The following is a 144,179-nucleotide window of genomic DNA, read 5'->3' on the forward strand; positions in this document are numbered from 1 at the left end:
TCCCATACTGAGTCACCTCAATCATCAAAAGGCACATGCTTAAATGCTCACCAAACTATGTAATCAACTATTTTCCTTTTTAAAAATTTTCTATTGCCTTAAAAAAATAGGTAGCTTGGCCGATAATTTTAGAAGTGATCAGCAAATGGAGCATCTGGGTGGTTCAGTAGGTTAAGCAATTGTCTTCATCTCAGGTTTTGATCCTGGGGTCCCTCTCCTGCACCCCTGCCCTCCCCCATCCCTGGCTTATGCTCGCTCTCATACTCTACTCTCTCTCTCAAATCTTTAAAAACAAAAAGTGATCATAGTATATTCATAATTTTATTATTTTAACGGACATGATTTGTTAAATGGTGGCTTACCAGGAGGCACTATTCAAAGAACTTTACATGCAATATCTCTTCTGTCCTAACAACCAACCCACAGTCTGGATCCTATTATTATCCCCACTTGGATATTAGCCAAGAACATGGAGTTTTGGTCCGTCTTGTCAACTGCTCAACTCTCAGCACCTATGACAGTGCTCGTCATGCAGCAAAGACTCAAAAGTTTGTGGGATGGATGGGTAGCCTTCCCATTTCCAGGAACAATAGGCTTGGCAAACTTATATGTGACTTGCCAAAGATACCTAACAGTAAGTATTCAAGCTACATCCAAATCCGGGTCTTTCTGGCCCCACACTACATTCTGAAGAGTAGAAAATGTTAGCCAAAGCAGGAGTTGGACCTTAGGGATTCAAAAGGAAGTGATCTCACAAACCCGTAACACATTTGATTGATCTAAATACACTTTGCTCAATTTCCACTTAAAGAGATTTTGTTCCCTGAAAATGTAGAGATAGGGAAAATGAAGATTGCCACCGTGGCCCGAATGGTGACTTTGAATATGACCAGCAAGGTGACTGAGCCCACCATCTGGATTTTGTGGGGTTGCCTCTGGGGCTTAGAGGTTCCTGAGATGCTCAGGACTTTCAGGATGATCTTGGCACAGCTCTGCCCTCCTGGAGCCTGTCTCTTCTTCTGTAAAGCAAGCCACTTGGAAGGGGTGATTTCCGAACCCTTCGGCGGGTTATGTTTAGGCAGTAATTTAAAATCTTCACTTAGGAGGGCACTTGATGGAATGAGCACTGGGCATTATACTATATGTTGGCAAATTGAATTTAAATTTTAAAAATGTGAAAAAAATAATAATAATAGAATCTTGGGATCCCAGTCTCAGGGGCTGTGAAATAGACCACGGGGCAAGACTGTTGAAGAAATGGCATTGTGTATACTCCTGGCAGAGAGCAGCTTTTCCATAAATGGGCAGCACTGTTACTATTCCTGTTCTAACCATCTGTAGTCCTTTCCTAAGTTCTTTTGAATATATTGGAGAAACAGTGCCACAACTATATATACTTCATATTTTCTAAACCTCAGGCAGTCCAGGTATCTGGAGAGTCATTTCCCCCATGGGTCCCCTCCCTGCTGGGCTGACCTCAGATTTCTTTACCTTTGCTGCTTAGCTTGGGAAGTGCTTAGGAAGATGGGAGCCCAGTCTTGGTGTAGCCCTCCTGTACTGACCAGTCCCTCTAGCTCTTCCCTGAGGGCCTTAGGCAGCCCTTCTATTCTCACTTCTCCCTGAATGGCCTCTGAAAGAAAATTAGTTTAACCGTGTTTGTTTCTGTCTTTTCTTGTTTTGTCAACACACCATTGAGAAGGAAATGCAAACCTGAGCCTTGATTAGACATCTCCCTTGGTGCAGATTTACCTTGATTTTCAATTCAGTACATTGGTGTTGGCGCTAGGGCACAGGTTTCCTGCCACTGAAAGATCCTAGAGCCAGTTTGGCACTGGCCAGAGTCCCAAAAGGGATGTGCAGCCACAAGTGATGTTGCCTTTCTGGGAAGAGATGGAGTGTAGCTCCCGCCTCCACCTGTTTCTCCCACTACTTAGCTACTTAAGAACAGCACTCTGAACTTAAAGGCAGCTAGGAACTTGGCAACTAACCAAGGGTGCTAGGATATCCTACTCACTAGGAGAGAGTTCCAGGCTTGGAAGGAGCCTGGACCTGTGTGTGTACATGCATGCACACACCCATACTTCCTGGAAGACAGGAACCAGGATTCTAGCCCTGAACCTCACATCAAGCTGTGTGACACTGGATGGGCAATTTACCTCTCTGAGCTTTATTACCTCATATATGGGTAAAATAAAACTGTGGTGTCTTGACCAAATCTAGTCTTTGAAATGCACTTTTTCACAAGTATAATAAGATCAGTTGTAGTTAAGGGAGTGAGCATTTGAAGTATCAATCTTGACATCTCATTCTGTGTGTGATCTTGGGCATATGATTTAACCTCTCTGGGCTTTAGTTTCTCTATGTGTATCTGTCTTCTGGGGTTATTGTGAATATTACATGAAAATATAACAGAAAACATTTAAATTGTCCTTCTCGGGCAGCCCTGGTGGCTCAGGAGTTTAGTGCTGCCTTCAGCCTAGGGCCTGATCCTGGAGACCCGAGATCGAGTCCCATGTCAAGCTCCCTTCTCCCTCTGCCTGTGTCTCTGCCTCTCTCTTTCTCTCTCTGTGTATGTCTCTCATGAATAAATAAATAAAATATTTTTTAAAAATAAATTTAAAAATAAATAATGAATAATAAATTCTCCTTCTCCCTTTCCTTTTTCTTTTTCCTCATCTCCCTCCTTTCCTTCCATCTTTGCCTTCACCGTCTTCTTTTCTTCCTCGTCTCTCCTCCTCTTCCAATATTATTATCATCATTGCTATCATCTCACCATGAGGTCAAATTCAATTATGTCCCTGAGAGTGCTGTGTTGTCTATAAAATGTCACAAATACTGAAATAGCTATGATCTTATAGGTAGGCTTACCTTCTGTGAAACTATGTCAGTGTGTGTGTGTTCAACCTTTTACATTTGCTCCCTGGAGGAGTATGGCTGTCGGGCAGGTCAAATGCTTGTGTCAAGGCATGCGGTGAGCAAAATGAATTTGCCTGTGGATGGGGGATCCAGCCGGAGGAGTTAGGCAGCCCAGCAGGAGTGGGAGGGAGGCAGGAAGAACACCTCAATGATGGCTTAAGAAACTTACAAATAAAGCTGAGATTCCTAATGTTTAATTTCAAGTGACTGAACATTAACATTTAATTAACTCCTGACTGCTAAACCAATATTAAATCTCGGCAGAGGCTGGTGGCATCTCTTAAGTATTAGCAGCCAAGAGGCTGCAATCCTATCGTGGTGACATAAAGCAAGATGGAAGCTCACACGTCACATGGGATCCCAGTGTTCACATGCCCTGCATGTGCCTTTAGGCACATATCCATTCTCATCCATCTGGCTCTTGGAAAACCAAGAGGAATCACATGCAAACTGATATACCTTGCTTCAAACTCCAGCTCTACTTTTCCCTGCTTGTATGACTATTGACCAAGCTTCACAAATTATCTGATCTCAATTTCATACTTGAAGGATGGGAAAAGTAATCCCTACCTTGTTGTGTTGTGTCTGCAGATCAGTGGCAGTGGATATGAAACACCTAACAAAAGACCTAACCCATTGTTACAGACATCACATTTGTGCCCTGCCCACCCCCTAAAGTCATATGCCGAAATGCATATGCACTTGTATGGTATCGGGAGGTAGGGATTTTAAGAGGCAATTAGGTCTAGATGAGATGGTGAAGTTGGAGCCTGGATGATGGAATATCGTCCTTGTAAGAAGAGAAAAGACTAGAGCTCCCTCCCCTCTCTCTGTTCTCTGCCATATGAGGACACAGCACAAAGATGGCCATCTGCAATCCAGGAAGCATATCCTCAACCGACTCCAGGTCTGCCAGCACCTTGATCTTAAGGCTTCCCAGCTTCCAGAATTGTGAGAAATAACTGTTTGTTGTGGAAACCAACTCACCTATGGTACTTTTGTTGTAGTAGCACAAATTGATTGAGACATCTGTAAATGCAAGATAGGATTCTACTTCAGTTTTATTTCCCTTCTCTCTCCTTTTCACTCACTATGCCCAATTACACTGAGCTGCTCAGTTCCTATTAAGGGCCAAGATCTATTCTACTTTGTCATTTTCAACATGTTTTCCCCTTAGCTTGGAATTCTTTTCCTTCCCCATTCCCTGGCCATTTTTCTTGTGAGTCTCAGCACCAGTGCCACTTTTCACGAAATTTTTTTCTGGCACTCTACATAGATCAGTTTCCTCCATTAGATATGTCTATACTTCCCTCATTACATCTGATTTTAAGCCTAGAAGATACACAGTTCCATTTTTTTTCCTTCTGCATATGTCCAAGGGAAAAGCATTTGCTTCTTTTCATTGCCTTCCAAAACCATTAGAGCCTCACAATCTCTCTCGCATCCTCTAATGAGTGAGTTGTTTTGTTTACTCTCCTAGTGACAGGTCTGACAACACTCACCACTTGCATCAATAATCCCCCCCCTTTTCAGAGACTTTGGCAATGCATTTGGTTTTTCACATTTGCATAGGGATGAGCAGTGCATTCTAGATGGCCATAGGGGGTATTGCAGTTTGGCTCAGTTTGTTGAGGGAAGAGTTTTATATCTATGAAGGCATGGTTGGGCTTTGGTGAGCTGTCATGGATGGTCATAATCTGCCCAAAGGCTGTGGTCAGGAACAGTGAGCCCACCAGCATCTGGGACAGGATTCTAAAATACAAAGCTTTGGATCTATAAGGAAGTGAATGCAGCCAACATGGGGTAGGTTTCAGGACATGGAAGATGCAAACCTGCTGGGGAAAGGTTGCCCCTTTCCCCAAGAATAAAATCAGTGTTGGGTTGGTCCATCTAGCATCAGTAACCTCATCAATACACACTGATTGTCTACTGCAGACAGTGGATAGATGTATGATGTAATCAGTGGTCTCAAAGAGTATTCTATTGGGTCAGAGATAAGAAGAGAAGAGGCAGTGGTGCCACGGATTAGGTTTCAAAGATGAGCTAGGATGGGGCTAGAGAGTCAGATCCCAGGGGTGAAGCAGGGCTGAAGCAGATGGTGTCTCCATATTCTGAGGATGTTGATGATGAGGAGGAGGATGACAGTGACGACCACAATAGCCTTTTATGACCACTGATTGTGTTCTAGCTATTTTACTGAGGATTTTATACATCAACACTTATTTGGTACTTTTATTCTATAAGAGAGACACTAATATTGACCTCATTTTACAGATGAAGAAATGAGATACAGAGAGGTTAAGTAATTTATGGTCATCCAGCTAGCAAGAGGCAATGCCAAGTTTTAAACTCAGCTGTTTGACTCCAGACCTGGTATGCTCCATCTCTGTTATCTTTTTCTGTTTCTTATTTCCAGATTAACATCTGTATGGGCCTCTCATCATTCTTCAGTTATTCACTCATTCAACAAATATTTATTCAGTATCTACTCTGTGTCAATGCCCAAGGTCTCTACCATTCTGCAGGTTACAATTAAACACATACATACATAAAATAATTATAGAAGATTACAGAGTCTAATAACTACCATAAAGAAACTGTGATAAAGAATCTCTTGAGGAGGTTGGTGGGGTCACCTTTATTTAGGGAGTTCGAGAAAGGGGAACTTCATAGTGGTGATATTTATGCCAAGACCTGAAGTATAAGAGGAAGCATTCATGCAAGAAGCCTGTAAGAGAACATTGTCATTTCCCCATCTCTCATTTTACCCCCTCTGGGTGGGGGAGGGTAAAAATTATGTTGGGCTTTCATTAATGGTGTAGACTTTCAGGACATATTTGGGGCAGGCAGTCTCAGAAAGGTAGCTGTGTACATCCAGTTCTTGGGACCTTCTTGTGAGTACTCCTGTGAAGGTACCCTCTGCTGCTCCATTTCTGCTCTTCCTATAACTGAGGACATATTTTCTTGTTGTCTTGGTCATGTTTGGCTTCCAAACCTTTATCTAGATGGCTCCCCAGGGTGGCTCAACTCTGGGTCATTGGGGACCAATTATGAAGCTGTCCTCTTCTCTTATTCACTGCTGAGCACAGCCATACACTGACGCAGAAAATCCTAAATCCAATTAAGTGTTATTTGCTTGAAATATTTGAAAGAGCCAGCTTGGCCCATCTTCAAATATTTTGTTAGCTAATCAAAGCCAGATTGCGGTCAGAGGCCATATCTAAATTTATTAGGAAAATTAATAGACCATTTAGATTTTATTGGAATTAAGCTAAAATACGATAAGCAGCCACACCAGCAGATAGTCATTAATTATTACACTGACCTGTATGATGGGCTCATAATGAAATATTGACTTCTAGGTAAGTCATGAGGCCTTAGGACAAGCAGGACAAGTTCTAGAAGGGCATCCTCACTCCATCTGCTTGAGGTTAATTAGATGGGACACAATATAGGCTTTCAGTAAAAGCACAGTGTATATTCTTTCAAGCAGCATTTATTGTGCATCTACTGTGGGCAAGTCCCTGAGAATACATAGAATGGGCAGCCTGGGTTTAAATACTGGTTCTATTCATAGCTGTGTGACTTTGTACGTGTTACTTCATTCACTTCTCTGAATCTCCATTTCCTCATCTGAAAATAGGTATAAATGTGACCTTGCAGGTTGATGTGAGAAGTCATGGAAAAGATGATGTCCCTGTATATATAGATGTCCCTAAGATTATGGTTGTCCTTAGTAGTACTGTAAATAAGACAGATTTTCCCCTCAGATAATTTAAGCAGCAACTTATGATATAGCTGAGCCTGGATGAAATGTTGATTTCTCCCCATTGCTGTGCCACCTACCTGATAGCTAGGGTCAGAGAAGGCTTTGGTGAGATGTTTGAGCTTCATTTCAAAGGGTGAAAGGAAAACAAAAACAAAAAAACAACAAAGGGTGAAAAGGGTTTGCTTCCCAGGTGACCCAGGAAGATGTGAGACTTCCAGGTAGACACAGCAAAGGCATGAAGGGTTGAACAAATTCGTGATTCCTGGAACTTTAGAGTTTGGCATGATAAGGTAGAGGCATCTTCATTACAGTATTATTAGGACAAGAATTGGAAGCTGGGTTTTATACTCCAGGTCACTCACTTTATGCTTTTCTCCATTAAATGTGCATATATCAAATATTACTTATAAAGATGACTGCTGTTTCCTTTTTTACTTTTGCTGGATGTTCTGTTTTGCCCAATGGATGGAGGCAGAAAGAAGATTTTAAGTTTTGCCACCGTCAAAATCATGATCAAGGTGTCTGAGCTCTGAGGTTTCTCCTGGGTACCTGCTCTGTGTGGGCATGGCATAAATTCCTTTAGGGTCTCTGTGGGTATGGCCTGGAGGTTCAGTCCACTGCCTGAGTCAGACCTGGATTTAAGTTCAGCTCTGCTGTTTACTTTCTGTGGGACCTTGGGTGAGCCTCTCTGAACCTCAGATTCTTCATCTGCAAAAGGGAGGTTTCCAACAGCTACTCCACTGGGCTGTGGTCAGGATCATTGAAAAAAAAAATCAAACAATATATATATAGCTCTTAGTATAATCTCTCAGTATATCTACATATTCAACAAATGTTAGTTCCCAGAATAAAATGTGGTATGTTTAATTTTTTAAAATTAATTAAAAAAATAAGTAGGGGGAATGTTGCTATATATGGGTGTTCTGTTTCATGTACTAAATATACATCTGGCTTCAGAAAATGAATATGCATTTTTCCAAAGATGTATATTCATGTCCCATTTCTTCTATTAAGTATATATGCCTATTATATGTATATAATTATATAAATATATAAGCTTGAATATATAGATACGTATCCTACTTATACCCTGAGAGAAATATATACATAGGAGAGTAGATATAGGAAGCTGTAAAATATGTCGGGTCATTCCAGAAAAAGTGGGAAATGTGCTGAGGGTATGGGCGCCAGACTAACCCTATGGCCACACATGATGATTTGAGTCCAACAGTGTGCAGTTGGATTTGGGATTAGTCAAATGTGCTGGGGGGACTTGATCACAGAGTCCATCTCATTTCTCTTAGGTAACAATGTCCATTATAATGGGCAGTGAACAAGGCAATAAGAAGTGAAAAGCAAACTAGGGCGGGACATCCTGTGACTAGGACTTGAGGGAATAAGGACAGAGGGAGCTTGTGCCTTTGTGTTGTGAATAGACTGCCCATTGTCCTCAATATGCCCTGGGGCTATGGCCAGGGTGCAGAGAGAGCAGGATTTCTTGCTAGGCAGTGGCAAGAGCTCCAGGGAGTAAATAAAGTGCCCATCTGCCCTGGTAAAGAGCTTGTGGGAAGTGTGGTGAAATGGGTGTGACCCCAGTGACTCAGGGCTTTATAGTGGCATATTACCTAGTTTCACCATGACTTTGCCAACACATGAAGGAGGGAAAAATTAAATCTTATTACCACTGCATTATTGTTTTTATTACACAGAGATGTGACCAGGGTTTCTGTTCTCATTTGAGACTTCTCGAATAGTGAACAGGGCCACATGGCCACCCAAGCAAGGAGGACTTCCTGCTGCCATTGGGTCCCTTTCCAGAGACAAAAGTATAGACGGGCCTCTCTGCTTGAATGGATTGAAGGGCATGGGAAGGAAATAATGCAGGGAAGTAAACTATTGTTGAAAAACACCTTGCGGGATCCCTGGGTGGCGCAGCGGTTTAGCGCCTGCCTTTGGCCCAGGGCGCGATCCTGAGGATCCGGGATCGAATCCCATGTCGGGCTTCCGGTGCATGGAGCCTGCTTCTCCCTCTGCCTGTGTCTCTGCCTCTCTCTCTCTCTCTGTGTGACTATCATAAATAAATAAAAATTTTAAAAAAATTTAAAAAAAAGAAAAACACCTTGCCACATGAGGACAAATGGAGTTTAGCCTAGTAGATTTGGTATAGAGTCACTGAGAAGTCTCTAAGGGGGAGGCATAAATGCTTGGGTGAGATGGACAGTGAGGATATTCCACACAAGGGATTGTCTGATACAGGATGGCTGATTTTGATAAAGACACAAATGAGTTAAAAATAGTCTGGTCCAGAGTATGGACAGAAGCAGGCTTCCAGGTTCTTGGGCGCATGTGTGACAGAAATGCAGTGGGGCATTTTAATTAGATCCCTTTACCAGAACTCCTGACCTTCTGTGTAGCACATTAATGTATTTTACTAATTATAAATGCAATTAAAAAGTACTGAAATAAAATTAGGCTGATCTATCTAATTTACATTAAGCACTTTCAAATTATGCAGATTTTAAAGTCTCTCTCTCTGTCTCTCTTTTTTTCAATTTGGATTTCAGGGTAAAATTGTCTGCATTAAAACAGCTGGAAAACAACCTTGTAGGAAAACAAATTTCTTTTCTGTGATTATTCTCAGTGTGCGAGTTAATTTTCGAGGCAGTAATATACTTAGCTGGCATCGAGCAGTGACTCATAAAGCAGAAGACATATGCGTCTGAATGCAGGCATGGGAACAGAGGTCCGTGGGGGGATTGAATGTGGTTTGGTTACTTTGGGGAATGAGGTTGAAAGGCTAACTAGGCAAAAAAATACTGATGTGATGGCCGCTAAACAGTTGAGATTTACAAAGAGTGAGATGTAATGGCAGGCATAATGTGCAGTTGATAGAGATGAACCATCTGGTGAGTTTATCCAACAACACAGGATTTTTTTTTCTCCTCTATGCTGACAGGCAAAGAGAGTGATCTGGGTGATGAAATTATTGCCTAGCATTATTAAAAAATCAGGACGTTCAATTTTGCTGCCTATGGAAGTTACGTATGCAGAGCAGCTATATATTAGGTGGGGAAATGGAGCATAAAGGAGAGTAGATGGCTAGAGCTGGACATTCTCTCCCCAGCGGCTGGCTGTGTATGCTTTCTGTTGGGGCTGGGGAGAGAACCACTGTTCAGCTTGGGTCTGCTGGAGGCTGCGTTGGCCCAAGAGGAGACCTTGACGGGGCCTCTTTACAGATTAAATCTGATCCGCAGGCTCCCTGGAAGCAGAGATGTAATAAGCTCTTCTCCCGAGTTGCATATAAGCTCCTTAAAACGTTCCTAGCGTGATGTAACTCCCCTTTGCGTGGTGCACTCAATTTTATTTGCAGCCCAAACTTTGTCCTTTGAGCTCCCCATCAAAAGGAGGCCTAAAATAATCCCCCAAATTGGAGCTGTTGAGCTTGAGCAGGAAGAAGATTTGGAAAGTCCTTTCTCCTCTTCCCCACCCCCTTTTGACATTAAAGGAGCCTTTCTACTCAGATCCAGGGAACCAGTCTTACCTACTCTGACATGGAAGCCTTGGTGAGTGCTGGTTTCTGATCATCGTCCCCCAGAAGAGGGTTGAGTAGTAGGACAGTCAGGTGCAGGAGGTAAGGCTCCTTGTGTATGGAGATCTCTCACTTTTCCACTCCCAGGGAGAGTGATTCTTTGCCCTTCCATTTTCCAAGCCATAAATTGGTACAGCAAGTACTGCTGATGGAGATACTTGTTGATTCATGCAAAGAAAGTATCAAGATCTTTCTCTCCCAGAGGAGCATGTCTAGACCCATGTGGATGACCAGATGCTAAATTAGAGTTAGATCCTAGGGTTTTTCTCTTCTTCTTGTCTTTCTCCCACCAAAAACCAAAACAAAAAAACTTACCCCCCACTCTTTCGTTCCCATTCCACAATACCCCCTGAGGACCTTGGCATCAAGTGAAACTCCCATCACTCTTTTGGCCCCAGACTTGGTCCTTTGACAAACACAGCTCCTGGAGGTCCTTTGTCCTATTTTATCCTGTCACGGGCTGTGGGGCCTATAGAAAATTTCTGAATTTCCCCTGGCTTCTGGTTTTGATAACAATACCACTTTCTCTGTAGGGTTACAGTATTACAATGACATGATGAACACAAAGCACATGCATCATGCTCAACTTTCGTTCTCTCACTTTTCAAATGATTATGGAGAGTCTCCTCTATGCCAGGTGCTGTTCAGCCCTGATGTATTGTGGTTAATGAATGCACATCATGCATGCCTCTGCATGGATGTGGGCATTGATTAAGCACTTGATGAAATGGGGCTGAATTTGTAAAGTGCTAGAATTCTACAAATAGCTGTAGGGCTCCTACTGTATTTAGGACACCAAATTAGATGCAGAAAGAGTAGACCACATTGAATATGCTGTGTTATTTGCCTCCTTGCTTGCCTCTCCAGGATCTTGTTCCACTATGATTACATTGCTTTCATGTTTTGAGACTTCAGAAAGACTTTTTAGTTCCTCTCTTGGTCTTCTGTCTCCCCTCTTAAAATTCCCATCAGTAATCAAACTTATACACTTCTTCGTATGCTGCTTCATGTCTGGGATGACTTGCCTATCCCAACTCATCCAACCCATGCCTTTCATGATTATCTTTAAAAACCCAGCTCAGAAGTTTCCTCTGGACGGTCCTATTCCCAGCACTTACAGATGATCTGCTGCTGTATCTATTCTCCCTGAGGTCATATTACCCAAGTACATGTCTGTTTCTCTGTCTAGACTGAGAGCTCCTTGAGGTCAAGGTTCTCTGTCCAATTCATGTTGGTATTCTTCATGACTACACTATTGTCTGGAATTGAGTAATTGCTCAAATACCAGTTGAGTGAAAAAAATAAATGCATAAATTAATGCATGATTAGATGAATGCATGGACAGAAAGAGATAAATATTTATGCATGAATGGATGGATAGATGGATGGACAGATGGACAAGTGAATTAATAGAGTAAATGTATAGACTTGATTTACTGGTGAAAATGATGAAGTATTTTCCTGTAATCCAAAGGGCTTTAGTTAGTGAAACACCAAAACGGAGCTATCCTGTCCATTGGTAGGATTTGAACCCTGAGGACCGGAAGTCTCCAAGGTATTTCCTGAACTAATAAATCTCAGGACAAATGAATGTGTTCCTGTATGCTGTGGACTCGAGGTAGGAATTGCACTCTCTCTGGCTCAAGGGGAAGCCTGTCCTCTGTGTGCTGCATTGCCCCTCCTCACCCCTACTCTGCCCTCCCTTCCTCTCCATGTGTGCTGTTGTAGCCAAATCCTAATTAATTATGGTGGCCTTTCAGTAAGCTGGGCCTGGACACCAGGGTTTTCTCTGCTGCCACGGCTGCTGCTGCCCTAGCTTCCTGCCAAGCTCACCCCCCCCAGACAAACATACTTAGCAGGTGTTTTCCTCACATTAATAATCAGAATTGACACATTCTAAATGAGGGCCTCCTTGTTGTGCAGGGCAGCTCTGATGGATATGTGGGGGAATTGACGGCCCCTGAGAAATGTTTTTGCCATTACCAGCATTTCTCTGACAGGTTTTTAATAGTCCCACTAAAACTGCAGTATATTGGAAAATTTTGTAGATGAAGTGCAAAGGGCTGCTATGACTTGGAGGCTCTGGGGTGGAAAAATACCATTTGGGGAACACTGAGTTCCTGGAATAATGGTGCTCTTAGAAGAAGCTGATCTGGTATTGGGTCGGGCTGGAAGCTGAGGAAGAGGCAATGGGCCAAGGGCCTCTAAGGAAACGGGGAGTGCTAGCGGCACCAAGCAGTGATTCCTTGGAACCAAGCTCAGAACCTCAACCATAACTGAGGGCCTGGAGTTGAGGTAAACCCTGGGTTGGAGAGAGTCAAACAGGATAGTTTCATTCGTTCGTTCTTCATTCATTCGTTCACTAAGCACTCATTTACCTCCAGGTCATCTGTCACAAATATAAATGAGATTCCTAAATTCAAAATTCTCTTGACTCATTTATGGCCTTGAGGTATTGATAAAGATTTGAAGCCCAAGCTTCATTTCCTTATCTCTAACATGAAACTAATAATGCCTGGGGTTTGTTTGTTTTTGCTTTTGTTTTTGTTTTTTTTTTTTAAGAGTTGTATATGAGGATTAGAGATCAAATACGTTAGACTCTGTGGGTCAGGGTCCCTGCCAGAAATAGATGACATGTACTAATGGAAAAATTGTGAGGAGTTTAGTATAGGATTACTTATCAAAGGGTGACCACGGCTAAGGGAATAGAGGTGGTACAGCACCTTGGGTCTAGCAGCAATGGGAAGCTCTTAACCATTCTTTTGCCTCAAGGGGTAGGAAGAAAGAGTTCTCTCAGAACCTGGTTGCTGTAGGAGAGGTTGCCTGATTTGGGTGTGACCTTAAGTAGAGAGTCAAGTCATTGCCAGCCTGCATTCCAGTGGAGAGGGAATCAAGAGAACAAATATTCTGATCCTTTTTTTATCACTCTCTGCTATCTTGGTGATGTCTCCGTTTGGCTAAACTCCACAGATGAGATCCGTCAAGGCAGTCCATAAAGATCGACCTTCCAGGGCACAGAGCAGGGTGGAGGATGGCCCCTGGGGTGACATGTGGGGAATATCCATCCACATCTGAACTCCTAGTGAATCAATAAAGGTCATTACTGTGGGTAGAAGGTGCTAATGTCCCCACAGGGGTAGGGGAATGACTGGTGTTATTATTTCCAGCCTTATTATTTGCTATCAGACCTGCCTCCTCCATTGTCACACATTCTCTCATTTTATCTCGTTCTTCACTGACCACCAGAGAGAGAGAAACCGGTGACAAGTCTGCTTTGCTTTCCAAGGATTAAAATCAGGCCCTGTGAGTGAAACCAGCTATCCAGAGTTCATTAGGAAATCAGGTTCTTGCCAGGGACTGTAGTCAGTGCAAGAGACAGGATCTGAAAGCTAAACAAACCTGGTGATGCCCCAGGATAAGCATTCCCAATTATTGGAGGTGGCCGCTGGATCACTAATGCTCTCCGCCTGGCTCACCTATCAAGGAGCTCCTCCTATCAATGTGTGTCAAGGAACTGACACATTGGGACCCTCCTTCTCAGCCCACAGATCCTCCCAAAGGCTCTGTTTAAGATCTCAGAGCAAAGCAGTGAGCCTTTCTCACTGGAGGAACAAGACTCCAAGGAAGAAATAGGATAGCCTGATGGAGAAGTATATTTGCCAAACCTCAGGCAGAAGCTAGAGTTGGCCCCACAGCCTGATCAGCAACAGCTAAGTCTGGTTCAGTGTTAAATTTAGGTACCCAGGGTATGGTGTGAGACATCTGGGCTCAGTTCCTGGCTCTTTCATTCTTTTGCTAGATAATAAGGGCATGATTACTTAACCTCTCTGAGCCTCCTTTCTTTCCCATGAAATGAAGAGAGAGACAGACCCAACCTCCATTAATGTCCTCAGCTTTGGGATGATTGTGGCCACTTACTCCTTTCCCTTTGTTGGGCTTGAGGACCTCAGAGTCATTTCTTCCCATCCTTGGTTTGGAGTTCCAACCACCCAGTCATCTCTCCTAGCAGCTCTCTTGCCATTCTGCAGCATCCTGGGGAAGCCACAAGGCCAGGACCCCAGTGAGCTGGCTCTTTTCTGGGTCATCTTTGGAAGTTGTCTAGCTGAGAAAGATGGAGCTGGGTTCCTGGGCAAAGTTCACTCGTTATTAAAATGGGTCATTTGTACCAACAGGAAATCAATTGGGTGCAACCAGTTTGCTAATAGGACTCCTTATAGTCTTTTTAAAAACTTCCTTGTGTAGTTAGCCACCCAAGTATATAAACAGGGACAGAACAAATCAGGGGAGAGTGCTCTGAACAGGGATTGATTCTGGAAATCCTGGCTTCTGAAAAGGAAGGAGTTTGGAGTCCAGAGAAGAGTGTCTCAAACTTTAGCAAGAATAGGAATCACCTGGGAATCTTGTTCTAATGCAGACTCGTTTAATTGGTCTGGTTTGGGGCTGGAGATTTTGCAGTTCTAATAAGCTCCCAGGTGATGCCAATGTTGCTGATCTGGGCCATACTTGGAGGAGCTAGACCATTCAATGCTTCCGGAGTCACATTTGGCTGACACAGCACAGCTGATAAGGAGAACATTCTGCATCATAATCCTTATTTATGGATGCCATATCTGGAATCCTCCAATTCTTTTCTTCCAGTATCCTCTGTCCTTTTTGCTGTAGCTCCTGAATACCTATCAGGCTTGCTGGTTCTATACCTGCATCCTCATGGAATTGGGTTCCTCCAAAAGTTCATACATTGAAATCCTAGCTCCCAATACCTGAGGGTGTGACTGTATTTGATGATGACATCTTTAAAGAGGTAATTAAGTTGAAATGCAGTCTTGGGGTGGGCTCAAATTCAGTCCTGGAATTCCTGAATAGCTATGCTACTCCGTTGTCCTCTGTATAATCCAATCTCAAGAACAGGGTCTATTTCAAATAAATTCAGGTTTCCATCTCCCTTGGGACTGAGACTTCATAGTTAGCTGTTTAATACTGAGTCTCGGGATCCCTGGGTGGCGCAGCAGTTTGGCGCCTGCCTTTGGCCCAGGGCGCGATCCTGGAGACCGGGGATCGAATCCCACATCAGGCTCCCGGTGCATGGGGCCTGCTTCTCCCTCTGCCTGTGTCTCTGCCTCTCTCTCTCTTTCTCTCTGTGACTATCATAAATAAATATTAAAAAAAAAAAAAACAAAAAAAACCAAACAAACAAAAAAAATACTGAGTCTCACTCCTGGGATCTCCTCCCCACCCCCGAGTCATGGGTGTCTATGTAAAAGGCAGTAGCTGCAAAGAATCAGGTTGCCCTCAACTCAGAGTCTTTCCTCCTCTATAAAAAAAACTAAGATTTTTAAGATATAATTGACACTCGGAAAACTGCATGTATAAAACAGATTTTAATGAGGGTTTACACATTCAGATATACCTGTAAAACCGTGATCATAATCAAGACAGTGGAAATATCCATCATTCCCAAGGATTTCCTTCTGCCCCTTTACATTCTCTTATTCCCCCACTCCCTATTCCCAACCTTCTCAGCCAACCATGGATCTGCTTTCTGAATTTATAGATTTATTTGCATTTTATAGAATTTTACATACATGGAATCATATGGCATATACTGTTTTGAAAATATTATTGAGATATGAATAATACACTATAATATTCACCATTAAAAAATATTCACCAGTTATTCATGTAAGATGCATTAAGTTTTAGTAAACTTAAGGAGTTGTGCAGCCATCATCACAATCCTGTTTAGAACTTCTCCATCACCTCAGAATATCCCATTTGTAGTCAGTCCCCATTTCTCCAACCTCCAGCTCCAGGCAATTCTTGAAGCTCCAGGGAACTAATGGTCTGTTTTCTATCGTTATGAATTTGCCTTTTCTGGGTATTTTCTATAAATTGAATAAAAATATGTTGTCTTTTGTATCTGGCTTTTTCCACTTACTGCAATGGTTTTTGGGTTCGCCCATGTGGTTGCATGTGGCAATATTTCTTTTTATTGTTGAGTAGTAGTGTACTGTATTGCTACACCACATTTTTTTTATCCATTCATTGATTGATAGATACTTGGTTTGTTTCCAGCATGGGAGTATTACAAATATGCTGATGTGGACATTTGTGTACAAGTCTTTGTGTGGACATGTGCTTTCCTTTCTCTTGAGTAAATATCTAGAAGTTGAATATCTGGATCATTTGTAGGTAAATGTTTGAACTTTTTAAGAAACTGCTAAATATTTTCCAACATGGTAATAACATTTACATGCCCACCAGCTGCGTATGAGAATTCTAGTTCCTCATGTCCTCACAGACATTTGGTATGATCAGTCTTTTTTATTTTAGACATTCTAATAGGTGTGTAGTTGTATCTCACTGTGTTTTTTCATTTTCATAATGACTAACAATGTGGAGCATCTTGTCATCTGTATATTGTCTTTGGTGAAGTTTCTGTTCAAATATTTTGCCCATTTTTTATTTGAGTTGTCTATTTCTTTTATTATTATAAAGGTTTTTTATTCTAAAATATACATAAAATTTGCCATTTTAAACATAGTGTTCAATGCATTGCTGTTGTGCAATGTTGTACAATCATCCCTGCTATAGTTCCAGAACTTTTTCACTACCCTAAACAGAAATTCCTTACGCACTAAGCAGTTAATCCCATTCCCTCCTCCCCATAGACCCTGGCAACCACTGATCTGGTTTCAGTCTCTAGCTGGTCTATCCATACAATGGAATATTATTCAGCCATTTAAAGGAATGAAACACTGACACATTCCACAATGTGGATGGACCTTGAACACACTATGCTAACTGAAAGAAGCCAGACATAAGGTTCCATTTATATTAAATTTCAAACTAGGCAAATCAAATTATCAAATTTTAAGTGTTCTTTATATAATATTGATCCTTCATCAGATACATGATATGCAAATAGCTCCTCCAGACTATAGAGTTATACACTGGTTCTGAGGATTAAATGAGCTAATACATCGAGAGCTTGGTATAGTGTCTGGCATAGACCAAGTGCTCAATATATACTAGCTATTGTTGGTATTTCATGGTTTGAATCCAGTCTCCTTGGGAATTTGAGTGGTTTGTTCTGACCTTGACCTCAGTACAAAGCCTTTTATGTATAATTAAAGGTACTTATTGCTGGGTTGTGTCCCTGGAATTATGGTAGCTTGAATTCCAGGATTGGTACATGGTAAGTTCTCAACTAGTTTTTGAATGAAGTAACTTAAGTAATAAAGATAACACCAATAATTGTGATAATAATAGCAATAACAGTTTTAAAATGTCAGTGACTAACCTTCTGTCTCCAGATTATCCAGCCAGTCCTTACTCTTGAGAGAGGGCACATCCACCTGCTCAAATTCCCCCAAAGAAGAAATCCCCACAGTCCCTCCTCAGTTCCCTGCATCTGTCCATTAGGCTCTCAGGACTCAGGACTGTCCTTATCTCTCATTTTAGCTGAAGTCTGTTTGGCAAACTGTACATGTGTTTCCTTGTATGCTATTCCTAACAAAGAGACAGTGGGACCTTATTCCCTAAAAAAGTGTTTAATTTACACAAAGGTCACCTCTCCCTACCCCAAACTCCATCTTCACCAGGCTTCTTTTCTCGGTGATATCAACAGCAACCATAGTAACAACACATGCAGACACTGTGCACTTTTGTTTTCATTAAAAATTCTACCAGTGCCCATTTCACAGATGAGGAAATCCAGACCAGAGAGCGTGTAACTTGTTGAAGGTCATACAGGCAGTGAATGATGGTATGTGGGTGATTCCAAGGGCAGCCCCTTGTTTGCAGTGCTGCTTATGTTCCTGACCTTATTTTGGATGTCTTAATCTTGTGTGGGTCTCTGTTCAGTTCCATTTCATCCCCGAAGCCCCTGGTTGGACGACCCAGTGGTCAGCATCTGGCAAGCACCTGGCCTAGGCCTTGGGCATCCAAACATCTGGCCCCTCATCTGTTCTTAACCACTTCTCATAATTAAAACAGGGGCAGCTCTGTTAGCTAAAATCTTAGCCAGAGTAGCTAAGAAAAGAGCCTGAAAAATGGGCATTTGGTCACTAATGGACCAAGAGGAGGCCTGAATTCTGTTTGGACCCCACTCAGAAAGTCCATCTTCCTCTCTTGGGAGGATCCTGAAGAGAACAAAGTAGACCCTGTTCCAGGAAAGAAGCCACAGCAGTTTCCACAGAGGCAAAGAGAATCATTTTTCTTAGGTGTGTGAAGGTCCTCAAAGAGTGAGGTAATAGGTTTCTTTATTAAAAATTAATCTTCTTGTAAAACCATTGCAATACAATGCACTTTGATAAATCACCCCACGCTTCCGAGCACATTTATTATCCCTTCTCGGGAAACTGTGGAGCCCAGAGAAATTGGCGCTGCTGAGTACACTGACGCTGTGCTCAGTAATGAACTCAGGTGGGGGAAGGGGTTTGGGACTGGGGACCTGGTTCTGAAGACTGCCGAGTAGCATGGATATTGCATGGGAATTACAATTGGTTAATATTCATTAGGATTAGTTGGATTTTACAGTTCCCAGTGTGTGGCCCTTGGGACTACTGTGTTGGGAGGTGTTCAGTAGGTTGGACAGTAGCTCTTGCTATGGCTTATGGGGTTGTGTGAACCTCCAGTTCTTGATGTAGCTGCTCTTGGAATATGAAGAGTAGACCAGCACCCTTTGTCAGCACCCTGTAGCTCCTTAAGGATGCTCATCATCATACATCTCACTTGCTACATTCCTAGGCTTTTTCTGATGGGGTATTGGGAGCAGGTGGGGTCTTCACTGGATAAAACCGCAGTTTTCTTTGCAGAAGAGACAAGACCAGTTCCTTTCTTTCACCCCGGGGGTCAACTGGAGCCCAAAACCATGCCACTTGAACCCCACATTCCATCATCTCCACATGAAAGCAGCTCCGCTATATCCTGTTTGAAGCTTTTTTATATAGTTCTTTCTGCCAAGATCCAGGATAAGAAAGATGCCATTTTATCTTCTCTGTGTTGTCTTCTTTCTTGGGAATCCTAGGAAAAAATATTTCTTCTTCTAGTCTCCCTTCCTCCCATGCAAATAAACACTCTGGGCTTGAGATCCACCCACCTTTCTATAAATCCCACAAAAAAACAAAAAGCAAAAAACCAGATTCCAAATTCCATTTTGGGTTCAGTTGAGGACACCCTCTTTCCTGTACTTCCTCCCTACTTTATAATCCGATTTGGGTTTCTACAAGGACACGTGTGTTTGCACGCATGTGCGTGTCTGTTGAAGGTTAAGTATTTTTAGGAGCAGCCGTATTTCTATTACTGTAATTAAACAGGAATGGAGAGCAGCTTGGGTCTTGGAGATCACGCCCTTCTATCCTACCTCATTCTCCTCACATTTCTTTTTAAACCAAGCTTACTGACAAGCAGGTACAGATGGATAATGGAGTACTCACTGATATCCCATTTGTGGCTGGAGTTTCAGGCACTTGAGTTTCTACAGTGCCTGGCACAGAGTAGGTAATAGATAAATGTCTTTTGAATGAGTAAGAGAGTGAGAAATTAATGGGAGAACAAGTGAGTAGGCCAAAAATCTCATAGCTCAGGGTACAGCAGAAGTCTTGTTGATGTCTGGCAGGCTGGCAAGTCACCAAGCCCCTCAGTGAGAGGCCAGGCTGGAGAGGAGGAAGGGAGGATGGGCAGGCTCATCAAGATAGGGCTGGAGATGCAAACAGGAGTCAGTCAGAAGAGAGTCCTGTGGGCCCTATTAGGTATCTTTATCTTTATCATGAGAGCAGGGGGCTCTTTGAAGGTTTTTTTTTTTTTTGAAGGGTTTTAAGCAAGGGAATGATGGATAAAAATATTAAATACTCTTCATCAGCAGCCAGATCAATAGTAGCAGCAAATCATTAGAATTATCACTATTATTAGCATTATTACCAGCTGTTGAATTGATGCTGAGCCAGACCGTGTATTATGTGGTTTCCATATCTGACTCAGTGATCCTTCTAGGCAATCCATACCATCATCATTGCGCATGTAGGGAAACTAAGACCCAGAAAAGGGAAGTGACTTGCCCAAGTAGGGGAACCTGGATTTTGTTGTAAATCATGCCCTGCAAGAGGCTATATCCTGTGGTTCTTAAATGCCACATGTAAAGGAACACTGGTGGGCACTGGATTCTGCTCTCCGGGGATCTATAAATGACACAAGAGCTTCTGCCTTCCTTCACTTGATCAACAGATTCCTTGAGTGCCAGTCACATGTCAGGCCTGTGCTAGACATCTTCAGAAATTATTCTCTAAAGGCACACAGAAACTCTGGATTAGACATAATCAAAGTCTGTTTCTAGAACGTTTCCCTCTGCTAGCTTTGAGGATGGAGCGGAAGAATAAGACAAGGGATTGTTTTCAGAGAGCTGTGGGCATGGTGGGAAGAAGTCACAGAGCCATGACCATGGAGGACGTCAGGAAACAAACAGGACCATGACTTAGGACCACAGCTGGGTGCTGCCACCTGCAGTTGAATCTCCCCCAGTGTTGGATCCCTGTATCCAAAAGGCACATATAGCCGTCGTTATCTCACATGTAACTCATGCTCAACAGGGTACAGCAGGGACTCCTCCTCTCATGTCCTCATTCTCAGTAAATTGCTCTCCATTCACCCATCGCATTACTCTTGACTCATCTCCATTCCTTATTCCCACCATACAGTGGATGAGCCTACCCATTCTATCATTACATGTCTTAATTCCCTCTTGATAAACCTAGCCCCCATCTTTTCCCTTCCCCTCCTCCCCTCTTTCTGTTTCCCCTCTTCTACTTTGCTTCCATCCCCCTTACTGCCCTGGAAATTTACCAGTATCTTCCACCCAGTATCTACCAGCTAGAGAGTAGCTTCTCTACTTCTCTAGTGGGGCAGAGGCAGAGCATGGCCTGTCTCTGCCCCAAGGTGATCTTTCAAAAGCATCACCCATTGGGCCACTTCTCTATTTGAAACCCTACGGAGGCTCAGTTTTGCCTGTAGAAAGCAGTGGAAATTCTCTCTCTTGGAACACTAGGCTCTCTTGAGCTGGATCCTGGACTACTGCCAGCCTTGTCTTCTCCTATTCACCCCTCATAAGAGTGATGTTCCACTAAGGCAGTACTCCTTGACATGTTACCAGGGTTGTGTCTCATTCCTTTGCACATGTGGTTCCCTCCTCCTGGAATGCCCTTTCCATCTGCTATGTCTGCCTGATGAAGTACTGCTCATCCTTTAAGACTTGGCTTTAGTTTCTCTCAACAGATATTTTTGAGCATTTTCTCTATGTGCTAGATCTGGGCCTAGGCAAGCCCTGAAGTCACAGAAATGACTATATTAGCTCTCTGAGTAGCTGACTTTTTCCCTTAAATGTCACCTCCTGGATTCATTCTGGGCTCCATCAGAGATGGTTGGCCCTTCTGTTCATGTCACCTGTTACATCACACCCTGTTGAAGTAACTTGTTCAGAAACCAGTGTGCCATACTGGACTGTGAATTCTGGTGTGAAATGACAGTATCCTAGTCTTCAGGTAATTTTATGATGTGCTCATCTTGTAGGAAAACTGTGCACCCCCATGCTTTCACAGTTAATCTTTCCACTAACTCTATGAAATAGGAGTGGTTATTCCCATTTTACAGGTGAAGGAACCAGGGCTTGCAGGATTAAAACATTTACCTGTGTCAGTCCTCAATCTGCAGCCTGTTGCTGAAGTCTATTTTCTTAACCACCTCGCCATACTGCCTTTCTCAGCTTTCAGTCCTCCATCCATACCTTACATTGAACTGGGTACACAGATGTTTGCTAAAGGACTCTAATTGTCTGCAGTATAAATCAGAGAGGAGAGGAGGCAGGGGGAGTGGGTGTGTTGAGAAGGAGGGGGACCATCCATGTGAGCCTGGCTGATAGCTGGACTGTGCTTAGGGCAGTCCTCATTCACCAGCATGAGTTTGGCAGCCCTATCAGGCTTCCATGCACCAGGAAGGGGAGCCATCCCCAAGGGTCCACAAATTCTTCCCCGGCTCCAACTGTGTATTTGCTGGTCTGTTGTCAAAGGGCACCTGAAGATGAGCTTTGTGCAGAGGAACATTTTCCCTCTGAAAAAGAAATGTGAAATCATGCCTATGAAGAGCATCTCTGCATCTTCCCAAATGGTTGCCTGTGACTTCAACAGTGCCATGGGTAACACGATGCCCCTGTCTGTCTCCTGGGCTTTCTCAGACTCATGGTGTTTTAAGTGGATCAGACAGTTAAACACACCCGTTTAAACACACACACACACACACACACACACACACACAAATATGCCAGTCTACATCCAGCCCTCTATTTGACAGCAATTTCTTAGAGGAGAGCTTAATCCCAGTTTCAGGGAGTGCTGTCCCCTCTCTGAATGACAGTTTTCATGACCTTTGGCCTAAGTTCTATATTGTTAGGGTGGCCCATCATCCACTTGTGAGCGCCCCCCCCCCATCCCCACTGCTGGAAAAATGAGGAGGGCCCTTACTGGCCCTTAGCCCCACTGAGGCTTGCTCCTCCTCTCTCTTCCACTCCCATAGACCCACTGCCCAGAGATGCTCCCATTAGGATTTCTGCACCTCCCCACCCAAACTACAGTCCACCCCCATTGGGACAAAATCGTTACTCAGAGAAGATGAAAGCTCTTTGCAGCTGACTGCTGCCATTTCCTGCTCATCTGGCCTAAGAGAGAACACTGGAGCCACTTCAGATGCTGGAGCCCAAGGGCATGGTCAGTTTGGACGCCTTTCATCCCAGCTTGGGCTAGGGAGTATGTTCTCCCTAACTCTTTTGGCCTCATTGTTGCCAGAGCACTCTATCTTCCCAACGAGTCCTGGCCAATTCAACCCAACAAACATTTATTCAAATGGAAGAGGGGTGGCAAATACTATAAATTGGTTAAGAGCATGTTCTCTGAAACCAGATTCCCAAGCTAGAGATTTTGGCTCCTCATCTCATGATCTATGAGAACTTGGGCAAGTAATTTGGCCTCCATCTTTAGAATGGAGCCAAAAATAGCTTTTCTGTCAGAAAATTGTTAGGATTTAATGCAAGACATTAATACACTTAGAACAATACCCAGCCAAGGAGTATGCTTCTTCACCGTATCATTATTATTATTATCATGACTGAGAGCCCATCCTGCACCTGGCTCAGAATTCCACTCCTTTGAGCACATTTAACCCTCTGGCACACCCATTGCCCTACACACCCCACCCCCTCCATTCACTATGGATCCTAGAAGGCAGTTGCTGTCCCTGGCACAGAGAGCAGTCAGGGGTTTGGCCTGTGAGTGAATGAACATCCCCTCACTTTATTCTCATCTGATGGCACATGGCCTGGCACAGAGTAGGCATTGGATAACCATTCTGGAAGTGAGATGAGGGCTTGAATATGTGAATTGATAAGCACATGGCTGAATTATGTGATGAGTGATGTAAGAGGTAGCACCTGCCTTCAGGGAACTAACCAGCTCACAGCATTGTACACAAATGTGATACAGCATTGAAGTGTTGGATCAGTACAGTGGGAATCCTTTGTTGAGAGCCTAATATGTGTCCGGCACCATCCTCTACAGATAGAAGTTAAGCTGTGACAGCCAGATTTTGGCTTTGCATCCAGGCTGTGCCACCAATGAGTTACGGAAACTTGGGCAAGTTGCTTAATCTGTCTGTGCCTGGGGGCTAGACATGCTCATCTCCACAGTGAGTAAGAAGCCAAGATTCAGAATGGTTCAGTTAATTTTCTCAGGGTCCTGGTGGTAGGAGGAGGGGGCTCTGGAGTCTAAACCATTAGTTCCTTTTCTTTCCAAGGACTCAGGAAGGGCCCTCATTGGTGCTGGATAAATAGGATAAATAGGGACAGAAAGATTCTTGAGGAGGAAGGGCAGGGGGCTGCTTCTCCTCTCATCTTCCAAAGGTGTCACTCTTGCCAGCGAGGAGATTGTCTGTCTTCCTCCTTGACAGGGAGAATAAGTACCAGACAGTGTCCTGGAGTCTGGGGCAAAAGGCCATCTGGTGTCTCCATTTGTCTCGGAAAAGCCAGGGCACATTCCCAGGGCCCCACTAATGCTCCCTCCATGCAGGGGTGACTTCAGGCTGGTCAGCAGCTTTCAGGGGTGATTGACACATGCAATTTCTCTCCTCCTGTCTGGTCGAGGTGTAAAGGGAAAATTGGATGTTGTTGAATAATTGAAAATGAAAATCCCTCCAAATTGATTCCTATGAAAACAAAATTGAGTTCCACAATTAAGCATCCTGCCTTGCAGGGCATCTGAGGCCTCTGTCGTCTTAGGCTGCAGGCTCAGACATGGCTTTTTCACATGATCCCTTGCATGCTTGGAGTGTGGTGGTGGCTTTAGGGGTCTTAGGGAAGCTGTGCAATTGGTAGCTTACAAACTCAGAGAATCCCAAAAAGGGATTGTTGGGACTTCCCATCCTTGTTCCTGGGTTCTTGAGGTAGGTTAGGAAATTCATTCTTTCCTGCATCCCTGGGGCACCCCAGTGGTGTAACTACATGCTACATTCTAACTTGTGTGCAAAAGGGATTTGGAATTGGGCTCTGTCCCTCATAGGAGAGTCAACCCCTTGCTTTCACCCCATCAAACCCCAAGATCATTACACTTTCCAATCCGTGACCTGAAGTATTTCTCTAAGAACGTAGACTCCTGGAATATACTGGTCTTTTTACCTGGAGTTCATGGATGAGATTAAGGGGGTCCATGAACTTGAATGGGCAAAAAATTCTATCATTTTTTTGGGGGGGTGCATTTTTTGGTGGCAAGAAACACATAACATGAAATTTAGCATTTTAACCAACTTAAAGTGTACCAATCAAGGGCGTTAAGTACATTCACAACATTGTGCAACCATCACCCCTCTAGCTCTTTTCATCACTCTGAATGGAAACTCTGTATCCATCAGTCTACTCCCTATTCTCTCTTCCTCCCTCCCTCATAGCACTTTAACCTAATCTTTACCAGAAATTTATTATGCCCCTCAAATGTGAATCTCAAAACAAACCATAATAGCATTAGAAGTACCGATGACTCTATCACAGATAGAAATCCTGAATGTTTCCATACCACATTACAATGTTACAGGTATCTTGAAAGCCCTTTATGCCAGGAGATGACAATTTTTTTCTGTAAAGAGCCAGATAGTAAGTATTTTTGGTGCTCTGAGCAGTATGATTGCTGTCTCAACTATTGAACTAGACCCTTTAGCATGAAAGTAGCCATAGATAGTATGTAAACAAATGGAAATGGCTTTGTTTCAATAAAACTTTATTTATAAAAATAAGTGGTAGGCCATAGTTTGCTGACGCCTACTTTATGCTCATCTCTATCTCAAAGTTACTATAGTTATTAGACCACCACTGAATATTGTTATTTAACATGTCAGTGAAAAACCCCATCTATACAGTTCTATTACAAATCTTTGATATCTGTATTTTAACATAACTTCCTTTGTCTTTCTATGTTTATTATTTGTGCTTTATTAATGTTTAAAGTTATATTCAGGTTTCATCTGACTTCTGAAGAAGTTCATTACACAAACAGGCCCTAAATCCTTGACCAGTCATCTAGGCAATGCTAGAATGTCTTTATAGTGTTTCAGAAAATGTTTTTCTAGCTTCTCCTTATGTACCTTCAATGACAGAGTGCTGTCTGCTTTCCAGGGAACTTCTTTTAGGTTACAGTTCTAACTCTAAGAATATGAGTTCCTTGTTGAGTTCACATCTGTCTCTCTCTTTTTTTTTTTCATGTGGGTCCTGTTTCTACCCCCCTTTAAAGCTACATAAGACAACTCATATTCTTCTTCTACACAGTACTTGAAGACAGCACTCCACTCACTCTCCAAATCCTCTTTCTCTTTGATTAAGAGTCAGCAAACTTTTCTTAGAGCCAGATACTGAGGCTTCCAGGTCATACTATCTCTATCTTAACTATTCAACCTTTCTGTAGTGTGAACGCAGCCGTAGACAATATGCAAAAAAAATAAATGAGGCTGTGTTCCAATTAAACTTTAATTGCCAACCCCTGCTTTAAAGTAAAACTTCCCTAGTTCCAAGTCCTCTTGATATGTTGACCATCTTCCTTTGAACACATATCAGTGTGTCTGTGTGACTCTTTCTCTTCTTCAGCTGTCATCCGTCCATCCATCCATTCAACTAACTATTCATCCACCTGTTCACTGTCCATCCACCCATCTGTCATTCAATGCATCTATTCATATATATGCGAAAGAGTCATTTAGTTCACATATAAATAATTTATAGTTACTAACTATAGTAGACTTACAAGAGAATAAACATAGTATTACAGAATAATGGTAAGTGGGATAACTATTAGATGGTGTGATCAGGTTACTTTTATGACAAAAGTGACATCTTAGCCTAGAAATAAGGGATGAAAAACATACAGCCATGTGAAGGGTAGAAGTGGAGCATTTCAGTGGAGGGTGGAATATGTGGGGATCCTGGCACAGGGAAGAGTTGTGTGCCTATCGGCTAAAAGGAGAAAAAAAGTAGTTGGATATATTAGCTATCCATTGCTGTGTAACAATTTACCCCCAACAGCTGGCGATTTAAAACAACATTTACTGGGACACCTGGGGGCAGTTGTCTGCCTTCAGCTCAGGTCATGATCTTGAGGTCCTGTCTTTGATCCCTGCATGGGGCTCCCTGCTGCTTGGCAGGGAGTCTGCCTCTCCCTCTTTCTCTGTTCTTCCCCGCCCCCTCCCACCCCACTCACACACTCTCTCTCAAATAAATACATTTTTAAAAATCTTTTTAAAAACTAGATAAAACAACATTCATTATCACACAGATTCTGAACATCAGGAATCCAGGTCCTGGTTAGCTGGGGCCTCTGTTCCAGGGTCTCTTACAGGTAGCTGACACACTTTGACTGCAGGGCCAGTTGTTATCTGAAGGCTCACCTGAGGAAGGGTCAGCTTTTAAGCTCTCTCACTTTTGCTGTCTTCTATTCATTAGAAGCAGGTCTGCAGGCCAGCAGGCCAGCTCGCCAGCTCACACTCAAGGAGAGGGGACCACACAAAGGCATGAATGCCAGGAAGAAGGGATCACAGTAGATCATCTTAGAAGCTGCCTACCACACCAGAGTGTAGAGGGCAGTGGGGAGACTGAGGCAGGGACCAATCTTGCTGAGACTTCTAAGCTGTAGTCAGCCCTCAGAGGTTATCCTAACAACTACAGAAAGCTCCAGAAAGGTTTTAAGCAGGGAGTCACATGATGAGTTCTGTGTTGGGGAAAGATCAATTTAGACTGCTGTGTGGAGAATGAATTGAAGGGGGAAAGAGAGGACAGGACATGAGGGGAACCACTGGGAGGTTGTTGAGGTCACCTGGGGAAGAAATAACAATGACTTTGTGAAGGTGGCAGCAGTGGGGTGAGGGGAAGAGAAAGGGTGTCAGTCATATTTTGGAGGTAGAGCCTGGAGTATGTTCTAATGAACTGAACATGAAGGAGTACTCAGGGGTCCTCCTCTGCCTCCTTCTACTCCTTCTGCCCCCCACTCCTTCTCCCTTCAGTAGCACCCCCTGCCTACCATCTCCCTAGGCTCCTGTGGGTTGTGTAGATCTGTCCATAAGCCAGGCATTGACGCAAGAGAACAAAGACTGTGCTAATGCTGTAAATCCTGGATCCAATTTATTTGTTTTTTTTTTCTCTCATTTGAAATGCACCTGTTACCCCAAAGGCCTTTGAATGCTATCAACAGCAACTACAGAATCAAAGAAAAATTGGAACCTTTTGGAAAAATGCTCAGTTGTTGAAAGGGGAAACAAACAGGGAAAAAATGTTATTTTTTTTTTCTTCCTTAGATAACTTATTGGCATAGACGGCTGGGCTCATGAACGACCCTGAGGAACAAGATTTGAGGATGTTTGCCTTTCCTTTCCTCTTGATTCTATTTCCTTCATTTGCTCAATATATTCAAATGGCCCTGACATTTCATTGCAGGGTTTTAAAAACATCAAACTGCCTCTTTCCCCTAGGCTAGGATTGTCCAGCATTCATCTCATGGGCTGCAAAGTCCATTTGCAAATCATCCCCGATATGGTGATGGCTCTGCTGTCACCTGGCTAACTGAGTGTTGGGTTAGATACCTTTTGCTCAGCACTTGGGTGGAGTTGGTGAAATTTCATCATCTATGTTGTATGTGAAGCCTTGCTATACATTTTGTGATGGTGGGAGGTGGACATCAGTTCAACCCAGTCCCTAAAAGGGTCCCAAGGGCATAAGGGAATCACTAAATTTCCAATTATTTGCTCTTCCTTTTTTTTTTTTCTAAAAAAGTGCTGGTTTATTAACATCTATGTGCCTTAATTTTCTTAATGTAAAATTGAGAGGAATGAAAGTCCAGGGATCCCTGGGTGGCGCAGCGGTTTGGCGCCTGCCTTTGGCCCAGGGCGCGATCCTGGAGACCCGGGATCGAATCCCATGTCGGGCTCCCGGTGCACGGAGCCTGCTTCTCCCTCTGCCTGTGTCTCTGCCTCTCTCTCTCTCTCTCTCTCTCTCTCTCTCTGTGACTATCATAAATAAATAAAAAATTAAAAAAAAAAAAAAAAGGAATGAAAGTCCAGTTCTTGGGGCTTTTGCAAGGATTCGACAGTATACTACTACCCATGAAATGCTTAGTTCACTGCCTGGCACAAATGAATGTGACTCAGTGAAAACAGAGTGTCTATCATAGATTGACAGCTGGAGAAGAGGGTTATAAATAGGGCCAGGATTGCAGGGGGGCTGAGTTAGGTCTGGATGACCCTGGGGGGATGGGGATCAAGTCCCAGTAGGAATGGTGGCTTCCAGCTCTGTTGTGTCTGTGGGTCTGACCTCAGGAGGTGAGATGAGAGCCCTGGGAAGATGACATCCAGTAGCTAGGATGATCTTTGAATCCAAATTAAATCACAGTGATGCCTTCTCTGTGTGTCCTCACTGTCCATAAAATAACATTCACATCCTCTTTGTGGCTATAATGTGTCTATCTGGTCTTGTTGCTGCCTGTCTCCCAAGTGGGCTTTGTTCTCCCTGCCATTCCCTGGGGCTCTAACATCTACTATCTTCTTTCAATGGCCCAAGGTCAGTTGTGCCTTCAGGCCATTTCCCAACTGTTCACTCTATCTTCAGGGCATATACTGACATCTTCTTCTGGGCATTCAGGTCTCCTCTCACATGCCACCTCCCCAACCAGACTGACCAAGACCTTCCCATCTAAAGAAAGTTTCTTGTTTTTCCCAGTTTTTCACATCCTTGTTCCGTTGTTGCCCTTATCACCACATAAAATAATCTTTCAAAAGTATTTGTTGGCTAGTTGAACATCTGTTCTCCTTATCTGTAGTAATATAAACATGTAATATACTACACTTCGTGTGACATAATTGGTGTTTGTTAAATATTTAATGAAAGAAATATTTTTTTCAGAAACAACAAATGCATAAGCTCCTTTAGGTCAGGAACTCAGTCTTATTCATCCCATGAATAAGGGTCTGGGATATGGTAAACTCTCAGAAACTGTGTATCAAGTGTCTTAATTCTAGAAGGTAGTCATGCCCATTTATTTGAAGGAAGACACCAGCCAGCAACAGGCTGCATTGCACTGAGGAGGCAGGACCCAGCTAAGGGCTCAGGGCAGAACTGGGCACTGGAAGAGAAACAGAACTGGGTAGGTAGGAAGCCAAATCAGCTGGGTCAGGTATAACCTAAGAGATCTAAGGAAGACTGAAGCATATACAGGGCAGAGCAGATCCCATCCCAGACCCTCCTAAAACTTAGGCAAAGGCAGTGAAACTAGATTCCCGACCCCAAGTAGTTCCCAAGTCCATTGGCTAATGGACTGTGGTGGGTAAATCCATAGAATGAAGGCTGAGGCAGGCACATTCTTCTGCTACTTCCTCGCCATGTGGCCTTGGGCTGGTTTATTAACATCTATGTGCCTTAGTTTTCTTAATGTAAAATTGAGAGGAATGAAAGTCCAGTTCTTGGGGCTTTTGCAAGGATTCGACAGTATACTACTACCCATGAAATGCTTAGTTCACTGCCTGGCACATTGAGAGCCTACAGTACATGTTAGCTGTAATTGTTACATTTCTCATCGTTCTGTAATTCCATCTTATTTATTATGTCTCTGCCATTACCTTGTAAACTCCATGAGGACAGATGCACAGTCATGGGGCATTCTGTGCAAACCTATCAAATGTCTAATGGCTTCTTAATTGGGGCATCATGGACTCAGCAGAGAGAAGAAGCTGGGTTCTGGGTCTTATAGGTAAAACCGGAAGAGGAGTTGCTCCAGAAGCTGACCTCCTCTGGACTCCAGCTCTCAGGGACCACTGCAGGACAGGGTGTGTGCCTCTTGAGAGTAAATGGAAGCCTTACTATGAATGATAAGGTGAAAGGCTTCTCAGTGGTCATCTTGGTCATGACCCTGCTCTGACAATCTGGCACCTGAGAAAGAGATTCTCTAGTGGTCCTTCTATCTCTTTGTGGGCTACAGATGTTTTTGAGAATCTGGTGAAAGCCAATGCCCTCCCAAAATGCATAAGCAGAATTCTACATTCAGTTTCAGGGTGTCCACTGATGTCTAAAAGCAAAGGTGTTAGGGGGCAAGGGTCAGGGCAAGACCCCCCCCTCTTGAGTTGTGGTCATTAACAAGTCTAATTTCCTTTGCCAAGTAGCCCACTGTGAAGAATAAAAGGGAGGTGATAGCTCATTATGATTTACTAATTCAACCAATATCTGTAGTAACAAGTTTGCAGAATGTTAGAAGTAAAGGAGGCAATCCATTTGTATTCTTTTCAATTATAAAGGTAACTTAACGGATGCAACGTGACCTTATAAGACACTCTTACAGAGTCTCCTTTAATTGAAAGATAAGGATGATTTGTGATCAGTAAATCCAGAACTGACATGTATTGGTCCTTGAAATATTTGATGTTGGTGAATCTCTATCTTGAGAGACAGAGACAAGACAGGTGGTAGGAAGGAGGGTGGGGGATGGAGAGAGAGAGATTTTGTTTCCTTTCTCAGCTTAAATATCCCTTTCTTCAGTCTAGCCCCTATCTAAATTATTATAATTTTGCAAACATTGGAGTCTCTTATGTATTTATGTGGAAGTAAAAAAGAATTCACACACAATCTCCAAAAGGATGGCATTTTGTGACCTATACTTGAAGTTCACCTTCTGAAATATAAGTGACCTGCCTGCCTTAGGGAACAGGAAATGAGTCCTTTCCATATCAGAGCCTGACCTAGCCTTGAACATCCTACAAGACAGACAGGACACTTGAGCTGGGCCTGGAGTGTGTGTGTGATAGCAAGTCCACCACGCAGGTATGCATCCCAGGCAGGGGAACCTTGCATCCAAGGGCATTGGGTGAAGGCCAAGCAGGGCACACAAGGACTGCCGCACACAGCCCTGTGGAACCTGTAAATGAATTGATCAGCTTTGCAGGAAACAGTATCACATGTCTTGTTCTGATTAATTCTGATGGAGGGGGATTGGGGAAGCTTAGTGGAGAAATGGATTTGTATACCTCAGTCCTGGTACTGCCAGACTGTATGGGTATCAAAAATCTGGCCTGTTTGTTTAAAAGAATCTATGTTCCTGAGCCCTGCCTCGAATCTACTAAATAGACATCTTCACAGACAAGGGCCGGGAATCTGTATTCCCAATAAGCATCCCCAGAGGATTCAGAGGCAGGCGGCCCTTTGAGAAATACTGGACTTGATGATCTCCAAGGATACTTCTTTCTCAAGGTCCTATGAGGAAAAGAGTCTCATCTTCCACCCCCATAAAATGTGTTTCCTGTCTCATCCATTTTAGTTCTTGATTAAACTCAATTTGGCAAGTTGTTAATATCTGATTACTTATTCATCCTCTGTAGTATTTTTGTGGGGGACAATTGATGAAAAGCTCCTTGAGGAGCCATGCCTGTAGCCTCCTGTCCTCCCATGACACAGTCCCAGGAGAGACACCGGACCCAGTCTCTCTCCATGCCCCTTTGGGTGGTTGGGGACACAGTGACGTCTGGGGAGGACTAGGGACATTAGGAGGCTGATGCTGCTTAGAGGAAGGCTCTGGGCTTCAAGTTGAGAACTCAGATTAGTCCCTGCCAGAAGTTAGAGTGTGAGGCAATTTAGCAAATTGTAGCTTGCAGCAGATGTTTAATTAGTCGTGAGGCTGTGGGATGACTGAAGTCTGAGGGATGGGAGGGCAGCTCCGTCTGCCTCTGCCGCCACTGCCGACAAGGGGGACGTGGGCTCTGCAGCTGGGGGGCAAGACTGGGCCAGGAGAGCCAGACCCTGCTCTGGAGAGCCAGAAAACCAGGAAAGAAACATGAGGGGGATGGGCCCAGAATATGGGAGGCCTAGGGAGCTGAGAAGCTCAGTATGAGGGCTTAGGCTGCTGCTGAGACCCTTTATCCAGCTGGGGAGGACTGAGGCAGCTTTCCTCTGTCCACCCCCCGGGAAGACATCCCAGATTGAGTTGTTTTTCCTTAACCCTTACTTGCTCCTCCTCCATGCTCCCCATTTCAGTGGATGGAACTGTGATCCACTCTGGTATTCAGGACCCATCCTTGATACGTGCTTATTCTTTGCCCTCCACATACACTTCATCACCAAGTCTGCCAATGCTGCCTTCTAAACACAATGCAAACCCGCCTCTCTGTCTCTCCCTCTTCTAGGCCGAGATTTCACAATGTTGGTACTTCTGCCATTCTGGGCTGGGTAATCCTCCCTTGTGAGCAGCCATCCTGTGCACTGTTAGGTTAATTTAGCTGCATCCTTGGCCTCTACCCACTAAATCCCAGTAATACTTCCCCCCTCTTAAGTTGTGACAATCTGAAATGTCTCCAGACATTGCCAAATGTTCTCCAGAGGACAAAAGTGCCTGGTGGAGAACTGCACCACCTTCCTGACTTGTCTCCCATTTCCATCCTTCCCCCACAATGCATTCTCCACACCGAAGCCTAACGGATGTGTCCCTAAGGGAAACTGGATCATGCACTGCTCTTACCTGTAACCCTCCAGTGGCCCTGGGACCTCCAGAAGGATCCATAATTCCCTAACATGATTTGGAGGTTTCTTATGGTAAGGCCTCTGTCTGCACTTCTAACCTCATCATCTAAAGTGTCTGTCTGCTTCAGCCCCACTGGACTCCTATCATCTCCCTGACTACCCTTCCAACCCCGACTTCTCCTCCATGCAACCTTTGCACATGATCATTATATTCCAGGCCTACCAGGTTTTCTCTGATTCTTGAAGACATGCATACTGCTCCCTTTACTGAAACACCCTCACTTGTCCTGGAATAACGTAAGATGAGGGTTTGTCCAGCTGGGAGAACCCTAAGTTATCTTATTGGCCACATGTTTTGTTCTTTCGTCCCCATCCAAATCTGATCAGACACAGCTTTCTCAGAAATTACATAAGCCTCAGAATCACAGTGACTCCCAGATCCATTCCTCACATCTCCCTCTTCTCAGCTCTACCAGTTACCACTCACACCTTATTATTGGGGCAGGAGGGGTAGAAATGCCTTTTCAGGAAATCCAGCTGGGTGATGCCAGCCTCCTCCTGTGTCCTGGGAGGTTCCTGACATAATTGGAATTTTCTGGGTCTACTTCCATTCCTGGTTTAATTTCAGGGCTCCATGTGCTTGCTTGATTGCTTGCTTTCTTGCTTATTTTCTTTTCTTTTCTTTTCTTTTCTTTTCTTTTCTTTTCTTTTCTTTTCTTTTCTTTTCTTTTCTTTTCTTTCTAAGATTTTGTTTATTCACGAGAACACAAAAAGAGAGACAGAGACATAGGTAGAGGGAGAAGCAGGCTCCGCACAGGGAGCCTAGTGCAGGACTCGATTCCCGGAGCCTGGGATCATGCCCTGAACTGAAGGCAGACGCTCAACCACTGAGCCACCTGGGCATCCCTCCATGTGCTTTCAAATACAGCTCATCAGTCATTATTTGCCTAATGTTGGCTGCCCCAGCTAGACTTCTGCAAGGATAGGGTAGACAATGCTTATCTAACTGATCACTGCATCTCTGGTGTTTACCCGGGTATGAAGTATGTTCCCAATAAATATCCTCACATTCATTAAAATTGAAGATTCTCTGGGAGGCAGGGCAAAGCTCTTAGGGAAGGCTGGCTCAGATTTCCACTTCAGAAAAAGATAACATGGGTTCCCTCAGCATTCAAGATATCTGGACTTTGTCTCTGGGGCTGGTATTTACCTTTATTATGTGACACTGACCAAGTTACCTTCTCTTTCTGGGTCTGTGTTTCCTTATGTGAATAATGGGAGCTTGGATCAATTAGTACCTATATTCCATTCAGCTCTAATATTGGTGAATGCCATTTGTGAAGCAAGCACAACAAAATCTGCCTCAGAGAACAGTAATCATAAGAAGAGTTAATCTTGACGAAGCACCTTTTGCAGACAACCCCTTGAAGTAGTTCTCTTATTATTCCCATGTTACAGAGGAGGCAAAGGAAGCCAGAGGAGTCCGTCTCTATACTCCAGATCAGTTAGAGAGGTGTGTTTCTCAGCCAAGGGACATTTGACAGCATTCTGGAAACATTTTTGGTTTTACAACTCAGAGTGGGGACTGCTTCTGGCATCTAATGATAGATACCAGGGATATCGATAAACATAGTGCCCAAAAGAGCCTCTACAGCAAAGAATCTGGCCCCAAGTGTCAACAGTGCTGAGGTCGAAAAACCCTGACTTAGAACTAGACTTGACTCAACTCAAATTAACCAGCTCTAGCATCCGTGCTCTGTGCTACCATATTTCAACTGGCTCAGTCCCCAGAAAAATTTCACCACCCTCTGCTCAACACCTATCAGGGAGAAAAAGTCTTTAAAAGTCAAAGAAAATTGGAACCAGAAATCTGATGTCTTTAACTGGGAGGGAACTAGGGTTTTTACCAAAGACCTACTTTCTGTCCAAAGCCATTTTCTCAGGGCAGCCCAGGTGGCTCAGCGGTTTAGCGCCACCTTCAGCCCAGGGCGTGATCCTGGAGACCCAGGATCGAGTCCCACGTCAGGCTCCCTGCATGGAGCCTGCTTCTCCCTCTGCCTGTGTCTCTGCTTCTCTCTCTCTCTCTCTCTCTCTGTCTCTCATGAATGAATGAATGAAATCTTAAAAAAAAAAAAAAGCCATTTTCTCGGTTTCTGACCATAATTCTTTCAGCTCCTCTTCCTCCCCAGCCATTAAGCATCCTATTGGCATTATCTGGTCCTGGCTCATCAGGTGAAGACTTCCTATAACCACCCCCTCCCCAGTACAACTTAGGAAATAGTTACTGCGTGTTGCATCACCCAGAGTGCTCTGAGCTACCAACAACACACCTGGGACTGTCAATATTGTCACTTTGAGTATCTTATTCAACAAGAAGACTGGAGTCAGGTGGTTCAGGACGAGTTCAACAGCATTGGGAATCCAAACTTTTCTCCCCAATTTTGCTTCACCACCCCCAGCAGTCACTTTCATCCTCATGTTCTTGGTTGCCAAAACTCCAGGCATCATGACCTCCCACTGAGTTTCAAGGTAGGAAGTGGATGGATGGAAGCTTTTTCTTCTTGCTGCTCTTTTAACCTGAAGAATTGCTTTCTGAGAAGATGCCCTCTGTAGCAGTCGTCCTCTTGCGGCTCATTGGCTAGAATCAGTCTCATGGTTACCCCTAGGGGCAACCATGAATGGGAAGCTAAAGCAGACAAGGGAGGTGTTTGGAATGGCCATTGGGTAAATAGCTAACAGTGCCATCCACAAGCATCTACTGTGTGCTAGAGATGTGCTAGACCCTGGGAATAGTAACCAAGGCACTCATGGTCCATTGCTCGCAGCCCATCTAATATCTAACTTATTAACACTCTCCATCCTCAGTTTACCCACATCCAAAGTCACCAAAGAGTCTTTAGGTCCCCACTGTGTTTTAGAAACTGACTTGGGCGCTATGTCACAAACCACGTAACAAATATAGGACAGTGTTCTGGCATCTTGATTCTAGCCTCCTCTTGCCTTCCCCACCTCCCTGCAGTTCTGTCCTTACTTGAACCAGAGGCAGCACATCTGCACAGCAGTGAATCAGACAGCTCTTCTAAAGAGTCTGGAAGAACAAACCACTCCTAGAGAGGCCACCCCCTCTCCCTGGTGTGTGATGGCACATGGGATGAGGCTAGGGCTCCAGAGTATGCTCTGCTGGGTAGAAAGCCATCCCATGCTGGCTGACCTGAAGGTGACCTGGCTTTGTACTTCCTCTCTCTCTCCTGTGCTTCAGGAACACCTGGAACACAGCTCTCCCTGTGTCATCACAGTTTTTAGATAAACACAGCTCCAGAAGAAAGGGCTTAGAGGAGGGAACTGCTAGAATGAGAATCTGGGCTTCACAAATGTGGAGGGGATGTCATAGGGTTGAAGACTTAGGTTATTAGTTAGAAGTGGGGCTGAGGGTCATTGTTACTTAGAGGTGTATGTGGGCACAGCAGAGATAAAGAGCCCTCTAACAGCAAATGGACCTGGCCAGCTACCTAAGGAGGTACTGAGCTCTCTATCATGGGAAACATACTGGTCAAACCTAGAGGAGCACCTCTCAGGTTGCTCTGGACAAGAGCTTGGGCTGTCAGAGGCCTTCCTGCGAATGAGACACCGTGCGTGACTCGCTTCTAAATGTCCTGGTCTCTTCTAGGCTCCTTTACTATTATGGGACAGTAAGCTTCTGGCCCTTGGGGTGCTCCTAAAGCTGGCCATTGTTCTTCAAGGATGCTATAGGGAGCAGATCTCTAGGAGGTAAGACTTGTTGAGACTGTCTTTTTTAAATTTTTTAAAAAATATTTTATTTATTTATTTGTCAGAGAGAGAGCGCACGCACACAAGTAGGGGGAGCAGCAGGCAGTGCTAGAAGCAGGCTCTCCGCTGAGCAAGGAGCCTGATGTGGGACTTGATCCCAAGACTCTGGGATCGTGACTTGAGCCAAAGGCAAACACTTAATGGTCTGAGGCACCTGGGCATCCCAAGAGGCGTCTTTTTCAAAGTGTTGTCTTCATTTGGCTCAGAAACACCTAAAGTAGAAGGGAGAAAGCAGAAGGCTCGCCTCATGGAGGATGGTCTGCACACCTTCCCTTCCCCATCTTCATCCAGGTGACACAGGGGGAGGGAGTGCTGCTATGGAGACGTGCACACTAAACACCACTATGCCTTTGCTCTGGGAAGACTGGAGGAGCCATCATCCATGCGAGTCACACCCATGCCCCATCTTCTTCTTCCTCTCCCCGTGCTAGTGCCAATCACATTCATCCTGCCTATATGGAGATGGTGAATTTCTTTCTTGAACCGTGGACTTGGCATATCAGGTTCCTGAAGAGAGCTCTCCAGAGTGAAAAGGAAATGGAGCTGCTAAAATCAAGTTCGGACTTGTTAGAGGGAATCGTGTTGAAAAGGCGCCCCAAACATGTTAACTGCAGCTGTTCCCAGCTCTGAGAGAATGCTGATGATTTTCCTGGCGAGATGCGGGAGATCATCATATGAGAAGTAGTTAAGCAATAATTTAACATTGTTGTTCCTCTGTAAGCTGACGAGAGCTGCTTCTGGCAGGAGGGTTTGGGAGAATTTTGTTCTCTCTGTGGGAAATCACAAAGCCCTTCAATTTGATTTTCATTTAAATCTTTGAATGTTTGGTTTAGGTGTTCGTTCATTCATTCATTCTTTCATTTGTTCATTTATAAACACTTATTAAGCACCTCCTATATGCTAGGCACTGTTTAATTTCACTTTCTAAGTGCTTACTGCAGATGTTCATTCATTTATCCGTTTATTCATTAATTTATTAAGTAAACGTTTTTTAAGCCAAGTGCATGCCCAGCTCGGTGCTAGGTGCTGGGGTATTTAAATATAGGAGTTAATGAGGTCTGTGTTTTTCCTTCAGAGAACTGATTGCTCTGTAGGGAAATAGACCTCTAAGCAAGTAATCAGAATACAAGGGCTAGTCTTATAATAAAAGCATGGTTGGATTCCATTTATTGAGCATCTCCTGTGTACCAGTCATTTTATCCACATTATTATTTTTAACAAATTATGCCCAAGTCATTCCTTGAAGCAAGGTAGCCATTAGCACCCCTGTTCTCCAGATGAAAAAAGAGAGCTTCTGAGAGGTGAGCTACCTTGCCCCAAGCTATGCAGCTATAAGTAACAGAACTAAGATCCAAACTCCAGGCTGTCCTTCTCTAAAGCCCACGCGCCCGTTCTGTCATGTTGCCTGGGGGCACAGATGAGAGAAAAATGCAATAGAAGCAAATAGAAGTGGGAAACCAGCTCTGATGAGGGTGTCTGCCTTCGACTGGGGAGGCTGAATTTAAGAGTTTTGCCTTCAGAGAAGATCAGGAGAGCTTTCAGATGCACATAGTATATTGGGAAGACTGAGATGAGGTGAGTGAGAAACTTTGGAGGGTGCAAGATGGGAACCCCATTTCTGAGCTGCCCAGATGATCTCTAGTTGGTTGGTTCTGCTGCAGCAAAGGGATGAGAGTATGTAGCTCTTTCTAAGATGAAGACCTGGCATTTCAGAGAGCCAGGAACCTTAGCCATCACCCATCCTGACACCTGTACAGAAAGGACAGTTACCATTAGTGTGAAAGTTTTTTTTTATCTACCTTACTTTGAAATCTCAAACTCAGACCCTCCACCCATACATTAGTGCACAATTGCCAGCAAGAAATGACGTGTACTGCATTTAAAATCTGGTTGGTATGGCTGATTATATATGCTCCTCTAAAGAGCCCTGGAATAAAGTTCCCCATCCCACAAGAGTCAAGGCTGGTCCCCAAAGTAATTGGCATTGCATTATTGATAAAGGTGTTGGGCCATGTGAGAACAATGGTATCCATCTTCCTCCCTGACATCTGATTACTCCACACAGCTCCTCTCACCTTGGGCATGCGTGCAACTCTGGCAGCACAGATTCCTTCATTAACCGGCAACTTCAAAATGTGCTGTGTCCAAGGGAAAAAGAGAGGGAGAAAAATTAGCAGCGCATCAGTTTCAGAATATTTGTCCTGAATTAAAAAAAAAAAAAAAGCGACTTCTGTTCTCTTGTCCTTTCTCTGCCATCTTAGAAATTGGATTAGTCATTATTAAACATTTTGAAGTGGAATAAAAAGAGGGAGAAGATTCCAAGGGCACATTGCGACTTTGATCTTAACAGAGCCGTCATTGTCAGGAGCCAACACAAAGGCGGTTTGCGTTACACATTGAGATCCTGGTAATTAGGGCCTTGTAATGACCCGTTCCAAAAAGAAACAGCTCTGTTCCTTATTTGCCATTAAGAACACCAAGAGTTTATTTGCAGAGAATTGGGTTTAATTCAATTAGCAGGAATTGTGAAGCATTCACAACACAAGGTATATTAGCCCAGCACTTCGTTTGTAATGAGACCCAAAAAGCATTTAGGGAAAGAAAAGCTAATTATCCGAGATTTTTTTTTTCAATAACATGGAGGGTTTAGTCCAAATTTCAGAGGCCTGTATTCCCAAATCTCTTAAGCTTTAATTAATGATTAACAGAGCAGCAGGATGTGGAGAGGGACAGGAAAGCTTTGCCATGAAGTCAGTGCCAACGGGTATTATTAATAACCCCCACCCCAAGACAGCACTTCACAGTTTACAGAGCGTTTCCACAACCATTATCTGCTCTGAATATTCATTTCCTTCTCCTTCTGGGCCAATTCCCCAGTGCTGGGAATATTTCTCCCCAGCCTGTCTTGAGTTTCAGCTGTCGGTTTGCATGTCAGAGCAAGTCCTCAGCCAGCTTGACCATTTGATTTAGAAGATGGACACAGGAAATTAGTGGCAAGTGTAAATTCAGTTACTGCTTCTACCTTCATCCAGGTTTATGATCTGGATTGGTTGCTGAACTTCTTCAAACTTCAGTTTTTCTTTTTTACCCCCGTCTACCACTGTGCTGTCCAATTTGGTGGCTGCAGCTTCATGTGGCTAGTTAAATATATGTGAATTAATTCAGTCAAATTGAAAATCCAGTTCCTTAGCCACATTAGGCACATTTCAAGGGCACAGTAGTGATGCATAGCTGGTGGCTTATTGTATTGGAGTGCATTTTCATCATCACAGAGAATTCTATTGGATAATATTGGCCTAAGAAAAGGGAGGCACCATTCACCATTTGAGGGAAATATCATAGAAATTTAGTGAGAAAATGCACAGAGGAAGCATGCGGCTCATGGGCGGATGTTCAGTAATAACACCTGTGATGGGAAGACAAGTGAGGCAGGAGAAGAAGGGACACCCTCATACTCAGCTCCTTCTACTTTCCCATTCTAGACATGGCGGGAAATAATGGGGGAAGAGGCATGGAAGGGAATGAAACTTCTGTGAAGCCTGTTTTATGTGGTCTGTTAACTCTGTGTTCTTACTATAATTCAACAAGTATTTTTTTGTGTGCCAGGGGTCTCATTTATTCCTCTATACCTAGTAAGGAAGACTTTCTGCCTCCACTGGATAGGTAGGTGGAGAAATAGAGGCTCGGGCTAGTGAAGTGATGCACCCAGGAGTGTAGTATCAGTTCATGATGGAGTCAGGACATCCCCTGTCCTGAGAACCATTAGGACTCTTTTCCTCGTCACCATGTTCAACTGCCTCAGACGGCAGAGTTCCATCAGGTCCTTATTAAGTTAAGGACAGGGCTCTGGTATTCAGGTGGCCAAAAATACTTCACTTCATAGTCCTTGCACAATGAATGGATGTGAGGAACCACATGGTCCTCTGAATGAGCTCTAGCAAACCCTCATTGCCTACTTCACTGGGGACTGGGAATTTCCTTCAAAGCAGCTGTGGAAAAGGAATGCTTTTTGCTAACAGTCCAGCCTTGCACATAAACTGCATTATTAGTCAATAAATCAGTTGGTGCATTCAGGCCCAGGCTGCACAGAGCAGTCAGTCCTGACAGATGGCCATCACTCTGTCTCTATCCCCCTTAGCCATGGCCTGTACATCCTGAGAAAAGAAGAAAAGAGAGCCTCCCAGAGAACACTGACCCTTATAGCATGGAGTAGGGAATCCTAACACGGTTGTGCATGGGCCAGGTTGTTCTCTAAAAGTCATTTGAGGAATGAAATTGAATTTTGTGACCGGCCCAGGGAACCTCGTTGCACTGAGAAACACATGACTTTCAGGTGGGAAACACATTAGCATCATCTTGGCAAAGATGCTGGCACTGGGTAAAGTAGGAGGGAAGACATTTAATTGGGAATAGGCAGGACCTGGCTTCCACTTAGAGCTGGGCAGTTAACTGCAGAACCTTGGGCCCTGGGCAAGCCACATAATCTTTGGGGTCTCACATTATTTGTAAAAAGAAAAGAAAAAAGAAATTGTAAAGATCTAAAAATAGATGCTGATAGCCGTGCAGGATTACGGTGCATTCAGAGATGTCATAGGAGGGAGAGCCTTTTCCAGATTTTATAGGAGCTCCAGAAAAATAAGACAGACATTGGTGGACATTTTAGGGCCTTACTGAGACCTGAGATTTTACCTGAGGTATGTGACAGGGCTGCATAAGAGCTGGGGGGACAACACAGATGTGAGATGAATGATGTTTGCTCAGCAACTCTTGATACATTCAGACAATTGTTCAGAACATGGCCAGCCCTATTTTAAGTTCAACACCAAGCCTTCCAGCTGTGGGGTCTGAGGCCAGCTCCTGCATCACAGCTTAGTCTCCTTGTCCCATCGACAGAGGTCATAGCCACCTCTTAGGGTTGTCATGAGAGTCAATCAAATGAAGACCAATACAGTGCTTGGTTCAGAATAACACTCAAGCTACATTAGCCCTTAGTGTTGATAACACAGTGCCTTTGGATTGTCCAGGCATTGGACTGTGCTCTGGGGATACAAGATTAAATAAGGTATTATCTAGTCTATGAGGAGCTCACAGTCTAGTGCAATGGCTGTGACATTTTCTGGGAAAACCTTTTCAGAATCAGGTAAAAGTGATTGATCTTCTACCCAGAAATACACACATATATACACATACATAAACACGTGGTTCTAGGGTCAGGAACCACCAAAATCCCATAAACTTTATATTTTTAGGTAAAAAGACTAGTCTACTTTGGAACTATGGGTAAATCAATGTTTATGCCCTGTGCAAGAATCTCTATAATAACAGGAAAGCACTGCTTCCTGTTGATAGTGAAGGCAGTGAAGTCTTCCTGGAGCAGGTGATGCTGGTTGAGAATGTAAAAAACAGCCTTATTCCTGAGAATAAGTTGGAGTGGCAGGGCAGGAGCACCAGGTATGAGAGACCACAGTGTGCAAGGCAAGAGGAGCAGGAAACCCAGGTAAGAACCCCGAGTCCTTGTTCTCCCATCAAGAATAGGGCAGGGTCCACTGGGGTCCCTAGAGGATCAGAGATAAGATAACATTTATCTTTCCAATTTTAGCTTCCTGCAAGGAGGAGTCCTTGACCTGAGGAACAATGGAGTGCCCTTATTTCAGGGGTTACATGGGTCTAGGAAATGGCAATAATAAGGGTCACTAGGGGGTTTATCCAAACAGGAGGCTTGAGGCCACCAGAATACCCATGGGGCTCTTGTTGACTTATATAGACAGGTCTGTGCACAACATCTCTTACTTAACCAAGTCATTGACCCCCAAGCCTGTCCGCCCCCTCTCCTGCAACATCCTTGTCTTTGGTTGAATTCCCTAGAAGCCCAGCTCAAGATAGACTTATCTGGGAGGTGGCCCCAGGAAGCATTTAGGGAAAGAAGTGAGAGGGAGGTGAGGAGGCCAGTGCTGGTACTTCAAGGAGCTGGTCACCCTGTGGGCAACTGAGACTCAATCTCCACTGAACCTCTGGGTGGTGCTGTAGGGTTGTTTCAGAGTTGTCCCTCCTAGGGGCACAGTCTTATTGACACCCTCCTAGCTCGCTTTGTGCATGGAGAGACACAGCCCTGGGGTGAGGGAAAGCCCCTGAGAGAGACTGACAGGTACTGTGTGAAGAAGACCTTGGTGCAGGAACAGCCAGGGGGATACATGTGAGATATTAATGGATTTGCTACAAACTTCTATTAGAAACTCATTTCCAGATGCTCAGTTTCTCCCAGAAAGGCATCCCAAATCTGCACTCCAGGGCTCATCTCAGTGGCCACAGCCTCTGATTTCCATCTAACATGGTTTTCCAGGCTCAGCTTTTCTGGGCCCTGGAACAGCCATCAATGCTTATCCTGTCTGGAAAATGGATGTAGGGTGTGGGCGAGGTCCCCATTTCTGACTGCCTGAGGAGGCTTTGCTCCTGCTTGGGACCCCCTCCTCACTTGGAGGACTAGTTAGTGCGTATTCTGATGATTATTTATTAACACTTCCCTGATGTGCAGCTTCCCAGCAGCTCTTGTGTGATCTTGTGCAGAGACCCTCTCCTCCTGAGTCTTTAGAGCTTAGAGTTGCACTGTCATTTGTTCTCAAGAAGTAAACATGGAGCCTTTTTGTTCCCCTCAAAGCTTTCCAGCTACTCCCAGTGCAGCCCAGCAGGATCCTGCTCCTAACTCAAACGGAATGTTATATATCGGATTTGTTTGCCTTTGCACATCGTCTGCTCACAGATGTTTGTCCTTTGGCTTGTTTCTTTTTCTAATTAATTTTTGATTAAGTTTTGAAACACCTTCTGTCTCCACCAGTTCCTGCCACCACAGGTAATCCTATTTACTCTGAACCCATCCTGGGGATCTGGGCTCTCAATGGCTCCACAATCCCAGTGGCTAAGAGGGAATGGGGACTTTCAATTAACTGGTTAAGTGGTCTTATCCCTCTTATCCGGACAAGGAAGGATGGTGTTTGGACTAAATGTGAGGGATGGAGAAAGGTGGATGAATTTGAGATATCTCTTGGAGGTGATGGGGTGTGGGGAGGAGTGGAAGCAGAGAGTTAGGGGTGGGAATTACCTGACAAAATGGGGCCAATATTGTGGTGCATGTTAAGAACATAGACACATACACTCACATCCTTTGAACCAGTAACTTCATTTTTGGAATTAGAGAAAAGGAAGAAGAACAAAAATACCAATTACTAAAATCCTGTTAGTACTAAGCACTGTGCTAGGCTTTTTAACAAAGTAGCTGCAGAAGCAGTAATAATGCCTAATGACAGCAGGCAACACTCCATCTTTACTCTGTACCAGGAATCATTCTAAATGCTTTATGTGTGTTCCTCCCTTTATTCCTTAAAGAGTATGGTGCCACTTTACAGGTGAGGAAACTGAGGCACAGAGAGGTTAAGTGACCTACCCCAGTTTACACAGCTAGTAAGGGGGCAGGGCTGATATTGAACTCAAACAGGTGACTCCAGTGTCTGATCTCTTTAATTTTCTTCACCCACCACCTCCCAAGAGTGTGAGTTCAGATTTGAGTCACCAAACACAGAAACAGCCTGGGAGAGAAAATGATAAAAGATGACTGTCCAGCAGCTGGAACTACAGGTGTGCAGCCTGGTTGGAGAATGATACTGGGTGTCTTGTGATGCACTGTTGGAGGCTCATACATCCCCTGAGCCAAACCAAGCGATGACTACCTAGTGTATCTGTTAATCCTGGCTTCTCTGTGCAGAGGGCACCCCAACTCTCTTTCCTCATTCCCAGGCCTCCTCCATTCCTCCCTTTTACACACTTTGTGGACTTAACCTTAAAAATCATCCCAGTAATCTGGGACTCCTGCTGGACGCTATTATGACAATAACTCCCCTGATAGTTATCATATGATTCTGAATTATGTTCCACACCAGGAAAGAGGAATATTGGTGTCCATTCAGATCAGTACTATAGATCATTGCCCAACTGGAAATGAGCTGCTTTTCTTAGGCATACAGTGGGTACAATGCCTTAACCTTCAAAGCCAACAGTGGAGGTGGCTGCCCAGCATGAGAGAGTCACCCTCATCTTGCATTTAGTCTACAGACCTTTCACCAAGACTCTCCTCCTCCTTAATTTTCCTCTGTATGTTATCTGAAGCATTGTCCACTCTACCAGGGATGTCCTAAACCTGCCATCGTGCCAAAGAAGATGAAATACTCTGGGATCACCATGCAGGACAAGGTAATAAGAAAAGCAGGCCATCAACAGCAGGCCTAGCCCAGCTGAAGCAATTACCAAGTTCTTCCTCAATTTTGAGATTGCGTGGGAAGAGCAGAGACGGTAGTGGTGAAATATAAATTATGTCATCTCTGTGCAATCAGAGGTTCTGAGCATTCCTTCATGCTGTCCTTTTCATTTTGGCTCCCTAAGTACTATCACCTTTTAGAAAGAGTCATTGAACATGTGCACTCAAAGGTGACAGAGAAACCATAAGCTTGGGGTTTTGTGTACAGTGCTCTAAAGGAATTGTTCGTTGCAGGGCAGATGGGTGTGAGTGAGTGAGGCAGGCTGTAACAGCCCAGGTGTAAATAGGTTCTGAATGTTTTGAACATTATGTTTGGAGAGCAGGGGCCCTAGAATCAGACCCACCTCAATTCAAATTGCCTTTCCGCCACTTATTAGCCATATATCCCATTTGGGGCTAATTATGTCACCTCTTTGACCAAGCATTTTTAAAAATTGGGGCAGTAAGAATCCATACCACAGAGCTGTGCTGAGGATTGAGATGATGTTTAAGAATATAGAGAAGAGGGGCAGCCCCAGGTGGCTCAGCGGTTTAGCTCCACCTTCAGCCCAGGGCCTGATCCTGGAGACCCGAGATTGAGTCCCACGTTGGGCTCCCTGCGTGGAGCCTGTTTCTCCCTCTGCCTGTGTCTCTGCCTCTCTCTCTCTCTCTCTCTCTCTCTCTCTCTCTGTGTGTGTCTCTCATGAATACATAAATAAAATCTTTTAAAAAATATATAGAGAAGAGTTTTTTCTTCAATCCACAGGATAACCTTAGTAAACTTTTTTTTTTTCATAATTAACAATTTTGCATAGGCAGCTTCCTGACCTTCCAGAAGCACATCAGTCCATGTGTCCAAACATTTGCCCATGCCATCCCTGCTACTTAGGATCCCTGCCCTCCTTGCTTTAGGTTTAATTCTCAAGAGGCAGGGCTGAGATGTGAATCTTGTGCAAATGAGTGTTGGAGTGCTCTTAGGAGTGCTTTTTAGCTGAAACTGAGCCTCAGCCTGAGCCCACAGGGAGTTCTGGAGTGTGAGTAGCACCACGGGGTTTTCACATATTGGAGCAAATGAGACACACTTTCACAATACTATACCAGTCACTTATTGGCTACAGGCTGCCCCTGGGGAGACAGAGGTGTCAGGGCACACCCTCTCTGACATCTTGGGCAAAGTGTGAGTCTCCAGATAAGGTGGCAGCTGTAAGCCCTTGGCAGCCAACATTCACAGCAGCTGGGAGATTGGTGAACTAGACCATGAAAGGCATCTGGGTGGGGTACTAGCTTTTCTTTTCAAGTGCACTTCAATTCCTTTTTTTTTTTTTCAATTTATTTTTAGAATTTTTATCTATTTAAGAGAGACAGAACACACATGGGGTGGTGGGCAAAGGAAGAGGGAGAAGCAGACTCCCTGCTGAGTAGGGACCCTACAAGGGGCTCGATCTCAGGACTCTGTGATCATGACCTGAGTCACCCAGGTGCCCCCACTTCTACCCTTCCTTTAAGACCTAGCTCTGTGCCACCTCTTTTTAACACCCTTTTTTCTCATGTTCTACCCATATTCTCTCTGGATCCATGAGACATTTCACTATGGGCATCTTAGTTATAGTACTTGGCACACTGTGAAATAATTACACATTTACAGATTAGAGCTGCCCCAGCAAATGAGACCTCTTATGTTGAGAGAAAGGAGAGCCAGTGAGGTGTAAGCTGAATTCAGGCAGTGTAGGGAGGGAGTGGGCACTCTGAAGTGAGAGATGGAGACTTAGGTTCACCATTTCAGCCCCAGCTTGTGTTTTTTTGTTTTGGAGTTGGGCAACTCTATACTCTTTCAGCCAGGCATGGGAATTACCTGGGAATGGCAGGAGGAATTCTGAAAAGTCCAGAGATTGCATGGTTAAATTTCCCAGAACATTGGGGGTGGGAGTAAAACCTGGTAAATGTGCTGGAGCTCTATCCTGGGGTGGCCTGCCCTGACCCTTGCTTCCCTGAGTTTGGCAGCCTGAGTCAGAACCCTGGCCTGACTACTTAAGATAATCATTTACTGTGCCCTTACACCTCACAACACACAGACTGCCTTGGTGATTTCCACTGACAATAATGTGCCTCATCTGCAGCAACAAGGAGCCCATTTTGGGGGTCTGGGGGGTTCTGTTCAAAGGAGCCCTCAGAAAAAGAAGCCCAGCAGTGTGGGCTTGGTCCAGCTAAATAGAGAATGAACAGAGATGTGAGGTCATAGGGGTTGGGCAATAGAGAACAGGATGGCATTCTGGATAAGGATGGTGGGTTCCAAATTCTGGCTTTGAAGCTGATCAACTGTGTTACCTAGTACAAGCTCTGTCAGCCTTTGTTTCTGTGTCTTTAAAATGAGATAGTAATCAAATGGAATTTGAGGCTGAGTAGGAGCATCTAATGAGATTCTATCAGGTTTTTTTGCCTATAGCACTAGAACTTTTGGGGCCATATAGTTCTTGGTTGTGGAGATCTGTCCTGTGCATTGTAGGGTATTTAACAGCATTCCTGGCCTCAACCTACTCAATGACAATAACCCTTCCCTTTACTGTGACAAACAAAATACCTCCAGACATTGCCACATGTCCCCTGGGGGGAAATTACCCCTGGTTGAAACTCACTGAGCTACTACAGGTAAGGTCCTTAAAATAGAGCCTGGCCTATTATAAACACCCAAATATTAGCTATAGGTATCAATACTGACCTTAGTATCATCATCAGTAGTAACAGTATGTATTAGGATAACACCAGCACCTGTTAAAAAAACAGCCCTCAAATTTAAGTCCTTTAACACAGTACAGTTTTTTTTTTGTTTTGTTTTGTTTTCTTGTGTTTTTTTTTTTTTTTTTTTTGGTTTTGTTTTTGCTTCCTTAGCAGTATTGTACAGCTGTCCCTGGTGCTCTAACAGCCCTCCACAAGGTAATTCAGGGATCCAGGGATCCAGACTACTTCCATCTTACAATGTTCCCCTCCTCTTAGTCTTCACAGCACCCCAGAAATACTTAGAAATGCTTGGGGAAATATTGAGAAATGTATGCAGAAATGCCTGGAGAGAGATACACCTGCCTGGGAAGCTCCTTGGTCTGGAAGTGACTTGCATCTCTACTGGTCACATTCCACTGATGAAAACTAGTCACATGGCACCATTTAGATGCAAGGGAGCCTGGGAAATGTAGTCCCTGACTGGGCAACCATTTCCTGGTGGCTGGCCAACTCCACATGAATCTTTGGTGGATGCTTAGTTGTTTCTATCATTTATTAGCAGGAAGGTCTAGTGGTCCTGATCACTCTCCTACATGCCTCTATGTGGCCCTTTTCTGTTACTTTGTAGTGTTTATAACCACATTATACTGTTCTTGGGTCCAACAAAAGGGAATCTGTTGGAATGGGACTCTCAGAATCTGTAGGAAAAGAGGAAAAAACGTTGGAAAGAGGCAAGACCCAAAATAGCTCTGGAATTCTGGGAAGTAGGAATATTCTCATAGCAGAATATCCCACCATTCATGGGATAAATATACTCCAGTCATTTGTTTTTCCCTCCTGTCATTGATTCAGAAGATCTCAGGAGAGAGGGGGCTAGTACTTGGACATGTGTACATCTCCATTGTCCTGGGGGGATTGAAGAGAGGCATCCAGCTTTGTGGTCCTCAACCCTATCTGCTCATCAGAGCCATCTGGAGAGCTTTAATGAATACCAATGCCCAATCCCCCCCCCCCCACATCAATGAAATCAGGATGCCTGGGCCAGATCCTGGACAGCAGCCTTTTGTCCAGCTCTCTGTGACTCCAAAGTGCAGTCAGTGTTAAGAATCATGGAATCTGCCCTTCCAAAGTCAGAAGTGGGAAAAGGGCCACTTCAGTTCACCTCCTCACTGAGTCCACACAAAAATGGGGTAGAGGTGATTTCTTGGAATGGAAATTGAGATTTTTTTTAAAAGACTTTGTTTATTTAAGAAAGAGAGTGCTTTCAGGGGGACAGGAAGAGGGAGAATCAGGCTCCTTGCTGAGCAGGGAACCCAACTTGGGGCTAGATCCCATGACCCTGGGATCATGACTCAAGCAGAAGGCAGATGTTTAACCAAATGAGCCACCCATGTGCCCCAGAAATTGAGATGTTTTTAAGAAAAAAAGATGAGATGCTGGGCAACCCAAAATGATGAGTGTTTATATACCCAGAATGTGCCTTGAGGTGTAACCTGTGGCCTGCATTCCCCTCCACAACATCAAAATATTCAAGGTCAGTTTGTTTCCCCCAGCCTCCACCTATTTCTCTATTCTTATCCAGGCAGTATGTCCTATTACCTCTCCCTGCCTTAAATGCATTTTCACCAAGGACATGTAGAAGCAAGAGTTAGGGCTTTTTAACCTGAGGGAAAGCATCTCCAATAATGGGATTCCAGGCGCCATGACCAGGAAGAAGGGAGATATTGGGGGGTGGGGGTGGGGGGAGTGGAGGAGGGTGGCGGGTGAGGAGTCCAGAGATGTTTCCATAGCAATTTGAATCTTACCATAAGGGTTTTGGAAGGAAGGGCTATTACAGCTAGGGCACCACCTGTGCTTCTCTCCATCTGTGGCTGATGGTTAAGGAGGGAAGGGAACGGAACGGATTTGGAGTCAGGCCAACCTGAGCTCACATTCCTACCCTGACTCTTAATTGCTATGTTGTCTGGAAAAGTTTCCTGACTTATCTGGGCTCTTAGTTCCCATTGATAAAAAGGTAATAATAACCCCTACCTGGTAGAATTGAGGATTGAATGACAGAGTGTAAAGAAAACTCAGAGCACAATGCCTGACATGTGAAGTGTGCAAAACTAATGTTAGGTTCCTTGTCTCTTTGCTTTATGCCATTTGGAGATACTCAGTCCAGCTTTGCTCTAGATCACCAATCCATGGGGAAGATATTATTAGGAAAATGGGTAGAATATTGGAAAGGATTGGTAGGAATTAGGTGGTGTGTATATAATAGCTTTCCATTTTTTTTTTAAACTGGAGAAAACTTGGAAAACAGGAAAGAGAAAGAAGAAAATGAAATATCCAATTTTAGCTCCTAAAGAAAAACACCACTAATTATTTTTGGTATTTCCTTCCCACCTTTCTCCTAGTCATGTTTTAACATAATTGAAATCATGTAGTGTATGTCGTTTATGTTCTTTTTTTTTCTTAGTATGTAAGCATCTTCCCATAGTATTCCAAACTTTGCTTAACCATCAGTTTATTAGAAATATAGTAGTTCATGAAAAGTCAGTGACTCAGTGAGTGAGTCAGTCCCCAGTTGCTGGTCAACTAGGTAATTTCCATTACAAAAATGTCACAAAGCATCCTTTTGTGCCACAAACATTTGCTGTATTTCCAATATGTTCTTAGGAGAGATTCCCAGCAGCAGTGCGACTGGGTCAATGAAAAAGAAGGTTTTTTTTTTTTTTTTTTTTTTTTATTCATGAGAGACACACAGAGAGAGAAGCAGAGACACAGGCAGAGGGAAGAGCAGGCTCCATGCAGGGAGCCTGATGTGGGACTCTATCCCGGGTCTCTAAGGATCACACCCTGGGCTGCAAGCGGCACTAAACCACTGAGCCACCAGAGCTGCCCAAAAAGAATGTTTTTAAAAGATCTTTGTCTACATTTCCAGATTTCTCAGCTAAATTTGAAAACAGACCCATCTTAGCTTTTTTTTTTTTTTTTTTTTTAAACTTTGCAGCCTGACCTCAAAAAGGAACAGGGAATCTCTGGCAAGACACACAAATAGGAGCAACTTTTCCCAAAGATTATAGGGTCTAGTGGGAGTGGACTTAGGCAGCCCTTGCATCCCCCTCCTCACACCAGCCCAGCCTCCTGTCTGCCTCATAATTAAGCTTCAGATAATGTTTGTAATCTCTTGGTGTTTTCCAGCACATGTCAGGGTGACTGATGGGCTCATCACAGCTCAGACACCCATCATTCCAGTGCTGTAACTACTTTAACCTTCCTAATATACCAGCTTCAAGGGCAAACCAAGGGCAGGGACTTGTCAAGCCCCCTCTTGCTCAGCCTCCCCACCACAGGCGGCTTTTCCTTTCCTCTCCCTGCCCTGCATCTTCTTGCTCCTCTCAGAATCATCCACAAGATAGACCTAAGTCAGTTGTTCAACACCATAAGTATAACTATTCTTAGGTTACAAGCTGCTATAATTTTGAAGCAAGTGCATGTAAATATTTCATTTCTGACAGTGAGAGTTATTAAGAGAAACCTTGTGCATTTTCTAAAAGAATTTTAAGAGGCGTTTATTCATTGGACATGTCTGGAGCCTATGGAATTTGGTTGGGGGGGGGTGTTGAATATCATCTGTGAATGGGTTCTTTCCTTTTTTACACTCACATTTAAAGATCTGGGCTGAGTTCTGGTGGCTCAGTGGCTGAAATCAAGTCCTGGGCTAGAATGGAGGAGAGGGATGGCATAGAGAAGGGAAGCTACCTGCTTTAAGAAATACCCCTTTGAGTGGTCTGGTTGCTGGCTATTCCATTAAGTGCAATGAAGCTTAAAATACCAGGTGTTAGGACTGGTGCTGTTATAGTTACTACACCAAACTCACATAAACGATAGCCATCTGATCTCCAGCTCCATACCAGACATTCCCATGAATCCATGCCAAAAAGACAGATTTTTGTGTCCATTTTCTGAATGAGGAAACTGAGGCACACAAAAGTGAAGTAGCTTTCCCTTGGCCATGCACACAGCTTGTAAGTGATAGAGCAAGGATTTACAAAGCCCAGGGATTTCTGATTCCAGAGCAACCCATAGATACTTTACAACCTGGGGATCAAATTGAGCTCCCTGAACATCATCACTTGACAGTAAATCTGGAGTATCTCGTGCAGAAATGCACAAAGAACAGCAAAGTGCACGTGGTTCTGTGAAAGGAAAGATAAATTCACCATTTACTGTGTGCCAGGGACCATGTCAAGCTCTCTGAATATGTATTTTTTTGCTTAACTATTAAAACGATCTTATAAAAACATATTTTCCATTTTGTAAGTATACAATTACAGGTCTGGAAAGGAAGAGTACCTTTTGTTGTGATTAACTAGTGCTGTGTAGCAATGTATCCCCAAACCTAGTGACTCAAGACAGCAGCTATTTATTATAGATCAAGATTTTTGTGAGTCAGGAATCCGGGCAGGGTATGCCAGACAGACATGGACCGATGAGGTTTCTTGGTGGCATTCAGCTGCCAGACGGACAGCCTGGAGGGTCCAAGATGGCTTTTCTCACGTGGATGGTACATTAGCCAGGGAGGCTGGAAGTATGAGCTCGTCAGGGGCTCTCTATCCAAATGTCTCCATGTGGCCTCTCCCCAGTGGTCTCAGGGTAGTTGAACTTCTGATGTGGTGGCTGAGGGCTCTCAGAGCTCCTCACAGACAGTGGTAGCAACTGCCAGTCTTTTCAGGCTGGCCTAGAACTGAAACAACATCCCTTATGCTGTAATCTGTTGGTCAAGGTGGTTTTAGAGCCCACCCAGATTCATGGGTTGGGAACATAGACCCCACCTCTCAGTGGAAGAAGTACCAAAGAACATGTGGCCAATTTCAATCACTACATGTGCCTAAGATGACATATCTAAAAAGTGATTAAAGTAGGTTTTGAACTCAGAACTTGACTCCACAACCATGCTTAGAGTCCCTAGCGTCTAGGTCATTCAGCTGTTGCAAGTAGGACATTGCAGGGAGAAATACCAGTGTTATTTTTAAGAGATAACATGGGGATGCCTGGGTGGCTCAGCGGTTTAGCACCTACCTTCAGCCCAGGACGTGATCCTGGAGTCCTGGAATCGAGTCCCACATTGGGCTCGATTTTAAATAAAATTTAAATAAATAAAATATTTTAAAAAAGAGAGAGAGATAACATGGAGGATGCCTGAGTGGCTCAGCAGTTGTGTATCTACCTTTGGCTCAGGTTGTGAGCCAGATGGAGTCCCACATCAGGCTCCTCACAGGGAGCCTGTTCTCCCTCTGCCTATGTCTCTGTCTCTCTCTGTGTGTCTCTCAAAAATAAAATCTTATAAAAAGAGAGAGAGAGACATAACATGGAAACAACATCATGGGGGGCAGAGTTTCCATGTTCCCAGTTAACAAAGAAGTAAATTCTTTCAGATGAGGGAAGTGACCTCAAAGACACTCAGCTGCGGAGTGGCAGGAGCCCTGTTTGTCTTATTCCACAACCCAAGCATGTTTCTGCTTTATGATTCTTTGATGATAGTACTTTAGGGTATTCTATGAACAGCAGTGAAAGCAATCCCGAGACTCAGTCAGTTCAAATAAAGAGTTGACTCAAGGGGGTGAAGAATTTGCAACCTGTTGCTGACCCTTCGTTTAAGGTGATTAAAATGTTTCCTGTTATCCCAGAATAGATCATTAAGATCATAACTGAATACAAAGGAGGGCTGAGCATCCCTTACATTTGAAAGAGGCCCAAGCACAGGAGGGCTTAGATAACCTCCTCAGGGCTGTGTCAGAGGGACAAGCCAGCTCTGCTATAGATAAGAGAAGAAGATCCGAGGATTCAGGGAGAGAGGAAAATGATCAGTGTCAACCTGAAAAAAAGCTGAACTCTAAGGAGATCTCTTATAGATACTTGGGGAGCCAATAGTAAGAGGACTCAGTCTGCTCATGCAGCTTCTTTGCTGATGGTTCCTTTCTGCTTATTCAAGCAGAGGAGAAAACAGAGTGGGTATAAAATAAGGGAACAGCTTTAGTCTCAGCTTTGCTCTTGCAAACTGACCAGTGAGTTTCCTCAGTGTCAAGAGGATACCACAGAAGAGCTGGGTTTGAGCCACCTGGCTTGTGTACCCAAGAGATTAGTCACAAAGTGAGGGGACCTCGGCACCAAGAGACTGACGGAATTAATCACTAGAATTTGGAAGAGGTTGGATGGACGTGGATTTTCTATCAGGGAATCATGCAGAGGGTCTTGGGCAAGGCAGTGCTGCAGGGAAGAAGTGTGGCCAGGCCTGCTAGCTCTACTCTCTAAAACCATCTTCTCCTCTTTGATATATAGCTTGACCACATGAACAAGCTCCCTTGCCATTATATGTGACCACATGACTGAGCTCTGGCCAGTAGAATGTGAGCTGAAATGCATGACATTTTTCTGGGTCTGGTTCGTAAAGACAGCCATTGTGTTCCTCATTGTGTTCTCCTCCTTCTGGCTGGCTGACTGGTATGGAGATGACCATGGTGACCTTGAAAGCCACAATAAAGATGGCAGAGCCTCTTTCAGCCTGGATCCCTGAATGATTGTGTGGAGGAGAGCTGGCCTCTAATGTGTTCTTCCACTTAAGACTGTTATGCGAGCAAGAAACGAATACCCGTTGTGTCAAGCCATTAGACATTTAGTTTTATCTGTTGCTGCAACTTCAGTGTTCCTGACAAATATAGAAAGCCTGCACCCACAGGCTCCCCAAAATCCACTTGTGCCCCATGAAGGTATCTAGAATCACAGAGATTCAGTTGACTGCTCTACCAGAGAAGTAATTTAGCTTCTTTAATACTTATCTAGATCCACTTAGAGTGAGCTCTGTCAGTAAAATGAGCTAATAAGTTCTTTTGTGTCCTTAGACTGTTTTGTTTCTATCCCATACTACCAAAAAAGGCCTACCACTTCCCTTATAAAAGTAATAGAGCAGTACCCCAAAACGTTCAGCACAAAAGATTGAATAGTTGGGAGCAACAGAGCCCCAGATGGTTTTTTGGCATCTCAGACTCAAGTGCTTAGGAGATTCAATGAGTGTGATGGAGCAGTGATCTTCCCTACGTCAATTAACTATGTCCTGGTATTTATTAACCTGTGGGGGTTCCCAGGAGGGAATCCATATCTCCATTGTGTGGGCATAATCCCTGCACAGGTTTTGAAGGCAGTTTTAAAGTCTGATCTGTGTTCAAACCCTGATTCTGACACTCTATGGTGTGGAAAGGAACTTAGCATTCCAGCCTCTGCCTCCCTATCTGTCATTGTGGCAGGACAGCCAGCTCGTAGAGTTGAGGTGGGGATCTCAAGGTAATCACGTATGTCAAGTTCCTAGCACAAGGGAGGAAGAAACCCTTAATGTCGGCCTTTGCAATTTCAAACACATATAAAGAAAGGGAAGAAGAGGAAGGAAATGATTAAAGGGATGGAAAATGGCTGGAACAAAGCTTTTAGGAGTGTCCTGCTGGGAGTTTCCGGCATCCCTTCTGTGCCCTATGCTGGTGCACAGAATGGCTCACCTCAAACATGGCTCTAATCATATCAGCCCCTGCTGGAAACCCTCGGATGGCTGCTGCTGACAAGATAAAAGCCAAATGCCTTAGCCTAGCACCTGCAGCCCATATAGAACCCTCACTCATGCAGCTGGCTTCTGCATTCTGTTCTAGGTGCCCGACATACTGCAGCAGGTCACAGATGGGCCCCTGAGGTCTGTAGTGTCACATTCCTGAATAAGCCCTGACCTGTGTGTTAGAAGTGAATCTAACTTAAGACTATACAATCAACCCCCAATGCAGTATATAGAGGGTTCCAGTAACTTTCACCATTTGCTTTTCCTATGTTTATCTAATATGTGGAATTATAAATCCTAAGCATGTTTTATCTCCAGTTGGCCACAGGCCCCACCACTCTCTATCATGACTATACGACCCAGCTTTTACTCTATAATATGAATGGGTGAGAGAGTTATGTTTAGTTCACTCTTCAGTGAGGAAAACAAAAAACAAACAAACAAAAAAACCCAGCATTTCTCCTAAGTCTTTTATTAATGTTGAAGCACTATAAAGCATAACTTTTATCCTATTTTAAATTTATGTTTAGTTTGACAAATAATACATGGATATATTTTCAATGAAAAAAATTTCAAACAATTCAGAAAAAGAGAAAGTCTCCACAACTTTTTTCACCCATCAATTCTCCCTCAAGTTCCAGTTTCCTCCTTAGAGGTAGACCTTTTGTTAACTTGATGAATATCCTCCTGGACAGTTTTCAGACATACATCTACGTGGATACAGGGAAGGGAGGAATGTATAATGCATACACGCCTTTAGGTTGTTTTTTTTTTCTTTTTTCATTTATCGTATGTGCTATATAGTTTTTCATGTCAGAACACTATGAAAAACATAATATTCTAACTGTGCATAATATTTTATAATATGGATGTAACATAATTGATTTGGCTTAGAGGACCATAAATTTGGAGTCCAACAGCCACATCCAGACTACATATGTATTTTGTTTGTCCAGAGCCATATCTAGCTGTTTCAAATTAAATGCAAATAGCTTTAGGTAGAGTAGGCAATCTCTAATTTCCACACAGGCCTCTCCATTCCCTATTATCTTACAGGCAGCCCACATTATGCATTTTCATTACTTCCCTGGCCCCTGTGGTCATTTGTGTGTTCAAACTCAGTATTTTAGCCATTCTTTTATTTGTGGGTGTTTAAATTTTTTAGAAATGTATTGTTATCATGAACAATGCTGCAATGAATAGCTATATATTTATCTAAGGTAGATGTAAGAATTGGGTTTGCACACAGGAGACACAAAATTTATTTATTTATTTATTTATTTATTTATTTGGCACAAAATTTAGAAGTTAGGAGACATACATAGAGTTAGGAGACACACACTAAAATTATGAAGTGGAGAAAATCCAAGTTAGCTGAGAACTGTGTTGCCTATGTGCTCTGTGAAGCAGGGAGAGGGATACAGCTTAAGACCTACTGCATATCATTGCTACCCTTTTACATTCCCATTGGTTTTCAGCAGGGAGATGTGTGTGTGTACAAGTGCATGTACACACACACACACACACACACGTGGGATTGTGTAGCCAGGGCATCTGTCGCGGATTGCTTGGGAATCAGCTCTTCTCCCAGGCCCAGCTCTGACAGGGCTCCTGAGCAGAGAGCAAGAGCAAGGAGGCTCCGGGCTCTGATATTCATCACACCTTGAAGCGTCTCTCCAGGGCTAGCCCCTGGATTCATGATTTGGCAAGCCTCGGACCACAGCTAATGGACTCTTGGCTGAGGTCAGTTTGAAGGCTGGCCTCCTGTTTAGGAGGCTAATGATGTGTGAAGCTGCCCAGTAGGCAGCAGGCTCTGTCTGAGTTACTTCCGGGGCTAATCCTTACATGAGGACTGGTCTGATGCCTTGAGCTAAGTGTGGGAGCTTCTGAGAGCTGAGCCAGTATGAACTACAGGGATTGGTCAGCTAATTCAGGAAGACATAGATTCCTAAGCACTTTGTTGGAGTCACAACTGTGAGCTAGTCTTGATCTGTATCATTTTCAAGTATGGGCTGCCATAACAAAATATCATAGCCTGGGTATATTAAACAACAGAAATTTATTTCTCATAGTTCTGGAGATTGGAAGTTCTAAGGTCAAGGTGCCAGCAGAGTTGGTGTCTGTTGAAGCCTGTCTCCTTGGGTTACAGATGGCTTCATTTGTGTTCTGTCCTCATGTAGCCTTTCCTTGATGCATACAGGTGAGAGAGAGAGAGAGAGAGAGAGACAGAGAGACAGAGAGAGAAAGAGGAAGCAAAGGGAAGCTAGAAAAAGAGATGTCTCTTTGATGTTTCTTCTGATAAAGACACTAACCCCATTGTGAGGAGCCAAAACTCATTACATCATCTAAACTGAATTACCTCGAAAAGGCCCCATCCCCAAATACCATCACATTGGGATTACAACTTTATGAATTTTAAGGTGATACAATTCAGAGCACAGCAGTCTGGTAGGAAAATATGACTGAGGTTGGCCAAATCAACCTTGGATATAAGATAGAGTTGAAAGACAGAAAGTTACCATATCAGAAAGGAATTCTTACCTGCCCTTATGCATATTTAAACACATAGGAACAATGGTGGATGGTGTCTAAATCAAATCCTTGTTGTTGTTGTTGTTGTTGTTGTTGTTACATAAATTAACCCATTTATTATAGACTATGTTTTTTTTTAGATTTTATTTATTTATTCATAAGAGACACACGGGGGGCAGTGGTGGTGGTGGGGGGAGGCAGAGACACAGGCAGAAGGAGAAACAGGGTCCATGTGGGGAGCCCGATGCGGGACTTGATCCCGAGTCTCCAGGATCAGGCCCTGGGTTGAAGGCGGCGCTAAACTGCTGAGCCACCCAGGCTGCCTGTTTTCAGGCAATGTTTTCAATGGTGGAGCTTCTCCTGGACTTTAACTCCCTCAGTCCTCTGATGGCATGCTTTATTGTGAAGGCAGGAGTAGCGTTGTAGGTCCAGGCACTACCAGCTATGGTTTTCATGTAGGAACAACAGTGCCAGATCCCCACAGCTTGTCTTTTAATCTTGGTTTTTGTCACAGAAGGAACAAGTATAACTTGGCATGCTGGCTTATTTCAATCTATTTGCCGTTTTCCTGAGGGAGGCACCATAATGGGTCCTGTATTTACTGATGATTCTGACCTTCTTCGTGCATTTAGTCGTGTTGCTACAAACTAGCTGTGAGCCCAGAGATAGAAAATGGGCTTTGGGTAGGAGCCTGAAAGTGTATATGATGTTATCTTGGGTTTTAATTGATTTCCCTACTTAGTGATGTTCTGGGCTTGGAAACCCCATGTTCTTTATGAAGTGGGAATAATAAGAGTTGTTTTGGGGATTAAATGAGACAGTAAGTGTAAAGTTGGCACAGTGCCTGGCACAATGTTTTATTTAACAATATTTTGAGGCATTTTGAAAACAGAAAGCTGCAGTTGCTATAGTTTGTAGTTTTACCTTTCCCTTATACTGACTTGAAACTTTAAGGAAAAAAAAAAAAACCCTCAAAAGTGTCTTCAATGCCTTTGCTTTTTCAGTGTTCATTTAATCATTATCAGTGCACGGGCATTGCACACAGCCCTCCTCCTTTTTTTTCCTGGCAAGATGGTTATAATGTGTTGAAAATATTAATTATCTTCCTCACCTTATACACAGGACTGGAAAAAACAAATCTTGTTGCTGTGCTTGGTAGAAGAAAAAGTACCTCTGTGCGTGTGTGTCCCTGTGTGTGTCTCTGTGTGTGTATTGCACTCATTGTCCCCTTGGGTCATAACAAATTATTGATGCCAGTTCCTTTAAAAAGACAATTAATCCAATTACCTTCTTGTTGAATCAATACTAATGTCTTTTTTTCTTTAACTTTCAGGTTTTGACAAGCCTGGCTGCCAGCAAAGCTGAGGTAGGAAATGTGGTTTTACTGTCTCTTTGGAGGACATTTTGATGTGGTTTCCTTCTGTAATGCAGTGAAATGGGTATCCTAGCTGTGTTATGCTCTGTGTAGTCTCCTGGTGATTTGGATAGGGTGTAGTCAGTAGGCTGGTTTCCATGGTGCTGTTTGGGGCTCTCCAGGTGTGCACTGAGTAGCCTGGTAAAGATGGTTGGTGGTTTCAAAGCCAGATATCCTGTTTGCTTGCTTCTGTCTTGGTGACTTTAGGGTCTGTCTGTATACATTATGATTCCAGCTCCATTAAGATAAACCCTTTGGCAGTGAGACCTCCATCTGTCTTTATGCTGTTCTTCCATTTCCTCCCTCCTCTTCCTCACCTTCCTTGTCCTCTGGGGCATGAAGACAATTGTGGCTGAGGCTGGTAAAGGATAAAAAAGACACTGGTCAGAGGTCATTAGCAAGGTGACCATCGCTGGGAATTGTATGTGATGCTCTTTAATGAATATCTCCGGGATCCCTGGGTGGCGCAGCGGTTTGGCGCCTGCCTTTGGCCCAGGGCGCGATCCTGGAGACCCGGGATCGAATCCCATATCGGGCTCCCGGTGCATGGAGCCTGCTTCTCCCTCTGCCTGTGTCTCTGCCTCTCTCTGTCTGTGACTATCATAAAATAAAAATAAAATTTAAAAAAAAAAAAAAGAATATCTCCAAAATATATCCAGTGCCATGGGGCAGTTGCACTCCCAATCCCAAGTTACTGTGTGGATAGAACAAGGAGCATCAACCCTGGCCTCAGGAGCCTGGGGTCTACATGGCCTTGTGCATCACTGTAACTGCTTAGATTCTCTCTCCTCATGTGCCCAGTGAGGATGAAGATAATTACACTTCCTTTGGATCTATCACATGAGTGTGGAGGCAGATTCTTGCAGGGCTCCACAAAATGAAAGGGGAGACCATTGTCAAAGAGTGGAAACTCTAGTTGAATGTCTGTCTCTTTTGATACGATAGTTGTAATGCAAACGTTTTCCAAGAACTATAATTCATTAGTGGTGTAAATGTTACTTTGAATGCCTAGTGAGGCAGGTATTTGGGGAGCAGTTCAACAAGGGGGGAAAGGAGTGGAAAGCAGAAGGATGGGGTGGATGTAAGGAGCCACTAGTGTCATCTGCTTTCCATGGTCTTGTGGCCAATGACTTGAGCTAGTCATTTATCTTCCCAAACTTAATTTCCTCATTTTCAGAATGAGAATACACATCACATGAGGTTGTTCAGCATATTAAAATGGCAGTATCAGTGTTCACTCTTCTAGCCTGCTGTAACTAGAATACCAGTTTTCATGTATTCAGCATGAATATACCATTTGTTTGTAAGGCTTTACATGTATCATCTTATAAAATCCTTACAGAAATGTTGTGATGTACACACTATTATAATCCTGTTTTCAGAAGGATAAACTGAGCTTCAGAAAGATTTAAGAACTTGCCTAGAGCCATTCAACTGGTGAATGATAGAGCCAACATTCAAGGTGGGGTACAAAGTATTGGCTCTTAACTGCCATCAGGCTGCTGTAACAAGATCACATAGACTGGGTGGTCTAAACAACAGAAACTTATTTCTCACAGTTAGAAAGGTTGGGAATTCCAAGGTCAAGGCTCTGACAGATCTAATGTCTGGTGAGAGCTCTCTTTCTGGTTTGCAAGGTAGCCATCTTCTTGTTGGGTCCTTGTATGGCAAGAGAGCAGAGAGGGGAAGCAAGCTCTTCTGTCTTTTCTTATAAGGGCATAAATCCCTTTTGTAAGGGCTTCATCCTCATGATCTGATCACTTACAAAGGCCCCACCTAATACCATTACATTGGAGGTTAAGATTTTAACCTATGAATTTTGGGAGGACACAAACATAAAAGTCCATAACACCACATAAACTTGGTGTATAGTGGGTGTTAATAAATGTTAATACTTATACTCAATAAGGGCTAGTCCTGCTTTCTAGATCATGCCCAAATGTATCTCAGGCCTCTGGGGTCAGCACCATGGACAGCTGCCCGTTTCCTGTGATCTTCCATTTTTTCCCCCAAAAAGTCTCACATTTGTGTCACATTTGGCAATTTAAAACAAACAACAATAAAAACACCTTTACATATGTTGCCCCTTTTCAACTTCACAGAAATCACATATGGGAGGATATTATTACTGTCATTTCCAGGTTTAAAAATGGAATTTTAGAGAATTGGAATACTGTAAATGTTGGTAAAATGTATAATGATCTAGTAATTCCTCTCCTGCTTGTGTGCCCAAGAGAAAATAGTGCTTGTGTCCACCAGAAAACGTACACAGGACTTTTCATAGAAATTTTATCATAGCCAAACCAAATGTCCATGAATAGCATTATAGATAAATAAACTGTGGTATATCTGTGCAATGAATACAAGACAACAATCCAGAAGAATTATGTATTCATATATGAAACAGCCTGTATGAATCTCAGAAACATAATGGTGAGTAAAAAAAAAAAAAGGCAGTCAGAATAAAAGAATGTACTCTGATTTTATTAGCATGCATTTAAAACTAACACTCATTTCTGGTGATAACAGAAACAATAGTGGTTACCTCTGGGAGATGCTGATTAGGAGGGGGGCACAAGAGAACTTACTAGAGATAGAGATACTCAACACCATGACCTGGATATGGTCATACAGGTAACCAGCACATGTAACATTTATGGAGTGCCTTACTTAGGATATAGGCATTTCTTAGTACACAATTTGCATATCAGTAGGAGGAGTGGGAGGGGGAAGGAAAGGAAAGAAAGCATAAACATTACAAATATAAAATAGGGGGATCCCTGGGTGGCTCAGCGGTTTAGTGCCTGCCTTTGGCCCAGGGCGTGATCCTGAAGTCCCAGGATCCAGTCCTGCATCAGGCTCCCTGCATGGAGCTTGCTTTTCCAAACCTTGCCTGTGTCTCTGCCCTCCACTCCCTCTCTGTCTCTCATAAGTAAATAAATAAAAATCTTAAAAAATTATATATATATAATTATGTATATAATTATATATATATAAAATAGGATAGGGGGGACACCTGGGTGGCTCAGCAGTTGAGCATCTGCCTTCGACTCAGGGCACAATCCCATGGTCCAGGGATCAAGTCCCACATCGGGCTCCCTGCATGGAGCCTGCTTCTCCCTCTGCCTATGTCTCTGCCTGCCTCTCTCTCTGTGTCTCATGAATAAATAAATAAAATTCTTTTAAAAAATAAAATAAAATAGGATAGTGGAAAAAGGATAATAATCAGGTGTGGGAATGGGATGAAAGTATAAGAACGATCGACACACAGACAACACTGTAGATCAAAAATAACCTAAATTCACTCACTCATCCATTCCCTCCTTCCTTTGTTTTTACTCTGGACTCCTGTTTCCCAGATGGGACAGGTTTTTTTTAAAAAAAAAAAAAAAAGAAAACAAAAAAACTTTTTCTTTCTTCTAACCGTTGTTTCTAAGGCTAAATTGTAATTGCTGCAGCCAGATCATATTTTTTGCACTACTGCAGGGAGGTAACCTTTTATTAATTGAATTTCTAATGGCAATTCATCAAAGCAAGCGATCACCGTTATTTAATGCATGATCCATATTCATGGCATGTTCTGTTAGGTAAATAATAGTGGCTTTGGGAAAGTGCTTCTGTGAGGTCCTTTTCCTTCTCAAATGACTTTCTTTTTTCCTAAGTACAGACAAACAGTTGTAATTTCAGAAGAACAAACCCCACCTGTGGAGGAGTCATTGGTTACAGGGAGGACAAGAAGAATTACAGACCCACAGAATCAGTGAGAATGAATGGCTTTGCCAGTTCCCTTTCTCTCTACAGATTGACAGTGAATATGTGAATAACGTTTGCTAAATCTGGACTTTGAAAACATGACAGCAAGCTGTTTGTGCCAATAATTTTTCATGGCATATGCCACCCCTCCCCGCACCACACACAGTTTTAATAAGATGGCACATGGACTATTGAGAAATGTTAAAACCCTGCAGAGGAAAGAGCTTTATCTTGTGACCAAATTCTGCCCAGCAATGTTTATGACAGCTGAAGAATTTATCTTAAATTCCCTCTGCTAGCCGCAAAGCACATGGCCCTTTGTCTCCGAGCAGCCTGTAAGAACCAAACTAAGATGTCACATACATAATATAACAGATAAATGGCCCAATTTCCATGTCCACATGATGAATGGAATGCAAGTTCAGCACACACATATTTGCACATTAATTGGCCCTGCATGGTTCCATTTTGTTCCTAAGTTGCTACTGTATGTCTCGTGGATTCCTTCCCCTTCAGAATCATTAAGCTTGTTTTATCACACAAATGCATACACATTTCCCCCCTATTTATCGTCACGCAGCTTGCCCTGCTGAGAGAGAACCAAGTAACCTGGGCATAGCCATTGGATTGCAAATGCCTACATCTGAGTTCTCTTCACCACCAACTGCACATTAACACAAAGATCTGAGACCCAGCCCCACAGTTGGTTATGCTGACAGCCAAACAAAGGAGGTTGCAGGCGAGGATGTTTGAAAAAAAAAAAATTTTTTTCTTTTCAGTTAGCAGTTGGTTTCTTGCCTCACCTTAATGATTTCCTGTTGATAGTTTAATGGCAATATAAACCCAGTGGAGGGCCTCAATTCTGATAAATTGGCCTGCTCCTATTTCATGGCAAAGGAATCGGACTGAGATTGATTGATATTATAGTTTTGCCATCCCAAATAATTGCAATGGCAAACAGTGCAGGTGGTAAAGCCCAGGGGCCTTCAGGAAATGTAGGTGGAATCTCCCTCCCACTAATCTCTTTTTCATTCCAGAAGGAAACTTTATTCTGGGCCAAGGAACCATTTATTTTCCCTGTCTCAACTCTGAGTCTCAGGGCTTCACAGCCCTGTAAGCACTCTGACCCATGTAGAGAGAAACCGGTGCTTTTGAAAAGGAACTGAGTTTCTTAGGCTGTGGGCAAAAGACCAATCCTGGCCATTTCAAGTCATCTGAGGAGCCAGAATATTTTATAAGGAAAAGTTGAGCTGTTGCATGAAGAGGGTTACAGTGGAAAGAATATGAGCTTTGGAGTCTAATAGATGACATATGAATCATGAGTCCACATCTTACAAGTCAGATGCCGATGGGGAAGTCACTTACCTGCCAAATAAGTCTCTCATCAGTAAAATGGGGATAATGAAATCACCCAAAAGGTTGGTCTGAGTTTTAGAACTTGATAATCTATATACAGTGCCTAAGATCATACCTGGCATAAAACAGACATTCAATAATTATTATTTTGTTTCTTCACGCATCCCCTGTTTTTTAGCTATTGTGTAAAGCATAACTGTGTATAAATAAACTCATTAGAAGTTTCTTTCTTTCTCTTTTTAAAAGATTTTATTTATTTATTCATGAGAGACACACAGCGAGAGGGGCACAGATGCAGGCAGAGGGAGAAACAGGCTTCATGCAGGGAGCCGGACACGGGACTCGATCCCGGGTCTTCAGGATCACACCCTGGGCTGAAGGTGGTGCTAAACCACTGAGCCACCTGGGCTGCCCAGAAGTTTATTTCTAATAAAACCTGTAGCTTTGAAAACTTGCTATGAAGATTTTGCACCGTGGCTGACCTAGACTCTAGCCAGACTGGAGTTTAGTTACATGGCTTAATTTACATTGAAGTTAATGATCCCTTTTCTCTACCAAGGACAAGATCTACTTGAGGATTAGCAACACTTTCCAATGAACACTCTTGGCCTTGTCTAATTTCACCCAATCACTTTGATAGTCGTCTTTGTCATTGGAACCAACTTAAAAGAATAGTTTACGGAACCTTAAAAAGCACCTGGCCTTAATCCAGGAGCCCAGAATTCTCAGTTGGAGACATGGCTGGCATGTTTTTAATTTGATGGATAGTTAAGTGACAGCTGTATATCTTAGGCACAGCTCTAGGCTCTGGGATACTTATAGAACTTTGATGTGAAATCAGACCTACAAAGAACATACGTTCCAGTGTGGGGTTGGGGGCATATACTATAAATGCTATGGTAGCCATTGTTTTGTGAGCACCAGGATATTTATAATAGTAAAGTTTTCTCCATAAGCTGTACTCCATATTTGGGAAGTTTTGAGTTTGAGTTTGAATGTAAATGAGCCCAGATAGGAATGGGGTACCCGTGGAGGCTTCCCAAGGGAGGATTACAAAGACTAGAGCCTTCCCAAGGGAGGATTATAAAGACTAGAGCCTTGAAAAGTAAGTTAGGTCATCATCCAGTAAAAAAAAAGTAAAGAACATGAGCAGAGGTACACATGGGAAAGAGTTTGCATGTTCAATAAGCATTAAAAGAGGGTGTGGGAGCAGTAAAGGAGAGTGAAGTGATTGTAGTGAACATGGAGAAACCAAGATGAAGTATCTTCATGCAAGGCAAAGAGGAAGAGATTATGAGAAAGAGGTGAGGGTGATGTCCTTTGACAGATGAATGGATAAAGAAGATGTGGTATATATACACAATGGAAGATTGCTTAGCAATCAGAAAGGATGAATACTTACTGTTTACTTTGACCTGGAGGATATTTTGCTGAGTGAAATAACTCAATCAGAGAAGAACAATCATCATATGGTTTCATTCATATGTGGAATATAAGAAATAGTGAAAAGGATGATAAGGGAAAAGAGGGAAACTGGGGAAAAATTAGAGAGGAAGACAAACCATGAGAGACTCCTAACTCTGGGAAACAAACAAAGGGTTGCAGAAGGGGAGGGTGTGGGAATGGGGTAACTGGATGATGGGCTTAAGAAGGGCACATGATGAGATGAGCACTGGGTGTTATACTATATGTTGGCAAATTGAATTTAAATAAAATATATATTAAAACAAAGAGAAGTAAGGTACTAAATGATTCACTGTGGTCAAGGAGAGTGTGCGCTGGGTTGATGGCCCACTGGATGTGGCAAGTATACAATCATTAATGTTTTCAACAAAAGCTTTCCCAATGTAGGTGGTGGAAGCAAAAGTTAGATTTGGTAGCTTGTGGAGTAAATGGAAAGAGAAGACCCATAAGTACGATATAAACCAGCTCCTCAAGGGCCAAATGGTTGAGCCAAGTGAATAACGGTCTCTGACTTGAAGGAACTTTGAAGATGAGAGAAGCTTAGGTATGTCTTAGGCCTGGAAGACAGGCTTCAGAGTATATGAGGATGGGATCAGAGCACAGGTAGGGTTCACCCACTGAGAGAACATGTTTGGCTCACCATTGAATCATCAGGGCTCAGCACCTGTGCCAGAGTATTAAATGGACTGAGAAAGGGCATTTTTCCTCTGACATTGAGAAACAAAGGATGGAGAGTAAGTATGGATAAATTTGAAGGAGAAGGAAGAGAAATTGAAAAAGGTTATGCTTGGCCGCCTTCATTTTCCCAGTGAATAGCAGAGGGAAATTAATGTGCTGACCATAAGGGGAGCAGGGGTAGAACTGGGGGTTAAAGAGGAAAATAGGGCAGCCCCGGTGGCGCAGCGGTTTAGCACTGCCTGCAGCCTAGGGCGTGATCCTGGAGACCCTGGATCGAGTCCCACATCAGGTTCCCTGCATGGTGCCTGCTTCTCCCTCTGCCTATGTCTCTGCCTCTCTCCCTCTCTCTCTGTGTGTCTCTATGAATAAATAAATAAATAATCTTTAAAAAAAAAAGTCTCCCTTTGCCTGTGTCTCTGCCTCTCTCTCTCTCTCTGTGACTATCATAAATAAATAAATTAAAAAAAAAAAAAAACTTTAAGGGATCCCTGGGTGACACAGCGGTTTGGTGCCTGCCTTTGGCCCAGGGTGCGATCCTGGAGACCCGGGATCAAATCCCACATTGGGCTCCCGGTGCATGGAGCCTGCTTCTCCCTCTGCCTGTGTCTCTGCCTCTCTCTCTCTCTCTCTGTGACTATCATAAATAAATAAATTTAAAAAAAAAGAGGAAAATAAACAGGAGGGAATGCACTGGTAAGAGGCTGATTGATCAGGGAAATCCATCTAGCAAACCAATATGTGTAAGCACCAGAGCAGGAAGATGAGCCAGAGTCTGCTAGCTGTACTGAACACTGTGGCTGTCATTCACCATGTGCGTACTGGGTGCCTAGCACTGTGTTATCTTCATGACAATCTTTAAAATGCATATCACTATCCACATTCTACAGAGAAGGAAACCAACCCTCAGAGAGGTGGTGTAGGCTCACCAAAACTATCCAAGAATTAAATAGCAAGGCTAATGTTTGAATCAATCTGTCTGACTACAACTCTGGGTTTCCTTCTACTGTGAACATTACTACTGTGAGGATGGGGTACGGAGTTCAAACCCCAGGTCCGTTATTTCTTATCTCTAGTTCCTGATAGCAGTGAAGCTCAGTGAAATTACTTAACCTTTGTGTGTCTCATTTGTCTCCTCCATAGAATGAAGTTAATTAAAGAATGAACCTTATAGCTTTTTGTGAAGGTGAAAAGGCATGATGTAAGGTATGGGAGACAATTAGCATATTACTTTGTGCATAAATAGCTCATAATATATGCCAGTCATTGTAGTAGTTGTTTTTATTAGTATCATTGGGAATTCATTCCAAGCCACAACAGGAAATAGAGAAACCAACTAGAAACCATTTTGTAGCCTCTAAACCAAATGGAAGCATCAGTCCCACAGCCTTCCAAAAACACCTTAGTTACTCCATGTTCCCTGGAAAAAGTGAGCAACTATAAAAAAGATTATCTTTTCATTGCTTCTATCAGAAAAGAAAAGCATTTGTACTTTGCAATAGTGTTAATAAAAAATGTAACCAAAGGGGGAAAAAAAAACCCTAACTTTTAGTTAGCATCTGACTATGCTAGACATTCTACAAGTCATTTTATATACCTTTTATATATCTTCTCATTAATTTAACCTCTATAAGAACCCGGTGAGCTAAGTAGGGTTATTTTTCTTATTTTACAGATGAGCAAGCTGAGACTCAAGGTGATTAATTAAATGAGTAACATAGGTGGCAGGAGGGGGATCAGAAATCACATCCATGACTGTTAGACTCCCAAAGCCAGCTGAGATAATGAGGAAGGGAAACCAGGAGTCCCCTCACATCTCCCAGGGGCTAAGCCTGGGTCTTTCAACCCTTGAGAGAAAAATCTAGCCTCTCCTGAAGTTTCTCTTCCTCCAAGTTTCCCCAGCCACAGCTCAACCAATCTAGTTACTCTCTGTTTTAAGATTTTGTGAGTGCTCTGTGATCACAAAACCCATTCCCACACCATGAATTATTTCCTACAGTTTTGACACCATTTATTTCCATAGCATTATACATTCCAGTCTTCTGACTGTTTAAGATCAAAAGATATGCTCCAGGCTCACATTTCACTCTCCCTCTCAGATGGGATCCACCAAATTGGACTGAACAGTGGAGGCTCCAGCCTGTCATAGTCTGTAATGTTGCATAATTCCAAGGGCTCAGTGCGTTTTATCAGTGGTGAAGGAGAAATGGAGTCACCCACCATGGGAGGGCTTCTGCAGGGGACATGGGAGAAGATTTGGAAATGGCAGTTGAAGGGCAGTGATAGAATGTTCAGAAGCACTCCAGGAGATGGGGGTTCAACTGGTTGAACTTGGTTGAAGCCAAGGCCAAGGGCAAAGGTTAATAAAAGATCAGTGAAGAAGGAAGAGGCCCAAGTAGGCAACCGTGGGATTCTCCCCTGAGGAAATCAGGGAAATGCTCCTTCTAGCAAGGGGCAAGGAGGAAGGGCCATGCTTCTATCCAGGGTGGGGCTCAGGGTATATGGAACTGAGCAGACTACATGTGCATTAGCAAATGTAACTCTTTAGGATCTATGCATTGACTCAACAACCTTAAAGGGCATCTACTATTCTGTAGTTACTCCTTTGGACCCTGGCCACTTAAAATGAGTAAGATATTTTCCAGCTCTCAAGGAGCCTATCACATAGTAAAATATGTGGAATGGTGAACAGATGTTTTTAGCAAAGTTCTAAAGTAGAGCAGGGCTCCAGGGAGAGAGTGAATTAGTTTAGAGGGGATGATCAAGTCTCCTGGGAATCGCAAGAGACTTCCAGAGCGCATGAGGCTTCCTTTCATGCTCACCTATGTGCCTTAAGTCTAAAATCAGTAAAAGGTCTTGAAGACCATATACTGGATACCATAGTCCATGGCATATTTCAATAATCTGGAATAAGTCCGTCAAGCAGCAAAGAGACTGATTTGGGTTGACTATGTATGTGGGTCAGGGATGAGAGAGAAGAGAAGAATTGGAATATCAATTGGACATTTGGATTGGCATGTAATAATGGGGCATTGAAAATGACTCCTCAAAAAAAAAAGTGACTCCTCATGATGGTGATGATGATGGCGGTGGTCATGAGAGCATGTGTTGAGTGCCCATAGTATGTTGGATATAGTGCAAAGCATTTTACATGGATTACCTTCTTTGTGCCTTCCAAGAAACTTAGGTAAATGAGTATTAATATAACCTTCATTTAATGGGTAAGAAAACCAAGGCTCAGAAGAGTTGATGGGATCCATCCAAGGCCATATGGCTAGTAGGCAGAATTAGTATTTGCTTCTAGGCAATTTGCCTTCTGAACCAGCAGCCAAGCTAAGATGGGGGAAACAGGCTTGAAAACCCCCTTGGGTTAAAGTCTGCATTGCTCAGCATAAACCTCTCATGACAAATGATGATCACACACTTTGGAGAAACTTCGTGACTGTGCCTGATTCTCGGCACTAATGTAGCTTGACTTGGGGCTGATATCCCACTTATCTCACCAGAATGACAATTGGGGGGTGGGGAAGAGTTATTGCTATTCCGGCTTCCTCTATTGAGCTATGAATAAATGATGATAGCTGTGAAATAGTGTGGTGTTTAGATCGTTTCTGGTAAATTAAAAAAAATAAAAATTGAATAAAGTGGTAATCCATGCAGCCATTTAAATAAGAGGAGTGAAACAAAATTAGTAAACTCTTTTAGTGTCTTTCTGGCCTTGTCATTCTAATGTAATTAGTTTGCAAAAATATTAATTAATAGTCAAACAGCTGACACGTTTTACATGTTGATTTGAAATGTGTTAATTACGTTTTATACTTTGCCCTGTTACTGTCCTCAGCAGCAGCATAGGTGGGAATTCTGGTCCAATGGCCCCCTCCTTCTTATAGACTGACTAGTCACATAGTCACAAAGTCTCATAGTCACTGAGAACCCTTTGTAATGCTCAGAGCTACTCATACCTTTGGAGAGAAGGAGAGAGAATGCTGTCTAGAAACAGCATGGTAGTGTGGTTTCAGCTAATGTGGTTGCTGACTGCAAACACAGTATCTTAAGAAGGCTTCTTGAGTTCCAATGAGTAGATGCTGTGCTGGATCAGCAGTGTTTTCCGATAGTAAGTTGAAGCTGGAGAGAGTGACTGCTGAGCATCTTTCCTTGGATTACATTCCGTCTCCAGAATAGATTCTGCCCAAATCTTGCAAATGGATTGTATACTCCTGTCTCAGATGAAAGTGCTGAATTCTAGGTGTGTCTCATGGCAGATCTAGCTATTTCCATGAATAGGGGATGTTGTCTACTGCGCTGTGGTTTTCGTAAAGATCAGTCAGGAGAGGTTAGAGTAGGCTGAGGTAACAAGTGATGGGGGTAAGTTTCAATGGCTTACCCGATAGCAGTTTCTTTTTCACCCATGCTGAATGTGCAATGGACATTGGGTGACTCTCCATGGAGGGATCAAACAGTACAACCTGCTTCTACCTGTGGCTGCATCGTGTCAACACACACCTTGGCCATCAATATGGCAGGGAGCTAAAGAGAACACGGAGTCTCTCTTGTGTTTTTCATCGTCTCAGCACAGAAATGATAAACATCACTTCTACCCACAGTCTACCGCTAAAACTCATCCCACGGCACCCACTGCAAGGGGTCTGGGAAATATGAGGAGCACACACATATTCCATGAGAATTAAATACCTGCCACAATGTGATAATGATGATGATAATCATCCCTATTGTCATCCCAACCATTGTGCTTCACTGAGTCCTACACTGTGGCTACCTGCCAGGCACCTGTTTTGTATTTTACAGTTTCTCTTGATTCACTATCCTCCTTTCCATTGTCAAGAAGAAGAAGAAGGGAAGGCTTAGAGGGGTGAAACTTACTCATTTACTGTCACATAGTCAGTAAGGGACCAACCAGGATTCAACTCTAAATCTGAGAGCAGAGCCTCTGATGATCTCTGCCTCCCAAAGTTTTTGGCGACTGTCCCTGGGTTAGTATTCTAGGAGGAAGAACTGGGATCATCACTCAGATACCTATGAAGAATCAGGATAAGGATCTGTTAAGTTTCTAAGGCATGAGATGACTGCTGGCCCAAGTTTGTTCAGAACCTATTACTTTCAGCCTATAGATTCATATTCTTTATCATATTTGACTTTTTATAATAATCCTACGGAGCATTTGGAAAGAATGTGATTAACTCCTATTTGTAGACCCAGTGACAGAGGGCCCAGGAGGACAAATGCCAGAAGACACCTTGGTTATCCGGTCTCTGAAGTCCTGGACTTGCCTCTTTGTGTGTATGGGACTGAGGGTCCTCAAGACCCTAGACCAGAGAGACCTGTTCTCTTTTGGCATCTGGGGAGAACCATGGGCCTCTTTGCATATTAAAGTCTTAAAACACATAATATAAAATCCTTAAGATCACTAAGGAAAGCATTTATATTGAAATGCATTTACTAAAATAATATGATCCAGTAAAATTGTTGTTTTCTTTACAACACATTAAATAACAAGCAAGCCCAGTAATTACTATAATTTGGAAATAGAAATAAACATTATGATGTTTTGAGATATCTGTGACAATTATAATGTAAAGTGACTAAAAAATTCTGTTATTTCTGTTGGTGACAAAGTTACAGGTACTGGTACTACTCCTGTGATTTGTTGCTTACATTTATAATTAAAGGGAATGCCAGATTACAGTGAGATACTGCTAGAAATTTAGTTTTATTTTCCCGATCCAAATTCATAGACCCACTGGGATCTTTCTAGAGGACCCTGGTATAGGTCTTAGGAGCTTAAAACCTTTTTCATCCTTGGCTCTGGCTTAGGATGGCCCAAGGTCATATTATGGAAAAGGTAAAGTTTGTGGTGTATCCATCCACTTATTCTCTCCCACCTTTATCATGTCATCATGCCCAGTGCCTGAACTTGGCACTCAGATCCTTCTTTCTCATCAGAGCACATGTGGCATATAACAGGACCAGAGTTTATTAAAGGCTTATATTTTTTTCAATACTAGCACTATGGTAAGACTTCATACCTATTATTTTACTTAATTCTGGTATTCTATTGTTACACATATTTTACGGAAAGTAATAATGATAGTTAACATTTATGAATACTACTATGCACCAGGCAACCTTCTTAGCACACTTTATGTACTAAAATAACCACAATTACAATAATAGCAGTTGTAGCAGCTCAGATGTACATAGCACTCCCTAGATGCCAGGCTTATTTTGTTCTATTATATACATTTAACTTAAATTATTCCTTCCACATTCCTATCAGATGAGTATTAGTTGTTCCTATTTTACAGAGTGGGAACTAGGTGCAGAGAGGTTAATAACTATGAAGGAAAGCCTTAAATCCAGATGTTCTGATTTCACCGTCCACAAAAGTCCATGAGGTTAGCTACTGAGTTCCACTGTCTTGCTTTTGCTTCATTCAATGCTCCTTAGAACAATTCCAGAGGTGGACGTCATGTTGCCCCCATTTCATAGATCAAGCAGTTGAGGAACAGAGACGTTAGGAAACTTCTCTAAGAGTTGGCTTCATTCAGCTCAGAGATGGAACAAGAAAGATGGGAGCTGACAGTCCACGGAAATGTTAGTGTGCTTACAAAAGTCCTACATTTACTTCTGCCCATATTCCATCGGTTAGAACTCAGTCGCATGGTCCCACTGAACTGCAAAGGATGCTGGCAAATGTAGTCTAGCTATGAAACCCATGAGGTGGGAGGGCACAGAGGGTGGGTTTTGGTGAACTTGGAACTATCTCTACCACAGACATTAAGCAGAGCTCTGTAAACTCTACCTCACAGGGAGAATCCATCCACACCAGTGACAGGATTGGGGTGATGCATCTCGAGTCCCTAACCCATACCCGATTCACAGTCCCCTATGGTGCCTGCCCTCAAACATTAGCTTGCCTTCTCTGGGGCACCAAGTGCCAGTCCTATTCTCCAGGGTGGCTTGTAGGCTGAATTTGACACAAATAAATTACTGCAAATTAGAGAACGTGAAAAATCTCATGCTGTGGGGATTTGGTCTCTGGGTCTATTTTTAAAAGCCATGAAGAATCTGCAAATGAAGTATCTTCAAATAGAAAACAGATTAAAATGTATAATAGTTTATATGTTTAAATGAATCTTTTAAAATGTGGTCTTATTATTATTTTAAAGAAAATGGCTGTTGGCTTTTCCCCCTTTATTTTGGCTTGTATTTTTAATTTGAATGATTCAGTCCCTGTCTGAGGATCTTTTGCTTACAGCCTCCACATGTGGCCAGTTTACTGTCACATGATTAGGCCTCCAGGGCCGGTGAGAGAAAAGGATGCTTTGGTCCCATATTGTTTGGTACCATGCACCATATTCCCTCTATTCTCAGACATCTTGGGTGGTAAATCCTAGCCTCATTTCAATGTGCTTTTTTATGGAGGGAAGAGAGAAGATGAGGGACAGAAACAATAATACAGCATTGATTTAAAGACATTATGGTATTAGATGTCTACAAAATTATGTACATATTAAAATTTAAAAAAATCTCCCCATACCCCAAAAGAGAAAGCAAACCAATAAAATAAAGGCACAGTTCTGTCCCCGATGATTCTTTTCTTCAAATTCTCCAAGTATGAAACAGAGCTACTTGACAACTACTCTTCTGTTAGCATTCCATCTCACTCTACAGGTAGACAGGCTGCCTCTGAGGAACATGCAGTCCCAGATGGGCGTGACAACCACCCATGCTCCCAGTGTGGGACTCCACTAATTGTGAGTGAGGGATTTGACTGAGCAAGTCCCTCTGCTTCTGGAATCTGAAGCCTTTTTTGTTTGAGGCTGAGAGCGTGTCGGGCAGCTCTGATAAGCATGGTATTTTTGGCCATGTACCCTGTTCCTTTCTTGTTCTGAGTAGCACACCAGTCACATAAAGGAGCTGGGTAAGAAAATCACTTTGATTACTGACTTTCCTGTGGACGAATTTCTTTTCTTTCATATTTCGTATTCTGAATATTTTATGAAAATGTTTCCCTTTCCAAGTGAGCTAATGCTGTGGTTTAAATAATACTACTGGAAAGTAGGAACCCTATTTCTCCCTTGAGGGACAACACATAATCTTACTGATGGGAAGAAATGAGCATAGACACGAAAAGCTATTGCATTAAGCACTTGAACTCTGGGATCTGATTAACTTGCATGTGGTTTATAGTTCTCTCATGACTTGCTGCGTAACCTAACATTTCAACTTCACATCTGCAAGATGGGGATGATCATTGTCACTACCTAATAATATCAGGTAAGGATTAAATGAGATAAGGCAATTATAGGCAGGAAGGAAGTACAGTGCCTGGTATGTAGCAAGTTGTCAGTAAATAGTACTTCAATTTTACATTTAAGTAGCGCCCCAAATGACTCCAGAGATTCCCTGCAGATCACTTTTACTGCCTCCCACTCTGCCATTGAATACTGTCCACTAAAAGCTTTCATTGTAATCTTGTGGATGAGCGAGATGGATGATTGCAAGATGGTAGTAGATGTTTTTGAATCTGTCTTCCCAGACTAATTGGGAACTTTCAGAGTTTTGCTTAGTGCCTGTGGTAGAGACACTTCCAAGTTTACCAAAATCCATTTCCTTTTTCTCACAGATAAACTACATTTGCCAGTCTTCCTTGTAGTTCAGTAGGACTATGTGACTGAGTTCTGACCAATGGAAGTGGGTAGAACTGATATCCCCCTTTTCCAAGCATAGCCCATAAAAGTTCTCTGGACTATCACCTGCTCTCTCTCTCTCTCTCTCTCTTGTTCCATCTTTGAGCTGAATGAAACCAACTCTGAAGCAAATTTCTTAACCTCTCTGTGTCTCAGTTGCCTAACCTGTAGATTTGAGTACTAATGGTCAGAGAAGCAAATGATTATTATGAAAGACCTTGGTGGATGATGGGTGAGGTCTGGAAGGTGAGCTCTGGGAGGGGACTTTGGTACCTGGGAGGCAAAATATGGCATCAGCTTAGGGAGAAGGCATTTCTCCCATTTCACCATGCTCTGTGCTCCTGGAGTCACTTTAGCGTCTCCCATAAAGATCTAGGATTCCATCAGGAAAGCTAGTTTCCTACCTGGGCCCAGAGGTGAGGGAACTTAGAACCACTGCCTTGAGAGCCTGCATACGATGATGTGCTCGCTGTTTTTAAGTCTGGCCATTGAGGCAAGATGTTCATTGGATCCATTGTGGATGAGCATTTTTCAAATGGAGAAGCTTCCAGACGTCTTAAACTTTACTTCTTCTGAGGCACAAGTGGTGGTCACAGTTTAGCAGGCTGATGTGAGTCGTCTGCCAAATTCCTCTCTACCACCTTGGTGATCTGCCACCATAAAGAGATTTCATATGTCATTAAAAAAGATGTCATATGCATCAATGTGATGCTGTGTTTTAACCGAGAATGTCACATTAGACTCCTGGAGGCTTTTTTAAAAATTCCAATACACCACGTTTTTTCCCCCTTAAATCATTCAATCTGCCATCTGATGCCTCAAAAGGAAGCTGCTAGTAAAATAGCAACTTGCAAAATTAAGTAAAGCATCACACAAAATGTTAGCTAAAAATGTGAACTTTGCCACCTATGCTTAGGGAATGGAGGAGTCAGGGATACAGATAGTTGCACAGAGGTGTCCTGCTTTTTCAGAAGCTCTTTTGTCTCCACAATGTGATGAGTGATCAAGATGGAGTTAATGTCCCCTAAAGGTCCTGGCTTGATTTGAGTTCTCTATGTTCCCTGTCAGAGTTTTCCCTGTGCTGATGTTTCCCAAAGAAATTTGTTTTGAAGCCAAAATAAAGAAGTAAATTATACTTATGGAGTTTGGAGGCAGGAAGTGATTTTCTTACTTATGCACTGATTGACAAACATTTACTGGGCATCTGCTTGGAACCAGATGCTCTGATGTGTCCTGGGTCTTCTACTCTGAACCATGATTCTGGCTCTCAAGTCAGTTGCTTGTGGTGGGACTTAAATAGTTTTTGAGGAAAGTGCTCCAACACACATGAACAGTACCTGCTGGGAGTCTACCAGCAGAGGGAGTGACCCTACAGTTCTGCTCCAACAATACCCATGCATGAGGTTTTTTTTTCTACACCAAGCAATTTGACACCAGCTGGGTGTCTTTACAGTTCTGCTCAATTCTGACACTATCTACCTGGAGATAGTGCTAGAGCCAGTGGGCTAAGGGATTCAGTCCTAGTCCAAATTGTCACCTGTGCTTCTGACCAACTGGCTACAGACCAGAGATTCCAATGACACTTCCTATGGGTTCAATTAATTTGCTAGAGTGGTTCACATAACTCAGAGAAATACTTTGCTTCCTAGATCATCTGTTTATTGTTAAAGGATATAACTCAAGAACAGCCAGATAGGGGATTCCTGGGTGGCGCAGCAGTTTGGCGCCTGCCTTTGGCCCAGGCGCGATCCTGGAGACCTGGAATTGAGTCCCACATCGGGCTCCCGGTGCATGGAGCCTGCTTCTCTCTCTGCCTGTGTCTCTGCCTCTCTCTCTCTCTCTCTGTGTGACTATCATAAATAAATAAAAATTTAAAAAAATTAAAAAAAAAAAACAGCCAGATAGAAGACAGGCATAGAGGAAAGTACGTGGGAAGGAGGTGTGGAGCTTTCAAGCCTTCTCTGAGCTGAACCCTCTCCCCACATCATCATGAGTTCACCAACCCAGAAGCTCTCAAACCTTGTCTTTTGGGATTTGTATGGAAGGTTCTTTTCATAGTCAGGATTGACTAAATCATTGACCACTGGTGATTGAATTCAGTCTGCAGCCCCTTTCATCCCAGGAGGTCTGGGGCAGGATTCCAAGTTCCAATCTTATAATCACGTGGTTGGTTCCACTAGCAACCAGCCCCCACCCTTAGGTGACCTAGGGGCTTTCCAAAAGCCACCTCATTAACATAACAAAAGACACCTTGATTGCTCTCCACATTTAGGAAATTCCATGCATTTTAGAAGCTCAGTGCCAGGAATGCAAATGAAGAGCAAATATACATGTTTCTTATTATAAACCACAACATCACAGCCTGGCTCAGCACCACTGGGTTCCATCAGGGGTGGCAGTTCAGCTTCTGAGTCCCAGACTAGAACTCGTGGGTTCACACCCCTACACTTCCACTTATTATCTCTGTTACCTTGGATGAATTAACTTATGTTTCTGCATCTCTCTTTCCTCATCTGTAAAATCTGCCTACCTTCCTACCTTCCTTACTTTCACTCATATGACTGATCATTCCTTTATTCCATGATTTCTCAACCTGGACATTATAGACATTTAGGACCAGATAATTCTGTTGTGTGGTGGTGGGGCATCCCGCACATTATAGGATGATTACCAGCATCTCTTACCTAATAAATATTTGTTGAATTTAAAAATCAGTTAATGGAAAACTGAATGAATGAATAATGATTACACTTACAGATCTTTGCCTAGAAACTGAGTGTGGTACAGAAACCTAACTTCAGGATGCTTCCTGGCCAAGAGGAGGCTCTTTTCACCTTCCCCTCTGGGCTGTGAATGTCTCTTTGCTGGGAGTAGTAACCAAGGCCCTGGATTCCTTAAGATTTGTTTGAACAATATATTAATTCCTACACTCTTCAATTAAAAAAAAAATGCCGTAACGCATTCATTCATTCATTACAAAAATTTCTATTAAGTACCTACTTAGTGCCAGACCCCATTCTGGGCACTAAGGAAACAGTACAGATTCTGTGCATGTCCTCAGAAAGGAGCAGGCACATAATGACAACTAGCTGAGAGATAGTACAGAGCAGTGCCAGGTGCTGGGGAAGCAGATCCTAGAGGGATCTTGCCAGTTGGGTTAGGGAAAGCCTCTTAGGAATTTATGTTTAAACTGAATCCTGAGAGACCAGCAAATGTTGGCCAAAGATAGAAGCAGCAGCCTGTGTTAAAGTGCTAACATGAATTTAAAAGAACTAAACCCATTTTACAGTGGCCAGGGAGCAGAAAGCCAGCATACAGCCCAGAGCGAGTACCCAGTAGAAAACAAAGACCCCATAAATGGTGGCCAGTGTGATACAGCTGCTCCTTTTCCTGTCCCATCTTTTCAGAAGCTGCAAGGCGTCCCGGGACATGAAACAAAGGGCATGTTAACTGGAGAGCCTGGGTGTCCCAGTTTTACCATGAAAAGTCTATGAACTACAGATCTTGAGCAAACTATGTAGTTCCTTTAGTCATAAGGGAGAGAACATGAGCTGCTAGTTGAGAGCTGGCCCCAGATCCCAGCTGTGTGTCCTTGAGCAAGCTGCTTTCCTTCTCTAAGCCTTTTTTCTTCACCTCTATAGAGAAGAAGAATGACACAATGAGTGTTCATGATGCTTGTTGTTTATTAAACACCAGGCACATCATCCTTCCTGCATTAGCCCACTTTGTCCTCACCACCACAAAGCACTCATTTTACAGCTGAGTGAACTGAGGTGCTGAGGGTTAGTGATCTTGCCTTGAGATCCCGAAACTAATATTAGAGGAGCTGGGGTTCACCCACATCGGTCTATCTCAGGAACCTGAACTGACCACCCTATACCATGCTGTTATTTGGGATTACTGAGAAGACAAAGTAGAATAATTCATTCACCCAGCATTTTGCCTGGCACAAATTCGGGAAATAATGATTGGACAGATGTGGGTTCTAATCCCACTTCTATCTCTTACTGTCTTTGTGTTATCCTTGAGTTGCCTCATCTGTCTGGGGCTTCATTTTCCAATCTACAAAATGGGAATGAGCTGAGATTCTATCTTACCTGATAGGAAAGTTCAGTGAGCATGCTAGCAAATCCCTGAGCACCATGTCCTAGTAAGTACTCAACTCTAGCTATTATTAGGTATATAATAGGTACTATACTGATGTCAGACCTCTCACCTTCTGTTCCTGGGTTTCCCTCTTGGCACAAGGGGCTTCAGAAAGTGCAAGGCTCCTTATCTCTCTCATGCATGTGAGAAACCAGGGGTGTCTCCAATATAAGGCAGTAACAGAAGCCAAGGGGATGAGAAGGAGCCATCAGGACTGTTTTCCTTCAGCTGACTGTGATGTGTGACCAGGTAGGGGGATGCCCTTGGTTTGGAGTTCTTTGTGTTCTTTCCCTAAAACAAGCGCCTTCAATGCCAAGCCATCTTTCCTGCACAACACTTTAATTTACATCTTTTAATAACTTGGGTTGCCATGGAAGCGTTGGAATTCAGTTTTAAAATAGACAAACTAATTGTTTCAGTCAGTTTGGGTATTTGCTGTCAAGGAAACAGCCAGCTTTCCCCCATTGCTTAATTGGATGTATAAGGTGGCAAAATGGCAGAGGGGTTCTTCCTACCCCATGGCCAGGCAGGGGAAGGCAACATGAGGTGTACAAGGGAACTCACCCAATCCTGTCTGTACACCTAGGAAAGGGAGTGTCTGGACTAATAAAGGGGACCAATAGGGCAATAGAGGTAGAAGGAGTGAGGCATAGAAGGACCACAGTGGGACACAGCTCCTGAGGCAGAGGACAGGGCTAGGACATTCTGACAGCCAGCCATGGTTCCTCTAGTCTTGAATGGAGGCCCAGGGGCTCTCCTTTCTGCTCCGAGGGATTCTAGCAACAAAACATCCCCAAAACACATGGGCCCAGGGCTGGAGCCCACTTCCTCACTGAGATTGATGAGGAGGCATGACTCTTTCATCCAATGACAAGTTTTCAGTTATCTCCTTCTCTGTGCCAGGTAAGTATGTGTTAGGCTCTGGGAGTCTAATGGATCCAGAGGGAAGATGGCATCACTCATTTATTCAATCATTCAACAAATATTTTTTGCGTTCTTGTTAGATATATTAGTGAACATGCCAGTTCTCTGTCTCTGTGGAGCTTATATTCTAGCATGGTAAACAATGAATCAGAAGAATAATGGGGGTGCCTGGGTGGCTTAGTTGGTTAAGTGTCTGCCTTTGGCTCAGGTAATGATGGGTTTTGGGATTGAGCCCCACACCAGGCTCCCTGCTCACTGGGGAGTCTGCTTCTCCCTCTGCCTCCCCCTACTTGCACGTGTGCTCTCTCTCTCTCTCAAATAAATAAAATATTTAAGAAAAAAAAAGAAGAATGGATTACATGGGATGTTGAAAGTTAATATGTGGAATGTCAAAAGGAAAGAAAAAGTAGAACAGAGAACAGGGGATTAGGAGTGTAGAATTAATGATTTGTCTGGTTAGGCTTCCTTGAGAAAGTGAGGTCTGAGCAAAGACTTGATAGAGGTGAGACTGTTAGCCAAGTGGGACCTTGGTGATTAAGTATGATTAGGAGTGATTAAAAATTCTCCCTCTGTTATTGGAGCAGATCTGGGTTGAAATTCCATTTTTTCATTACTTATTCCCCAAACGATCTCTGCCTATGACAGCACCTCTTTAAGCCTTAATCTCTCCATCTCTGCAGTGGGGATAATAGTACTTTAAATGGTTAAATGAGTTAATATTTATAAAATGCCTGGCTTATAGTGAGAGATATGATGGTGTCAATGGTAATGATGATGATAGGGTTCATAAACCAATGAGGAGCAAGAAGTAAGAGATAAGTAGAGACATCAACCATTTGTTATCAGATATACGAAGTGGTAAAATGTAGCCCAAGATTTAGTGAAAGCTCCAAAGAGGATCATATCCACTCTATTAAAGACTTCCAGAAGTGATTCCTATGCCAAAGTCTTCAGGAAAGTCAGGGGCTGTACAGGTGCAATGGGGAGAAAATGGTATTTCATTTTGGGGAAATAGCATCTGCAAAGGCCACATGGGAAGAGAGCATGGCCAAGTCAAAGTACTGCAGAGTTCATTGGATCTGGAGCTGTGTGTGTGAAGACCCAACTGCTATGAGATGAAGTTGCAGATGTGCCTGGAAGCCTTTATAAGATTTTACCCTATAGCTGGGCTTCACAGTTTTTCTAAGAACACCTTGTCAAGGATAAAGAAGAGTGAACATGAATGCTTTGGGAACAATGGGGTATTGAGGTGCCTGAAGTTCTCAGTGGTCCCACCCAGTTGGGAAACCTCTTCTCAGTCTTCTGTGTCAATATCAAACATATATGTGTGTTTAGTATTTGGTTCCATATTATATCACATTTCTTTTAATATCAAATAGGTATTCTAAATTACTTACCACGGAGTTAAAGTAATGCTCTAGAAGGATATCTAGATGACTTTGCACTCTTGTTTAGAAGTATATTTTGCAATTGTACTTATGGAAGCCTTTGGAGGCTTTTAGCTAACCTAGAAACAGGTCTTTGCGTATGATTAGTTACAAGACAGAGAATTAAAGGAAAGGCAAGGAGTAAGTTGAGACTGAAGGCTGGCTCACACTTGGGTGGTAATTGTAGTCATCTAGATGGGACATGATGTTGGCCTGGATTGTGGTCATGGCAGTAGTGGTACAGTGGAAGGATGTCCATTGGGGATATATATTTTTAAATATGCTACTAGATCCAAATATAACCACAGTGGTCCATTTTTTTCAGGTGTTCTCTATAATGACACACTGATTTACTTTTAGTCTTTTACTACCTATTTAAAATTGAGGTAGACTGATAAAACACAGAAACCACTCAAAAACATGGTAAGAGTAAGCATCTAAGATAGATCTTCTGTCCATCAGAGCACTGAATTTATCTCTGAGCTTCCTGGCAGCAAAGGCAAAATGAGAAACATATTGGATCATATAATCTATATTGCATGGTGAGATAGAACACAATGTTCATCTATAGAAGAGAACATGCATAAGCACTGAACTCTGAGAGGGATCAGTCACTTGCATCCATACTTAAGGGTTATTTTATAGTAGAAAAGCAGTGCCTTCAACAAAAAGATTGTCTGCATCAACATTTCTTGCCCTCATCTGCTATAAATGCTGAGGTCATAGTGTTAAATCTTAACTTAGTTGAGGCAGTTTCATGAGGGGGAGATAACATAATATGGTCCAGGTGCTTGTCTCTCTAATTTAATACAAGACTAGAACTTAGAGAATACCAAGAAATGGATGATTCATGTGCCCATTAGATTATCTATCTCAAATATTAGATTTCTCAGATGAGCTTCTGGAAAGAGGAGCTGGATTTCAGTCAGCTCATGGCTGGAATCTCTAGTGAATGCCAACTTCTGTGTCATTGAAGAAGAAAATGTATGTGCTTGAAATATCAGGGCCAAAGGAGTCTGTATTTCCATTCTGAAAGGACGACTTGGCAGCTTGACCTTTATACTTCTTGAACTGGAGAAGGAGCCAATGTAGCCTATTGTATAGAAAAAGGTGTTGGCATTGAGAAAATCTAGTCTGAGCCCATTTCTGCCACTAACATATTAAGTGACCAAGATCAAGTTAGTTTATCTCTTGCAGACTCGTTTATAACCTAGAATAAATGTGGGCATCCATATACAAAAGACCCACAGCTAATATCATCCTCAATGGGGAAAAACTGATAGCTCTTCCCCTATAATCAGGAACAAGACAGGGATGTCCACTCTTGCCATTACTCTTTAACATAGTATTGGAAGTCTTAGCCTCAGCAATCAGACAACAAAAAGAAATAAAAGGCATTCAAGTCAGCAAGGAAGAAGTCAAACTCACTATTTGCAGACATGATACTCCATGTAGAAAACCTGAAAGATTTCACCAAACAGCTACTAGAACTGATTCATGAATCCAGCAAAGTTGCAGGATATAAAATCAATGTGCAGAAATCTGTTGCATTTCTAAACACCAGTAACAAAGCAGAAACAGAAATCAAGGAATTGATCCCATTTGCAATTGCACTAAAAATAGTGAGATACCTAGTAATAAACCTAACTAATGAGGTACCCTGAAAACTATAGAACATTTATGAAATAAATTGAAGAGGATACAAAGAATTTGAAAAGCATTCCATGCTCATGGATTGAACGAACATTGTTGAAATGTCTATACTACTCAAAGTAATCTACACATTTAATGCAATCCCTATCAAAATAATACCAGCATTCTTGACAGAGCCAGAACAAACAATCCTAAAATATGTATGGAATCACAAAAGACCTCAAAAAGTCAAAGCAATCCTGAAAAAGAAAAACAAAACTGGAGACATCATAATTCTGGATATTACAAAACTGTAGTCATCAAGACAGTATGGTACTGGCACAAAAATAGACACACAGATCAATGGAACAGAACAGAGAACCCAGAACTGGACCCACAACTATATGGTCAACTAATCTTTGACAAAAGCAGGAAAGACAATCCAATGGAAAAAAGGCAGTCTTTTCAACAAATAGTGTTGGGGAAACTGGATCATTTCCTTATACCACACACAAAAATAAATTCAAAATGGATGAAAGACCTAAACGTAACACAAGAAACAAAATCTTAGGGGAGAACACAGGCAGAAACCTCTTTGACCTTGGCCACAGTAACTTCTTACTAAACACATCACCAGAGGCATGGGAAACAAAAGCAAAAATCAACAATTGGGACTTAATTGAGATAAAAAAACTTCTGCACGGTGAAGGAAACAACAAAACTAAAAGGTAGCTTAGGGCATGGGAGAAGATATTTGCAAATGACATATCTGATAAAGAGCTTATATCTAAAAAGAGCTTATCAAACTCAACAAAAACAATCCAGTTAAGAGATGGGCAGAAGACAGGAACAGACACTTTTCCAAAGAAGACATACAGATGGCTAAGAGACACACGGGAAGATAATACCATCACTCATCATTGGGGAAATACATATCAAAACCACAATAAGCTATCATCGCATACCTGTCAGAATGGCTAAAATTAACAACATAAGAAACAACAGGTGCTGACAAGGATGCTGAGAAAGGGGAGCCCTCTTGCACTGTTGGCGGCAATACAAAGTGGTACAGCCATTCTGGAGAACAGTATAGAAGTTCTTCAAATAATTAAAAATAGGACTATATGACCCAGTAATTACAATGCTAGGTATTTACCCAAATACTGGATATTTACCCAAATCAAAGAATACAAAAGTATAGATCTGAAAGGGTACATGCACCCTAATGTTTATAGCAGAATTATCAAAAGTAGCTTGATAGCTCAAACTATGGAGAGAGCCCAAATGTCCATTGAAAGATGGATGGATAAAGAAGATGTGGTTGATACACACACACACACACACACACACACGATGGAATATTACTCAGCCATCAAAAAGAATGAAACTTTGCCATTTGCTACGATGTGGATGGAGCTAGACTGTATTTTGCTAAGTGAGATGAGTCGGAAAAAGACAAATACCATATGATGTCTCTCAAATGCGGAATATAGGAAAGAAAACAGATGAACATATGGGAAGGGATGGGGAGAAAAGAGAGGGAAATAAACCATAAGAGACTCTTAATGAGGGTTGATGGAGGGGGGTGGGGAGTGTTGAGATAGATGAATGAAGGGTATTAAGGAGGGCACTTTTTGTGATGAGCACTGGGTATTGTATCTGAGTGTGAATCCCTGAATTCTACTCCAGATACCAATATTGCACTGTATGTTAACTAAGTAGAATTTAAATTAAAAAAAAAAGATTCAGGAAAAAAAGAAATATGAAAAAAAAAAAACACCAAAATCCAAAAATGTGGGCATATTTATTTTTTTAAGATTTATTAATTTTTATTTTAGAGAATGAGAGAGTAGGGGAGAGGACAGAGGAGGGAGAGAGAAGATCTCAAAGGAGACTCCCCACTGAGTATGGATCGCCACATAGGTCTCAATCAATCCCATGACTCCAAGATCATGACCGGAGTCAAGATCAAGAATCTAACACTCAATCTACTGAGCCACCCAGGCACCCTCAAATATGGGCATCTTATAGGGGCTTTGGGAGGATTAAATGATATTACAGATGTTGGGTACCCACAACAGCTTAGAACAGAGGCATTCAATACATTATAAATATTTACTATTACTGTAACCTGAAAGCAATTTAGTTGTCTTGCCGAACCTTAAAGCTAACCTTGGAATGTTACTAAAGCCCAAGAGACACATTTCTAAATCCAAAAGAATGTACCAATTATGCCTGCATTCCTGAGATTTCCTGGGGCAGGGAGCATGGAGAAAGTGGGTAGCATCACAGGTACAGTGTAAATCTTCCTGTCTTAGGTCAGGTGCCCTCGTAGCAGAATCTGAGATGGGATTCTTGTTAGGAGATGTATGGGAGAGTACTTTGGGGGAAGATGAGTAAGAGGGGGAATAGAAGACTAGGCAAGAATGGGGATTTCGTCAGAATCGAGTCTCAGATTGATTGCACAAGAGGCTCTGGAACATGAATTACACCACAAAGTTGATCCTGTCTTCTCATCTTGAGGCAAAAGAACCAAGCTTTTTGTACCCCTGGGCTGCCTCCTGGAGTGAAGGGAGGGTAGGCTAACCTTCTAGGGACAGTGGCTTCCATTTGGTGAAGGGGGATGGGTCAGTTATTATCAGCCAACACTGTCACATCTGGGCTCTGGTGCTCTGGTAGGTATAGAGGGCCTGGGCGAGGCACCAGCAGCATCAACCACACCTCCTAAACATCACCCATTAATTCCTGAGTTCCCCTCTTTTTCCATCAGCTGCCAAAATCACTGTGCTTTCTTTCTACATTCCTCCTTTGCAACACCTGCCTTACTCCTTTTCTGTAGGTCAAAAGTCTCTTTTTTTCCTCTACCACTATTTAAACCTACTTATCCCCTTTTATCCTAGAACAGTTCTTCCACTCTGCCTTCTTCCCTTTGCATCCTGTTAGAGCCTCCTTCAAGGCTCTTAGGTGTTTAAACTTTAATATTTCCTATTTCTATCATTACTATCTCCTGGAAAACATGTGGGTAGGATCAATGTTATTCTCAAAAATATCAGCTTTGAATCTGCAAGAACACATGGGGAAAGATACAGTAGCCACCCTTGAGGTTTGCTCCACTTAATTTCAAAGAGAAACTTGGTGTGAGAAGGACATGCTTCAACACCTAGGAAAGCAACAAGCCTCAGGGTGGCCCTCTTTTGGCAGGTCTAAGGTGAACAAACCTTTTCATCCCTACTGCAAGTTTCTCAGGAAACTCACTGGGTGTCCCCCAACATTTTTTTTTTTTTTTTTTTTTTTTTTAGTTTGGTGATAGCCATATGTGAGAGCATATCACCAGACAGCCAAAAAGCATGGCTTTTATTGCATTTTGCTTGACTCCTCTCTCTGAGCAGGCTGGTTTCACTCTGGAATGTTACGGGCTTTGAGTTTATCGTTTTAAATGTCTTTTCATTATTTCTGTAGAGGGCCAGGAATTTAGGAAACAGCGTTATGTGTATCATAGAGCAAGGTTCTAACTGGGCCACCTGAAAGACAGGGGGAGGCTGACTCACAGTGCATTTCTGAAAGATCCAGTGGCCTTCTCGTTCAGATGCAAAAACCAATCTAATTTCTGATACATCCCGGCCTAGAGAATGATCCTCAGGCCAGAGTCCATTGTTCTGTTTGAACTTTATGGAGGAGTGATGGCAGTAATAGCCGACATTGGCTGGTGCTCTTTTCATATTTCATTCTCTCCGTAACATGTGGGTTCTTTACACTATTTTGCAGATGAATAAACCAAGGCACAGAGAGGTCCTCCCACAGAGGTGTTGGCATTCTTAAAGCTTGGAAAGAATTCCTTCAACATTATTTAAGTTTATAGTCTCACCCTCATTTGGACGTTTCATTGATTAGAATCTAAGCTTTCTCTCTGCTTCAGAGATTTCATGAATAGGGGTGGAATCCTATCTCATTTTGTCATGGTGGTGTCCTCAGTTTCTAACACAATAGTAGGCACATAGTAGATGCTCAACGCATTATTCATTGATCCATGAATAAATGCATTCAGATGTGAAGAGAGTGGAAGAGAGGATGTTTTCTACACAAAGAGAATAGGATGTGCCAAGAGGTAAGAGAGAGATGAAGAGAATGAGAGAATTAGAGAGAAAGAAAAGGAAAACACTCTTCCCAAATAAATGCATTTCTTTCGGAGGTGTGGATGAAGAGATGGGAGGTTCTCTTTCCTCCTTAGCCCTTTGCCCTGTTCATCCCAACTGCCCTGCTGTGGCCTCATGCAGCCAGTTCCTCATCCGTATTCTTCCCAGGCCATCCCTCCAGCCCAGTAATCTGTTTCTGTCCTTTCAAGAAGTTAATAGGACAAAAACAAATCACCAGTCTCCAGCAAGTCATGCAGGGTTCTTGGGGAACTGGCGGGCAGCTCTGAGAAGGACATGAGAGGGGTAGGGAGTGCCAGGAATGCCAAATCAGTCTCCTCTCCCTGGAAGAAATCACAACCATCATCAAGACACCCAGGAAACTGAAGAAGCCCCCTCCAGGCCCCTGGGACTCCAATCCACAAAAGCCAAGTCTACACTACTCAGATTTTCTGGGAAAATTAATGAAACATAAATCTTCCCCTCACCCCACCCCAAAGAGTCAGTACAGTGTTTCTATTCAGGAGGCATATGAGATACAGAGATGTTCTTCTTTTATCAGTAATCATTGCTATTTGCCCCATAGACCCCTGTCTCCTTTCCTTTATTCCAGACCCTTCTTTATTCTTTCCTATGCCTAGTATCATGAGCCACAGTTTAAGTTTGCATTTCATATTCCCTCAGTCACATTTGTCTCCCTTTACCCTCTCAACTTACCATTCCCTGAAGGCTGTATGTGGGGGACATTTCTCACCACCCATCCTCTCCTCTCCATTCTCTGTCATTTTTTAAGACAGGATCCTAATGATTGTTCTTCTGAACTATTTTAGGTTCTAGCAATCTGATCCTCTTACCTCTGAGGTCCCCCTTTAGAATTCATCTTGCGCTCTGCAACTGGAATGGCTTTCTAGAGCTGAACTATGACAGTTTATAATCTAAGGATGAAATGTAATTTTTAGCATGGCACTCAAGGCCCTCCACAGACCTATCCCAATTCATTTGTTCAGATAAGCTCCTAATTGCCCTTCACACCTGTGCTAGCCAATATGGTTGCCATTAACCACATGTAACCATTACATTTAAATAAAAATTAATTAAAATAAAATAAAGTCAGAAATTCAGTTCCTCAGCCATAATAGTCCGTTTCAAGTGCTCAATGGCCACATGGAGCTCATGGCTATTGGACTATAGGATTGGACTATAAGGATATAGGAATTTCCATCACCATAGAAATTTTTGTTGGGTTGTAAGCCAGACCCAAATAAGACTTTTTACTCTCCTTTTTATACTCAGGGTTTCTACCCCAATACTTTTGCTCATCGTCTCACATTTATTGGAAATGCCCACCTCCAATCTCTACATTCCCAAACATTCCTGAGTCTTTAGGGTTTTTTTTGTTTTGTTTTGTTTTGTTTTTAGGAAGACTTCCTTGCTTCTCCACCTAGAAGTGACTTAACCTACCTTTAACTTCTCATAGCCTCTAGTACTTCTGATGGTTCTTGTGACTTCTCACTATCATTCATAGTTATATATGTCATAGTACCTACAACATGTACCATGTACAAGGCTCAGTGGGTGTTTGTTGGATGAATGAACGCACACTTTCTGTTGGACTATAAGCTCTAAATACTGACAAACACCTATTATTATTCACCTACCTTGAATCAAGCATTATTTTGGGAAGTTTATTCATTCACCCTTACAATAGAACATTAAGAATTAACATTCCCAGGGATCCCTGGGTGGCGCAGCGGTTTGGCGCCTGCCTTTGGCCCAGGGCGCGATCCTGGAGACCCGGGATCGAATCCCGCGTCGGGCTCCCGGTGCATGGAGCCTGCTTCTCCCTCTGCCTGTGTCTCTGCCTTTCTCTCTCTCTCCCTGTGTGACTATCATAAATAAATAAAAATTAAAAAAAAATCTTAAAAAAAAAAAAAAAGAATTAACATTCCCATTTGATAGATGAGTAAACTGAGACCTACAAAGGCAGCACCCTATTCCAAGGTCCACAGTTGACAAATAGCAGAGCCAGAGTTTAAAACAAAGTCTGGGGGTGTCTGCATGGCTCAGTTGGTTAAGCATCTGACTCTTTGTTTTTGACTCAGGTCATGATCTTAAGGTCATAAGATCGAGCCCCATGTTGGACTTCAGGCTGGATTTGGAACCTGATTAAGATTCTCACTTTTGAGGCGCATCAGTGCTCATTTAACCATCTGCCTTCAGCTTAGGTCATGATATCAGGGTCCTGGGATTGAGCTCTGCATTGGGCTCTCTGCTCAGTGGGGAGTCTGCTCTTCTCTCTCTCTCTCTCTCTCTCTCTCTCTCTCTCTGCCTCCTCCCTACCGCTTGCACTCTCTTTCTCAAAAAAAATTGAAAAAAAAATCTTTCAAAAAATTCTCTCTCCCTCTCAATTATTAAATAAAATAAAATGTCTGAATGACTCTAATAAACCTCTGTTTTTCCATAGAGTAATACTATGCTGCCTTTCTTTGAAGTGAGATTCCTTCATTTTACTATAAGAGCAAAAAAAAAAAAAAAAAAAAAAAAGCCTTCAGAAAATCTATCTGTCTCCCATTTCTGCCTAGCCTTTTCTCCTCTGCTCCAAGCCCAAAGATTGGCACGTAGTTGTTACTCTTTAAATACTGAAAGACAAATATTTAAGTCACACAGAGGCTCCCAACACCTGGTACTCATCTCCAGGCTCTGCCCATAGAGTCTTCACTCTATGGAGTTAGCTGTGCTATTAACCTTGCCCTTGGAATATTCTCATCTCAGGAAAGCCATCTTAAACTTCTCCACCCTCATCCCTTTAGCCCCCATAGTCAGACTCAGAGGACGGGGTATGTCTAGCCTTCTCTTAGATTCACTGTAGCTGACTTTCTTCTATCATGTGTTTCTGTGTATTTGGGGGGAAATTATTTTCTCTACTGGAAAATATAGACAAACCCCATCTAGTTCTTTCTTTTTCTTTTCTTTTTTAAAATATATTTTATTTATTCATGAGCAACAGAGAGAGAGGCAGAGACGCAGGCAGAGGGAGAAGCAGGCTCCATGCAGGGAGCCCAATGCTGGACTCGATCCCTGGACTCTGGGATCACACCCTGGGCTGAAGGCAGCCGCTCAACCGCTGAGCCACCCAAGCATCCCAACCATCTAGATTTTTCAAAGAAGATCCCCCCAATTAACACATGCCATAATAACTTCCACTCCACCTCTTTGTTCTTACATATTTACAGAATGCCCTTTCTCCCTCCCCCTCCCCTTGTTCATGTTTCAGCATTGCTGTAGGTTCCTTTGAGCAGTCACTCCTGAGTTCTCTGCCCTTCCTGGTGTTTCTGTAGCATTACACAAAGAGACAGCTCATTAGATGCTCATTTGCATCAGGGGGCATTTATTAGACACTCTTGCTATATGTTCCTCTATATCTTCTAGTTCATAAAACATCCTAAGCTCATTTGGACAGAGGTGATGGCAGGTAGATAGAAAGGGAAGGGTGGGACCAGGCATATAGCACTGTCTATTTGACCAGCTGATGTTTATCCACCCCCATTTTACCCATGAGGCTTCAGAGGCTCCAAAGAGTAAAGCTGTCTATTCCAAGTCACCCTCTAAGACTGAAACATACTCAAACCCAGGTGTCTGACCCTATTTCATCACTTTGTCTTTCCTTTTTCTCCCCACCCTCCCCATAGAAAACCACTAGTTACCATATCTAGGCCAACTTAGACATTGCTCGGTCCCCCAGGAAGGATGCATCCTCCTGAATTCACCCATCCTCATTGAAAAGAATTATAGGAAGACAAATTTGGAGACTTTGGGTGGTGTGAGCTGTGCATGTGCACTCCGGAGCTAACGCTCTTTCCCCTTGCTGAGGGAAGCTGTTGGAGGCACGTTTCCCTCTAAGCCGGGCATATGTCACCTTCGGGCAAAAGATGAGCTAATAGAATTGAGATGAATGTAATTGGCAGAAGGTCAGCGAAGGAGCCATGTGCGTCTGGAGCTTCCCGAAAAGGCCAGTGTGTTTCTTGCTCCCCTGTCTCGAGATTAGTATGCAGGTAAGGCAGATGGGCCTCAGCAGAGTAATTGGATCATTCGGAGATCGGCAATGCCTGGTGTATGTACAAAGCCTCAACAGTGATTAGATCCTGCCCGCTCATCTCGGCAAGCCTTGAAATTCTTCCCACTGTGAAAAACTAATTTTCTGTGGGAATTTATTAAATAAGAAATCTGCATGCCACTTTACCTTGTAAGTCAGGCCAGCGGAATACAAAGATTCCCCTCGACTTTGATGCATGTTCCTAGCAGAGACTTCTCCATCACTTGGGGTGAGGTGTTTAGGGGCTAGTTTTGTTTTAGAACATGTGTATTTTTTAGTGCGTCCTCAGGGCAAGAAATTCAGGACCCCCTAGCTAAAAGCCCATGATAAGAAAGAATAACTGGAACAAGCAGAATGCAGCATAGTGTGGGGATGGTGTGAAACAGGCCCGTGCACACCCTAAAGTGTTCTCTTTCCTTGGTATGGGCTGAATTGTGTGCCTCCCCGCCACCCCCCCCCCCCCATTCATATGTTGAAGTTCTAAACTCTGGTATCTCAGAGTACCATTGTGTTTGGGAATAGAGTAATTAGTAAAAATGAGGCCATATTGGAGTAGGGTGTGCCCTTAATCCACTATGAGTAGTGTCCTTATAAAAGGGAAAATTGGACACAAAGAAAGAATACCATGTACAGATGAAAGCGGGGGTGGGGCTGATACTTCTAGAAGGAACATCAATGATTGTCAGCCAACAACCAGAAGCTAGTTGAGTCATGGAAAGATTCTCCCTCCTAGCACTCAGGAGGAAGTAGATCTGCCAACACCTTAATCTCCAATGTGTAGCCTCCAGAACTGTGAAATAATACGTTTCTGTCATTTAAGCCATCCAGTCTGTTAGGGTGGCCCTAGAGAACTATTACAAGGGCAAAGATTCTTTTATATGGGAGTCTGGACATGTGGCTTCTGGTTTATGCCTAACCTCCAAGGTGGGTGTGTGTGGCCAGTTGGATTTCTGAGGCAGTAGGCTCTGAGATGATTAGTGTATACAGAAGGTTTGTCAGGGAGGTCTCTAGGACTGACACCTGTGGAAGGGAAGTGATCAGGGCAGGAATTATGTACTTGAGTCATGGTGGTATCTCAAGCAGAAGCCTAAGCTGACCCAATGGGGAGTCTGAAAGACTGAATGACCATTCAGAACTGCCCAAAAATTGGAATGAAAGTGCCAGACCTTTCTACCCTAATCTGCCCCAGGAAGAGGGTATGAACTTCTGCAATGTGACTCCCTTCAGCTGAGACAATCCCAAGAGAGGACAGACACCTGAGAGTTTTCTGCTTCCAGGATTCTCAGAAGCTGGAGGTATGAATCCTTGATTCTTGGAGGGAGTCTGAGTGGTTCATAACAGCACTGCAAGGCCTCATCTTGGTCAGATCTCTGATAAGAAAATGCAAATGGTAAACCTTGCTGGGGGTTGAGGAAGGTCCATTATTGAGTTATATACATTATCCAAAGGGTGATTTTCTTTTCTTTTCTTTTTTTTTTTTTTTTTTATGATAGTCACAGAGAGAGAGAGAGAGAGAGGCAGAGACACAGGCAGAGGGAGAAGCAGGCTCCATGCACCGGGAGCCCGATGTGGGACTTGATCCCGGGGCTCCAGGATCGCGCCCTGGGCCAAAGGCAGGCGCCAAACCGCTGCGCCACCCAGGGATCCCCAAAGGGTGATTTTCTGATTTTGAGAGTTGAGTCACTCAGGAGGGTAAGTACTCCACCATTTAGGAGGATTCAAATAGAAGCTATAATGCCTTCCCCGAGGCAGAAGAAGAGAGAGAAGTGGGGGAATACATGCAGTTGATGGATAATTTCTGCAATCCTTCAGAATTTGGAATCTTTGCAGATTATTGACCTGTAGTGGCCTCAGGGCAACATTAGTAGACTCAGTGATTTCTGTGAGGAAACCTCATGTGTTGAAAGAGGATGAGATTTAGAAGTAAAGAGTTCCCATCCTGCCTGGGCCCTCTATGCATGACCTTGAGTTTAGGTCTTCACATCAAAGGCCTCAATCCCCCTAAAGGTCAAAAGAAGAGATTAAACTAGGCAAATGCTTCTCTACTTCAAACAATTCTCATAGAGCCTGGGTGCCTTCCTTCAGAACATGTTTTGCTTTTGTGATCATATAACAATTAGTGTGATGGTGCGATCCACATTGTCTCCTCCACTGGGCTGGGGGCTTACAATATAAACAGGGGGCTCACCTGTTTATATTGCAGGAGTTTACATTCTAGCATTTATCGAAACTTAACACAAGCCCAGTACGTGAGGACTCATGTAGTCCTCACAGAACCCCATGAGATGGGACTCAGTACAGTCACAAAATGCAAAGGGACGCTATATAATGTCATGCCCAGCAAGTGGTAGAGTTCAGGTGTGAACTCAGGTAGCCTTATTCTTAATTAGTATTTGAGACTTCCTCCCATGGTCCAAAACCTTAGAAACTTAGTTTCAAATTGATGCATATATAAATGAAAACCAGGGAGTCCCTTCTTTTAAAAAGTCTCAAAGATGCCCAGTATTACACAGATGGAAGCTCTGCTTATGGAAGGGGATGGCCATTGCAGCCCCACCCCCATCCTGACAAGAGAAGAGCTTCCTCTCCTCTTGCATATTACATAAGTGCAATTACCAGGGAGTCTGATTCTGCAACCACCCCCACACTGCAGGCATCTCTACCATCTGAGGTCTGTTTGGCAGTGTAGTTGCTGGAGGGTGGCTGCTCTGAGTGGCTCATTTGCCACCAATGGAATAAAGGTAGGGAGCAAATTCAGCCATCATAAGATGTCAGAGCGCTGAAATCATCCGTGACCTGCTTGTATTCCCTTCTAACCTTCTGAAAGGCAGTGTGACCACAAGGGGTTCATGAAGCCCTTTCTGTCCAGCAGTCCAGAATGGTCACCAAAGGTGCTTAGAATTAAAGGGCAGTAGAGTTTGTGGAGGCCTCTGTACAGCCTAGATATTTCTGCCCCTCAGGCTACTCTACAGGGAGAGGTTTCACTGAATGTCATATAGAAAGCAGCACAGTTTCCACTACTAGAACCCCGACTCAGTGTCACAGTCTAGTAGTTGCCAAAGTTGTCTTGGCTAGAAGATTTCCCATCTTCAGCTCAGAAAACTTAACTGAGTGAAGGTGAGTTGGTCCATCAATATGTGGTGGCTGTGAGGGTCTTCTCTGTGCACCACAAGTGGAGGGATCTGCTAGGGTAAGTATGATAGGTGGAAAGGTTCAAGAGGCCTGGAAGCTGGTTAATGGACTAGAGAAACATGACATCATTGAAACAGGTCTGGGCTTGCAGAGGAAGGGAGAGAGCTGTGCAGGATAGTTTCCTGATCAGAAGAGGGAAGAGCATCTAGCCTCTGGGTTTGTCCCTCCATCAGTGCCCTGCTCCTGTCCTTACCACTGGGGTGCACAGCAACCCAACTTCCAGCTGGCAGCATTGACATCTCTGCCTGAGGATTTCTTTTTTTGGAGCCATTTGTGTTCCTCTGTGTGCAGTGCAGGCTGGAAGTGCTGGCAAATTAACTCCCCCTGGAAGAGCTCCCTGTTCCATGACAGATGCAAGTTGGTGTCCAAATATCCCAGATCCCCAGCCCTTTGGGTAGGATAACTCTGACCTTGGCTCCCAGAATTCATACCAGTGGGATCAAGCTCCAGCTAGCCACAGTGGTGATCTCCCCACTGATGCAAGCCCTGTCCCTTTTCTACCACTTTCACCTATAATCACCTCCCAAATAAACTACTCGTGCCTGGATTTTTCACTCAGCATCTGCTTCTAGGGGAACACAAACTAAGATACCCTGTCCTTTGATTGGTTCTGTTAAGAGTTGAAGTGGTTGGCAAAAAGGGGTCTTATCCTCTGGGCTGGATTGAGCCACCTTGTAGTGTATGGCCTACACTTAAGAAGACTTCACTATCTCTTTCTACCTCAGAAGTACTTTCAGTTTCTGTTTTGACTTCAGAGTTATCACTGATGAGGATTTTCACTGGATACTTGGGGAAGATCTGAAGCACTGAAGTTCCTGTTCCTGTTATCTTATGCCACAGCCTTGTCTTGTGAGACCTCTTGCTGTTGCGATAAGCACAGCTTCCCTGGGGTACCTTTCCTAGCCTCTCACTCACCAGCCCCTCAGCAGTGAATGCATGTTTGTTTCTTCCCTAAGAAAATGTTAGACAGCGAAGAAGCCAGCATGCATTGAGAGGCTTCAGTATATCAGTTATTGCACTATGTGCTTAATTATGTTCAGAGCTTCGGAGGGAGATTCTGAGGCATCTGTTTGGGGAGAATCTTGAATACAAGGAGAACCTCTAAAGTAAGGGTCCACCGACTCCTTCATGCTCATCTCCCCACCCCAGTGCTACCTAGAGTAGAGATCAGTGGAAAGATAAAGCATTTTATGGTAAGACGGATCTGAGCTCCAAACCCACTTCGGCCATTTGCTAACTTTGTAGCTTTGACTAAGTTATTTAGTCTGTTTTCTCACCTGTATTATGGGCACACCGACAATGACTCCTTAGGCAATTATAGTGGTTAAATGAGACAAGGTACATCAATTTTCCTAGAGCGGTTCTTAGCCTACATAGTAAGTGCATAATAACGTTAGTCATTGTCTTCACTTTGTGCCCCATTGAAGCTCACACATTTAATTTAGCCCTTTCTGGCAAGAGGTCAGATGACAGCTTTGCAGGTTAGGAGTCTACCCTGAGAAGAGTGTGGTTTGGGGTCATGATGGAGACATCACTGATTCTCCAACTCTGCCTACCTCATTCCAGTCCCCTCCAAGTCACAAATTTACAGAAGGAAGATTCATCACAAGTTGAAGGATTTTCATGACAAAGTCATTTTTCTGCTCATGACCTCTTGTTTTTATACAAGAACTTAGTAGGTATCTGGCAAAACATCAGCCACAACCCAGATAAAAGTATAATTATTTCCTATTTGCTTGCTGGGGTTTTCAAATCAGTGCAGTAATTTAAGCATGACTCTTGGAGGCTTACAAAAAGATGTTATGATTAGTTTTATCTCCTTTGTTAAGGAAAAATAATTACAGTGAAATAATTAGAGGCAGCAGAGTTGACATGAGATTAGGAGAGCTAGCTTGGCAATGAAAGTAAAGTTCTAATGAGGAGAAAGTATAACAAAGGGATGGGTCTATAGGGAAAGTGCCAGGAGCTTGTCCAGTTCTGGCCTCAGGACTCCGGGACAGAGAGGAAGCAGTACAGCTGGCTCAGTGACCAAAAGCTTTGCAACAGAATTAAACCACTCGGGCAAGACACTGTCCTTGGTGTCATAAGACCCAAGTCTAAGTTCAGACTAGCACTGCCAAGAGTGTGCCCTTAGACAAGTCCCTTGATAATTCTGAGCTACATTTAGTAGCTTTGCGTTGGCTTCTTTTCTCTTTGTCTAGAAATGAGCTTCATTTATAGGGATAAAATGAGAGTGACCTGGCTTAATCAGTAGAAAGCCACCCATATGCATACCCCCACCATCTTATATATCTCATTTATTATTATTATTTTTAAAAAGATTTATATTTATTCATGAGAGACACACAGAGAGAGACAGACACACAGGCAGAGGGAGAAGCAGGCTCCATGCAGGAAGCCCAATGCGGGACATGATCCCAGGATCCTGGCATCATGCCCTGAACCAAAAGCAGATGCTTAAGCGCTGAGCCACCCAGGCATCCCCCCAGTTTTTTATTATAGTTCATTTACCACTCGTTACCCCATAAAATAGATTGAACTTATAAAGCTGTGTGATCAGGTCCTTGCTCAAGAACACCAATATTTTCAGTGTTTTAAGCAACTTGGCCAGAATACCAAGAGTTCTGCACCTGACCTTTGTTAATGACCCAGTATAAGATAAAAATAAAGCCTAACATTGTGTTAGAACCTACCATGTGCGGGGCACCATGCTAAGCACTTGGAGTGTACCAACTCCATCTCTCTTTATACCAGTGCTAAGAGGTGGACAATACAGTAGATCCTGTTACATCCCCCACTCATGTGGAAACCAAGGTTTAGAGGTAGTAAGTAAAGAACTTAGTTATTCCTTACAACTGACCTCGCAGTGGCTCTGGCATAATCCAAGAATAATGTGGGAAACTATCCTCAATCTAGGTTAGCAATGACTAGGTGACATTCCCATGTGCATTAGTTATCTACAACTATATAACAAATTATCCCCAAACTTGTTTGGCTTGAAACAAATGTTTATTATCCTCCAGTGTGTGTGGATCAGGAATGAGGGAGTGGTTTAGCTGTGCACCCCTGGCTTGAGGTCTGTCATGGGGTTGCAGTCAAGCTGTCAGCCAGGGCTGCAGTCTCATCTGAAGGCTGGGCCGGAGGACCCTCTTCCAGGTTCAGTCATGTGGCTCTTGGTAGGCCTCAGATGATCTACCTCTAAACTCATGCATGTGGTTACTGGTCAGCCTCACAATGTGGACCTCTTTATGGATTGCTTGAGTGTCCTCACAGCATGATAGCTGGTGATCTAAGAGAGAGAGAGACTGAGAGAGACACAGAGAGAAAGAGTGAAATGTTGAAAACCAGAGAGTTCCCAAGTTGAAAGTCAGTCTTTTGATAACCTAGTATTAGAAGTGACATGCAGGCATCCCTGGGTGGCTCAGGGTTTTAGCGCCTGCCTCTGGCCCAGGGTGCAATCCTGGAGTCCCGTGATCGAGTCCCACGTTGGGCTCCTGGCATGGACCCTGCTTCTCCCTCCTCCCGTGTCTCTGCCTCTCTCTCTCTCTCTCTCTCTCTGTCTATCATGAATAAATAAATAAATAAATAAATAAATAAATAAATAAATAAATATTTTTTTTTTAAAGTGACATGCAATCACTTTTGCCATACTCTATTCATTGGAAGTGAGTCATTATGTTACATCTACATTGACAGGGAGAGGATTACTCAAAGTCATAAACACTGGGAGGTGATATCATTGGGGGTTATCTCAGAGGCTGCACATTAGCACCACTTTTTACTGCCTACTGTCTTTCTTTCCTCTGTTTAGAATAGAGTTGGATCATATTACTGCATCCTCAATGAGTTCACAGATCCTAAGAGGACAAGATCACTGATCTATCTGGCTTGTGTCTTTTCATTCCTATCCATTTGCTTCCATATAGTTTGGATAGAGTCAGGGTGGCTCTACTGGCTTTTGAATCCTTTTCATGTTTTGGGATGCTAGAACTGATTGAGGTAATCCAGAGACTAAAATACCATTCAGTACCTCAGGGATGTTCATTTACCTAGTCCACAAACAACTAAGTGCTTACTTATTTTTCCGGGGTAAGAAGAGAGAAGACCATCAAGGTCCCTGCCTGTGTGGAGCTCACTCTCTAGTGGGAAAAGACTGATAATAAAAAAAAGTAAATAATATACTTTTAGATTATCCTAAATGCTATAAATAGGATGATATGATAATAAAAGGAAAGATCCACTTTTAGAAGGTGGTCAGAGAAGTTTTGGGAAGATAACCAACATGACATATTACTGTCCTAGGCACCAAAAAGAAGTGTGTGTGTGTGTGTGTGTGTGTGTGTGTGTGTGTCTCAACTCTGTGATGACTGCATTGGAATGATACTCCTTCGAGTTGTTCAGTACACTGCTCTGTGAACTGCATGTAGCATTTCTATCTGACTTATCTTACCAGTCTTCAAAGCAGCTGATAATGCCTGTCCCTTGGTAGATGTGAGATTAGATTGTGTAGGTCCTGGCAGACTATGTTATGGATTTTAAGCTCTATCTTAAGTATAAGTGGTAAACACTGGACAGCTTGAAGCAAAAATCTGTGTCTGATAACCCATGCAGTGTCTGAACTGGCTCTCTGATACTTGGGCAATCAGAATAGATGAAAAGACTACATTTCCTTCACCATCGCTGTAGTTTAGGTGACTTTATTCATGACAGCCCTGATCAATCCTAGTTTCCCACTCTGTTGTTGGGGGTGCTGTTCTCTTAGTTTCTGTCTTCCTGTCTCATTTTCTCTTGTTTCTTTCCCTTCCTTCTTTCCCTAGCTCTTTACTCATAAGAGTAAGTTCAAAGAAAAGTGTTAGGGAAGAGGTCTCTACTTGACCATTACTTCTATATAAATTAGGCCATTTACCATCAACCTTAAACCTTTGTAGGGTCCTGGGGTGCCCCCCCCAACATTTTCCCTTTATAATTTAGAAGTGCTGAATCCCCCACTACATCCTGGCCTTGCAACTAATTTTTGAGGAAGAAAGAGGACGCTCTCCCAGGAGGAAAAGATAATTCTCATTTTCCCTGCTCATAAGCTCCACAGGTGGTTGTCAGGTGAGAAAGCTGCCAGGTCAGCACCAGTCCCCCCGTGCTAAGCTGCTTATCACTGCTATTACGGCCACTGCTTTATTAGCTTAACTTCTCAGAGGCACAACTCCTGGATTGAGCTGGGAGAGAGTAGGAAATGACATCCTTTTAGTCAAGAGAGAAAACTGTGTCACAGATGGGCAGAAGCAGGTTTCACATTCCCGGGTCACTCCTCCCTGCAAGTGTAACTCAGCTGTATTCTCACTACTGTGTGTTCTCCCTGGTCTTGGATGCAAGTGATATGACCTCCATCCTCTGCATCTAGGATGCCCATGGGAGGGGGGATGAATTGAGTTAGAAGGAGTCTGGCTCATCTCCTTTCTCCTTTCACCCCCATTTCTGCCTGTATAGCCTCACTTTAACCTGCTTTACAACCTGGAATTCCTGGTTCAGTTTTCACTCCTGTTCTCCCACATTAGATGGCCCTTCGCGGAGGACCCACAGGGTGCCAGGCTCTCATTTAAACAATGGGAAGTAGACCAAACCCTTAAAGGAATCCACACTTCAGAGAAGCTTTCCAAAGGGCTCTCTTGTTTTAAAAAAATAATGATTGGTAATCACGTAATAGGTAATAATAAGTGCATTCAGTGCTCACTGCTGGACACTGCAAGCACTTTATGTGCATCTTACATTGAATTCTTCCAACTGCCTGAAAGGTTTAGGGCTTCTATGGTTCATCTGTATTTTATTAAGAAACGAAGGGTTTCAGATTCTGAGTAGTTTTCTCAAGATCATCTAGCTGGTCAGGACCTGACAATGGTTCTAGTCAAAGAAGGTGGGACTCTCCATATGGTTCTAACTCCACCCATGGGAGCCGCATTGGACATTGAGAAGGATGTAGGGTGGTTTTCCATATTTCCAAAAGCACGCTCCTAGCATTTAAGAAGGAAGGAACGGGGGTATAACGAGATCCAAAGTAACCTCTTGGTGGCACTGGACACATATAGGTGATGCTACCTTCTTTCTTCTAGGAACTGGGGAATAGTGTTAGTACAGAAATGATCATGTCGTTGGTCTATGCTGTCATCATCTTTTACCTGGACACTTGACATACCTTCCCCTCGATTCCCCACCTCGTCCTTCAAATCTATTTTCTTCATTTTTAACTTCTATTGTGTGTGGTTTTTTTTAAATTTTTTATTGAAGCACAGTTGACATATTATTTTCAGGTTTATCCTCATGGAGCCAGAATGATCTTTGTAAGATGCAATCTGGATTGTGACACTTCCCTATTTAGAACTATTTACCATTGTATATTCTAGCCCTTGATCCTCTCCAGCCTTGTCCTTGTTCCTTTTCTCTGCTCCCCTCCATGCTTCCTTCATCACCCTCCTCTTGTCTTTTTTCTTCAGGCTTTACCAACCTTTCAGTTGCTTGGATATGACCCTCTCCCTTATGCACAGGAGTCCTGCATTACCTCTTCTTCCTGTCCATTACTCTCTTTACACCTTGAAGATATTCCTCCTCAGGCTTTGGAGCTCAGCTTGATCGCCACCTTTGTAAGAGGCCTATTTTGACCAGGTCAAATCCTACATTTCAACCACCCAGGACATTTGGCTGCAGACCTCTGTATCTCTTATCAAAATTGCAATTCTACCTTTTTTCTCCAAAACTGGACCATGGGCAACTTGAGATCAGAGACTATGCTTACCTAGTTCCACACTGAATATCACCAGAAACTGGCATGTAGTAGGTGGTCATCTAAAACTGGTTAAATCAATGTATGGGCTATATGCATACCCCATGTCAATTAAGACTAATTCATTCAGTTTAACAAGATTTACTCAAGAATGTTATATAGCCATTATGTTTGAGAATTTGAATAAGACGTACTTTCTGTCCTCAGGTTGATGACAAGGGTTGTGGGGTAGATGCACAATTACAGTGGTAAATACAATAAATGAAAACCAGGTAAGAAGCAATACTTGGCTCTACCTGGGGAGTCAGGGAGGCTTCTCAAGGCAGGCATGTTTAGCTCAGGCTCCCAGAAATAGTGTTTCAATAGGTGCTCAAAGAGGGAGGGCATTCAGGTAGAGCAAAACAGTGAGTGCAAAGGAGGTATAGGATAGCCTGGGACTGTGACCCTTGGGCAGGAACCACATGTACACCTCATTTCCCAGTGCCAGAGACCTGGGGCAGTTTTAACCTACTACCCCTCATCTGACTCCATGTAGGTACCTAGCAAATTAGTTGAGATGGCTATATGTGTCATCTGAATATGTAGAAATAATGTAGAAATTGTTGACATTTTGGTGAAATTTGGTTAATCCTTTCTGCCCTAGTTAAATTATTAAAAGCCCTCTAAAATATACTAGATTGGATAATAAATTATATAGTTACCCTATTGAAAGCCCAAAGCAAAGTTCACAGCTTTTTTTTTTTAAATTGGGAGGAAATCCACATAATATAAAAGTTACCATTTTAAAGTTAGTGGTATTTAATACATCCACAGTGATATGCAACTAACACCTATTACCAAAACATTTTCATTGCCTCAGTGAGAAATCCTGTACACGCAGATACTCCCTATTCTCTCCTACCCCAAGCCCCTGGCAACCACTAATCTACTTTCTGCCTCTATGGTTTTGTCCAGCTGCACATTTCGTCTAAATGGAATTGTATAATATTTGTCCTTTTTTGTCCGGCTTCTTTCACTTAGCATTATGTTTTCAAGGTTCATTCATATTATAACTTCATTCTTTTTATGGAAACATAATATGCATTGTATGGATATTCCACATTCAGCTTATCTATTCATCATCGATGGACATTTGGCTGTTGCTAGCCTTTGGCTGTCATCAAGAGTGCTGCTATGAATATATGTGTACAAGGATTTTTTTGAGAACATTTTTTTTTCTTCTTTTGGGTAATGGTGGATCATACAGTAATTATTTAGCTTTCTAATAAACCAATCACAACTTTATGAGTGTTTGCATACTGATCTTGACCTGGACCCCACGTCCTCACCATGGCAGCAGGACAGGCAGCTACATGTCAGGTGCTGGGAGGGAATATCCTTTTCAAGGGCAACTAAAAGCCCTTGTCTGAGAAGGAGGCCGGTCTGGAGACAAGGAGAATGCTCAGGTAAGATCCTGGTCCTTGAGACACAAGACCTTTGTTGGTTAATTAGGTTGATGTGGGATTAGGAATAAAATATCCTTCAGGAGGACATTGTTTGAAAGCTTCTCCTATTAAAAACATGATTTTCAAAACTGACTGAAAGGGAAAAACATTAAAAAGATGCATAAGAACAATGAATTTAATGGAAAAGTGAAAATATTTCCTGCCTAATAGAGTTGTATGTTCATAGTTGTGATGATGACATGTGAATATATACAATGCAAGAAAGGCACCTGAGGAATCTGTTCTGTTCTTTCCCTATGTGATGTTGGGTAGGAGACCCCATGGATAATGGGAATCATCAGTTCTAATCTACATTCTATTTCTGATGTGATAGCAGAAATTTATCTTAACCCCTCTACTTTCCATGCAATTCTGTAAATATTACTAAGCACCTAATAGGATAAAAGTATCATGCAAAGTATCTGAGAGAACAAAACGTCATAATAAGCAGTGAGGTTAGGGAAAGACCAAGAAGCAGGAGCTCTGGTCCTGTTCCAGTTCATAATTGACTTTCTTGTGGTTTCTGATGTGACAGGGATATTTTCCTATCTCATCTACCCTCTCTAGGAGATTACCTTTTTTTAAAGATTTATTTATTAGTTTGAGAGCAAAAGAGAACAAGAGTGAGTACAAATAGGAGGGGCAGAGAGAAAGGGACAGAGAATCTCAAGCAGAAGTGTGAAGCCTGTGTGGGGCTCAATCTGTGCTAAGTGTGAAGCCTGATGTGGGGCTCAGTCTCACTACTCTGAGATCACGACCTAAACCGAAACAAAGCTGATCGCTCAACCGACTGTGCCACCCAGGCACTCTGGGAATATCTTTCTTTACCAGTTCGAATGTTCAGATCTGATGCCCTTGGACAGCTTGCAATTTTTGTATAAAACACAGTGCAATGTGGAACTTGAACGGTAGAATCAAATGCCCTTGTTTAAAGGAGAGAAGAAGGAGAAAGGAAGTAAGAGGAGCATTCAGATGCAAAAAGTATCTTATCTGACTTAGAAGGACCTATGAGGGCATCAAGATGAAATTGGTTTTGAGATGGAGTCATTGATATTCATGATACTATTGGTAATAACAACTATTTCTTGAAGGGTAATAAAGGGGATGAGAAAAATGGGAAAAGGAAGCATAGAAGAAAGGGAAGAAGGAAGGGGATGGGAGATGCATATGGCAGGTGGAGGAGAGCCAGCCAAGACAGACCTTACCCACGCCCTTGTCTTGCTGGAGCAAGGCAATGCACCAGAAATTTCTGCCTAGCTCAGTAGAGAATAGTTCCCACCCACTGGGCCCTACAAATGCTTCTGAGAGCCCACCTCCTCTCCATGCTGGACATAGGACCAAAGTTAGAGATCTCACTATACAGAGTCCCCAGCCTACTCTGGCAGAAAGCTATTGCTGGCTTAGGTCATTCACCCCCCTCTCCATCAGTAACCACCCACCCTCATGTAATTTATTTATCTATTCATTCTCCTTACCCAGATTTCCATAAACTCCTCCAACCCCATAGTGTATTCAGATGGAAATAAATGAGTTTAATTACTTAAAGTAAATTTGGAATTCAGGGGCGATCGCACTCCATTCTGCATGTGAGCCCAGCCACAGAAGGAAGTGTAAAATATTCAAGCCTTTGAAAGATTGCAACCACTGGGCTTGGCAGACACCAGCATGTTGCCTCCCTTCCTGGATGTGCTCCCGAGCTGAGTGGAAGAGATTGGCTCTTCATTCTTCCCTCGCTCTAGCTGGGGAGCAGGGACAGAGGCAGCCTTGGCCAGCATTCTCCCCTTCCCTCTTCCCAAAGGGCTCCTTGTGAGGTCTGGGCCGGTTTCCACATTAACCTCTCTAAGCCTGCTGGAGCAGCTGATAATTTTACTCTGCACCCAATGATGCACGTGAGCGATCAGAAGATCTATAACCTGGAGGGTGCAGGGAGGAGCGGCTGCTAATGTTGTAGTAATGGGCCAGTTTAGGGGAGACTTTTAGGGAAGATAAATTTATAATTTAAATAAGAAAAATAATAGGCTCTAACAAAAAGAATTCTATGGCCGGGCAGGGGGAGGATCTTTCTCTCTGAACCTCCCCTTCTCTAAGTGACTAAGTTGGTCTGAAAGCCTCAAGTGTGACTCAAGCAGGACTTTCAGGGGCTCTCAGAACAAGGCTGGGAGGGACCCCACTGAGTGGGAAGGAGGCTGTGGACTGTTCTTGAGTGCAGGAGCCTTCTGTATGATCCCAGCTAAAGCAAAAGCACACATGGGATTGGGGCATCTACCTTGCTACCCATGTGTGGGAAGGGTACACATGTCATTGGAGCATCTACCCTGAAGTCCCACCTGAAAAGGCGGATTGTGAATTTAGAACCAGATCCTCTGCCCCCAGAGTCAGTTCTTAACCATCATGACATCCTATACTTCCCATAGGGATCTTCTGAGACCTCCCTGGTGTTCCCACCATCCCAGGAACATCCTGACTGTGTGAGTCTGTCTTCATGGTTCTTATCTGGGGCTTGTGACTGGAGATATTGTCTTCCTTTCCCAGGACTGTGGTGATTCCGTGGGTCCCAGGGACTGGGGAGAAATGTCTGGCTAAAGATTCTCCTTTGCAGATACTAGGAACACAGTAAAGATGAGTGCTTTCTTTAGACAAAACCACAACAGAGAGCCAGAATTTGCTGCCAGGGACCTTCTCTTTGTCCTCACATATTCTTGGTTCTTTCAGCCGGAAGTCTGGGGTCTCTCCTGCCATCTGATGCCCATCAGCACAGACTCCCACTAGAGTTGGTCAACCAATGTTCAGAAACTCCCCCTCACAGGGTTCCCTCATTGTGTCTACCACCTGCACATGAATGTTCATAGCAGCATTATGCACAATAAGATGGAAGCAGCTCAGCTAATGAGTGGACAAACAGAATTGTGGGCTATTGGTAGAATATTATTCAGTCATAAAAAGGCACAGAGCACTGATTCATGCTATAACATGAATGAAACTTGAAAACACGAGGCTACGTGAAAGAAACCAGACACAAAAGCTTACATATTACATGACTCCATTTCCAGAATAGGGAAATCTATAGAGACACAATATAGATTTGTGGTTGCCGAGGCTGGAAGGAGGGGCATTGGGGTGACTGCTATAGGATTTCCTTTCCAGGTGACGGAATGTTTAGTGGTTTGAATGTATTAAATGCTAATGAATTGCACACTTTAGAACAGTGACTCTTATATATGTGTGTGTATATATATATATATATATATGTATAAATATTGAGAGAGAGAGAGAGAGAGAAGAGCCAGGCACATGTGCAGCAGGCTTCTTTCTCAGTTTCTCAGGTCTATTCCACTCTTTTCCCTGAAAGAGGGGCCTTCTCTGGCTGTGCATCAGCATAGGCCTCTACACTGCTGTCCCTTCTGTCTCATCTCAACTCTCAGGCAGTGCCTGCTCTCACAGATTGAAATTCTGAGTCTGGTAGGCCAAACTCATCTTGGCTTAGGTCATTCCTAGAATATGCATTGGGTCTTCTCTACCTTTCTACCTGTTGTTTTGCTTACCTGGGGGGAGAGGCCATGAAACTGGGTGTCCTGCTTACTGAGGGTGCTCTTGTAATTCAACCAGCTGGGAACTGGATAAACGAAAAGTAAGCCCTTATGAGGTATCAAGTCATTCCAAGCCATCATGTTCTTCTAGTGAAAGGGGAAGATGAGAATGTGAGAATTGTGCTCTCTTTTGAAATCTAGTGCTATTTCACATTAGATCTGCATATAGTTAATCATATGATGCTTCTGCAGGACTAGGTCTGTCAACTCTACCAATACCACACCTTCCTCTAGAAGTCTTATTTCTAAAATGCTCATGGCCTACATAGTGGAGGAAGGCTGAGAATGGGACCAGGACACCAAAAGGTTTTTAACTGGGGCAAGGTGCCACCCCCCCTGAGGTTGTCCAAAGAAATGTGTGGTGAAATTTGGGGTTGTTACATGGACTAAGGGTGCTTTTGAAGTTAATTGTAGAGGGAGAAGGGCATGGGGATGCTAAAAGTATTGTAAAGAGCAAGAAAGACCTCTACTATAATTATCCCACCCCAAAATGTCCATACCTATATAAAAAAGAGTGGTGTTGGGCAGCCCAGTGGCTCAGCGGTTTAGCCCCGCCTTCAGCCCAGGGCATGATCCTGGAGTCGCAGGATCAAGTCCCACATCAGGCTCCTTGCATGGAGCCTGCTTCTCCCTCTGCCTGTGTCTCTGCCTCTCTCTCTCTCTCTCTCTCTCTCTCTCTCTCTCTGTGTCTCTCATGAATAAATTAAAAAAAAAGTGGTAGATTCTACTATATCTCTGATTCAATCACTAGTTGTCTGATCTTGAATAAATCACTGAAACCTAACTCTCCCTATTTTTTGCAATAGCTGGACCCACAGTTCACAAATCAGATCCTTCCTTAGCCAGGTGATCTACATTTTGTAGATGTATATTTTGTAGACCCCTGGCCATTTGTAGCCAGGGGTCTACAAAAATTTTCATCCATACTGTAGATTACCAAGAGTGGTTTTTCCTTTGAAAGGAGTCTATGCATTATTCAAGTTTGAGAATTGTCAAGCTAAATAGTAATCTTATTTTTAACAACAATAATAGAAACAGTTACTGAGTGATTGCTTGTTTTATAAATCCTTAGAGCAGCCCCATAAGTTAGGTATTTTTATTAGCCCCATTTTGCAGAGGTGTTTTATGTAATTTAGGTAAGCTATAGGCATTAAGTTGGGATGTGAATACATGCAGTAACTCTATAACCCAATTCTTAGCCACCAGACCAGTGTCCCGAAATTTCATTTTTCTCAACTTCTTCATTTACTTTCATAGTATCCATATACCAGCTTGGCTTAAGCATTATTCTCATACTCTAGTTCTATTATTCATGTAATATTTTTAAATTGATTTAATTTTAAGTGAAATTTGCTTACATTGGAAGTTGTTCTTTTCCTTGAAACATAAGGAAAACACGACAGTGTCCGTAAATTGTATGCAGATTCATAATGGGCTACTAGTGAGGCTTGCCCTGTCTTTGTCAAAAGGGGAGATAAAAAAGTATTAGGAGTCAAAGATACATAGGTAACAAGCTGACATTTTTTTGCTTGTTGAATTTCAAAATATTGGGGAAATTTTTTTTAAATAAAATTGAATTTAAAAAATAAAATTCTTACCCTAGGTACCAATTTTTTTATGACTTCTATAAATGATCACTTATGAATGATCTAAAATTATTTCCTTAACTACCACTGGTAGGAATCACTCTACTTTTCCACCTCCATTCATGTACCTCCCAGCTATGAGATTCTAGCCCTCTTAACTTTTTTTAAATCATGCCCTTATTCCACTGTAGTTTAGCCCAATCAAAACAACCCAGCTGCCTCCTTTGCTGGCCTCAATCCCCATACTATGGACTACCATTTTGATTCCACAGTTGTCTGACCAGCTCCTTCCCACCCTGGCTTTGGAAGGTTAGAAATCTTTTGTTTTTCCTCCTTTTCAATTACAAAAGCCTGTTTGAACAGCCTCTGTGACAGCCCATGTTCAAACAAGCTTTTGTAATTGAAAACAGAGCTTGCAATGTGGCTGCAGGGACGCTAGCCTCAAAAGGAGGAGATGCAGAGCATGCTGTGAGCTGGTCCCTGAGGCCACTTTCAAAGTGTTTAAAGCTTCCTTCCAATTAAAAAAAAAAATAGAAAGAAAGAAAATCCTGTTTAAACACACAGTCCAGACTGACTGGCTTGGGTGATTGAAAATGGTGATTTGGACCTAGGGACAGTGGTCTTCTTGGGAAGGAGTTGGTGGAGGGTGCTGCTTCCTGCTGGGTATTTTCACTCATCCTCTGAGCCCCTCTTGCCATTATTTTAAGGAGTCTCTGAGGTTGAATGTACAGGTCTCCCCAGCTTATTCAAGTTTACACCCACAAACAAGTTCAATCAATTTTTCCCCCTCTCTTTCTTTTTTCAAGCATTGCAAATGTAATGGCCAAGAGCAATGCTTCTGAAAAGAGAATTCAAGTTGTGTGACCTTGGGTATTCACTTAACCTCCCTGGGACTCAGTTTCCTTGCCAGTAAAACAGCATCAGAGTAGCGTTTGTCTTAAGAGACTGTTTTAAAGAGTAAAGGAGGTAATCTATTTTTTTTGAGGTAATCTATTTAAATTACCTTTTACCACATTGCAAGGCAAAGGCTCAAGGTATGATAAGGTTTAGTTTTTCTTACTGTTCCTATTAATAACAGTGTTAATGGCAATATAAATAAATGAAAAATTTTATAGTGATTAAGATTATAGATTTTGGTTTCAGATTGGTGTGATCCAGGCTCCATAAACTTCTGTGTGCTTTTTTTTTTTTTTTTTTTTTTTTTTTAAGAGAGAGAGGATGCACAGCCTATGGGGTGGGGTGGGCAGAGGACAGAAGGGAGTTGGAGAAGTAGACTCCAGACTGATCATGGAACCTGACTCAAGACTGGAGCCCAGGACCCTGAGATCATGATCTGAGCCAAAGACAGATGCTTAATGGACTGAGCCACTCAGGTACCCCAAACATGTTTCTTTTATCTTAAAATGGAAAAGATGGTAGATCCCCACCCTGCCACACACACACCCATAACTGTGTGCCACTCGCTGGAATGGGATGTGAACAGGACTAATAACAGACGAAAGGGGGTAGGATTGGAAGATCGGCAGGTACAAGAGTCAAAAAAAAAAAAGGAGGAGAAATAAACTCTTAATGAGGGTAGGGGAAGGTGGTAAGACATTAAGAACAGCCATTTGAGGTTAAGCACAACATAGATGAGCAGAAGAAAAAGATGGATATGCTGGATATGCTGGGGGTGAAGATGATGCCTAGGAATGGCTTGCATTTTCAGTATGGCTGGAGAATTGGCAGGAGAAGTGTCGCCTATGTGGGAATGCAGAATGAGAGGATGGGTGGAGGCTGGCCATGGGAGCATCCATGTTAGTCTTATTTGCCAGGGACAGAAGCCCAACACCAAATAGCATCAAACTGTTAAAAACGAAAACAAAACTCATATGAATAAATTTGAAGATCTAATTGTCTTTATTAATTGATGCCTGAATCAGGCAACATCCCATCTCACAAGTAGAGGGGAACTCCAAAGGGCTGCAGAAAAGGAAAGGTTTTTTTAGAGGCAGGACAAGGAAGTCATACACAGAAAAAATAGGATTATTTCAGGGGAGGTCACCTTCCTTTGAGGACAAAAGGGTCTGAGTTGGTGGATTACCTCAGCTTCCTTTGGGGGATCCAGAGTGCCCATGTGACAGATTATCTTATTTGTGTTCACCAGGGAAATTCTGGACTGACTTGTAAAGACCTAAATTTTTGGGGGAGGTTGAAAGTGTGATTAGGTTAGATATCAAGCCCTGATTTGGTGATTTGGTCCAAGTGATGCCATTTTGAGCCATGGTTTTCTTTTTAACAAAAGAAAGAAGGATGGATAGATGGATGGATGGATAGATAAATGAATGAATTACATAGAAAGAGAAATAAATGAATTTGTCCAAGAGTAGTCTGCCTTCAGACTCACTTCGATCAAAAGACTCCAGTGATGTGATTAGGATCCATTTTTCCCCGGCTCTCAAGGCTGCTCTTCTGAACTGACTTCATTATGAGGCTCCAGCTCAGTACCTCTTCAACTATAGGCATACCATCCTTATGGCTTATAGCTTCAGTGGAAAAAAAAAAGGAAAACACTCCTTTCTGGCACCTTCTGCCAATCTACCTTGGGTCAGCTTAGGTCAGCTTTAACCACCCATATATACCATGCACTGACACGGAGAGGAGAGAACATTTTGAATTTACCAAATAAGCATCACCTGCTCATCCTTAGAGTTGGTCTTGGGAGCCCTTGTCTGAACCACACAGGCTTAAATAAGTGGAAGAACAGTTTGCCAGGAGAGGAAATCAGGGGTGCTGTTAGCAGAGCAGAGCAATTTCTAGAAAAACCAGCAGGTAGCCCTGTGGCCATGCCTGCCCAGCTCCGTTGTGACTTTCTATGTAGGCCATTGGGAGGAAGAGCATGGTAAATTTTTGTGCTGTCAAGTCTAAAAAAAGAGATTAAAGACCCAGGATCAATCTGAGGCCATTAAAATGGTCCAAATGGGAGCTTTTAAGATCAAAGGGATTGGGCAGAGGTAGATCCAAGTTTTGTAGGGCCTGAAGCTTATACAATTTTGTGCCTCTGTTTGTTGTGGACAGAATTCTAAAAATGGCCCACCGAGATTTCTCACCTCTGTCATGTCTATGCCCTCCCTGCATATTCCTTGGGACTGAGAATATGATGGGTTTTACTGCTGTGATTAGATTGTTGACCTTAAGATAGGAAGATAATAAGGCTGGGTCTGACCTAATCACAAGTCCATTAAAAGAAGAGCGTTTTCTCCAATGACTGAAAAAGAGGAGCTCAGATTTAGCAAAAAGGATTTAATGCACTATCGTTGTCTTGAAGATGGAGGGAGCCCTGTGGTAGAAATACAAGAGGTCTGTAGGACTGAGAACGGCCTCTAGCAGACAACCTGTAAGGAAACAGGGCTTCAGTCCTACAGCCTCAAGGAACTACATTTTACCAACAAGAAGAATGAGCTTGAAAGCAGATTTTTCTCTTGAGCCTCCAGATAGGAAATCAGCCTGGTCAACACCTTGTTTTCATCCTTATAAGGCGGTAAGCAGAGACCCCATCCACAGCATGCCAGACTTCTGCCCACAGAACTGTGAGCTATAAACGAGTATTGTTTGAAGCCACTATGTTTGTAATAATTTGTTAGACAGCAATAGAAAAAAGCACACTCTCTCAAAAGACAGAATTATGATACTAAAATTAGGAATAAGGACCCTATTAGGTCCATGGAAAATCCATCTTTGGAGTCCAGTGTTGCCTTGCCCATGTTTACCTACACTTCAGGTCTCCCAGTTCTCCATAAACATGAGGAGGGGAAGAATTCGTTTGTGCATTTCCTGTGTGTGCTCACTCCCAAGCTCAGTTCTCTACACTTCGGGGCCACATCCCACGCTCCGCATCTCCTTAATGCTGGGATGCTGCCAAGACATTTGCGCCATGTCCCTTCCTGACAAAGAAAAAAAAATAAATAAAACTCTCAAAATTATTAGTTAATGATATCACTTTAAAAAGCGACACAATATTTTAACAGCATGACGCCACTTAGCTGTGGTTTAATAAAATGTAGGAAGTGTGGAGCTGGAGAAGCTGTGGCAGCGTTAGGTGGGGGCAGACAAACAGCTCGAAACTCACATCAGGAAAATTACTTTTTCTTCAAATGGAAACTTTTCAATTGCTTTCAAATAGCTGGAGCTGATGGAAATAATTTCCTTAGCACGTTTGCATATGCTGCCTGCGTCTTCTCCGCACGGTGCCGGGAGCTTCCTTAATAAAGATTGTCGCGAGGTTCTGATGTTGCCACGCTCTTGTTATTTAGAAAAGGCACCAAACCAAGTCAAGGGGAGTCAATTGATTACTAAATGCAATTCCTGTTTGGTTTCCCTGAGGCAAATGGAGGCCAGTGGGGAAGCATGTGTGCGCGTGCATGCACACACGTATGAGCAACTGAGCCAGGGCTGCTCTGAAATTCAGTCTGATTCTAAGCCCCTTAGAGGGTTCTCCAGGATAGCAGAGGTGGTCAGGACCAGGTCCCTGCATTTTACTGGTGGGCAAACTGATGTCCAGGGAGGGAGATGACAGCTTAGATACAGTCACACAGAAAACCAGAGATTGCTGATCACCAAGGGGGCCAAACTGTTGTTTCAGGCCTAGCAGACATTTTTTGTGGTTTCTATAACACATACAAGGAGGTAGATTTTTGGTCACTCTTCTTCTGGGCCTTCCTGCCCTGAATGCCATGTGGAAGCAGAGGATGAAAGCATCCAAGTGTTCGCAGTAATGAGGTCTGGGAGCACTGATAGCCATAAAGTGTTTTTTTTTTTTTTTAATTTTAATTTTTTTTTTTTAAAAGAAGCATCTTTTTTTTTTTTTTTAAATTTTTATTTATTTATGATAGTCAGACACACACAGAGAGAGAAGCAGGCTCCATGCACTGGGAGCCTGACGTGGGACTCGATCCCGGGTCTCCAGGATCGCACCCTGGGCCAAAGGCAGGCGCCGAACCGCTGCGCCACCCAGGGATCCCTAATTTTTTTTTTTTTTATAAAAAACATAGCACACATGGAACACAGGAAATCATGTGGAGGAAAAAAAAAAGAAAGAAAAGGAAATCATGTGGAGGAACATATTCCTGTTCCATTTTCCTTCAGGCTTCCTTATCTTCCCAGGGAGAAAAGCTCAGATGGGTGCAAGCGTGGCTTTCACACCTCTCCAGAGTTCACTATCTTCCCTTTCTTACAAGGAGGCGTGGAGCCTTGCAAAGACAACTGGACCTGGCTCATCATATTTATTGTATCTGTGGTATTTATTTTTATGATTGCCTATTATTTATGGCAAGTGATATTGATTTTACACTTATGTAAGGCTTCCTTTTAAAATCTGTTTCTTTACTTTTTAAAAAGGGAGTCCATTTAATGAAATACATAAAGTATGGCAAGAATCGTAAGGCTCTGAGAGTGATGTCAAGAAATATTGACCTAGTGCATAACTGCCCTCCAGATCAGGAACCGAGGCCTGCAATATGTACGTGACCCACCAAGTGTGTAAAACTACGGTGTATTAATAGAAAACTTAAAGTTTATTAAGGCCAACAGATCAGAAGACAAGTGCCATTAAACAGATACTTGGTTACAGTTGCCAAGAAGAGGGTGCAGAACAGATTCAAGACCTTTTGAAAGGAAGAATGTCAAATAATTTGTGGATATGTTTTAAAACTGCCTAGAACCTTAGACAATTGGAATGGATAAGTAGACTCCTTGCTGTTCCCCAAGCACATAGACGCAAGGCATAGTTCCAGGTTGGCTGTGTGGTGGACTAACAGAGACTGGGCTTCATAGTCTGGCAGACTTGTGGGGAATCCTGGTTTGAGAGCTGACTCTCTGTGTGACCATGACCAGGTTACTTACCCTCTCTGGGCTTCAGTTTCCTTCTTTGTAAAATGCAGCAGATATGCCTCCCTTAAGGGATTATTGAACCCAAGAGACAAGAGCACAGTGAGTGTTTTTCCTTCTTCTGCTTGGCATGCCTACCTCGTCTTCCACACTGATTAGAGTCCCTTGTGATCATGGGGTATGATCCCAGGAAGCATTATAATGCAGGAAGTGTTATGAAGTATTGGACTTGTGAGGAGACACCACCTCTAACAGTGAGACCTTAGACAAGTCCCTAACCCGTCCTGAATTGCAGTGAAATTCTGTATTCAGCTTCATTCACCTTAATATTGAGAACCTAGTTTTCCAGGTATGCCCTAAAAATTTGATGTGCACCTTCTCATTTGGGCCTCATAACAGCCCCCCAGGGCAGGCAGGAGGAAATGTAGGTGCAGAGATCAGAGGGACCCTCCCAAGATCAACCCCTGGGAAGCAATGGAGAGATGCCAACCTGAGCCCAGACCAGTGGGAAGACTGAGATGCTAGCTGTGAAGTTTGTGGAATTTTAATGACAGCTTGCTTTGGGAAATTATAAGTCTTTAAAAATTCCAATCAGGGCTCTCAGAAGAGCACCAAAGGCTCCTTCAGGAAGCAATTAAAGGACCTGCCCCATAGTGGGAGCACCCGTGGTAAATCAACGTTTTAGCAGAGCAATTTCTAGGCTAGGAATCAGAGGGAAAATGAAATCATTCAAGTGGACGGAAGGAGAGATGAACTCTTTGCTGAGGGCATAGCCAGGTGGGGTGGCAAGCATAGGACTTTGGCAGGAGGCTAAGGCTGTGCAATGTTTTGGCTTTGAATCGGGGTAGGAGGACCATGGTCATATCCCGGCCTTTTCTGTTGGGCAGTTGAAGAGTCTCGGGGTCTGGATTTGGAGTCAGACCGCCTGGGTTTGAACCTGAGTTCTGCCATTTATCAGAGTGACCTTCCAAGTCTATTTCCTCATCTTTACAGTAGGAGAGAGAATGCACTTATCTCTCGGTGGGTTGTTCTGAGAATTAAATGCATGCAAAGCCTCTAGGACGTGGCCTGGCGTGAGGCCATCTTCTATAAAATAGCATACACAAACAGAAGGTATTTGAATAAGACTTTCATGGTGGTGTGGGGAAAGTCAGAATAATAGTGTAGTTTAAGAAAGTCAGAGGGCCTTGGGTTAAGAAATAAATATTTACTAAGGGTCCCAGGAGAGCAGAAATTGTGTTTATCTTACACATAATTGTTTCCAGTAAAAAGTCCAACACATAATATATGCTCAATTAGAAATTGCAGAAGTAGGATCCCCTGATTATTTTAATTGAACTAGGCAGGAATTTTTTCCACCTTTTTTTTTTTTTCTTCCCCACCCACAGAGATGGAAACTAAAGCCCAGAGACACTAAAAACCCTTTCCAGGTGTTCATAGCTTCTCGTTGCATCTCCAGTGTAGCCTACCTCATGCAAAATAAGAGTGAGTAGGACCTTTTATGTGGAATCTCCAGAGAGTCCTCTTTTCAGGGCAGGGTCTGCTCCAGAAAAATAAGGAAATGTACTGGTGGGATTTTCTACTCAATACTAGAGAACAGGGTGGCCCTGGTGGTTCAGTGGTTTAGCGCCGCCTTCAGCCCAGGGTGTGATCCTGGAGACCCGGGATCGAGTCCCATGTCAGGTTCCCTGCATGGAACCTGCTTCTCCCTCAGCCTGTGTCTCTGCCTCTCTCTCTCTCTCTCTCTCCCTCCCTCCCTCCCTCCCTCCCTCCCTCCCTCCCTCCCTCTCCCTCTCTGTCTCTCTGTCTCTCATGAATAAATAAATAAAACCTTTAAAAAAAATACCAGAGACCAAGAAACATTATTTTGGTATTTTTCTAAATTAAATTGGACACTGAAACTTCAGCTTCCTAGGTGAGAGAAATCTGAAATCTGTCAGTGATAGGGTTTTCTCCTCTTGTCCACTGGCTTATTTAAGAAACTTAGACAAGCTGAGGGCCCAGGAAACTAGTGGACTTGAGGGGAGCACAGGGGGCTGGTCCCTTGTACACTGTGGCTACCATCTTTACTGTTGCTCCTTTGGATATTCAGTGTCCCCTCTAGTGATCCTCTACTACCTGGTGGGCTCAACTACCTTGCTCCAAAGGGGATGCCAAACTCCTCCCAAGGGGCATGGCCTGGCCACAAGGTCAACATGGGGGTCCCTGACCATTGTTCTTCAACCCCTGGTCCTATCCCCTCATCAGAGATTGTACTAACCCAAGGGGCCAGTCCCTGGACTTCAGTGCCCCGATATCATCTGGGGTAATTATTTAGAAGGACCATTTCCCCAACCCCACTGCAGACTTACTAAATAGAAATTTCTGTGGATGTGGCCCAGGAATCCACAGTGGATTCCCTAGGTGATTCTTTAGCGCATTGATGTTTGAGAATCATGGACTTAAAGACTTTTCTTGGGTCCACATACCCAGAACTCAAAAACTGGTACTTGCCTGAATGGGAAGAGGATGGGAAGTATTTCCATGTCAAAAGAAAGAAAGACAAAGATTTTCTCAATTTGGCCACAGGATTAATTGAAATTCAGGGCATCCAGTGCTACGAGAAGAGGGAGAGGAGGACAGGACAAAGGACTGGGAGACCTTGAGTCTCCTGACTCATCCATCACCGACCCTCTGGGTCACCTTGGCTAAGGCCCTTCTCTGCATCTTGGTTTATTTATCTGTGAAATGGAACTAATGAGGCATCCCCCGAAATCTGGGAAAGATTCCAAGGAGGATGACCTGGTAAAGCTGAATTTGTCAGCAACATTGTACCAGACAAATTGCAAATTATGCCTGAACAGGGCCTAGTAGATCACCAGATTTCACATCCATACACTCACCTGTTTGTCAGTCCCTCCCTTCCACCCTCCCTTCCTACTACCCTTCCTCACAACTTTCCTCCCTCACTCCCTCTCTCCCTTCCTGCCTCCCCTCCTTCCATCCAACCATCCACCTACCCACCCACCCACCCACCTATCCACCTACCTATCCACCATCATGTATTGAGTACTCCATGCCAGACATGTAGACATAGTAGCGAACAAGACTTAGTACTTATCCTGATGTGCAAGATAGCTACGAATTAAGTGATCCTAGCACTGAGTGAACAATTATGGGATGGAGTCTGAAGGAAAGAATTTGATGCAGTAGGTATATAGAGGGTATGACAAAGCAGCCCACATAGGCTATACTCTTTGTTCCATGTTAAGTTCACTTTTACTTGCCCATAATTAGGAATAAATGAATGATTATTGGTATGGTAGGTTTTGAGAGCTTTGAATAGGCTTGGAGGTTGCTTAGGGGAGAAGAGAGGCAGTAGCTGTATAAACGTAGCATATAGGTATGTCAACCCCTTCTTGAATTGTGCCTTTGTCATTTGACCAGTTTTGGTGGGCATGGCTGTGGTAGAGCCAGTTCCAGCCCCGGCAGTGGTGGGTGGGGATAGATATCTGAGGTCAGAGTACCTTTTTTCAGGCAAAGCATGTTGACGTCCTTTGGCTGCATTTCTCAATGGAGAAAACAGGGCTTTGGATTGAGTTAGATCTAGATTCAAATCCCCATTCAACTCTGTGGGAGCTATGTGAGCCAAGCCTCAGTTCTGACACGTGTAAAGTCAGATGGAGGCAGGGAGGAAACCCATCTTTCTTTCCCCAACATTGTCACTTCCAGAAAGCCCTTGGGGAGAATAGGAATTCTTCCTCCTTCCATGAGATTCTTTCAAGGGGGAGGAGTCCAGATTAATGTGGATTTAAGCGCTGTGGAACAGGCCCTAGTGGGCCATCCAGTCTGGCTGAGACATTTCTGGAGGGGTATTGACCAAGTTGTTACAGAATCACTTGCAGGCTGACCGTGTGCTAGGAGGTCAATGACTCCGAAAAAAGGCCCCTTCAAAGGTCCTGACTTTGCTCTTGATCAAGAGAAATGTGGCTGGATGATGTGTCTTGGGTCATTACTAGGGATGAGGGGCAAGTTAAGATGGCACTACCTGGACTTGGGAAAGCTATTGTGCTTGAGGAATGAGGTCCTGTTGCTTTTGGAGAATTGGCTGTGACTCTCAAGGTCGGTGCATTGCCCAGAGCTTTTGGAGAATTGGTCGTGACTCTCAAGTTTGGTGATGATATTTGAGCTTTCAGCATGTGTCAGGCTTCGGGTTGAGGATTTTACCTGACTGACTTATCCTAATCCTCAATACCCTCTAAGATTGGTATGGTTATGATGCCTTCTTTACAGAGGAGAAACAGGCTCCGAGAGAGGAAATAACCCCTTGTGCCACAAAGTCAGGGGCAGAGCCAGGAGCAGGACACCAAGGAATCCTCTGCTACCCATGACTTTGACTTCTCTGGACCTTGATGGGTGTAGGGGGCTACCCAGTGAGGCGCTAGAATTCCTATCCTGGCTGTAACCTATCTGAGGATCTTCATTTACCAGTCTGTGTGAAGTGCAGTCTCTCAGTAAATACTCCTGAGCCCCTCAGATGGTGTATCTGAAACAGGTTGCTCTGTGCTGTGGCGGAGAGAAGGATAGAGATTCCATAACCCTGCTTTTTAGGACAGGCGAGTACTGTCCTTGCTCGAGTCCCCACTGGGGCTGGACAGGAAGGGACCTTTTTGTTTGCTAGTAGAATGAGGAGGAGACTGTATTCTAATTAATCAACTTTTTGGCTATTCTTCTTTCCCTTTTTCCTTGACTTTGGAGACAGCACAGCCCTCACATTCTGGCAAGACATGACACACACAGAGGGTCCAAGCTGGAGGGCCAGGCTCGGCCACAACAGAGCTAGTGCCTTTGGCAAATGCCCGAATGTCTCTGAATCTGTTTTCTTATCTGTAAAAGGCAAATAATAACAGTACCTTCCTCACAGGATTGTTCGAAGCTTAAATAGAACAACGGATGTGAGCATGTATTCATTGACTTACTCCTTCATTCATATTTTTTATTCACTCGTGGACATTTAGCGAATGCCGACCGAGTGCCAAATGCACTAGTGGGCCTAGGGACAGAGCCATGAAAGCTCAGCCAAGGTCTCTGTTCTCATGGAACTTACGTTCTAGTGTGGGAGGCAGACCTTGAATGTGGTTTTAAGAAATCCTGAATTATCAGGTACAGTAAGGGAGGTACTAAGGGACAATTAAATGGTGTGCAGTGATAGTACCTGGCACAGATGGTTGGAGGGCCTCTCTGAGGATGCGGCACCTGAACTCAGGAAGATGTGGGGGTTGTGCATTCCAGGTGGGAGAAACAGCAAGGGCTGAGGGCCAAGAGCAGGAATTCATGTGGGTGTTCTTGAAGCAGAAGGCAGGCCTGTAGGGCCAGAGCATGGTGGGGAAGAAGGAAGGTGGCACAAGCAGTAGTCAGAAAGCCCTCAGAGGTGTATTCACCCTGACAAACATGTGCCACGATCATAGTTTCAAATAGTTTTATTGACACTCTCACCATCTTCCTCCTTCATGGCAAATTTCCCACCATCCTGGGAGAATGGGAATTGGGATTTATGCCCTTGTTTTACTCTATCAGTTTCTAAGAGGATTCCCCCACCTGGCAGTGCAGGGACGCACCTGCTTATTGCATTCTTCACGAAGGAAATGGAAACCTAAGTTGCTTTTAAAATTTGCTAGAAGTACCTGTTGTAATTACCATGCCACCCGTAACGGGAGTTTATGTAATTATTAGTTTGAATGGCTCTGCTCATTATGGTATGAATTTTTAATTTGCAAATGCATTGATTGGATTCCCTTTTGACCATGAAGCTGAGGACATATGTTCATACATTTTCATGGCTGAAACTCTTCGGTGAGAACCACTGCTGCTGAGAAAGGACAGGTATAGAAGGGTGACGGGTAGGGGCTGGCAGGTGGGTTTCCAAGGAAGGATGGCTCAGTAGGTAAGGGAAGAGTGGCACCACTCTAAGGAATGTGCTAACAGGAAGCAGTCTTTGTTTCTCGTAAAGGAGAGGAAGGAGTCATCTTGCATAATGCAATTAGGCTACAATACTGGGATGGCCCAGTTTTAGCTTTGAGGAAAGCTTTGGTGCCGCTGATGTGTACCATGGCTGGCCCTGTGCTGGACTCTGACTTCTGGACGCTGACTTCTGTGATTTCAAGGAGAGAAGGGGCCCAGAGCTTTTGTAGGAGACATGTGCTTCTAGGCTCCTGACCACCGTCTTCCTCAGGGCTTCAGCCCAGGTGCAGGAACACTTGTTTCCTAGGTAACTCCCCCCCCCCCAAACCTCAGAGTTTGACCTTATTTGGAAATGGAGTCTTTGTAGAAAGAATGAGTTAGGCTAAAATGAGGTCACACTGGATTAAGGTGGGCCCTAATCCAATGACTGGTGTCACTATGCAAAGGGGACATTTGGACACAGAGGCACACAGGGAAGAAAGCCACATGACAATGGAGCAGAGACTGGAGTATTACATCTCTGGCCAAGGAATACCAGGGACTGCCGGCAGCCACCAGAAGCAAAGCAAAGAGAGAGGCATGGATTCAGTTCTGTCTCAGACCTTCCTGAAGGAACCAGCCCTGCTGCCACCTTGATTCTGGACTTAAAAGCCTCCAGAACTGTGAGAGAATAACTTCTGTTGTTTTAAGCCTCCTGGTTTGTGATAGTCTGTTTCAGAAGCCCTAGGAAACTAACACACCAGAAGATCAGATCATTAGGGCAGGAACAGTGCTGTTTTATTCCCTTACACCCAACACCTAATTGGTACATCACGTATAACAGGTGTTTCAGTGATTGCTTATTATTTTGTTTGACATTTTCTCTTTCTCAGCATGAATCTCTTTTAGTCTGTGTGTTTGTGTCTAGGTGCATCATATAAACACACATTGTTTTTCTTTGGATAAACTATTTGAAAGTAATTACAAACATCATGAATGGCACGTCATTTCCCTAAATACTTGAGTTTGTATTTTTTAAGAACAGCAGTTTCCCATATAACCAGGATATTGTTATCAAACCTAAGAAATGTAACACTGATACAATGATCTTATCTAACATATAGCTTATATTATCCAAATTCCCTCAGTTGTCCCATAAAATGTTCTTTATAACTATGTGTGATTTTTTTAAACTTGAGATCCTATCAAAGATTCACACATTGCATTTGGTCATCATGTCTCTTTAGTCTCCTTTTGAATTAGAAGGATTCGCTTACTTTTTTGTTGTTGGTTTTTTATGGCACTGACATTTTTTTTTTTTTTTGACACTGACGTTTTATAAGAGGCAACACTAGTCAGCTATTCTGAAGAACAGTGTTTTTCAAAGTGTGGTCGTCAACCAAACCCAATCATCATCCCCTGGTGTATTAGTCAAGGTTCTCTGGAGAAACAGAATCACTACTCTGGATTTTGACTATCCTTCCCATATTATAGGTTTAGTACACATTTGTGTATCTTTAAGGGATATGGAGAAATTATTGTGAGGAGTTGCTTGTTTTTGAGTTTTTATCCCTTCTAACATTATGTTCTTTATAAATATTGACGTTGATGCAGGCGCCTGTAAATTATTCATTCTCACTGCCACATAATATTCTCTGGTGTGACTCTACCACAATTTATTTAGCCGTTCTTCCACAAATGGACATTTGGGGTTCTCCTACTATAGGCGTGATTAGTAGGAGAGTCCTGTGCACATATGTGAGAGTTTCGCTAAGGCACAGGTTCCCATACCTGCTTGACACTTAGAATCACCAGGAACACTTAGTAAGACTGTGGGGTGAGCAAACATTGGCCCCAGATCATTCTGTTTCAAAAGGTCTGCATTGGGGGACAAGGATCTTTGCTCATTGGTTTCAGTTTCTTTTTATAAGTACTTCAGATATTAATATTACCATTTGGGAATTTTTTATAAATACAGTGGCAACAGTTTTCAACCTGACTGCATAGCAGCATCTCTTGGGGTGACTTAAAAAAAAAAAAGAAAAGAAATTATCTATGACCTGGCCCTGGCCTTGTAGATTCAGGTTTAATTGGTCAGGGGATAAGTGCAGTTTAAAGGCTTACCAGGTGATTGTAATATGCAGTTAAGACCAAGTGCCTGGGGCAGTGTTTCTCACTTGGGAGTAGTTTTGCCCCTCAGGTAGGGTTACCAAATAAGACACAGGGTGCCCAGTAAAAGTTGAATTTCAGATGACAATTTTTTCATATAAATGTGTCCTAAAGATTGCATGGGAATACACATATTGAAAATGATTTGTTGTTTGTCTAAAATTCAACTTTAACTGGGTGAACTGTATTTTTATTTGCTACCTCTGGCAGCCATACACCCAGGGGATGGTTGGCAGTGTCGGCATACATCTTTCTTTGTCACAATTGGAGGGCGAATGCTACTGGCATCAAGTGGGTGGAGGCCAGGAAGCTGCTAAATATCTTAAAATGCACAGGACAGCCTTTCACAACAAATGATTACTCAATACAAGTGTCATTAGTGCTGAGGTTGAAAAACCCCGCTCTCGTGTATATACTTCAGTTTTAATTTCATACTTCAGCTTGATAAATTCTTTACCACACTTGGCTGACCATGGTCTAGTGGGAGGAAGGGGCTTCCTGGACTTGGAACAGACCCCCGCCCCCAGCCTCCTTTGGGCTAACTCACGTCAGGAGAGATGTGACAGGCCTGTCAAGCGGAGCATCCTCTGGTCCAACTCTGGCCAGGAGAGAGCAGGGAATGAGATGTTGTGAGCAGGTGGTACCACAGCTCCTCATTGAACTCCACCGCTGGACACTGCTGGGAGAGAAGCATTTAACTCAGCAGAAAATGATCTTGGGGAAGGTACAAAACAGGGAGTTTTTTCATCCTAATTTCATAGATGCTCACAGTACCCTCGTGTGGCATCTTGAGTTCTCCATTATTAAAGCTGTTCTTAATTAAAGTGATTTATGACCTTCAAAGGGGCCAGGCCAGAAAGGGCATTGTTTTTGTGGTTCTAAGCAGAGTTTTTCAGCTTGGAGAAACATAATGAGGACTCATAAGTTAGCAGAGCAGTCAGTAAGACCCCTTAATTCTTGGCAAGCCCCTGATTGTATGTGCCATGAGCCATTATTTAAACTCTGCAACCCGGAACTCAGATGAACTACAGTGGCCAAGTTTTATCATGCTTCCTTCCTTGACCTCCTGTAGTCTCTTCGATTCTTAGCCAAGATTACCAGAAAGTTGTGGAGGAAGGGAGTATTCCCAGAATGGAGGTAGGGTTGCTGACTAACCTGACAATTTAGGGAGGATTTTGCTGTTTCTAAGCAAATGGTCACATTTGGCCAGTGGGTTCTTAAGGAAGGAACTAATTCTTGTTGAAGCAGCAATCTGAGAACACTAGCCTTTTTCTGGTACCTGAAACTATTTCTCAGACGTTTCTATCCTGGGAAGAAATAAGGAGACTTTTGAGAATAATAATAATGATGAAAGTGTCAATAGCTAAGGTTTATTGAACAACTGTCATATGGCAAGCACTGTGAAAATAAATTTATAACTCACTCTGTGGGTACTGTCATGGTTAATTTTATGTGTCAGCTTGACTGGGCCATGGGAAATTCAGACAATAGGTCAAACATTATTCTGGGAAGGTGTTTTTAGATGACATTCACATTTGAATTGGTAAAATGAGTTAAACAGATTGCCCTCCCTAATGTGGGTGGGCCTCATCCAAGCAGTTGAAAACTTAAATAGAACAAACTGGCTAAGAGGGAATTCCTCTTGCTTGACTATGTTGGGAAATCAGTCTTTTCCTGCTTTTGAACTTGAGTTGAAAAATTGGCTCTTTTTAGGTCTTGAGCCTGCCAAACCAGGCTGGAATTTATACTACTGGTCTACCCACACGATCTCATGCAACACTAATTACCTCTCAAGAGCCCCATGTCCAAATACCTTGGACCTTGGGGACTAGGACTTCAACACATGGATTTCATGCAGGGTGGGGATACAAACATCAAATCCATAGCAACAGCACATTCCATTTCTCTAACAGCCATCCTTGTTTAGATACAATTACTGGGATGTTTTCCAAGAGGAACATTCTTTGTTTTAGGGGTAGGGAATAAGAAACCAGGAAAAATTTTCAAAAATCCAAAACAGAGTTTCTTTATTTAAACTTATAGTGAAGGGGGAAAAAATCACGCTGTAAATCTAAAGCAAAAACACAATTGAGACTGGATTGAGCTTTAAGGATATATAAAGAAGGGCAAAGTTCAAAACAAAGATGCTTGCAGATTCTAAAGAAACTGTCCTTGGCTTCCTCCCCTGTCTCTATTTATCAAGCTATCCATGGATGTTTTAGCATGAGAGGGACCCATGGTCTATTAAGCCCTTTTATCTATATTATTTCACTTAGTTCTTACCACAACTCATTTTTCAGTAAACACATTGATACTGAGTAGAAGAATATGATCTAAATCTGTCAGATTTCATGTTACTCTCAGCCCATGCTTCTCCCATATGTCATTCTCCTTTTTCCCTATATCAAAACTTAGCAAATATGGAGCTGTGATGATGTCATCTTCAAATATATTCCCCACACATAGCTATAACTATATTTGCAATTAAAGTATGTACATTTCCACCCCCTTTTTTTCCCTTGCCTTTTTTAGTGTTAATCAAAGATTCATGTCTTTCATAGAGCTGTTATATCTCTCAGAACCTTCCAGCTCCTCATGAAGTATTTGGGGGATTGAGAAGTAACCTCATTTCTCTGAAAGAGTTTGCAGCTTCACAGACCTCCAGCCCCACCTCCTTCACTATTCTGTCACTGTTTATCAACCCAACAGGCTGAAAAGCCAAACATCCCTTTGATATAATCAGACCCTTTTATGCAGAAATGAAGCCAAGAGACTCTTCTTCCCAACAGAACAGCATTTCCTGGAATATGAAGATCAATGGTGTTGATAGACTGTTGATAAAGTGTTGCCCATAAGCCCATTAAACAGGATGTGAAACTGGAATTGTGGTCAAAGGCCCCATCCTGAGGTGGCCAGAAGCCAGGAGGGCCGAGAATGCTACATTTTCTGTGTTTTTTTTGCATTCACAGTACCAGGGTGGCTCCTGGATGGGGGCAAGGAAGCCTGACAAATGTATTTTCCAAAAAAGCATTTATAATTTCCCCCAACCTTCTGGCAAAAGTGGTCATTTATTTTTATTCATACCCCATCCCTAAGAATTTTGGGCTTTCTTCTCTTTGGGCACATTACATTTTACTTTATTTAACATCACTTAATAAAGCTTGCATCAAAGAGCATGCTGAGCATTTTACATTAGTTGTTGCATTTAATCATCCCAAGAATCCAATTAGTGGTTACTATTTATTATTATTCCACTTTTAACCCTTATTGAAACTGAGGTGCTTGTGTAGGCCTCTAAAGTTAATAGCTGAGACAGAATCTAAATTCAGGTGGTAGGACACAAATACTTAACTCCTTTATCAACGGTATTTGATTGGTTCATTAGGTTCTTCTCTTGTTCTTTAACCTTTCCTATCATGCAGGTAAATTCAGCTGCTTCTAATAGAAAGTCTAAATAACAGTAACTTGAATAAGGTGGTTATTTATGTTTCTTTGATGTGACAGAAATCCAGAAGCAGTCTTTGGTTAGTATCATGGCTCCATGACCCAACTCTCTGCTTCAAAATCTCATGTGGCTCTAGTCCTCATGGTACAAAATAGCCATTGGACATAAGCCACCACTTCTATGTTCCAGGCAGTAAGATGAATGAAGGGGCAAAGGAGGATGCACCTCCTCCTTTTTATAAGACTTCCCTGAGGTCCCACATCATACTTCTACTCATAAGTCATTGGCTAAAATTTAGTCACACCCAGTCTTTACAACTAAATCTTTGGCCCACATCCCATCAAGGCTGAGCTATGGTAATAGTTTCTTAACTCATTTCCCTGGTGCCAGCCTCATTCTGTTCTAATTTTTATCCTGTGCTGCTGTTAGGACAATTTTCTTTGAACAATGCTTTGTCATCCCAGTCCCCTGATCTGAAGCTTTCCATGAATCCTCTTTATCTGTAAGATTAAGTTTAAATTCTATTTCCTGCCAAAACTGCCTATTCACTTTCCCTTTATGTGGCACATATATCCCCTTCTCCTTTCTTCTATTCCCATTGTTCCCTCTGACTAGAATGTCTTCACCTCTTTGTCTCTATGGGTCTAAATCTCATGTTTCTTTTAATAACGTTTACAAACCCCACATCATTCATTCATTCATTCATTCACCACTGAATATATGTTGTTCATTCATATAAAGCATTCAGAAACAGTGGCTAACAGAGAATAGAAGGTAACCATTGTTATTGTTAGTGATTAAAATAAAAGTGGTAATAGTATGTTTAGTGTTCCCAAACTCCAGGTTGGAAATTATATCATGTTTGTCTCAGTAATCCAGAACCTGAGATATGAGAAGTGAGGGATTTTATTGTTAATGATAATGATGTGTTCCCTTGAGAGAAAGAAATTATTTTTACCTGCTAGAGCTTATCTTTGGGACTCCAGCCAGGGATCCAAGCTCAATATGTTCTTCTAATGCTTGAGAAACAATTGCCTTCACTCTGGTCATGCATTTAGAAAGTGCAAAGTTAATAAGAATCATGTTTTACTCATTCACAATTACATTATTTATCATCAATTGCAATATGTGTGAGTTCACATTTGAGAAGATATGTCACAGCTTTAAAAAGATTTTTGAGATCTGCGTGTTTAAGCACATTTTAGATGCCCATTTAAGTCAGTATGGGTTAAATTATGCTACTATAACAAATAAGCCTCAAATCCAAGTAGCTTAGTACAGCAAAGATTTGGTTCCTGCTCACATTACATGTCTATTGTGGGCTGGTAGTAGTGTGGGTCCAAGGTGACAGGGCTGTTAATCACCAGAATTGCTGGTTCCTGGGTCAGAGGGGGAAAGTGAACTCTAGAGGGTTATACATCATGATTTAAATGTCTTTTTATTGCTCCAGAGGCATTATTTTCTTGATTTGCCTTTATGGTTTTTTTTTTCTAGTTAATTTTTCATTACTCAAATTTTTTAAATATATAATTCTTAAATCCTGTCAACCTCATTTCTAAGGTTTTCTAGTGTTGATTTGTGTTGTTTCCCACATATTCTATCACTTTCTTAATGCCTCTGGGCATGTATTGAAATAGTGTGTCAGAAAGTTGATCTTATTTTTGACAGTATCCAGCGTGCTTTCGTTACCTGTAGGGATTTTATTTTCTTTATCCTTCAGATTCTTTCTTTTAATAAATTTGTATGAGGTATGCTTACGATTCTTTTCTGTTACTCATTTTTTAAAAAGATTTTATTTATTTATTCACGAGAGACACACAGAGGCAGAGAAACAGGCAGAAGGAGAAGCAGGCTCCCTGCAGGAATCCCAGTGTGGGACTCGATCCCAGGACCCTGGGATTATGCCCTGAGCCGAAGGCAGATGCTTAACCACTGAGCCACCCAGATGTCTCTCTGTTACTCATTTTTATGTGAGATTATATTTCATGAAATTTTAGACAGTCTTATTTTAGGTGGTTTTTCTAACTTCATAGAGCTCCCTCTTCTGCCTTCTTTTTCTCATATAGTTTTTAAAAAATTGTGTCTTGATCTCTGTGATGGCCTGGTTCTTTATCCCTTTTTCTTTTTTCTTTTTTTTAAAGATTTTATTCATTTATTCATGAGAGACACACATAGAGAGAGAGAGGCAGTGGCACAGGCAGAGGGAGAACCAGGTTCCCTGCAGGGAGCCCGACGTGGGACTCTATCCTGGGTCTCCAGGATCAGGCCCTAGGCTGAAGGCAGTGCTAAACCACTGAGCCACCTGGGCTGCCCCTCTTTATCCCTTTCTCACATTTTTCTGGACTTTCTTCTTCCTTCATCCCTATTGTATTTTCTTAGCTCATATTCAACAATGTCTTCTCAGTGTGGGACAGTCTTGGAAGCAGCCCTAACTGGTCAGTTGGGGTTTACAAAGATTGGAGTGCTTCAGCCCCTTCATATCTTACCAGGGATACATTGTCCTCAACTCCCCCCCACCACATCCAATGGACTGGAAAATATCTTCCCTAATTTTAGTTGGTGTTCTCAAGTTGGCAATCACACATTCCAGTGACTGCCTCCTGGTCATATTGGGGTTCTCCTTTTGTCAAGGCTGTCACATGACCTGTTGTTTCCTTCCACTTCCTTCCATATGGATGCGGGTAGCATACTAAGTATTGGGGATGTTGATGGTTTGCTCCCACCTGCTTATATTTTGACATTCGTGTAGATACCTTATTGTCATAAACACTATTTTTTACTTTTATTAATTCATTACTTTTAACGTGAAGATTTTGGAAGAATCAGAAATTATACTGCTACTGCCATATTTCCAGAATTCTAAATAATATTAACTACAAGTTTCTTTTTTTTTTTTTTTTAAGATTTTATTTATTTATTCATGAGAGAGACAGAGAGACAGAGACATAGGCAGAGGGAAAAGCAGGCTCCATGCAGGGAGCCCGATGTGGGACTCCATCCCCGGTCTCCAGGATCACACCCTGGGCTGAAGGCGGCGCTAAACTGCTGACCACTGGGGCTGCCCCTAACTACAAGTTTCTGGCGGGAAATCTGAAACTCCACAGGATATGTGGCTCATATGTGGCCACTCATCTTGGATTAAAGCCAAGGTAGACTGCCCTCTTGATTATTAGGGTATATTGCTGCTGCAAATAATGAACATTCTCTAGGTTTTAATCCAGAAATGTATGCAGACTAATCATAGTTCCAACCATGGCCAATGAGTTGCTTAAGTATAAATAAGATAGAAACCCTGTCCCTAAGTAAATTTATAGTCTGTAGGAAGACAAGCCTAGAACCAACCAAGTAAAGTGGTACCTACCAGACTGTAATAAGAACTAAAGTAGGATTGGAACCTGGCTCATGTACATGAAATTATTGTGTGACAGAGCTCTTTCCTTTGTTTAGAAAAAGGAACCTACCAAATTGACTAAAGTACAATAATGATAGCAAAAACTTGGGATCCCTGGGTGGCGCAGCGGTTTGGCGCCTGCCGACCCCGGATCGAATCCCACGTCGGGCTCCCGGTGCATGGAGCCTGCTTCTCTCTCTGCCTATGTCTCTGCCTCTCTCTCTCTCTCTCTCTCTCCCACTCTCTCTCTCTCTCTCTCTCTCTCTCTGTGTGTGTGTGACTATCATAAATAAATAAAAATTAAAAAAAAAAACAAAACAACTTGATGCCCATGACTCTGTAGCCACATTTTCATTTCAACAGCAAGATATATCTGCAGTCAGTATTCACATTGCTGTGCATTCATTTTGTTTTAGAATTGATTGGACCATATATGCAATTATAGTCGCTGTTATCAAGCATGTGTTATCAGTACACCCTGAACCACATATCCAGGTTAGTTTTATATCTAGATATTTTTTTCTAAACCATCTCATCCACAAGGAGGCAACTTTATCTTGGTTTGCTAAGTGTCTATACCAAAGGAGATTCCCCATGTAAGGTGATATCATGATGTGCCTTTCCCTTTATGAATTTATCTTCTCTTCTCCATTGTCCAGCTGTCCACTGGTTAAAACTGCTAGGCACAGTGCCAGCTACGGGGGCGAGGCAGTGAACCAGACACACCAAATACCTTTCCTCAAAGAATTTACATCACAGTGGCCAGAATACAGACCTTTGGACGTATCTCTGTGCATAACTGATACTGCATAACTGATCGTGTGCCAGAGCAGTTAAGGTTCACATAGGAGTCCTCACTGTGTGAGAATAAATGTCATCATGTTGGAAAATTATCCTCAGCGAAAAGAAGCCTTGGGGTTCCCACAGAGGAGGTATGAGGGCAGAGAGCAGGAAGTACCAGGCTTCAGGACTCCTGATCTCAGAAGGAGGTTTCAAGAATGAAAACGTGCCTCAGTCTTTTTCTTCTGGTGTCAAATTATCTGTCATTCTGGGATGTTGAGTTTATTATGGTATAGCATCACTGTGTGTTAAGGAACGCAAGGAACTAGAATACCAACAGAAGTTAGACTCTGAGGGTAATGCTCTGGGGCCATTGGATAAGTTAATCAAACTGTTTAATTCAGAGTTTCCTTTACTATAAGGTAAAATGGTGGTAATATTGCTTACCCTCAGGGTCAGGATCAGAAAAGAGTGCATGATGTATACCTCTGTAATCTGGAAAGCACTCTATACTATTTTGGATTTATCTTTTAGATTTATGTTACTTTTGTTACTGTTCTTTCTGTGATGGTTAATTTTATGTGTCAACTTGCCTGGGCCACTGGTTGCCCAGATATTTGGACAAATGTTATTGTAGGTATTCCCATAAGAATGTTTCTAGCTGAGTTTAACGTTTACATAGGTACATGGAATAAAGCAGATTGCCCTCTTAACTGTGGGTGGGGTTCATCCCATCAGTTGAAGGCCTGACTAGTACAAAAAGATTGACCCTTCCCCAAGTAAGAGAGAATTTCTACTGCTTGACTACATTCAAACTGGAACAAGAGTTTTGGACTTGAACTGAAAGGTTGGCCCTTCCTGGATTTTGAGCCTAGCCAGCCTTTAGATTGGAATGACACCATTGGTTTTCCTGGTTCTCAGGCCTTTGGACTCAGATGGGAAGTTATACCAGTGGCTCTCCTGGGTCTCCAGCTTGATGACTCACTCTGTAGATCTTGGGGCTTGTTAGTCCCCATAATTGCATGAGCCAGTTCCTTATAATGTGTTTCTTTCTAAATATATACATTCTATCAGTTCTGTTTCTCTGGAGAACCCTGACTAATACAGTTGCTAAGTGGATTCTTAGAATAAATATAATTTCCATAGACCATAAATGGAAAACAGATTCAAGAATCAGCCTTAAAACTAGATGATGTAGCTGACCATCAACAGGGCATGATCTGAACAGTGATGGATGGGTTTCTCTGTTTTGAAATCTACCTTTCATTCTTCATCCAGTGCCTGAGAATCCACCATTTGTTCTATCAAGTATTCCAGAGTTCCCTCGTTTTTTTTTAATTTTTAATTTTTTTAATTTTTTTAAATTTTAAAAATATTTTATTTATTTATTCATGAGAGACACAGAGAGAGACATAGGGAGAGAGAGAAGCAGGCTCCCCACAAGGAGTCTGTTGCGGGACTCGATCTTAGACTCTGGGGTCATGCCCTGAGCCGAAGGCAGACACTCAACCGCTGAGCCACCAAGGTGTCCCCCAGAGTTCCTTCTTAAAATGAGATTGCTTCTGGGAAATTGAAAGGACTTTAGTCCTTAGGGCAAATCTCTTAGCTAGGAGTAACCCTGTTTTAGAACAGCTGGGGATCCCTGGGTGGCGTAGCGGTTTGGCGCCTGCCTTTGGCCCAGGGCGCGATCCTGGAGACCCAGGATCGAATCCCACATCGGGCTCCCGGTGCATGGAGCCTGCTTCTCCCTCTGCCTGTGTCTCTGCCTCTCTCTCTCTCTCTGTGTGACTATCATAAATAAATAAAAATAAAAAAAAAAGAACAGCTGGATAAGATATGACATCCAGAATAACTGGGTGAAGGGAATCAGGCAGAGGACCAGGAGGTAAAAAGATGTCCTCTTCACCATTTGGCCTCCAGCTGGCTCAAGACCACCGACTCTGTACTGGTTCTCTAGTGACCTTCCCACACTGGGCTGTACCTTATTCTTAGCCTTTGCACTCTGGAGGGTCTGTTATCTGTCACATTCCTAGCCATTTAGATGCCTGAATAGAAGAGGAGGTCTTGTCTTCAAGGCCAGCTTGGAACGCTTGCAGAAGTTTGTGCAACACCAACTACATTTCCCCAGCTCTTGCACAGATGAAAACAAGGCTTTGCATGAGTCATCATTCCCATTGGCACTGTGTATGTACAGAAAGTGAAAATGGGTGAAGCATACCAGCTTGGCAGGGTCTTGAACAGATTGGCTACCCTGAAATGCACATAGGGTGTGGTGGCTGCAGGTTGAAGAGTCAGCTGACTGTCCCCTGTAAAGCGATGAGCCTGAGAATATTGTTTTCTACTTTATGATATTGAAAAATGTGACCACCTACGCGTAGGGGCAATGGAGAGAACTTATTCGTATGGATATTGGGTAGGTAAATGAAAGAAGGGGAGCATTGGAAAATGCTAGACGGATTCTAAGATGTGCATGTTGATTAAAATCTCACATATGTCTGATGGTTTTGAGCAGTAGAATTTACATCACAAATGAACTCTCTCTTCCCTGACCTCTGGTCATTTTCTAGATATTATTTCCTTAAAACTTATTATACTTAACACAGCGGTTTTGAGCATATGTCCCTTCCCACCCTCCTTCTTTACTTCATTTATAGCAAGAATGAGGGATCTTTTTATTCTACTAGAATTACGTTCCATGCACATAGGGCTTATCCATTCTCAACCATCCTTGCGTCTCCTATACCTTGCACTAGGTAGGGCTCTGTAAATACTTGTTGATGGACAGATGAATGAATAAATAAATAGCATGGACTCTGGGTCATGGGGAACTATAATTTAATCATCAGCTTAACTGCTGACTATGAAACCCTGGGTAACAGTAGTTTAACATCACTACTGCCTAATTTCCTCACTTGTAAACAGGATTGATAGTAGCACCTACCTTACAGAGTTATAATTTAGGTAAAATAAGATGGATGGACATAAAGAGTTTAGCCCAGTGGCTGGAATAGAGTAAACTCTCAATCATTTTTGTCTCTGTGGCCATTCTTATACCTCTGGTATGCTAACTAAATTCTGTTTAGGTTTCAACTACTTCAGTTGTCCCTAAGGCCCAGGGAACTGAAAAGAGGAGGAGGGGTGGAGTGTCAGGAGTAACTTGGTACAGGCTCATTTTCTTTCATGGAGAGAAACATACCTGTTTAAAGGTGATTCACCTCAGCTCACATCTTACCTTTATTTAAAGACTTCATCACTCATAAGTGTGTGTAGAGGAACTTTATCATTTAAAAGTAAAAACCAAAACTATAAAAAAAAAAGGTTATCTGTCCTTCTTTTTTAATGTTAAGCCAAAACAACAACAAAAAAGTGCCTTTGATGCCTTTGTTGTTTAGTACTTAATAAATCATGGCACATAATTATGTTGATAAATTCCAGCAGCCTAGCCGACTCCTCTTTCCTGATGCCAGCATGGGATGCCCCTGATAAATCAATCTCGACTTCCTAACTGCATAGCTATCCTGCACGGGATCTGCTCTGTTCCTCCTCCTCAGTACGTTGGGGCAATACATCACCCAAGCTCTTCATCCTTCTTCCATATCATTAGAGCAACAGCTGGTTCTGATAATGCATTAATGTAATACATCAGGGAGCTGGGTGCCTGGCTGCTACATTACTCAAAAGCTAATGTGATAGGGAAGGGAAAAACCTAGTGTGCTGATAACTCCAAAAGTTGGGTGTGTTTTTTTGTTTTGTTTTGTTTTTATACTTTCAAGCTTGGCACTTGAGACTTTGGGGCCCAGATTTTCCCCTTTACAGTCTGTTTTTGCGTGATCTACTAAGTTTGTTTTTTTCTGAACCAGTTTCCTGAGTCTAGAAAGCTGCTTTATCTGTGATCTATTCCAGAGTAGAAGCCCTAATGCCACTGTCACTGCTCTTTGCCAAAGTTTGAGCAGCTCCTAGCAGTATTTAAAGTCAACATCACAACACTTGGGTTGGGCTCTGCAATTCACTAGTTGTGTTGCTTTGGGGAGAGCACTCATGTAATTGAATGAGATGATGTATGTCAAATGCTTGATGCATAGAAATAACTCAGTCAAAATTAACTATTAATGTTTGTCGTTATTTTTCTAGCCCACCATTCACCAAATGAGGTATTCCAGAAGGCTGTTGTTAACCAGTAGTGTAAAAGAAAAAATAAAGAGTTTTGTGGGCACTTAATTTAGGAAAATATTGGGTTGAAAAAAAAATCACATAGCTTTTTTTTTTTTTTTTTTAACTACAGGACGTATCAGAGTCTTCCATATGCTGAAGCAATTTATGTCTGTCTTAGAAATAAAATAAATATTGCTTCCCAAACTATTTGGCCTTAGAAACCCCCTTAAAGAGCAGTGGGAGTGAGTGATGCCCCTTAGAACACTGGGAAATTTGAGTGTGATTCAATTCTCTTATTGAGGCCACTGACTTCTTGGCAAGACAATAAAGCAAACAGCTGTAGGATGGGTCCAGAACACAGGACTGTTGAAGCTCAGCTTCTTCTCTTCTTCCTCCTACACCTGTGTTTCTCAAAGTGCAACCTGTGATCACCTCTCTCAGGATTACCCAGGGGGGGGATGGTTAGGAGGAACTGGGACTCTTTTGGGCACCTCAGGTTTATACATCAGAATATCTAGGGTCACAGTAGGAGTCCTAATGGCAACAAGTTATCTCAGGCAATATTCTTGTAAACTGTAATCTGAGACCCACCAGATTACACCATGCTTCTTTGCAACTGTGTTATATGGCCAGACCATGTTATCAAGCCTTCTGAAAAGTCTGGGACTTTGGAAAATGGTTGTTGCTTGCTGCTTACTGGCCCCCTGCAGGCCCTCCTGACTCTGGAGAAGGTCTGTATCTCAGGAGAATGCTGGAGGCACCTGTGGGTTTTCACAGGCCAGCTCACCAGGCAGATGTTTCCAGAGAGACCCCTCCCTCCTGCAGTGGTCAGTGTGAGGACCCCTTCTTTGGGGTCCCTGGAAATGCTCCTCCAGGGAAATGTGCACCTGGAGATTAGTTAGAAATGGAAAGACGGCTCCCAGCTCTGCCAAGTCATTCTGGAGAGAGCATGACAATGCTTTGGTTTCCATGACGACCAGGTGACTGTAAGCTTACCTTTGGCCCTAGAAACAGCCTCCAGCTTCTGGGAACAACTGCAAGGTTGCTGTTTATTATGAGAGGGAAGAACACCCATGGAGAGGAGGGGGCAAAAAACCAGCTGCCTTTTCAGAAACAGGCTCAGTTGCCCATTCTGTGCTGCTGGAAAGTTAGAGGAGCGTGTCCTAGCAAAGATGCAGAAGGTAGGTCCAGCAGGACCTCCAGCCAAGAAAGGTGGAGATGGGCAGGCAACCTCTGCCTTCATCATCTACGTTGGTAGTGGCCACCGTCAAATTTCATTGTAACCCTTTTGGCGGTAACAGTCAACAGTTAATATTTGTTAGTTCGTTATTTCCTTCTTTAAAGAAACATTCATCCAGTGGGAGACTAGTGACTGCTGAGGAACTTATACCACAATAGCTAATTTTTTAAAAAGATTTTTTATTCGTTTGAAAGAGAAGGACAGAAAGAGACAGACAGACGGAGCACAAGCACGGGGAGAGGCAGAGCGAGAGGAAGAAGCAGACTCCCCGCTGACCTGGGAGCCCGCCGACATGGGCCTTGATCCCAGGACCCTGGAATCATGACCTGAGCCATCTGAGCCACCCAGGTGCCCCCACAATAGCTAATTAACTGAGCATTTGCTATGTGAAGGTGCTTTATATGTATTTCCCTCATTTAATTCTCACATTCTTTCAGTTAATTTTCCTTGGGAGGAAATTAAGTTGTAGAGAGTTTCAGTTACGCTTCATGGTCACATGCACAAGTGGCAAGTGGTGGACCTGGGACCTGAACTCAGGTGTAATGGGGCATTGTAAAGGGACTCCTGAAAAGTGTCTGATGAGCCACACCCACATACCCTCTCCAAAAACTTTGACTTTTTCCTCTATGAAAGGCAGGAAATTACCATCTCAGCCATCATATACAATTCTGTTTATTTAGCTTGGGACATGAAAGTCAGGGCTAAAATGCTTTAATGCTTCTTACCACTGTTTGCATCTCTCTGGCTAAGTGATTGTCACCTGGAAATTGGCTTCTTCCCTCCAGCAGAACCTGTGACCAGGCCACCACTTGCAGAGTAGTGGGATTCTGCAGGGCAGTCCAGATGGTAATAATTTCCCAGCCAGAGGGCACCTGGCCCTAGTGAAATTGGCTGGAAATGCAGATGGTAATGATGGGTGGGAGGCCTCAGGGTGAAGGAGGCAATACTCAGTCTGGTCTTGGAGTAACAGCCCTAAGATCTTATTTCCTCACTGGGCAATGGGCGGCGATGACTCTGTAGTCCTAGCTCTTTAATGGGGAGAATTGGGCTAGCTCAGCATTTCTCAAAGTGTGAGGGGTCTCCAGGTATTTTAAAAAAGGTATTTGAGGGTACCTGGGTAGCGAAGTCAAGCGTGCAACTCTTGGTTTCAGCTCAGGTCATGATCTTGGGGTCATGAGATGGAGCCCCAAGTCAGGCTCTGCACTCAGTGGTGAGTCTGCTTCTAGCTCTCTCCATTCCCTCCCTCTGCCTTCCTCCCCACCCCTATGTCTCTTAAATAAAGAAATCTTTAAAAAAAAGGAGAAAGTATTTGGCATAATTTTTGATGGGACACAGACTTGACATTAAACAACATTAAATAATATAATGAGAAGGTTTGACCTGCTTCAGTTCTTCTGGAGAAACCAAGGAGGGAATAGCAGTTGGATATTCTTTTTTTTTTTTAATAATAAATTTATTTTTTATTGGTGTTCAATTTGCCAACATACAGAGTAACACCCAGTGCTCATCCCGTCAAGTGCCCCCCTCAGTGCCCACCACCCGCAGTTGGATATTCTTAGATCCCTCTTTAACACCTCTTCATTTCTTGATAATGTCCGCTTTTAGCACTAGAGGGGACGGACCTCAGATTCAGAGCTTTGGCGGCCAATAGCATCTCCTTGCAATTCAACATGGTTTTGCCCTTCCTTTTCTTAACTACCTTCTACATTTGACAAAGAGAGTTTTCGTTTCTGGAAGTGATTTCCATTTCTGGAAGTCTGTATGCCATTAGCATTCTTGGGAGCTCATTGGAAATGTGAATCAGACCCTGCCTCAGGCTATACTCAGGTTCACAGGATGCCCAGTGGTTCCTACATTTTTGATACCAGTTTGAGAACTGCTGATAAAAGAGTTTTCTCTTTTTAGAAGCAATATTTAAGTAGAAGAAATTGGCAAATTTAAGGAAATATAGGAAAAATAATAGTATAGATGCAGCAACATTGTGGAGGGGTCATAGGAAAGGCAAGGTTGGAGAAAGAGTGGGTTTTAAAAATTGGGGTATACAACCAGAGAGCTGTGTCTATGAAGATTCTGGGGCACTATTCCCTAGACAGATTTGTTCTGTACATCTGGGGTTGTGCTCCTGAACCTGTGTTTAGAGAAATAAAAAAATAATCTGACCCCCCCCATACCCAAATGTACAATGAGGTATGGAAATTACTGGATTTGATTGTTCTTTCTCTGAAAATCACATGTTGTTATTCTAAAATAGTGTTTCTCAACCAGAAGCCCTTCAAGGGGTGTCTGACAGTGTGTGAGGATATTTTTGGTTGTCACAATTGGAAAGCAGCTACTAGTGGGTAGAGGGTCTGGTGGATAGAGGCCAAGGAGGTTGCTCAGTATCCTACAATGTACAGAACAGACCTCTACAGGAAAGATTATCCAGTCACAAAATGGCAGTAGAGCCAGGTATGAAAAACTGTGGTCTAAAAATATTTTTTTGTTATTCAGGGTATCTAAGCATGGATCAATGAAATGCCAGGTCACAAAACATCTTGGCTCTAAACACTTTACTTTTGTCTTATGAAGCAGAGGAGCTAGGGGCCTTCCCCAGCATCTGACCCCATAAACCCTCTAAACTCATGTTCTGGGATCCCTGGGTGGTGCAGCGGTTTAGCGCCTGCCTTTGGCCCAGGGCGTGATCCTGGAGACCCGGGATCGAATCCCACATCGGGCTCCCGGTGCATGGAGCCTGCTTCTCCCTCTGTCTATGTCTCTGCCTCTCTCTCTCCCTCTGTGACTATCATAAATAAATAAAAAAATAAAAATAAAAAAACCCCCTCTAAACTCATGTTCTACTACCTTTAGCCCAACACACTCAGCTTCAGCTCCACCAGCCTCCATCCTGTTTTTGGAATAGTCCAAGTATACAGATATGTTTCCACCTCAGGACCTTTGCACAAGACTAAAAAAAAAATCCCTCTTTTACCCAGAATCCCCATCCTCACATAGTTCTGTTTTCTTCAAATGGGCCTCTGCTCAAACCTCATCTCATCTTCAAGGTCTTTCCTGACCATCTTGTCTTTTTAAAAAATATTTTATTCATTTATTTGAGAGGGGGAGGGGGAGGGGGAAGAGAGAGAGAAGCAGATTCCCCACTGAGCAGGGAGCCCAATGCAGGGCTCAATCCCAGGACCCTGGGATCAGGATCTGAGCCGAAGGCAGATACCTAACCAACTGAGCCACCTAGGTGTCCCCTGACCATCTTGTCTAATAAGTAATCCCTTCTTCATCTCCTTCTCCTTTCCCTGTCATTTCTCCTTATAGAACTTACCATCAGAATATATGTTTATTTCTTGTTCCTTTATTAGAATATAAGTACTGTGAACGTGTACTCACTGTTATATACCAGATTGTAACTGTGTCTGGCAAATGAATGCTTTAAATGAGCAGAGTGAATGAATGGATGGATGGATAAATATATGGATGCCTGGATTGTAGTCCTAGAGGGCCAGTGTCCAGTGGTGTCCCTCTGTGCCTCAGTTTCCCCACTTTCCAGGTGAGAAGGTCATACAGTTGACCTCCAGGGGCCATTCCAGCCCTGATGTCTGCCACTGTGGCTCTTCAGTTCTCACCTGCATCCCTGTCTCTCCAGTTAACTGCATGCGCCCTCCCAGCGCCACCCTCCATTACCCCAGATGCCTTCTGTCAGAGCTGAGAGGCCTCCGGGAATTAGGGATGTCAGAACTCCTCAGAAAGTGGCAGATCCATTGTGTGAACCACTGAATTGGGTAATTAGGGAGGGTGGCACTTCAGTCGTTTTAAAAGCTTAGTGGGTGGGAAGAACTGTTCCCTGACAGCTACTGCACATCCACTCGGAGGTGCAGCTTTTCCTTTGGAAAATCTGGTTTTGTCCCTGAATAGTGCTTTATTGCTCTCCAAAGAGCAATAAAGGAAAGGGGATAAGGGCTGGGAGCCTGGCATTGACTTGTGGACCTATTGCTTTAGGAGTGGAGGACTATGGGGTAGAAAGGAGGCTGGCCTCAGAGCCCAGTTTAGGGACAGAGTCGCTCTTGGAGTAAAAAACACTGGTATCATTGACGTGGATATTGGTCCATAAGCTCAAGTGCTCAGAAGCCTCCCCTTCTTTGTTCTTTATAACCAATTTCATTTCTGACCCTGAACTCTCGTTCTCCTGGACCAAAGGAAACTTAACCTCCATCCTGCATGGGGCTCCCCCACCCTGAGGGGGTTATAAGGTTCAGAATTAGATTGGATTAGATTGTTTCTTGCACTCCTGAAGTTATGGATGTTCTAAACAGTGGTTTCTAACAGGGGCAAGGCTTGAGGTGGGGGGTGGGGATCAGGGCCTGACTGCTCTAGGATGCTCAGACTTTCCAACCCCTCTTCCTCCTCATCCTCCTCCTTCTCCAGAGTCACCAAGCCAGGGATATCTATTGTGTGGTGACAAGGATGAAAGCCCCCTTTCGTTCCCATTCTCCTAATGCATTTACCTCTCTCAATATTGGGGTTTATGCTTTTGGAGACAAGAGACAGTTAAGGAATCTATAATAATCTTGACTTCCTGAAGCAATGAGCTACTTAAATAGAGGGAGAGAAGAAGGAAAACTAGAGAGAGAAGAGGAAGGCATCCATTAATTGAGGCTCTTGAAACAACCTTATGCGATAATAATAGCACACTCCTGTATCATCATACTGTGGGTCTGCACAGGGCTAGGCTCTTCACCTATATTAATTCCATTAATTATCCCTATAATCCTATAAGATGGTTTTGGTCTTATTACTCCCATGTTGCAGATGATGAAAGGTGGTATAGAGGAATTAAGTGTCCAAAGCTACGCAAGCTGGTAAGTAGGAGACCTGAAGTTCAAACCCAGGCATCCTGGCTCCAAAACCAGAGCACAGCCTGTCTCCACAAGTCCCCCAGGAGAGGTGGAATTGGCCGTCTTGTCTGGCACTTTCCTGGTAGTGCCCTCCCTCTGTCTTGCTAGTTGGGAAGCTATTTGTAACTTCTAGGCAGCTGCACACACCTGGCATCTGGGAGCAAGCTGGTCCCAAAGGCAAAAATCCAATGCATAGTCAGCTACTGCAATGGCTCGACAGGGAAAATGAAACACCTGGCTGCCTCGGGGGGACACTCAGAAGGCCAGATGCTCCACAGTCCAAACAAGGATGGCTCAGGAATAGCCCTTATACCTGGGAACAATGAGGTCAAGGCAAGCCTGTGCTTATGAATCAATTAGTATCCACCAATATATGGTACAAGAGATATTCCTTTTTATAGAAATAATATCACTTCTTTTTTTCCAACCATAAGACCTTCCTATTTTTCAGTTAAAATTTTTATTGAGATGATTATAGGTTTACACATAGTTGAAAGAAATAAAGGAAGAAAGAAAAGGAAAAAGAAAGAGGGATGGGGTACTGTGTTCAATTTACCCACTTCCCACCAATAGTCACCATTTTACAAAACTATAATATAATACCTTAAGATAATGAAAAGTTCTATCGCTGCAAGGATATCTTCTATAACTACATTCACCTCCCTATCATCCTCAACCCCATCCCTTAAACCCCAGCAAACACTCAGCTGGTCTCCATTTCTAAAATATTGTCATGTCAAAAATGGCACAAGTGGAACTATAGAGTAGGCAACTTGTAGGTCTGGCTTTTTTCACTCAGCCCAGTTCACTGCAGATTTATCCAAGTTGAGGTGCATCCGTAATTCATTCTTTTTCATTGCGGAGTCATATTCCATGGTATGATGTACCAGTTTGTTTAACCATGTACCTGCTGACATATATTTGGGTTTTCTGGTGGGGGGGGGGGTGGGTGGGTATTGTGAGTAAAGCTGCTATAACATTCACGTGAAGGTATTTGTGTGAATATAGAGTTTTCACTTCCTGGGATAAATGCCCCTAAGTACAATCGCTGCATCGCTGCATCATATGGCAATTGTGTTTAGATGTAAAACAGTGCCAAATTGTTTTCTAGACGTTTGTACCATTTCTCATCCCCAAAAACAATGTATATAGGTAGTCCAGTTTCTCTACATCCTTGCTAGTGCTTTGTATTGTCATTATTTTTATTATTATATTGCCAATCTTGTAGGTTGTGGTTGTGCTTATTATGATTTTCATTTACATTTCCCTGGTGACTAATGATGTTGTGCATCCTTGTATGTTCTTATTTGACATTTATTATCCTCTTTGGTGAAATGTCTGTTCATGTCTTCTGCCTATTTTCTAGTTGGATTATATTTTCCCCCTGTTTAGTTTTGAGAGTTCTTTCTATATCCCAGGTATTATTTCTTGCCAGATATGTGGTTTGGAAATATTTTTCTATCACCTTGTAAATTGTCATCTCAACTATTTCAGAGAATCTTCTACAGAACAAAGCTTTAATTTTGATGAGGTCTGGTTTATCAGCTTTTCTTTTATGGGTCATGCTTTTGGTTTTTGTTTTGTTTTTTAAACGATTTTATTTATTTACTCGTGAGAGACACAAAGAGAGAGAAAGGCAGAGACAGAGGCACAGGGAGAAGCAGGCTCCATGCAGGGCGCCTGATCCTGGGACCCCAGGACCACGCCTTGGGCCGAAGGCAGGCACTAAACCACTGAGCCATCCAGGGATCCCCCATGCTTTTGTTTTTAAGTCACCAAACTCGTTACTTATATCTAGATTACAAATATTTATTCCCATATTTTCCAAAATATTTTCTAATTTTAGGTTTTGCACTTGATTTTTATTTCATTTATTTATGCATGCATGCATACTGATTTCACTTGCTCTAACTACATTTGTTGAAAAGGTTTTTTTGGAACATTTACTGTGTGCCTGACAGTGAGCTAAAGGTGTCCCACCTTTAAGCACTGTTTTAGATAATCTCCATAATCATCCTACACAATGGGAATTGTATTTTCAAGTTCTATGGCTGTGGAGACCCAGCATCAGAGAGGCTGCTTGATTTTCCCAATGCCACTCAACCAGAGGCAAGCCTCACATCTCTGCCTCATTCCAGCCCAGCCCTTCAGCATCTCTAGTTTAGTTCCTGAGTGACTATCTCCCTACTTGTATCCCCCATACCATGACAGAAAATTCAGACTTGCTTCAAATCAATGCCTATCTTGGGACCTCTCTTTGGGCTGTAGCTAAATCAAATTTTCAGGAGGTGCAAATGTAATATAATATGGATTATCTGTTCATCATTTAACTCAGGGAAGTCTTTTCCCCCTCACTAATATCCATGATAAAGCATATGCAAATGTCTGTAATTGAACATAATTAAAATAATGAGAGTTGAAAGAATGTGATATTCAAAATAAATGCAGTAAGGAGTTGGACACAGCCATTATCCTAATTCAAAGTGATTACTTTATGATAACATTATCAGGGCCTCTAATATTTCTGTCTTTAATATAAATTACTTACTTTGGGGAGGCAGGTGCTCTCTGATTGGGATGGATTCCTGTCCGAGGTCTATTTACCAGTCCTCCACACTCCTTCCTGAAGGAATGATGGTGCTATTCTGGCCAGAACCCCAGGCCTTTGCACCTCCCCACCACTCTGCCCAAGCATAAACCTGCACAGTGATAACTAAGAGGGTGCAACAGCATCAGACAGGCTGGTATCCTCTTGAGCACATATAATAAAACCCACCCAAGAGTAAGTATGCTGGAGGAATCCAAGGCCAGGGGTTGCATCCCAAGTTGTGCCTGTCACAGTGCTATTCTTAGAGATTTGCAGTCTGAGCAATTCAGAGAGATTTCATTGCTCTGTCTTCTCTCAAGTGTTTTATATAAAATTCAGTTTGGGTGCATAGTCATAGCTTATAGAGGCTTGGAAATTAGTGCAGCTCTTTAGTGGGTAAGAGGGTATAGAGGACAGTACTCTGGTTTTGGATGGTTGTACTTCCCATCTCACCTCTGCCTTGGACCCCTGCATGACCTTGGGTGAGTTACTTACCCTATCTGGGCTTCAGTGTAATTTTTTTTTTTAATATGGGAAGACAAAAATTTAATCTATAGGGGTTTTTCCTCTGAAATTAAAGAATGAATATATATAAAGATAGTAGCATTAAACAATGCTTAACAAACAGTGAATGTTGAATGTCACAGGAAACAGACAATTTTAAATGTTTTGTTCAAAGTTAGTTGCTGCAAGAGTTAGAATTTGGGGGTGAGAATGTGAGATTGTGGACTCCTGGTTCAACAAAGAGGTTCATTGACTTTGGGTGGGTGCTGGCAGGATGGGGAATATGGGCAGAAGATTTCTCTCATTCTTCTCTGTGCTTCCACCTCCAATCCATAAAAGATAGTTGCATCCAGATGAGTCTAAAATTCTCTGGGGGTAGAGGGTGGAGAAAATGATGTCATTCACTTGTCTTGCTCTGGGTTCCCTGGCTTATGCTGGTAATGACCAAGACTATGCTAAGTCATCCAGCCAGAAGCTAGCACCCACCCAACAGAACTCTTCATGAGAAGTAAGGGTGACCTCCCCAACACAGATACATCCAACACCCCTGTTTCAGAACAGATGGAGCCTCCTAGCCTGGGGGTGGTGCTGAACCCACAGAAGGCCAGTGGGATTTGGTAT

Source organism: Nyctereutes procyonoides, unplaced genomic scaffold, assembly GCF_905146905.1.
Source record: "Nyctereutes procyonoides isolate TBG_1078 unplaced genomic scaffold, NYPRO_anot_genome, whole genome shotgun sequence".
Taxonomy (NCBI): Eukaryota; Metazoa; Chordata; class Mammalia; order Carnivora; family Canidae; genus Nyctereutes; species Nyctereutes procyonoides.